General features: G+C 56.3%; 14 protein-coding genes across 14 annotated transcripts; 7 read left to right on the top strand and 7 right to left on the bottom strand.

Annotated features, from left to right (window-relative positions):
- Nucleotides 1-734: 734 nt before the first annotated feature.
- On the top strand, nt 735-13,767 carry BESB_073800 (putative anonymous antigen-1; the record flags this gene model as incomplete). The annotated part of the gene is made up of 19 exons (XM_029365753.1): nt 735-1,024; nt 1,327-1,473; nt 1,825-3,088; nt 3,361-3,640; nt 3,808-3,977; nt 4,237-5,616; nt 5,956-6,739; nt 7,062-7,219; nt 7,432-7,639; nt 7,886-8,933; nt 9,174-9,663; nt 9,964-10,509; nt 10,965-11,070; nt 11,399-11,683; nt 11,825-12,156; nt 12,308-12,392; nt 12,655-12,859; nt 13,185-13,315; nt 13,613-13,767. The coding sequence occupies 19 exons, from the start codon at nt 735-737 to the stop codon at nt 13,765-13,767; spliced, it is 8,064 nt and encodes a 2,687-aa protein (XP_029218237.1).
- Nucleotides 13,768-16,004: 2,237 nt separating this feature from the next.
- Nucleotides 16,005-19,458, top strand: BESB_073790 (uncharacterized protein; the record flags this gene model as incomplete). The annotated part of the gene is made up of 5 exons (XM_029365752.1): nt 16,005-16,022; nt 16,423-16,490; nt 16,950-17,074; nt 17,366-18,371; nt 19,302-19,458. The coding sequence occupies 5 exons, from the start codon at nt 16,005-16,007 to the stop codon at nt 19,456-19,458; spliced, it is 1,374 nt and encodes a 457-aa protein (XP_029218236.1).
- A 2,870-nt stretch (nt 19,459-22,328) lies between these two features.
- BESB_073780 (calcium-dependent protein kinase) lies at nt 22,329-23,513 on the top strand (the record flags this gene model as incomplete). The annotated part of the gene is made up of 1 exon (XM_029365751.1): nt 22,329-23,513. One exon carries the CDS (start codon nt 22,329-22,331, stop codon nt 23,511-23,513), a length of 1,185 nt encoding a protein of 394 aa, XP_029218235.1.
- A 2,599-nt stretch (nt 23,514-26,112) lies between these two features.
- BESB_073770 (DUF803 domain-containing protein) lies at nt 26,113-32,293 on the top strand (the record flags this gene model as incomplete). Its single annotated transcript, XM_029365750.1, has 12 exons — nt 26,113-26,770; nt 26,954-27,063; nt 27,235-27,689; nt 28,242-28,348; nt 28,747-28,826; nt 29,085-29,168; nt 29,515-29,608; nt 29,792-29,912; nt 30,355-30,409; nt 30,779-31,036; nt 31,457-31,754; nt 32,250-32,293. The coding sequence occupies 12 exons, from the start codon at nt 26,113-26,115 to the stop codon at nt 32,291-32,293; spliced, it is 2,364 nt and encodes a 787-aa protein (XP_029218234.1).
- A 2,641-nt stretch (nt 32,294-34,934) lies between these two features.
- Nucleotides 34,935-36,677, bottom strand: BESB_073760 (uncharacterized protein; the record flags this gene model as incomplete). Its single annotated transcript, XM_029365749.1, has 3 exons — nt 34,935-36,232; nt 36,376-36,445; nt 36,540-36,677. The coding sequence occupies 3 exons, from the start codon at nt 36,675-36,677 to the stop codon at nt 34,935-34,937; spliced, it is 1,506 nt and encodes a 501-aa protein (XP_029218233.1).
- A 3,396-nt stretch (nt 36,678-40,073) lies between these two features.
- BESB_073750 (uncharacterized protein) lies at nt 40,074-43,569 on the top strand (the record flags this gene model as incomplete). Its single annotated transcript, XM_029365748.1, has 6 exons — nt 40,074-41,105; nt 41,542-41,880; nt 42,348-42,397; nt 42,627-42,692; nt 43,144-43,222; nt 43,471-43,569. 6 exons carry the CDS (start codon nt 40,074-40,076, stop codon nt 43,567-43,569), a joined length of 1,665 nt encoding a protein of 554 aa, XP_029218232.1.
- A 783-nt stretch (nt 43,570-44,352) lies between these two features.
- On the bottom strand, nt 44,353-45,977 carry BESB_073740 (heat shock protein HSP21; the record flags this gene model as incomplete). Its single annotated transcript, XM_029365747.1, has 4 exons — nt 44,353-44,573; nt 44,736-44,967; nt 45,413-45,451; nt 45,915-45,977. The coding sequence occupies 4 exons, from the start codon at nt 45,975-45,977 to the stop codon at nt 44,353-44,355; spliced, it is 555 nt and encodes a 184-aa protein (XP_029218231.1).
- Nucleotides 45,978-47,703: 1,726 nt separating this feature from the next.
- On the bottom strand, nt 47,704-50,947 carry BESB_073730 (uncharacterized protein; the record flags this gene model as incomplete). The annotated part of the gene is made up of 10 exons (XM_029365746.1): nt 47,704-47,771; nt 47,899-48,037; nt 48,276-48,333; nt 48,501-48,565; nt 48,827-48,944; nt 49,279-49,394; nt 49,520-49,561; nt 49,817-49,935; nt 50,136-50,289; nt 50,396-50,947. The coding sequence occupies 10 exons, from the start codon at nt 50,945-50,947 to the stop codon at nt 47,704-47,706; spliced, it is 1,431 nt and encodes a 476-aa protein (XP_029218230.1).
- Nucleotides 50,948-51,102: 155 nt separating this feature from the next.
- BESB_073720 (uncharacterized protein) lies at nt 51,103-54,720 on the bottom strand (the record flags this gene model as incomplete). Its single annotated transcript, XM_029365745.1, has 2 exons — nt 51,103-51,759; nt 52,402-54,720. 2 exons carry the CDS (start codon nt 54,718-54,720, stop codon nt 51,103-51,105), a joined length of 2,976 nt encoding a protein of 991 aa, XP_029218229.1.
- Nucleotides 54,721-60,074: 5,354 nt separating this feature from the next.
- On the bottom strand, nt 60,075-64,170 carry BESB_073710 (uncharacterized protein; the record flags this gene model as incomplete). Its single annotated transcript, XM_029365744.1, has 5 exons — nt 60,075-60,788; nt 60,978-61,375; nt 61,885-62,259; nt 62,541-63,676; nt 64,052-64,170. 5 exons carry the CDS (start codon nt 64,168-64,170, stop codon nt 60,075-60,077), a joined length of 2,742 nt encoding a protein of 913 aa, XP_029218228.1.
- A 4,405-nt stretch (nt 64,171-68,575) lies between these two features.
- Nucleotides 68,576-74,056, top strand: BESB_073700 (CMGC kinase, MAPK family (ERK) MAPK-1; the record flags this gene model as incomplete). Its single annotated transcript, XM_029365743.1, has 7 exons — nt 68,576-68,833; nt 69,121-70,076; nt 70,533-70,776; nt 71,023-71,151; nt 71,312-71,391; nt 71,561-73,325; nt 73,481-74,056. 7 exons carry the CDS (start codon nt 68,576-68,578, stop codon nt 74,054-74,056), a joined length of 4,008 nt encoding a protein of 1,335 aa, XP_029218227.1.
- A 4,763-nt stretch (nt 74,057-78,819) lies between these two features.
- BESB_073690 (uncharacterized protein) lies at nt 78,820-86,845 on the bottom strand (the record flags this gene model as incomplete). Its single annotated transcript, XM_029365742.1, has 7 exons — nt 78,820-81,951; nt 82,324-82,473; nt 82,889-83,005; nt 83,347-83,534; nt 83,712-84,109; nt 84,637-85,194; nt 85,461-86,845. The coding sequence occupies 7 exons, from the start codon at nt 86,843-86,845 to the stop codon at nt 78,820-78,822; spliced, it is 5,928 nt and encodes a 1,975-aa protein (XP_029218226.1).
- A 5,993-nt stretch (nt 86,846-92,838) lies between these two features.
- On the bottom strand, nt 92,839-94,990 carry BESB_073680 (splicing factor, CC1 family protein; the record flags this gene model as incomplete). The annotated part of the gene is made up of 2 exons (XM_029365741.1): nt 92,839-93,186; nt 93,419-94,990. The coding sequence occupies 2 exons, from the start codon at nt 94,988-94,990 to the stop codon at nt 92,839-92,841; spliced, it is 1,920 nt and encodes a 639-aa protein (XP_029218225.1).
- Nucleotides 94,991-97,875: 2,885 nt separating this feature from the next.
- Nucleotides 97,876-104,686, top strand: BESB_073670 (tRNA dimethylallyltransferase; the record flags this gene model as incomplete). Its single annotated transcript, XM_029365740.1, has 12 exons — nt 97,876-98,601; nt 99,087-99,228; nt 99,938-100,087; nt 100,572-100,633; nt 100,981-101,031; nt 101,332-101,408; nt 102,015-102,102; nt 102,414-102,696; nt 103,186-103,473; nt 103,756-103,815; nt 104,142-104,204; nt 104,577-104,686. The coding sequence occupies 12 exons, from the start codon at nt 97,876-97,878 to the stop codon at nt 104,684-104,686; spliced, it is 2,100 nt and encodes a 699-aa protein (XP_029218224.1).
- Between the last annotated feature and the right edge of the window lie 3,221 nt (nt 104,687-107,907).

Raw genomic sequence — 107,907 nt, 5'->3', positions numbered from 1 at the left:
CAATCTCTTCTTCAGGGCGCGCGCCCGGTTGCCGCTGCGACGCGCACACTGTTTCTCCTGATTTGCCGCTAATCCTCAACTAACTCTGCACTCTCAGTGTGTTTCTTTGCGTCTCCTGCCGCCTCTACTTGATTACAAGCCTTTGCTCTTTTTCCGAACTTCCTCGGTTGCTGCTCTGTGGGCTGTCTCCTCGCCGATGATCGCGTTGTTGCTGATAGGGAGGTGCCGCTGCACGCCGCCCGAGGGCCAAGCGCGCTAGTGCCAGTTTTCTAGCGTACTCCTGTCTTGCAGTGTGCATCTCTTGTTATCCGTATCCGCGTTTCATTGCTGGTGGCTTTCTTCTTGAGTCGCACGAGAAGCGCGGTTGACGCAGCACAGTAGGTCTGTGATGTGCATACACATGGCTTATGATCGGTCTTCCAGGTGCATCTTGATTGTTGCATCTGAACCTTCGCATGCTTTCCTGAGGCAGCCGCGGCGTGCAGGGGATTCGTTTTTGTGCGGACGCTTATCGAGCGCACGAAATGCGAGAAGAACTGCGCATACACGATTTGTTTTCTCTCTAGCGAGATGAATCATGCCTGTCTGCGTCGGTCGTCACATCTGACGGCGCTCTTCTCCTCCTCTGTGCACGCTTTTTCCTCTCGAGTGCCTATCGGTGTATTTCCGTTGTCTTTCCTTGCGTTTACTGTGCCCACTGAGGAGCCGCCTCTTGTGTCGATTATCCGCGGGAGATGACTTGCCGCAGAGGGATTGCGCTCAGCGGCGCATTTCGGTTTTTCGCCTGCAGCTTGTGCCTGGGACCGTGTCTCTTCCGTCTGCTGACTTCAAGGGGGCTGATTTTCTTCCTGTACCCGTTAACTGCTGCGTGTCCTTTCCTTTTGCGTCCAGTCAAGCGTAACCCCGATGCGGGGGTGGCTACTGCTGTGCAGTCGGTCATTCAGCATCAGACCTTCAAGCGCATGTTGCTCTTCGGTCTCCGCTCCCTCGCCGATTTCTGCGGACCGTCCAATCAGCTTTACCAGTGAGTCCCTGCTTCGGCGGCGAGCCGTCGTTGCCGCTTATTGAGAACGAAGGAACGAACTTGCGCGAGGCGTTTGCGTGTCGAGAGCAACAGATGGACCTGCATTATCTTGTAATCTCGGCAGAACCTGTGTGTGTCGCGGTCGCCTGCATCGTGGGTCCATTCTCGCGAGCGTGTGGCATGGGATCCATTTCGCACGTGTGGATACGCATGCCTGTTCACATGTGCATCTATACATGTATGCTTTTTCGTACATCGACGTGGAAGCGAAACCAAAGTTCTTCTGCTTCGCACGCGCTCAGGGAAAATGCGTTGGACGCGATGGACCGCGGTGTCCTGGCGGCGATGCAAACTGCCGTCACGACCTTCAGCGACGATGAGGACTTGATGCTGTGCGCGGCGCGCGTCATTTGGGCGATGAGTGCGGCAGTGAAGGAAGAAATGGACGCGTAAGTTGCTCGGCGGCCGTCCTGCGTGGAGGGCTCCTTTCGCCTTAAGAGGCGCCGCCTGGCTCTCAGTTGAATATGACCGCTGCATGCAGAGCGAGACAGCTGTGAGTGCGAGCGGAGCGCATGATGGAGCGGGTAGCCGCGCTGTCACTGGTATGGTATGTGCAGTGTGTCGAGGCTCGAATTACCCTTCGCCGCGGCTATGCGTGCCTGTTTTCCAGCTTCGTATGTGGCTGTGGAAGATGTGCGCGAGATTGGCTGCTTCATTGTGGGGAGGAGGCCTCCTGCGTGGTTTATCTCGACAATCCTATATCGGTATTTCGATCTTTTGTGCGCGGTTTTACTCTTCAGCGCGCACATCTCGCAGCTGCACACGGAGGGCAGCCCAATTGTGGTGGCGATCGTAAACAGCTCTCCCACGGACCCGCAGACGATTGAGGACACGATGAACTTTATTGACAATTTGAACCGCGCCGGCGCGCCGATTGACGGTGCGTCGATTGCGGGAGGCATGCTGTCGATTTTTTCCAAGGCAGCGATCGGTATGAAGACCGCGAAGCGCGTGACGGCGGCGCTGGCAATCGCAGCCGAGTCTGCGGAGGGCTCGACGGCGCTGTACAACGCAGGCGGCACGAGTGTACTGCTGACTTACTGCCTGAACCAGGGCGACCAGTCCGATGCGGGCGTGGAGATGGTGGAAGGCGCTTTCGACACGGTGCGCTTCATGGCTGTGAACCAGTGCACGGACAGCTCCACGCTGACGCAGTGCATTGAGTTGATGGACAAGTACCGCAGCAAGAAGAGCGCGTCGGCGAAGGGTAGTGCCGCGCTCGCAGCGATGATTGGTCCTGAGCAGCTTCAAAAGTGCCTGCAGACGCTCAAGTCGGCCGAAAGCGGCAGCCCCGAGTACGACGACGCACTCGTCACGCTCGGCAGTATGTCTTACATCAGCTCCTTCACGGACGAGATCGTGAAGGCCGGAGGCGTGCCGCTGCTTGTTGAGTTGATCAATTCGGGTCTGCCCCAGCTTGAGTCGAATCCCGAGAAGATCGCCTCCATGATCAGTGGCGCCGCGAAAATGTTGGCGAGAATTGCGTCGAACCCCTCGAACGTGGACGCCATTGTGCAGGCTGGAGGCGTCGCCACGCTTTGCACTGCGGTCTCGTACTGCACGGAGAGCATGGAAGCGCTCGGCTCGCTCTGCATGGCGCTCGTGCCTCTCTCGACCCGCGAGAGCCTGGCGCACGAAATCGTTCAGTACCAAACCTTTGCGACTGTCCTCCCGATTCTCTACCAGAACGTCGAGTCCCCCGAAATCGCCTCGCTCGCCATGGAACTCGTGGCAGCCGGCTCGCAGCACGCCGAAATCCAGGAACACATGCTCCAAAACCAAGCTGCCGAGATCTGCTCACTCTGCTGCCAGTACCACACCGCCGACGTCACCTACCAGCAGCACGCCATCTCGGCGCTTAACCGCCTCGTACCCCGACTCACCACGCTCCAGGGCGTCAGCGACTACGGTGGCATCCAGGGCGTGACCATCTCCCTCACTGCGAATGTCAACAACGAGCAGCTCGCCCTCGTCGGCGTGCAGCTCCTGGACAACTTCTCTCAGGTAGGCCAGCGCCTACCCCCCTTCGTCCCCGTCCGCGTCCGCGTCCCCCAATCGAAGGGGTAGAGTAGCCTGATGTGCACATTGATATGTGAAGTCTGCGTGCATAGATGCACGACACTCGACATGTGGCTGTGCTCGCCGGGAGGCAGTTTCTGGTCTGCGACATGTAGCCCTTGCGTCTAGGGGTGGTTGAGGTTGCCGCGTTGGCGTCTGTCCTCGAGGGGCTTTGTTTTCAATGTCGGTATTCATTTTGTTTTGCTTTCGGCATGCAGGTTGCGGACGCCAAGTCGTTCATGAGCGACGGCACGTGTGTGGACGCAGTTCTGGCCGCAATGTTGGAGCACGAAGGAAACGACGCTCTGATCAGCTGCGGTATTGACTGTCTGGGCCGCATTGCGACGGAGAACGACTGCGCTCGCCATCTTGACGTCTTGGACTCTGCGATTCAAACTGTCCGCGGCGACCCCGACGGCGCCTACAAGGTCCTCGCGGCTATTTCGGGTCTGTCGCGTGTGCCGACCCTCAGACAGATCTTCGAAGAGAAGCAGGCCGGTAAGAAATGCGGAGAGGGCGAGAGCCTCAAGCGTCCCTCATGAGGGCCTTACAGGTGGCGTGTGTGCTGACCACATCAAATCTGTCTGCTGTGACTGTTTGCAGGCGTATTTGTCTGCGCCGGCGTATATGCATTCATTTGCGGGCTTCGTATTTGTCTGTCGCAGCCGATACGATCATGAAGGGCATCGCCTCTTGGATCGAGTGCACGCGATTCGAAGGCCAGGGCCGCATCGTGCGCGCCGGCTTGAAGTGCGTCAAGAACATGAAGATCAGCGGAGATGGAGACCTCACTTCCAGTTTCGTCTCCATGTGCGACGTCGCTTGCCTGCCTCAGGTGAGTGTCGTGTTTGTCAGTTGCCAGGGGCCGCTCAGCGTGTGCGCGCCGCGCCCCGAACTGAGTTCCGACTTGAAGACTACCCGTAGCATTGGACGCGCCTGTTTCGGGGTGGGTCAGTGTACGTAAGCGAAGGGGAAGGGTTCGCCGCCGAGAGATTCTTCTGTGTTCACGTCCTGCCGCGTAGGCGGCTTGGCGAGTCGTGTCGGGTGACGATTATTGCTACCGTTGTCGGCTGTTTCGTGGTCTGGATGCGCAGGTGAAGCGCGTGGTGGAGTTGGAGGAGCCGGACAGCAACATTTTGGTTGTGGATACGGCGGCGTTCCGCGACTTGGCGGCGACAATGCGTATCTCGAGCAAGGAGAACATTGAACAGTGCATCGAGGGCGTGCTGCGCGTGATGCGCAAGTACCCCGACAGTCGTCGCGCGCAGATCAACTGCCTGGAAACGCTCAACTACCTGGTCCAGTGCGATGGAGGCGACGGCGTCGGCATCCTGGCGCGCACTGGAGGCTTGAACGCGGTTGTGCAGTACCTGAATCGCGCCCCGATGTACCTGGATGCGCAGATCGCCGGCTTCACCGTGTTGGCGACCTGCGCCAAGATCGACCCGAGCACGGCCGAGACGATGAAGAAGTGCAACTGCCTCCAGGCGCTCAAGGTGGCCATGAGGACGCACGCCAAGTCGAAGGAGCTGAAGCGCACGATTGCGCCGCTGCTCGCGCTGCTGATGCCCACTGACGCGCTGGAGAGAGAAATCCAGGAGCTGCTTGCGGAGTGTGAAGACGCGTGCGCGAAGAACAACTTCGCCAAGCTCCACGAGAACTTGTCGGCGCTCAACGAGCTGCTCATCTCGGCGGAGGGAGCCAAGATCGCCGCGCGCTCCAACATCGGGCCGCGGATGTGCAAGTTCCAAGAGTACATCGTGGGCCATGAGGCGGACGCCTTCAGCGTGACTGACTACGACATTCTGGGCAAAGACTTGTACGACGCCACCGTCAGCGAGTGCGCGCATGCCATGGAGCAAGTCGCTGCAACGCGCGTGGGTCGAACGCATTTGATCAAGGCGGGCAACGTCTCCACTCTGATCAACTTGTACGAGTCGCTCAAAGGCCCGCAGAGTCAGTACTACGAGGACGCAGCGGTGCACTGCCTGGACGGCCTGCGTCTGCTCCTCAAGGGCGACAAGCGCTCGGCGGAGCTCGCCTTCGAGAGGAACTTTGTAGACACTCTTTGCGTCGGCATCGACAACTTCCCGCAGAGCGCCCCCGTGCTCGCGGCCACCTGCGGATGCCTCGCAGCCATGGCGACGACTCCCGAGCGCGTCCAGATGCTGACTGCGCAGCCCGCTTTCGAGTCGCTGCTGCAGAAGCTCGTGTTCATCATCCAAAATGACCCGAAGAAGGAAAGCAAACTCGTCGCCATGCGCGCGCTCCAGGATCTCCTTGAGACCACCAACGACGCCACCATGGCCACCAAGATCGCCGAAGCCGGCGCCGTCACCGCTCTCTTCAGAATCATCGACGAATACGGAGATGATGAGCAGCTCACGACCCAGGCGGCCCGCGTCCTCGCGCTGATCGGCACCTTCGATGACCTCAGACGCTTCTACGATAACGACGTCCGCTTCCCTGCGCAGGTACGCACGAAACCGCAGTCTCGGGGCCACACTGCGCGGCCGCTATGAGACGGCAAGGGAGCCTCGCCCTGCGGGCAGGCACTCGGGATTATAGATACTGGGGCGATTCGGCCTGAAGCGGCGAGGGCATGCATTTGTGTCTCTGTGTGTGCATGTAGTAGTAGCATCCTTTACTTTTCTGCAACTCCCTCTGTGTGTGTAGCGTGGCGTGCGTGGGGGGCTAGGGGGGTCGGGGATGGGCGTAGGGACGGCTTAGCGGCCCTTGGGGCGGTGTCGAGTCTCTTCGCAGAGGGTGTGGTGAGGCCCTTTACTGCGTCGGCGTGTCTCTTGTGTGTGCAGGTTGTGACGGAGGCTCTGGCGAAGCAGCAGAACAACGAGCAGGCGGTGATCAACTTGTTGGATGTGTTGAACAAGTTGGTGATTTCGGACGATCGCGCGGTGCTTCGCGAGTTGGGTCTGATGGAGCAGGTGGCGGACGCGATGCGCATCCACAGCGAGAGCGACGAGGTGACGCGTCTGGGAGGCGAGCTGTTCGCCAAGATGGGCGCTGATGAGCAGATCAAGTCGCTCATGCTTCAGATCATCGACGCCGTGGAGTCTGGCGCAGAGGACACCGCCCAGCGCGTGGACAACCTGTGCGCGCGCTTGGCGATGTTCCTGGCGGCGCCGCTGGAGGATCCCAAGGACGCGCTGCAGCACACCGAAAAGTGCCTCGGCTCGCTCGTCGTCGTTCTGGGAACCTACCCAGGCAACGAGCGCCTGGAGGCGAACGTCGCGTGGGTCACGCGCCGTCTCTGCGATCGCTGCTTCGACGACCCGAACGACCCCTTCGGCGCCTGGGCTGTGACGGCCTCCGGCATGCTTTCTCAGTACGCTAACATGATTGCCGCCGAGAGCGTCAACAACAACAAGCGCTTCCTGGGCTCCGCATACCGCACGCTCGCGGCCTGTTGCGCCAACGCGTACTGCATGCCGACTATGCTCGAGGTCGCCCCTTCGTTCCTCCCCCAGACCTACGCCCTCCTCGAACTCCACAAAAACGACGCCGAAACCGTCAGCAGAATCCTCGAGTTCCTCCGGTATTTCGCCGAAGACGCAGCTGGATGCGAACTCATCATGCAGTGTAAGCACCCGCCGAGCGCACGGGTGGTGCATGCGAGCCCCAAAGGGAGGCTGAGACGCGACCGCTGGAAACTGAAAATCCACGAAAGTTACAGGCGGCGAGGGGCTGGAGGGCGGTACGGGAGCAAGGGTGCCTGGCGAGGCGTGCGCGAGTCGATCTGACGGCGTGAGCGGAGCCCGTGCGTCTGCGCCCCTAGAGAAGGATAGAGGCGAGGCATCCAAGAGGAAAGGAAAGACTCGAGACACCGCGAGCTGCGCACGCAGGCGAGAGAGGGGGGACACCTACGTAATATCTATGCGAGAGTGTGTGTTTTTCCTTACAGACATGAGCGGCTCCAGCGGCGACATCCTCGCCCTGGCTATGTTGCTCATGCAGCAGCACCAGCACAACGACGGCGTCGTCACGGCCGGAATGGAGCTCCTGGGCGCCTTGGCCTACAACCTCGCTCAGGCTGGCTACGAGCCTCTTCCCGCCTTTGCGGTGAGAAAGAAACATCACGTCTAGCACTGTGCATGCCTCAGCATGTGCTCATGTCTCCGTCCATCCGTGGTCTGTGGCGGGCTGTTTATCTGGGGCAAATGCCCCCCTCGTGCATCCCGCTGCGTGTTTGTGTCTGTCTCTTCTCCCGTTTGCGCCGAATAAGAGTGCGCGTCTCTATGTGATTTTGGTTTTTACTTTCGGTTTTCTTCCAGGATGGCTCCATCCTGCGTGATTGCGAGGCCCTGGTCGGCTCCAACGCCTCGGAGGCCCGCCAGTTGGCCCACATGCACATGATCGAGCGCCTGCTTCTCTCCAAGTCTTACAACGAGACGCTGATCAAGGAGCAGACTCTCAAGAAGCTGTCGCAGCACCTTAAGGCCGAAGACGACAAGAAGCGCCTCACCGATGAACAGCGAGCAGGTAACTGTCAAGGCGGCACAGCCCCAGCGCCTTGCCTCTCTGCAAGTCGTGATGGAGTCGCAGGATGAGAGGTAGAGAGGACGGGCGGCGGCGTAGTCTGAGTCTGTCTGGTCCGCTGCGGCTGGGCGCATGCCTCGCATGGGGAGGCGAAGGGGTCTTGTGTGTGGTTTCGGTGTCTGCTGCGTTTGTTTTTTCGTTTTTGTGGCGAGCTTATGGCTGGACTGCATTGTGTGGCTGGGTGCGCAGGTGTGTACGCGGCGATGGCGCGTGTGCTGTTGGCGGCGAGCGACCCGAGCATGACGGCGGAGGTGGAGAAGTGCCAAGGCTTCGAGCTGCTACTGCAGGCCATTGAGGAGTTCCCGGAGAATCCGGCGGTGATCAAGGAGGTGAATCGCGCGCTGCAAGGTCTGGCGGCGGCGGACCAGAACATGATGGTCCGCACCGTGAAGGAGGCTGTGCCCAAGCTCTGCGCGGAGGCGACCAGCGCGATTCAGACCGACCCGGAGTGCGCGGACACATTCTGCGACTTGATGCTTCAGCTCGTCGCGACCGAGGGCAACGGCCGCCAGCTGCTGCAGGTGTACGGCTTGGAGGAGACACTGCAGGGCATCACGAACTTGGGCGACTACTACGGCGACGAATTCGGCCAGCAGCTGAAGGACAAGGTGGCGATGATTCGCCAGGCGATGGAGGACGACCAGCCGCGCGAGAAGACTTGCAAGGACGTCTACGACTTGCTCAACAACCGCACGGTGCAGGGCCTCTCTGTGGCGATCAGCGAGGTCGCCATGCTCCAGGAGGAGGCAGAGTTCCTTTTCACGCAGATGGCCGTGTACAACAAGGAGCAGCTCGACTCGCAGACCGCGATGGGTGCCGACCACCAGTATGGCAACATGGCGTTCGAGCTGCTCGCTGCGAACCCGGCCAACGTGAAGCTCCTGCAGGCGAACGACTTCTCCAAGATTAGCCTGGCTCTGATCAAGGGCCAGAAGGACGAAGAAATCATCCTCTACGCAGTCAAGGCGCTCGTCGCCTTCTGCAGACACCCGCCCGCCGCCCAAGACACCGCGAGAATTCAGGGCTGCCCCGCCCTCATCACGGACGCCTGCGCGAAAATCAACAAGAGCAAGGACTTGACCAACGAACGCAAGGAAGAGCATCTCTGCGCCCGGTACTTTCTCGTCGAGCGAACCGCCGTCAACCGAAACCTGTACAACAAAACGCCCATCATGACGGAGCTGATCAAAACCTGGGACGACTACGACAAGGGTGCCTACACTTCCACGCTCCTCAGGTAGGCGCCCACGCAGCCAAGAAAGCCCCGGATGTAGCCCAAATTGACTCCTCTTTCTTGCTTTCCGTACATGTCGTCCTCGCTCGTCGCTGTCGCACAGCTCGTCTTCTGGCCCTGGTGTCTTCTACGCGGAGGAGGAGTCTCCCTGTGTCGCCGCTCCGTCTTTCTTCTGGCGGGCAGCTTGCACGGTTTCGAGGGCCGTTCGCGCGACGTGGTTGACGCGTGTGTCTTTTTTTGCAGACATGTCTTCCGCGCGATGCGTCGCGTGGTATCTGATGCGCACGTCGAGGAGCTGCTGAAGGCGAACGTGCTGCAGCGCCTGATAGCCATTGTGTCGGACGTGAACGCGGACATTGCGCTGCTGCCCGATGTGCTCTTCTTGCTCGGAAGTCTGGCTGTGGTCCCCGAGATCAAAACCAAGATCGGCGAGCTGAACGGCGTCTCGGCGTGCACCGACTTGCTCAAGCGCTCGCTGCCCAACCCCGCGGCGGCGGCCGTCGTCACCAACGTCTGTCTGGCCTTCGCCAACATCTGCATCGGCCACAAGAAGAACACGGAGATCTTCTCCAAGCTGGGCGGCCCTGACCTCAACGTCCGCGTGCTCAACGAACGCGGACACGAGTACGACATCTGCAACGCCGCCAGCGTGCTCCTTTGCAACTTGCTGTACAAGAACGAAGTCATGAAGAAGTTTCTTGGCACCAACGGCGCGCCCGCAGCCCTCGTCAAGGTGAGAAGGGGACGCCTCAGAGCCGCATGCAGCAGTTCCTTGACGCATGCCTGCGGGAGAGCGGCCGGTAGCGCATCCACGAAGGCGAGTTTGCGGCGCGCGAGCGGATGTGTGGCGTCTGCAGCGCCGCACACCCTTCGTAGACCTCCTTGTCTCGCTGTCTCGGAGCACCTGAGTGTCCCACGTGCGCGGAAAGACAGAGAGGGAGCGAGGGAGTGTGTGTACCCGCTGTGGTTGCGCGTGAGTCGGTTTCGCTGTAGGTGCAGACTGCGGCGAGTGAGTGTGGCGCGTGGTGTGTAGGGCCTCTCGAACTACGACGGCTCTGAGGAGAAGTCGGCGATTCGTTGCCTGGAGTCCGTCTTCAAGGCCATCAGCAACTTGTCGCTGTACACGCCAAACATCCAGCCGTTCTTGGACGCGGGCATCGAGAACGCGTACAGCACGTGGCTGAGCAACCTCAGCGAGACGTTCCCCGATGCGCAGCTCGAGACTGGGTGCCGCACGCTGACGAACCTCGTGATGGAGAACGAGGAGTCAAACATGAGGAAGTTCGGCGTCTGCTTGCTGCCTTGCATGGCTGTCGCGAAGCAGGGTCGCACAGACACCAAGGCGCTGCTTCTCTTGCTCGACATTGAAGCCAGTCTCTGCCGACTGCCGGAGAACGCCCAAATCTTCGCCGACAACGGAGGCATCGAAACGACCATCCGCCTCATCCATCAGTTCGACTACGACGTCGCCCTCCTCACGCTCGGAATTCACCTTCTCGGCATCCAGAGCGCGATCAAGGAGTCTATTCAGAAGCTCTTGGACGCCGATGTGTTCTCCATTCTCGTCGGATGCGTTGAGGTGGGAAGAAAATACCTTGAGTCCGCGTCCCGAGCGTGTTTCCTTTTCTCTCCTCAGCGGGTTTCTGGAAATGGACCTGGAGGAGGTGGATATCAAAAAGGGTGGTGCGGGGGGGTCGTCTGAAACGCTGACAGACTTCTGCCTTCTTCTCGACAGGGGTTTTTTCTCTAGCTAGTAACTCTTTTAGGGTTCACGGTTTCTGTGGAGGTGCGAGGTTCTCTATCTGCGCTTTCGACCATTCAACCGTGAACTCTTCTTTCTGTGGAAACAACATTTGACTCCAGTTTTGGAGCATTTATTTAGCTAGCAAATGGTGGCTTACAGTCATCGTGGTTAGCGTGTAGCAGCGTAGACGATGAAGGAGGCATTTTTTCGTGATACAGAGACTATGCTTCAATATTTCTGGCCGAACCAGAAGCCTCATCCTGGCTAGAAGCGCCCGCGTTTTTTCTCAGGTTGACGCTGAAGGAAACGAAGTCACAGATCTCGTTGTTGGCGGCCTTCGCTGCACGAGACGCATTGTGCGCAGCGAGGAGCTGGCGTTTGAGTACTGCAATGCAGGTGAATCTCCGTGCCTTGCGGTTGCGACTCACAACAGAGCGATTATATATATCTATGTTTTTATGTATGTATTTATGTGCGTATGTACGTATTTCCATATTTGCGTTGCGGAGCCTCTGCTGTCTATGAATTGCAGCTGAGATGGAAGTGACCCAGTCGAATCCCTCTGCGTTTGGGCTTCGTGCAGCCCAGTTCATCTGCGGAGGCCTTTGTACCGACTGCATTATGTGCATGCGCGCATGCGTGTAAGGTGGTATACATGAGCAGGACTGTGGACGCGTTTATTATCTGCGTCGGGAGGTGTTGCGTCGGTGTCGCGCGTGTGCAGGAGGCATTGCGACGATTGCCAACGTGATTTGTAAGTCGATCAACCAGCCGATGGTCATGCTGGAAGCCTGCCGCGTGCTTCTCGGCCTTCTCTTCTACACGACGCGCAGCCAGAGCGAGCGCCAGGCGGCTGTGCAGGCGCTCAACGAGGAGTGTGAGCGCAGGGCGAAGGAGCTGTATGACCAGGCTGTCGCGGACTACGAGTCTGGCGCGACGACAGAGCCTCCGCCTGAGGAGATGGAAGTCCCTGAGCCCGACGCGGATGAACTCGCTAACGCGGCCTATGGTACGTACTCGGCATCCACGCATGCACGCAGCTCAACAGTGAGCTGTGCAGTCGACCGCGGGATGGAGTGAGGGGGAGGAGATGTGTCGGGCGGCGCCTGATACCGTGTTTGCGCGTGCGCCTGTGCGATGGTATGTGCAGGTGGCTGGTACCAGATGGGCATGGACGAAGTGATGATCGGCGCCATCCTCCAGGCCGTCTGCGCGTGCGCAGCCACGGAGGCGCATGCCAAGCAGCTGCGTCTCCAGCGTGTGTGCCTGGGCCTAGCCGCCTACTTCGCCTCGGAGCAGATGGGCGCGGACAGTCTGGTCGGAAGCGGCGTTGATCAAGTCATGACGCAGAACCTGACTAACTTCGCCGGCGAAGCGACGACTTCGCAGCTCTGCTGCGTCATAATTAACTCGATCGCCATGACCAGTGGCGACATGTACGAAGAAATCAAGTCGAAGGAACTGATGGGCGCGCTCAAGACCGTAAGCGCCACCGCCGCGCGCGCAGGTTGCACCGAGCCGCTGGCACAGTGCACACGCAGAGGGCGGCAAAGACAGACAGGGAACATGTCAGAGTGCTTTCAGATCCACGGTGCGCACACGCGTTCATATCTATCTGTCTTCTTCTGTGCAGAGCTTGGGCAAGCTGCCGACGAAGAAGCCTGAGGAGAAGGCGATCAAGGAAGTCTGCACTAAGACCTTGAACGCCATGGGCTCGAGTAAGTTTGTGCTTGTGTGTTCACATTCGGGATTGAACGCAGGCGTGTCTGCTTCAGTGGTTTCTTTTCCGCCGTCTCGTTCTGATGCATCTCACGTTTCTCCCTCGCGCCTGGTGACGGAGGACTCGGTCGGCTTCTGTCCTTCTCTCTGTGTGGTTCGAGGGTCTGTGGTTCATTGTTCTGCAGTGCGCCCCCCCTTCTCCCCCTTTCGATGTATCGGCAAGTGGCCTGCTGAAGGGTTTGCTTTCTGTGCTCCCTCCAGGCGAAGATCCGTTCGACGCCTTCAGCAAGACTGTGACTGAACTCGACTTTGCTCTGACGGAGTGGAACGTTGACCCGTACCCGAACGGCGTCCACGACTTGCCCTCCGGCGTCAAGGAGGCGCTTCGAAAGGGTGGGAAGCTCAAGGTCTTCATGGGCGACAAGGCGCGCGAGGAGATCCGCTGGCGCAGCTCTCAGGACTTGAAGTAAGTTTCGAGACGCCGCACAAGAGCTCGCGTCGCCACCGTGCGCTGGCGCGGTTGAGCGCGTGGGTGAAGCGCGGGTGAGCGCATGGGGAAGGCGCGGCTGCGAACAAAGGCCGGGGCGGAGGCGCGAGACGTAGCAAGTGACTCAGCGCCCTCGTGGGAGGAACTCCTGGACACGAAGGAGAGAGGCCAGTGAACAGCGTGTGGCTGCGGTCGTTTACAGCGATGGAGGATGAGGCCCAGGAGCGGTTTCTGGGATGCATCGAAGCAGGCTCTTCGCAGTTGGAAGCGGCTGTGTCTGCGTGCTGGTTATTTTCTTCTTCAGCGCGTTCGAGTGGAGCGTGGGAACAGACCAAGACTTCAACAACCGCGTGCCCATCGTGCGCATCCGCAACGTCGCTAAGGGGCTTGTTCACCCGGCGCTGCAGAATGCAGCCAAGAAGGAGCCCAGAAAAGGTGCGTTGTTTCGCGCGTTTCTCCGCGCATCAACTGGGAACCCGCAACGGGGCTTTGCAGTGCAGAGGATTCGAGAAAAGAAAGGGAACCACGCGTGACTGGCGCACAAGTTGCGTGTTTGAGTGGGCGAATGCCCGATACCTGTGATACAGAGCGATGCAGTTTGGGGGAGGGGGGGGGGGGGGGGGGGGGGGGGAGGGGAAGTTAGGGCCTTTCGGGTAGTATAGATGCCTGTCGGATCTCTGGAAGCGTCAGCAAGAACATGCGGAGAACGAGTGTGTCTCTGCGTTTTTTTAGTTACTCCGAAACTGACTCTCTGCCTGTTTGGGCCCCCTAACGACGACTTCCCGAACGGCGTCGAGCTGCCGATGAAGGCGAAGACTCAGAAGGAGCGCGACCAATTCGTGGAGCTTATGGTTCAGTGGCGCGATGCGGCCACTTACAACTTCTGAAGAATCGGAGTGTGAGACTCTCTGCAGCCAACATCGGAGAGCGAGGCGGGCGCGTTGCTCTCTGGTTTTCAGCCATTATGGGCTAGTTCTTAGGTCTAGTTTATGTGCATGCTCCAGGCGCGTATTATGGATCTGTGGACATTTATTTTGATACGTGTCTCCCAGCTGCGCCCATGGTGTATGCTTGCATGTGAGCGACCCCCGGCTGCGACGCGTTCCTGTTCATCTGCGTGGACGAATACGTTGTCTTGATGAGCCGCGCCTCGAGTTTCTGTTCTTCCACAAGAAACTCCAGCACGCGACGCGGTATCAGCGCGGCTTTGCCAGACCTCGGGATTTTCGCAAAGAGGGTGCGAAGAGCGATCCGTGAGTGGCGGGGCTAGACACGTGTATCATCTTTTCTCTCGTTCATACCCTGCAGAACGCACCAAGCGTGTGCATGCCTGGGTCTACATATTTCCAGAGTTTTTCGTTTGCTCCCTCCGAGGAAGAAGCACCTTCACATGTGAGAAGCACTTGTTTGTGTTTGGGACCGAACCCCGCTTTTTGTCGGAAGATATGAAAATCGGAGGATCGACTGCTCACGCTGTTCGTCTGATTGTGTCTCCATGGCTCCAGCTCGGTGCTGCTAGCGTCCGCGAGCGCCGAGCTCTCCAGGAAACATTACTGCGGCGCCGACTGGTGTATTGGTGACGGCGTGAAGCAGTTCTCGGAGCAGTAGGTGTGCGATTGTCTGTGTGAGAAGGGGTCATCCGCGCACGATGCGGGGGTATCAGCGGGGCAAATGGTCTCCTCAGAACCCGCATGCTATTATCTTTTCGCTGACGAGCCCTGTCAAGACGCGTGGCTGATTCGCATGCCCTGTCAGAACAGGGATTTCACGCTCTATTCATACGTTGCTGACAAATTGCTCGACGCCGGTAGGGCGTCGCCGTAGTGGCACCTGAGCTCAGTCGTCGTCCACATGTAGTCTCACTTCGTTGTGGACGGAAACCAAATTATATTAGAGAATCAGACGCGCAGCCCCATGGAAAAACGAGCTTCTCAAGGGACTGCTCGGTGTGCACGGGTCACGCCCCTGTTTCTCACCTGTAGCGAGGCATCGGTAGTGTTCCGCGGCGTTACGCTGTGGGCCACGCTGCCACCCTGCCGGGGCGAGCCTACTCCAATCGCATACCCTCTCTTAAGCAATTGATGTAATTCCCCCAGCCTCGAGGCGTTTTCTTGTGAGTGGTGTCCGGTGCGCTTCGACACCTATAGCCGTGTTGTAGCGGGGCATGGCTTGCCTCCTCAAGCAGTGAGTCCTCTTGTTCCATCATACTGAGGAGACGAAGCTGTTCTTTGTCTACATTTAGTAACATGCCGGCAACGCCTCCATAGTGACAGTTCGTGGGCGACGCTAAAACGGTTGTTCTGTCTAGGGGGAGAAGGGTGATTGTGGAGTACATTGACGTGCAGCGGCTCTTCCCGTTGTCAGCTTCCACACCGGCAGATGACGTCTGAGACACTGTTGAGGTCGTCACCACACTCCGACATCTTCATGTGTTTGTTGGCACGTGATGTTGGAGTCCTAGGTCGATCGTGGCAGAGATTGAATTGTGCTGCACTTTTTGTGTACAAATTAAGGTGTGTTTCCACCCGATGAATTTTTTCTCTCTTAGCTTGCGCACGACATAGAGCCGGAAAAGATCAGTGAGAAGTATTTCCTGCAATACAACTTCCTGGTTGGCGCTCCCGCTGCTGCGAGGGGAAAAAGTGCTGCCGAGAGATACCAAGAGGGAAGCAAGAGGCACGCTACGCACCCCGAGGTTTCTGCTATGTCGTGGTGTGTTTACATCTCCTTCGGTGGAATAGACATAGATGGTTCTCGTGTATAGCCGCTCTTCCTGGCTGGGCGGCATTAACTCATCATCATGTCAAAGGCGGTCGCATTGCTGGCATGTCACCTTTTATCAGCTGGGGCGTCCGCTTCGTGTCTGTGCCCCCGGACTTCGCTTGCGCCGTTTCTGCGTGAGAGTGCAGTTAATATGGCATAAAAAGGTAAGCAATCGCCTTGAGGGACGACGCGTAACAGAGGTACGGACGGTGTCTGTGTTTCGTTTTACCCCGAATTGTATGGTTCAAAGTATCAAGGTGCAAAGTGAAACAGCGATAAAAACCCGTACCTGAATCCTACATATGGAGGAGAACAAGAATCAGATACGCAGGGAGTAAGGAATCCCTCAGCCGTGGAAAACATGATGGTTGCGAGCACTGTAAGTGCGCACAACGTAGTTGCCTGGTTCACGGAACGTGTTGGATTGAGGTGGAGCCCTCGTCGTCGTCGCCGTTCCTTCACCGCGTCAGCCCGCTCAGGCGCGCGGAGGACTGTCTTACGGCTCGTTCGGCGCAGTCCCCACAAGACACCGAATCTACTATAGAAACAGCGGATGTCTTCTGGGATTATATATGACTGACAATCGTCGGTGCAGAGGTGAATATGCTGTACAGATTCAATAAGTTGCTGAGCTTCGACTTGGCCGGAGTGAGTCGCGTGTTAGTGCTCATTGCAAGACACCGGTTAGGCGATGTCCGCAAAAAGCGGTCCGCTGCGGTCTCTTCGCACTACCCCTCATTCGCCTCCCAGCGACGAACTGTGGGTTTTTTTTGTGCCAGCACAAACTGACCGGCGAAGAATCGAAGGGCTCGAGGCTGAGCGACGCTGAGCGCCACGGAGCACTCAGGTATTTTTTGTGTTTTCCGCATAACAGCTGATCGAGTGTGGCAAGCGCCTGGGTTGCCGGTAATCAGTGTGACAGGTTCAGATTCTGGGCGTACATATGGCAGGCGGTCTTGAAAACGCGGGCGTGGTAACACTGCACATCCAAGACCAGGCGTCGGGAACAGACGCCGACTTGGTGTTGGCATTAGCCTGAAATCACCCGAGTACTGCGTAGAGGAATCTTCCATGGCATGAGCGGATTCGAGGCAGACGCACACTGCGAGATCCAGAGGCTTTGTCTACCGTGGCAGCGATCGACAGAATTCCTGAGACACTGCTCGGGGAGGGTCCCCGGCAGAGGCCCCTTGTGCTGCTTCGTGCTACAAAGAAGACTGGCGGGACTTCTCTTGCCCATATTCCTCATCTTTCGGTTCGCAGCGAGAAGAGGGAATATGGCAACGCTAGCTGAAATCCGGATCAGGAGGCTCCGCCTTCTAGCCTTGTTCGCCACACTGCTCGTGGCTTGTTGTGCCTCCTCGTCCAACGCCATATCCGGCAGCAGCCAGGTTGTCCTTGGCGTGGACGATCAAGTGAGTCAGGCGAGACGTAAGAATGCAAGGTTGAGGCGTAATGCAGTGGGCGCCGCACCATTGCTGCCTCCTCTGCCTGCACAATATGTATTAGCTGAAAAACTCTCACAGCATCGAGAGTCGCAGAATGGACGACCTCGACGGCATCATTCATGGGCGCCGCGGTCCGTGGTGGCAAGAGTTTTGGCATCACCGAAGAGGAGGCGAGCCGAGTCTTCTCACGCGCGTCTGCAGTGGGGAGAGGATAGTGAGAGTACGGCGTCCTCGACTCCTGGTGCTGCTGTCCATGCGCACGGTCCTGCGGCAGGAGCGGGGGTGGGTCCCGCGAGCCCAGCAGGAGAGGCGATTCCGAGTACAAGCTCTGCAGGACCTTCTTCTGGTTCAGGAGCTGGAGGTGTGTTTGCTGGAAAGCCAATCGAGCAGCGGGAACTGGTGGAGGGCCGGATGCTTCTGGCTAAGTATGCACGAGACATTAAAAGAGAGCTTCTGCAGCGTAGCGCACCAGACTTCTACAAACGGGCTATTGACTTGTTTTTGCCGCCCTCCTCGGTCATTGAGGTAGTGAAACCAGACGGCACTTCCGAGTGGTTGCGACGGGGTGATTTCCTGGGTTCAGGCGGCGTGGGAATTGTGTGTGAGGTACAACGTCTTCCGGACACCGCCAGCGCGCTGCCTCAGAAGCTGGCCGCGAAATTTTACTACTACCTTGGAGCTACTGGAACCACCCTGACACAGGCGGAAGCCGCCCTTCAAAAGTACCTCACCGCAGAAATGGAGGCGACAAACATGCTAGTAGAAAAGAAGCTCTCAGAGGACCTGCAGGGACTGGGAATTGGGGTCGCTTTCGGCGTCTACCACATGAAACGGGGGGATGGCTCCCCTCCTGTACGAAGGATTCGAGTTCTCAGTGATGGTCAGCTTACGACTGTATTCATCTCAACGCAAATCACGCTAATGCCAGTCTTCGGGCCTGATATGTTCGACATACGAATCACCGATGCCAAAGAAACTCTTCTCAGAGCTGTGTTCTATGATATCGTCATGGCAGTGGCGAATCTGAACACGCTGGGCTACGTCCATGGTGATCTAAAGCTCGAGAACTTGGTTGTCGATCTTGAAAGCGGGCAAGTAAAGCTCATCGATCTGACGTCTGTGACTCCTATGGGCTCATGCAGGCCGGACGCCGCGCACTGGTCAGCGATGCAAGCATCTCCTGAGAGACTCCGTGCTGCGTTTGCAGGACAAACGCACCACCCGAGCGAAGCCGACGATGCCTGGGCATTGGGAATAACACTGTTCCAGGTGCTTACGAAGTATGAGCATCCATATTCAACAGAAACATCACACATAGATGGATGGGCCCTGGTAAAATTGTTGATTGGCAGCATTAAGCCAGGCGGGTTTCAAGTTCCGGACATGGCGGTTCAGGGATTGAGCGCGTTAGAAACCCGGACGCAGTTATTGGAAATTGTCAAGCTATTGACGGAACCGAATAAAGAACAACGATGGACACCGCGGAAGTTGATGGAGCGCCACCCTTTTTTCCAGGTAGTAGACACTGGTGAAGCGTCTTCACTACAGCTTGGCGCGAGTAGTCTCGCGTGAAGGATCGATCGAGTTCGTAAGCAATCTCTTTATTCAACTCCCGGATGTGCTCGCTGGTACCTAGGTCGGATCCGCGTTATGGATGATGTGCATTAGAGGGGGCCCTACGGTGATGGGGTGTTGAGCTCCTTGTCTCACCGTTGTGAGTCTCCTCCCATTGGTCTACCTTACGGCACCGCGCAGAGGTGTCCTCTCGCGGGCAGGCAATTTTCCTGTGGAACCACAATGCGTGAGGAATCTTTGTCAGGAGACATATCAGGGATTGACTCTGAGTTTTGATCTATGGGGGTCCGCGTGGCAAGGCCGACGACGACGGGCCACGCCGCTCTCGCACCGCTCCTTTCCTCTAAAGCGCAGGGCGTCTGCTGATCTGCATTTATCAGCATTCTGAATGTAGGCGGGAATTTTCGCCACTTCGAAACACCTCGTGATTGCGCTGGGTTGTCGTGACTGCGTGGTAACGGGGTCTGTATAGGTCTCAAGAATCTCTATCCAGCAGTCCCTCGTTCGAGATTCCGAGAAAGTGGTTCGATGACAGACATTACTTCCGATTTGTTTCCAAACGTGCAAATGGTGATAAGAGAAGTAAAGGCGGTAAGAGTTGCGTGCCGATGATTTGTCTCCGTGCTGGTGAGCAGCTCATTTTCCCGAGCATTGAGCAGTGGATACAACATGAGCGAGGGAGTGCTCAGAGGCGCTGCCCCGAGGCATGTGCCATACGACCCGCAAAATTCAGCAGGAGTGACTAACCACCCCGGCACTCACCGAAATGAAAAGGCGGAAGCAGGGGCGTGATGAGTGGTTTTGTGTGAGGCAGCTTCGTATTCAGGGTAATTTCGATCCTGCTTGGTGGCAGACGGTGGGACAGGCATGCTTGTAATACACCGCGTGAGATCTCGAGAGCTGGAACGCTCGCAAGGAAGTAGCTCCATATGGAAACAACAAAGGAAATTTGGCGTGTTTCCCCCAGCACACGCCTTATAGAGAGGAGACACCTCACCACTCACGAAAGGAATACATCCATTTCCAAGGTTCACTTGAATATGGTCATCCATATCGGAAGGCGTGATTCCAAGCTAGCACCCGTGGGGCTCTCGCCTAAAATGTGTTTCGGCTTTATTGCTCTGCCAATTCGAACTGCTTTTCGAACATGTTTCGGCTTTATTGCTCTGGTGCGTGAATTGGGTCCGCAACCGAGAAAACAAAACCTCCTGTGTTCGTTACGCGCCCCCGCGACAACACGTTTCAAACCACAATTCACATCCGCGAGGCTTGAACTCCTGTCAAGTGTTATCGGACGAGCTAATAACACGGAAGTGGATCCTCCGCAAGAACTTGAGACCCGAGATCTGGTGCATCTAGCTTCGCTGTTCGTAACCATTTCATTTATTAGTACACGTTGTCCCCCATTGCTTTGCTGAGTGGCCCCTCCCACACCCCCTTCTGTTTGCTGGAAAACAGTCCGCAAAGAGCAGGAGCGCACCACATCCTTTGAGAGAGTTCAAGAAGCAGACTCCAGCGGACCTTTCGGGCCGTATGTGACCACGCCTCTCTTGTTCGCTGCCGAGACCTGAACGGTGGTACCGATACGAGTGGTACTGTCGCGCGCGTTTTGTCGACTGATCAAGGCGTTCTCAAACAGACCACTGTTGAGCACGTTATCTAGAACCTGCAAGAGGTACAGAAGCGAAGGCTCGCCGCGTATTGCTCACCGATACATCTTGGATTGCCGTAACGGTGCCGCGTTAGTTTCCACCTAGTTGATTCATCTAGAGATAGAGGTATCTACCGCTGCTAATGCTCCCTCAGCCAAAGGAAGGCGTTGACCAGGACGCTTTATTTTAGCACCAGGGCATTGCGCACAGTAGTGTTGGTAGTGGTCTTGGTTGGACAATGCATCCTCCACTAACTACTAGTTTGATGGTTTTAAATCCAGAGGCAGAGAAGAGTAAACATAGACTCAGACTGACATAGTGCTGTGGTGAGTGTGGAAATAACAGGGAGGGCGAAGTAGAGGAAGACAAAACTTAGCAGTGGCTCCCCAACCCCAAGTGCGTCTCAATTTTCCTCCCCAAGAGGGGTTGCCGCCCCCAACTGATTACAAAAGCGGTGTGTCTGCACGCTGGTAGCTAGTAGGCTACCACAGCCTCACCCAGTGCCACGGGGTGCCGTGGCTTCTGTGTCTCGTCTATCCAGTTCAATCCACCGATGTGAACGGGTTTTTCAGGTGACCTTAGTTTTTTGCAGCGTCCCTATGCCGTGCTGACTGGTCCTTTCGTTTTGTCTCATGCCGTTTGGGAGAATGATTTCCCATCACGTTGGCGGAAACCCTCGGGCGAACGCATGTATGATTTGTTCGTGAATGGCTCGCCAACGCAAGGGCCTCCACGCGGCAGAGGAGCTGCTTCATGACATCATTCAAGAAATGCAGGGTCTCCAGTGGCAGTAACGAAATTTCATGCGGTGATTAGAATCAACAGCACACGTATCCGCTGAAATGTGCAAAAAATGCAAGCGGGGCGCGAGCTTTCACCTCGCCGATTTTCCTTACTGCCGCCGCCACTCCGTCGGCGAGGAAGCGGATGATTGATACGACCAACAAGTTCCAACCTAGGAGAAGCGTTTGCAAGGCGCGTCTGTTTTCCAGTGGGGTGCACCAGACCAACATGCACTAGTATTCATCATCTGGAAGCCAACCAAAGGTCACGTCACGAAACACGCATTGGTCCCGCTTCACTTATTCCGAAACTTCTTTCAGGCAGGTTCTTTGTGTGCCCACCAGCTGGTCACGCCATGTGACGTCCAGGGAGCGTGTCTCAGGATGCCCATGCATGTTTTGGCGCTGTGCAACCATGCAAAGAGGGTGAGGTCCTAGGCAAGGGGAGTTTCCACGATGCCACGGCTACGCGCGTAGTTAACAGCGTAGCGCGCTTTCGTATCTTGCTGTGCGCAAGCACAATCGAACACGTTCCCCTTTCCCCCCGCTACCCATCCTCACCCGGTGCAATCTGTCTTATTATATATTATATTATTAATCTATACTTTATGTCTGTATCTAGACGCGCTCTATATGCAGACGAGTCTTGGAACGGAAAGGGGAGATCCTCTCCATGCCTCTGCACCCTATTGTGTGCGATAAGATGGATGGGAACACACGCGCGAGGAAACGGACAGTCGCCAAAAGGCGTCCCTGTCTCGTGATCTTCAGCATGTTGTTGATTGTCATCCATGTGCTGCCTTCGGCTTCCGCTAGTGACCGTCCTGCCGCATCATGGGGGCCGCGGCACCACGTTGTGCAGGCCATAACGTATGTACGATCGCGGAGATTCCAGGAGCGCGAGCCTCCTTATCCGCCTCCTCCCTTTTCTCTTGTGTCGACGCAACAGCATTCACGGAGGCTGAAAAGCAAGGGCGAACCCCCCGCGGGGGGCCGTGTCGAGTGTCCACAGCGCACAAAGATAGGACGGAAAAGGCGGGCCGTGTCGTGGTCACCTGGCACGTCGCTGGGCGTCTGGCCAACTGGAGCAAAGAGACGTGTGCTTCGTCCAGCAGCGCTGCCACTGGAAAAGGGAACCAAAGAAACAGGAACTGCAGCGTGCTCCACATCCGGGGGAGCTGAAGCACAAGCGGGTCCCAGCTGGGCTTGGCGTCCAGCTGGTGTGCCAATGAACGAGGCGTTTGCTGCTAGACCCCCAAAGCGATCAGAGCTTACTGCGGGTGCTATACAGTTGAGAGGCCTGGCCCAAACCCTCGATCAAGCCCGAACGGGGGGGTTAGCAGAACACGACGAGAGTCTCGGTAGAGCTGCGGCAGATGCGCTTCTACCACTAGGAACGGTGTTTGAAGTTGTGTTACCAGACAGATCTTCTTGCTTTGTCAGGAGGGGACGCTTTCTAGGATCTGGGGGCACTGCCTTTGTATGTGCTGTTGAATTCTTGACAGGAAGTGCGGGCCCCGTACATTCTGAAGTGGCGGCTAAGTTCCTGTACAAGCAGGTGTCTGGAGGAATAGATCTTTCGGCTGCGGAGCGCACGCTGGCAACGAACTTCTTCCAGGAATTGGACGCGCACAGAACTCTGACCGCGCTGAGGAGTGTGGAGGAATTGCATACTATGGGCCTGGGAGTTGCTCACGGAGCGTACCCGCTACGCCGGAGCCAGTCATCCCCAGATGTGCGGACGACGGAGGTGATGTTTCAAGGACAAACGGCCTTAGTGGTCATGCCATTGACAATGCTCGTCTTACCGCTTCTCGGGCCTGATTTGTTCGATTTGTATTTTGAGCAAGTTAGCCCAGCAGTGCTGAAGTCCCTTGTGTTCCAAACAGTACACACGGTAGCAAACCTTCATTCACTCGGCTATGGGCATGGGGATCTCAAGCCAGAAAACTTTGCGGTCGACATCAGATCTGGAGCGATCAAGCTCATTGATTTTTCTTCTCTTGCCCCGCTTAACGTTCGCCGCAAGATATCTGGACAGTGGACGCAGACGTTTGCGTCGCCAGAAAAGTTTCGCGCTCTGTGTGCTCGAGCTCCGTTCGCTATCGCTGACACCGATGATGCTTGGTCTCTTGGGGTCGCCCTATACCGGATCCTCTCACACCTACCCCATCCTTACGTTAGTGAGGTGGATCTTCCAGCGTTCGAGGCCCAAGGACTTCTAGGAGCAGAACACCGCCTCGATGAATTCATTATGCCGCAGCCTTGGAAAGAGAGATTGACTGCAATAGAAACCCGCCAGGAACTTCTACAGATCGTCAAACTCCTGGTCCATCCCGAGCCAACTAGGCGTTGGACGCCTCGCCGCCTTGTCCGGGAGCATCCATTTTTTCAGGAGCAAAAGGAAAACTAGTGAGACCTAGGGCATATGTCTCAGTTCAACCTCCCGCAAGGATCATGAGCATTTGCTGGCTGCGGAGAGTGTGTTAGACAGTATGCGCCTGCGCGACAAAATCTCTTCTGGAGTGTCCTGGGGAAACGGTGTTGGTTGCAGCGGCTGTCCTCGTAACCTCCATAGTCATTGCCGAAAGTTACATTATGCTATGCTTTTTGCACATACATGGATGGACACGCCAAGCGCTCCTCATTTCCATTCTCCAATCTCATCGCGAGATGTACCTTGTCCTCTGTTGGTGTGCGTTGCCGTGCGCGCTTGGCTTGTTTTGTTCGGTGATTTTCTGCTTTAGCTAGTTGTGGCACTCTCTCTTGTCTCAGCGTTCATGATGGGCTGCAACGCCTTTTTTTGTGAGTCCAGGTAACTTATTCTACTCGCCTTTCCCGATCCTCACGGGCGTGCTCGCATCACCAGGGCAGCCCGAATATCGACAGGCCTCTTGCGATAACAGTTGTTTAACTATCCGGGGCAGGTAGCCAGGCGGTGCCAGAGGGATGCGAACCTCGCACTGCTTGCCAACCGACAAACCTTGTATTGATGATGAAACATCTCCACGAAGGTGTCAACGAATTACTCAGCTGGGACACAAAGGGACGAACTAGCAAGATGTCGCTGCGCGTGCACGTAGTTGGAAGCGTGTTGCCTAGTCACTCAAACTATTCCTGTGGCGGTCCATTCGCCCTCCAGCTCGGAGTCGTCCGATTTGTTCTGTTCAGCATGACCCATCGCGGCCAGTGGAGCTGAACTGGTCACTGTGTTCTTCCTGACGGCTGCGCAAAAAACTGCAGTCCGGGAAACCCACCTCCGGCTATCGGACTACTGGTTTAGATCTTGAAGGTCTTTGTTTACCGGATCCAAGTGTGGCGCTAGTGGAGCTCCGCAGACGTTGAAATTCCCAAGGAGGATGCCTGCCGGACATGTGGCGAAGCCAGAGGGGGATGGTGGTCGCCCGTTCGGAGTGGGTCGTACATGAGACTCCACATTAACTATCTTTTCAAGGATACCCGACAAACTTGTTCACCTGGTGCTGGCAATCGCCGTTATTACGAGCCGTAGGTCTCGCAGTATATGTGCCTAGATCGCGTAAGGTCTCAACCGCTTCGGCTCTTCTCTCTTTTTTCGGGCGGGGAAGGGGGTGACGATAGTGCCTTTATCATTTGAGTAGATTCATCGCGCTAATGTAACATGTGATTCAGGTAGTCAGGCACAATCATTGTCCTAGCAGCAGATGTTTATTGCCGGTTGTCGGATGCGGTCTGCAGGGACAAGCAGAGGGCACGCAACCGGTGCTGTTGGGTGTCTCATAGCCCTGTCTCCAAATGTGTCTACAATATATAGCAAGACGCTCTTGTTAGAGGGTAGTTTAGAGCCTTATTTGCTCTAGCCGCCCGCCGCATCTGTCTCGCGTCACCTTTAAAACATCGTACCGCCGGTGTCCGTAGAGCAACGTAACCTTGCGGAGACAAGCGAGCAAGACTGGCTCCCGCTTGCGTATAGTCAGGAGGTGACGCATAACTAAGGTGTAACAACAGTCTTCCATCAGCCATCAGAAAACAACGCAGAAGCTACAGTATCAGGGAATGCGAGGTGCGACTGCTGCTGGCGCTGCTGGCGGACACGAACTCTGAGCGAAATTTTAGGCGAGATAAACTTTCCGCATAGCCGCGATCGACTGGTTGCTGTACATGTTCGCTGACTTCTTTCAGGTTGTTTCTTAGCTACCATCGCTCATTGATATCCTCGCCGTCTGCGCGAGCTTTCAAGTCAACCAAGTCGTAGCTTACGCCTGTGTACACAGACGGAGGTTTTCATCCCTTCCTTCCCGACCTTGTCGTCTTTACGCGCACATGCTGCTTATGAGCAACCCGCTTCAAGCCACGTCAGGACAAGCCCGTCTTGATTAGCTCCGAACGCAGACCAAAAGAGTCCACTTCTAAGAATCAGAATGTCTTAAAGTCACCACTTCTGGTTTTTGATGGAGCCCTTGTGGGCATCGGACAGTGTCTTCTGGCGCCTTGCTGCTTACCCTTCAGCGCCGCAAGCCTGCAACCTCCGGTGCCTTGTGTCCCGTCAACGCGATCAGTATCTGCGCCCATCACCTCTGCTGCTCGCACGCTTTACCGCTGCGAAGTTGTTTTTGCATATTGCCCCTACGGAGACGTAAGAAAACCGTTTGGCATGTTGACCGTCGTCGTTTTGTTTTTCCGGGCTCTTCCGAGCTATCTTCGTCCTCACGCGTGACGTCTGGCTTGAAGAGACGTTGTCTTGCGACCCTGCGCAAATCGAAGATTTGGAGAAGGCTGCCTACGGGGGAGCGGCCTGGGCTCGGTGTTCTGTCTCGTCGGTCGCAAGTAGACAGCCCTTTCCTTCCTTCATTTTTTCGTAATCGGGACCGAGTGACAGGCCGAACAAACCTGCGCCGTGAAAGTCAAACCCCGGCCGCGACAGGTGTACTTTTCCAGTGGCCTCCGGCCGGTGTCTCACGCAGGCTCTACTCTCTTTCTTGGTAGTAGGCGCTCCTCAAACGCGAAAACTGGACGATCTCCAAAACAGCAGGATGGGACCTCCCAGACTCCCGGCCTCTGACGGCCGGCGTAAACTTTCTTCTTGGCGAACCCAAGAGCCGGGTGCGGCCGTGTCTTCTTCACCTGACACTTCATCGTCCGCTTCTGCAGGTGCTTGTGCAGCGCGCGTTTCACCTTTTTCACCTCTAAAGGCCCGTGCCTCCTCCGCACTCTCCGATGCCGCTTCCACTTCCTTCTCAGTGTCGTGGCAATCGCAGGAAAATGTGCGGAAGCTTTCTTGGTCCTCTAGTGTGCCGGCTACAGCGCCAGATCGCCTGCGAATGTCGTGTGCTGCTTCTCGCATGTCTTTCCAAGTGTGCGTGTCGACCTTTCTTGCACTCCTTGGAGCATTCTTCCTTTCCACTCCGGAACGCACTTGGGCTTTCTCTCCAGCCCCACCTCTCACGTTTGCGACTGGCCCCCCAGTTCGGCGGCTACAAGTGGCAGGGGATCTGCCGCAGGCACTCGAAGAGCTTCTGAATGTGGGAGGCGGCACGAGTCTGTTCATCGGCATCTTCCTCACTCTCATCGGCAGCGTTATGATGTCCGGAGGCAGCACAATGATGAAAGTGGGGCTCCACCTCGAGGCAGAAAAGAGCAAACCGTCGTCGTCGCTCATGTGTGAGCCCATGTGGCTCGGCGGCTTGGCGGGTGAGAATTCACGCACACAAGCACAAGCAAAGCGTCTGAGCGCATTATGCGCAAAGTAGAAGACTGCTTTGCTCAAGACGGGCGCCAGGCACAGATGCAGGAAGCCTGTAGGAATTTGTTGTTCATTCCTGCTCGGAATTCCCTGTAGGGTCTCGTTCCTCTCTTGCCTGCTTTCTTGTTCAGCGTACACTTTTGGGGCGCTGCTACACATCGTGGCCCTGGCCTTCGCGCCGGCAAGTGTTTTGGCGCCCATGAACTCCATCGGCCTCATCGCCAACGCCGTCACCGCAGCCGTGAGTTATTCGCTCGGGCCTCTTACTGGCTCTTTCCACGCCTCTGTGTAAACGAACTGACACTGTTTCTAGGTGTGCTCTCCCAGCATCACTGACAGGAGCGGTACCTGCTTTCTGTGGACCTCCTCCACGTCGGCGTCGTCTTTTCCTTTTTCTGCTGGTGTCCTGCAGACTGTTTTGAAGGAGCCGTTTGGCTTTCAGGAGTTTCTTTTCACCGGGGGCACGGCTCTGGGGGTGACTCTTTGCGCCTGCGCCACGCTGCTGCCCCACGACCAGTTTGTAAATATGGGAGGCGACGCGAGCTCGGCGTCGGAGGAAGACATCGGTCTGTACAGCTGGCGCGACCCGTGGTATCTGGCGTATCTCGCGTGCTGCGTCGTGCCTGGCTTCGGCACGCTCATCTATGTCAACTCTGAGGAGAGCGCCGCGCTGGAGGAACAAGAGAGGTATATGATGAACGCTTCTCCGCGCGCGAGTCTGAAGAGGCTCGAAATGGCCCGGCGAGGCGCTTCGCAACCGTCAAACTCCGCGTCAGGCGGTGGCGTGGAGGGCAACGTCGGAAACCTCGGCGGCCCTCCAAACGGAGCAGAAGCGTCGAGCTCAGGCTCGAAGGCAAAGGTTCTCAGGTGCGTCCGCCATCCTCGAGAGGACCTGTCGCAACGCGCTGTGGAAGACGCCGAAACGAGCGCAGCAGCAGGGGAGGAAACGATGCTTCGTGTCCTTGTTCGCGACCCGCGGAATCTCTGACTGGCCGGCGCGACAGAGCTGACTTGCTAGCAGCGTGGGAGGGGGGGGAGGAGGGAGGGGGAGGGAAAGTGAGGCGTTCGTATGAGGTGTCTGCTGTGAGTGTGGCATTTACTGTTTTGTGCGCCGTATGAGCAGCCGCGTGCTGGGTGCTTCTCCCGTCTGCCGCAAACTCGCGTCAGCGTGCCTCAGCGCGGGCAGTGCGATGCGTAGGGAAGATAGCGGGTGGCGATGAGGAGCTGAGGTGCTTTGGCGCGCGCCTCGTGGATCGCTCATCTCCGTCGACGTGTATAGCTGCAGGCACCGTAGATGCTCTCGACTCGGCTATGCACTGCTGTTTCAAAGAGGGAGCTCCATTGATGCGAGCGGTCACCCAGCATGAGTGTTCCTCTACGCTTGCTCTCTTCCTTCTCCGGTCTCGGGTGCGTGCTCAGAGACATCCACGAAGGCGGAGAAGACGCTCATCGCGCTCTGCTTGACAGCGATGCAGATTCACAACAAGGCCAGGGGAAGAAAACCGTCCTATACTCGAGATGCATCGGTGCGGCCTGAATCCATCCGTAATATGGGCCTTAATAGGCTGATGTATTACGTACCTGCCCGTAGAGGCATTGCTCCACTTACCTCCAAGTTGTGCAGGGCCGGTGCCTCATTTCTGTTTTTGAAGAAAAAAGTCGCCGTGGGCTGCATTAAGGGGATATCGCGTAGCGTGTCTGAAGAGGCACACGAGTCTGCCGGGAGAGACGACTAGTGTTAACTGTTTTGCGGAAGCGGTACTCCTATTATGATCAGATCTACTCGCAAGACTAGAGAAGGGCAAAGGAAACGTACATAGTTGTGAAGAAGACAGCTACATGAAGTTTTCCCCCTTGCAGGGACGTGTCCCAGCGAGATGCCGCAAATCAGACCACAACATGCGTCGTGCGTATTCTTATTCAGGCCTTTGCTACGGGTTTCTCGCCGGTCTGACTGGAGCCCAATGCGTTCTGGAGCTGAAAGAGCTCGCAGCTTGCGCTCACGTAAACTGTCCGATACGAACGAAGCGGGGAATCCGTTCGCATTGGCCTCTGCAATCGAGGTGTACCGCTCTGCGTGTGGTCTTTCTGCAGCCGTGCATGTATATACAAATAATATATATGTCTAGGCTCGTGTCGGAGTGTGTATGTTTGGGGAGCTACCCCGAGAGTTCGCGTCGACATCTTGTCTTTTTTCGTTTGCGGTTTTGCATGCTACGATGAAAAATGCCTTTTGCTGGCGCGTTTATCCCTTGCGTGCAGCGAGGCATGGATGACCCTGCGATCTGGCACCACCCTCAGCCGTACCTCGTCATGGTCTTCCTCGTTGCTTCCGTTTGGACTCAGGTACGCATTTGTGAATTCCTGTTCATGTATCGACGACGGGGATAGTTGCATGCAGATCTCCGTTCGTGTGGGTCGCCGTATTAAGCGTCATTGCGGGGTATCAACGCCCGGATAAGGGTCACACGGTCTCGGATGCCTCAGGCAGCAGTCGGTGTCTGCTCCTCTTTCCTCTCTCGTCCCCACATGCTAGATGACGTCTGGGCGCTCGTGCAGCTTCGGGGCTGACGCTCCTATCCATTGTTACTTATATATAGGTATAGTGAGTCAGGTTTCTCCTCTGGCTCTTGGTGGCGGCAAGTCAAGGCTTGACCGGTATGGCTCCTGGATTCTTGTGGTGCTTCATTAGATTCACTTCCTCAATCTCGGCCTGGCGCGCGGCGACGCAACTCTTGTCGTCCCCACGTACTATGTCAGTTGGACGTTTTTTGGCACACTGGGAGGTAAGACGCTTTGCGCAAAGAAATCTGTCGGGTGCTTTTCTTTCCCCGTTCCTCGGCCTTTGCTACCCCGTCTGAGGAATACCAAACAGTTGCAGACGTGCGAGCCTTGCACACGCGTAGGTGTGCCTGCGCGCGTATGCGTCTTGATGTGTCTGCTTGCGCGGTCTGTGTGCCTCCTCGCAGGTTTTGCGAAGTTTCACGAGATTCAGGGCTTCAGTGTAGGAGCCATTGTCCTCTTCACCCTCGGTTTCGGACTGACCATCCTCTGCATTGCCATTCTGGCTGTGCAGGAAATGACGATCTTGTACGCGCACTTGGGACTGGGTAGAGAAAGGGCGGGCAAAGTGCGGCGACGAGGATGTCGAGAATTTCTCTTTGCAAGCGCGATCGTGCGAGTTGGATATCTGTCGTGGCTTCGAATTGCAGAGCTCGGAGGGGCACGCTGAAAGATGTTTGTCGTGCTTTCACAGCTGCTTCCCAGTTCCGGTAGCTAAGGCCTGAAGCCCTGTGTGTGGGAGAAGCGTCTGTGTCTCGGGTCTGCTGAGAAGCTTTTTGTCAACTCCGCATTCCCGGGCTTTCCGAGATCCCCACATCTCTTATGCAAGCGCGCGCCCTCGAATACCACATGCAACACCCCTGTCCTGTGCGGTCTGCGTGGACCTTTTCTGGTGAGTGCCCGCCTTGACGGGCAGCCAAAGCTCTCCATGTTTCGTCCATGTGGTCTGTATGACCCGTGCTCTTGGCAGGCGTCGCTACGTCGATGAGCGCGTGCCTGACTTGGCGGAAGCAGACCTCGACTTGGTAAGTGGCTTCTTTCTTGGTTTGCAAGGCATTTTCTGGTTCTCTGCATGCCAGTTTGTCGGTGTCGCTGTTGAGGCAAAAGACGCAAGAGGCCAGCTCGGCCTTTTTCCGGGGTTTAGGGTTCAGGGCTAGCAAAAGACGGCGGTCTCCTCCCCACAGCTTGCCCGTCCAGGGTCAAGCCCGGCAGGAACGGGTGCAGCGTCCCGTCGTGACGCGCGCATGCAGGCCGTTGTGGCCTGCGACTCAGCGAATGCACGTAGCGATAGATGGCTTGGCTGTGTTGCGCGTGTTCACCCCGTCGCGGGCCGCGCGAGAGCTGCGTTGTTGCCCGGATTCTCGGCGATCGACTGCCTGCGTGCCTTTGGCCAGCCCACGCAAGAGCTCCAGGAGCAGCAGCTGGCGAAGCAAGTGACTCTGGCGATGGGCCTCTTTCCGTTCTCGATGCTTGGTCGAACTGTGGGCCGCAAACGCTTCCGTCCGCTTTACCAACGATTCCGCCGGACGCGCTCGACTGCCTCTGACACGGCGCTCAACGACTCTTACGGAGAACTGACGCTCAGCTCGTCTGGGCTCATTGGAGCGTACACGCTGCCGCACAACCTCCACTTCAACCGCACTGGATCTGAGGTAAGAGGGTGAGCATGCGCATGCGCCGCTCGATCAGACCACAAGAGTTCACTAACGGTACTAGAAAATAGGAGATCGCAAAGCAGGCATTAAGAACGTAAAGATCATAGCTAGGCCATGTATCGTTATCACATTATAAGTAGCTATCGTCTCTGTACAAATGATCCGCGATCCAGAACTGTATAACTCAAATCGAATAAACCATGCAGACAAACGCTCGGACAGAGGCGGAGCACAGGCAGTCTCACTTGGTGCTGCGCATATTCGCTGCATATGCGCAAGCAGCGGTCGGCGGTGTGGGATAAAACTCAGTGTACGCGCCGCGTGTTTCATAGTGTTTTTCTGTTCTAGATTCGCTGTTCTGCAAAAGTCCACGCGAATCGACCCTTCCGCGCGACCCCGTGGGTTCTCTTCGTACAGGGCCCCGCCTGGGACACCCGCCTTCGCCGAGAGACTGGCGCGGACGTCCCGCGCGCGGACTCGCTGGGGCCCTCGCCCTTCTCGCGGCACTTGGCGGCCGCGGCTGCAGGGCGCCAGGGCGCCGACCGCGCGTCGGGTGCCAGCGAGGCCAGTCCCCACGAGGGCGACCGCCTCCGCGTGCACCGCCCCTGGATGCAGGACGCTCAGCCCCCTAGAGGAGTCTTGGGCTCCAGGGGTTCACTGCAGGTGCCGGGCCCTGCGAGAGGAGGACCCAGCGAGGTGGAGCTCGCCTCTGCAGGTAAGACCCTTAGGCGTGTATCAAGCATGTCTGGGAGAGCAAGGCAGCGCTGCAGCTCGAAAACGCGTGTGCGCCACATAGCGGTAACGCGGGTTGCACCGCCGACTGTCGGGGTCTGGGGCGGTCGATACTCTCAGTGCAAAACATTCAACGTTTTCGATGCAGTTCGATCGTATTTTCTCGCCTCCTCCGCTATCTGTTGTTCTTTTATATCTGCGCAGATGTATCGCGCTCCGCTACGCGGCGCGCGTGGGAGATGGCACAGAGTCCCCAGTCTCAATCGACAACGGACATGCGACTGTCTGGTTATAGTACTGGCGGTGTACGTGTAAGACGTTCGCAGAAGTCGCGATTAATTTATGATCGATTCGCAGGCGCTTTCGCCGTTTTAGGAAACACGCTTGTGAGAGTATTGATTAATGCAATAGGAAAATGGGTTCGTGGTGTGTCTAGGATCATATGCGTAGGACTGTTCTAGTCTGGCTGTTAGTTCAGTCGTAATGAGTCCCGTAGCGGTGATCGGAGGTCAAGGGTCCTGAGCCGCACGCGGATTTTTATCCGTTTTCTACTGCTGTGGTGAACGTCGCGTGGTTAATAGGTCAACTTCATGCACGACTATCGCTACCGAGGATGCTCCATCTTCTCGCCCTTGCCGGCGTTTGTGTTAGTGCTAAAACTGTAGACTACTGTCTCTAGTTTCCTTAGATGTCTCTTCTTTCTGTTTCACCGTTTACGTCTCTCGCTCTCCACTGTCCGTCGGAGGGTATGTTGCTCTTTCCGCAGCGTCCTCTTCTCTTGTCGTCGGTACTGTGTCGCTGGCGCATTAAAAAACAAGGCCGGTCTTTCTTCTCGGTGCTCAGGTCTTCGTCCTGTCCGACATTTGGCTGTTTGTCCACATTGTCCGTTGTTCTGGACTGCGCATGCATTGTGGATTTCCTTGCTGTTGTCTTCAGATGCATGGCTCGCTCGCATCGGTGTCTGCCGGGGGCAGTCAGCCAGGTGCAGTAGCATGAGGAAGGAGGTCGCGCGCTGCTCGCACATCGCTGTTTTTCTCTGCATGTGAGAGCCGGAGGTGCTTTTTCAGCGATTTTTCGATATTCATGGTGGCACCCGTGCTGCAAGGATTTGTTTTCTTGATACATACGAAGGGAGAGAGCGTGTGGCTGGTTTTCCCCGCTCGGAAGAGCGGCCGGCAGGCTGAGGAGTGAGGACAAGTTGCGCGTGTTGCTCGGTGGCCCGTTGTCTTTTCTTGGCCGTCCTTCCATTTGTCCTGGCGTGTGGCCAGAGGCCTGCGTTCGGAAGTTTTCCTCGAAGTTGCTGAAATTACTGAAGAGTGGCGTTGCTCAAAGTCGAACCTCTCATGGTCGGAGGGAGGTTCCGTTGTTTCCGATGGAGGCACAGTGTGTACACATCTATGTAGAGTGCAAGCGCGCACACGCAGAGGCATGAACTATGCATCTGCGTCTCGAGCGTGTTGGCTCTCTCTGCTATGCTGGCCGTGCCGCTGCATAACAGACTTTCAAAAGATATTGCAGTTCTCTTGTTCATTTTCCGAGCCGCGACGAACATCCACTTTGGATAGCATCGGCCCAATCCGGTTCAGACACGGCGGCCGGCCAACGAAGGAGACTCTTTTTACGCCGCACTCATTGCTCGAGGGGTCGGAAAGTCTGTCTTTACGCTCGAAGGCACGATGCGGTGCGCAGTACTCGCCCCTCTACGGTTCCGGTGACCGCATGTGTGTGACAGACTGACGTGGTGGCGTACACGCATTCACGTAAATGAGTATGCGCACGCATGAGAAATGTCAGCTTCCGCCGCTGCATGGCGACGCCTGTTTCCGCTAACAGAACTGTAGAGACGGGCGCATCACAGCTTCCCAGATATGGCGTTCGCTTCCTCCACTGCCATGGTCTAACTTGTTTCGTCGGTCTTGCCCGAAGCATCACAGCGAGATGCTGCGGTCCGTCCGCGGTCAGGCTACATTCCAGAAACAGCCGTCGTTTTCGTCTTGCAGACAGGAGTTCTCGCAGGGTGGAGTGAAAGTCTCGATCATGCGCGCGTCGAACTTAGTTGCGAATGAACCCCGTAGTCGGCTAACTGTGTGCATCACAACTACAGAACAATATTCCGCAGTATACGTATGCACATACAAATGTGCATGTCTTCATCGGGTAGTTGCCGGTCCGGCGATTGACATCGTGAGCACTGTGTTGAACATTCAACATGGGATTCTGAGGGTTTTGGGGGCAAGGCGACTGCGTACGTATATATGTTTCGGTGCCCCCTCGGGAATACTGCGTTATGCTCGATTTTAATGATGTGATAAGGCATACACTGGCAATGACGCCGTATTTGCGGAGCAGGGGCGCACGGACAAAAAGAGACCGTCGCTGGGCACTGCTAACGGTGTTGGGCCAAAACACCCTTCATCCAGCACATCTAGGTTGCGTTCGATATAAATTGGTCTCAGTTTTGCGACTAGAAAGACAAATCTGAATCCTGTCATATCCAACGTTCAGCTCCCGGAATCAGGAGTTGCTCCCCAACAGTGAGCCAGAACATAAAAGTGTAGCACTTACCCCCTTTACTTCTCGTATCACCATTTGCACGTTTGGAAACAAACCGGAAGTAATGTCTGTCATCGAACCATTTTCTCGGAATCTCGAACGAGGGACTGCTAGATAGAGATTCTTGAGACCTATACAGACCCCGTTACCACGCAGTCACGACAACCCAGCGCAATCACGAGGTGTTTCGAAGTGGCGAAAATTCCTGCCTACATTCAGAATGCTGATAAATGCAGATCAGCAGACGCCCTGCGCTTTAGAGGAAAGGAGGAGCGGTGCGAGAGCGGCGTGGCCCGTCGTCGTCGGCCTTGCCACGCGGACCCCCATAGATCAAAACTCAGAGTCAATCCCTGATATGTCTCCTGACAAAGTTTCCTCACGCATTGTGGTTCCACAGGAAAATTGCCTGCCCGCGAGAGGACACCTCTGCGCGGTGCCGTAAGGTAGACCAATGGGAGGAGACTCACAACGGTGAGACAAAGGAGCTCAACAACCCATCACCGTAGGGCCCCCTCTAATGCACATCATCCATAACGCGGATCCGACCTAGGTACCAGCGAGCACATCCGGGAGTTGAATAAAGAGATTGCTTACGAACTCGATCGATCCTTCACGCGAGACTACTCGCGCCAAGCCGTTCTGAAGACGCTTCACCGGTGTCTACTACCTGGAAAAAAGGGTGGCGCTCCATCAACTTCCGCGGTGTCCATCGTTCTTCTTTATTCGGTTCCGTCAATAGCTTGACAATTTCCAATAACTGCATCCGGGTTTCTCTCGCGCTCAATCCCAGAACCGCCATGTCCGGAGCTTGAAACCTGCCTGGCTTAATGCTGTCAATCAACAATCTGACCAGGTCCCATCCATCCTTGCGTGATGCTTCTGTTGAATATGGATGCTCATAGTTCGTAAGCATCTGGAACAGTGTTATTCCCAATGCCCAGGCATCGTCGGCTTCGCTCGGGTGGTGCGTTTGTCCTGCAAACGCAGCACGGAGTCTCTCAGGAGATGTTTGCATCACTGTCCAGTGCACGGCGTCCGGCCTGCATGAGCCCATAGGAGTCACAGACGTCAGATCGATGAGCTTTACTTGCCCGCTTTCAAGATCGACAACCAAGTTCTCGGGCTTTAGATCACCATGGACGTAGCCCAGCATGTTCAGATTCGCCACTGCCAGGACGGTATCATAGAACACAGCTTTGAGAAGAGTCTTTTTGGCATTGATGATTCGTATGTCGAACATATCAGGCCCGAAGACTGGCATTAGCGTGACTTGCGTTGAGATGAATACAGTCGTAAGCTGACCATCACTGAGGACTTCAGTCCTTTGTACAGGAGGGTAGCCGTCGCCCCGTTTCATGTGGTAGACGCCGAAAGCGACCCCAACTCCCAGCCCGTGCAGTTCCTCTGAGGGCTTCTTTTCTAATAGCATGTTTGTCGCCTCCATTTCTCCGGTGATGTGCTTTTGAAGCGCGGCTTCCGCCTGTGTCAGGGTGGTTCCGGTATCTCCATGGTGAAAGTAAAATTTCGCGGCCAGCTTCTGAGGCAGCGCGGTGGCGGTGTCCGGAAGACGTTGTACCTCACACACAATTCCCACGCCGCCTGAACCCAGGAAATCACCCCGTCGCAACCACTCGGAAGTGCCGTCTGGTTTCACTACCTCAATGACCGAGGAGGGCGGCAAAAACAAGTCAATAGCCCGTTTGTAGAAGTCTGGTGCGCTACGCTGCCGAAGCTCTTTTTTAGTAAATCGTGCATACTTTTCCAGAAGCATCCGGCCCTCCAACAGTTCCCACTGCTCAAGTGGCTTTCCAGTAAACACATCCTCAGCTTCTGAACCAGAAGAAGGTCCTGCAGAGCTTGTACTCGGAATCGCCTCTCCTGCTGGGCTCGCGGGACCCACCCCCGCTCCTGCCGCAGGACCATGCGCATGGACAGCAGCACGAGGAGTTGAGGACGCCGTACTCTCACCATCCTCCCTCCACCGAAGACGCGCGTGAGAAGACTCGGCTCGCCTCCTCTTCGGTGATGCCAAAACTCTTGCCACCACGGACCGCGGCGCCCATGAATGATGCCGTCGAGGTCGTCCATTCTGCGACTCTCGATGCTGTGAGAGTTTTTCAGCTAATACATATTGTGCAGGCAGAGAAGGCAGCAATGGTGCGATGCCCACTGGATTACGCCTCAACCTTGCATTCTTGCGTCTCGCCTGACTCACTTGATCGTCCACGCCAAGGAGAACCTGGTTGCTGCCGGATATGGCGTTGGACGAGGAGGCACAATAAGCCACGAGCAGTGTGGCGAACAAGGCTAGAAGGCGGAGCCTCCTGATCCGGATTTCAGCTAGCGTTGCCATATTCCCTCTTCTCGCTGCGAACCGAAAGATGAGGAATATGGGCAAGAGAAGTCCCGCCAGTCTTCTATGTAGCATGAAGCAGCACAAGGTGCCCCTGCCGCGGATCCGCCCCGAGCAGTGTCTCAGGAATTCTGTCGATCGCTGCCACGGTAGACAAAGCCTCTGGATCTCGCAGTGTGCGTCTGCCTCGAATCCGCTCATGCCATGGAAGATTCCTCTACGCAGTACTCGGGTGATTTCAGGCTAATGCCAACACCAAGTCGGCGTCTGTTCCCGACGCCTGGTCTTGGATGTGCAGTGTTACCACGCCCGCGTTTCCGTATGGCAGGACTTCAAGGGGTCAATTGCAGTATCTACGCGCAGGCCCTGTCGCCGTGCCACACTTGGGGCAGCGCTGGCGCTTGCAACCTCGGTAATCTCTAACGTGAAGAACACACAACACACCGCGTTGCTCCGAGCCTCTCAAAATCCGAGCTTGCGGCCTCGGGCCTTTTGCTTCTTTGACAGTCAGTGATTATGGACACAAACAAAAGTGCCGGAGACAATGGCTTGCTGCAAGACAAATGAAGGCTGATAGGAAGCGAAAGCGACAGGCCGTGGTTTCCGCACGTAATGTAGCTGGTGTCTTGCCAGGAGCACTAGGCCACGCGACTCACGGGGGAACGGCGAAGTCGAGGCTGAGCAATTTAGTGAATCCACATTGCATATTCACAACTGCACCTACGGATGTCATTCACCGGCGCGCCTCGGCAACATCCATTGCTTTTGCAGTACATTCTGTGTCTGGCTTTGCCCGAGCTAGCCGCATGACTGCGCACTCTAGTGAGGGCCGCCAGCAGCAGGGGGTGGCAGTTCTAACTGGGGCCCCCTTAGTATCCTGATCGTTAGCATGCCGTCACCACGCTCACAACCACGGTTTAGGAATGCCTCTAAGGAACTACTGCCCGATATAATAATTATGTGCCAGTTCTGGTCGTTATCATTTTGTCTGATTCAGAGACAGATCGTATTTCTGTTTCACATCGTGCCTTAATAATCTCAACTATACAATCCGGCCTTTAACGCAGTCACAGACACCGTTCACATCTCTGTTTCGTATCGTAATTCAATGGTATCCTTTACTTTACAGTGCGATAAATATAGCGCTCTCACGCAGAAATTGTGGCAAGCGAAGTCTGGGGGGCACAAACACGAAGCGGACGCTCCAGCTGACGCAAGGCGACATGCCAGCAGTGAGACCATCTTCCACGTGATGATGTGCTAATGCTGCCCAGCCAGGAAGAGCTGCAGTACGAGAGAATCCCCTGTGTTTATTTCGCAGGACACGTGAATACACCATAACGTAACAGAAACTTCACTGTGCCTCGCATGCCTCTTGCTTGCCTCATGTATCTCTCGGCAGCACTTCCCCCCTTCGCAGCAGCGAGAGCGCCATCCAGGAAGCTGTATTGCATGAGATACTTCTGATTAATCTTTTCTGGCTCTATGTCGTGCGTAAGCTGATAGTGTTAAAATTCATCGGGTGGAAATGCACGCTTATTTGTACAGAAAAAAGTGGAGCGCAATTTGTACCGCGATCCAGCTAGAGGTACTCCGACATCAAGTGCCAGCAAAGACGGGAACGGCTCCGAAACCGACTGGGATTACGACGTCAGCAGTATCTGGGGCATCATCTGCCGGTGTGGACGCTAACAGGGGGAAGAGCCTCTGCATGCCAATGTACTCCACAACCAACCCCCTCTCCCTAGACAGAACAGCCATGTTAGAGTTGCCCGCGAACTGTCACTATAGAGGCGTTGCTGGCGTGTTACTAAAGCTAGACAAAGAACACTCTCGCTTGATCGATATGAAGAATCATGGGGACCCGGCGCCTGAAAGTGGAAGCCGAGCTCCGACTACGGGCCGGTAAGTGGCCCGGGAAACCATTCACAAGTAAACTCTTGTTGGATGAAGGCGGGGGGGGGGGGGGGGAGGGGGGAGACAACGTCCTTTGAAGGGCAGATATGCGTCAGAGTTGACTCGTGTGGCGCGAAGGCAGCATCGCTCACGGCGTGGCGACGGGGAACGCAGAGGGGGCCATCAATGCCAAACACACGGCGGCATTTTCGAAATCAGTCACTCTCTCGCCTCATGAGCCATATTAGGGGCCATGTGGATTGCCTCTGAAGCGGTGGAACCGTAATTTGGAGCGATGGGTCCCCCTGATAGTGGCTACCTTCGATGCTCCTAGAGATCGCCCACGTGCTGCTACGGGAGCCCCGTGCCAATCGCCTTTCGTGTTTCGTTTAGTGCCGTCCACAGCGCGAGGTCGAATGCCTGCTGCTGGCTAACGGACTGCAGCAGAAAAAAGGCATGCGCTCGTCGCTGTCTCTTGAGGTCTTCTTGCACGGAACCTAGCCTTGCGACGGGCTCACATATCTTCTCGGGAGGCACTGCGGGTCGTCAGTGAATTGGCGCTAGCAAGAGCGGCAGCAGCCGCTATTGCCTTCTGCCACCAGCTACCCCACGCGTACGTGAGTTCTGACAGAGCGACAACAATTGAGTGTAGGAAATAACACACGAGGAAATACGTTCTGGATTCCGTTCACTGGATCTTTATTTGTGGGGTCGCATATACGCGTGCATGCTCTCGACAGTGCCTCGCTGTTCGTGCATCACAGAGCCAGTGTACTGATTCCTTCCCCCTAAGCGACAGTTTCTCCCTAGTTCCGCTCTAGGCAGCCAGGCAACTGTCGTCTCCGAAGAGACTTCAACGGGTGCCTTTTTCCGTGTGAAGGGCAGTCCTTCCGTAGAACACACGTCGTTCTGCTCGTGAACGTGTCTTCGTACATGCATGCATTTTTCAGCAGCGGTGGCGGGGAACTGCGAGACAGCAAATGTTGAAATTGGTTCGGTTTTTCCCAGTTTTTCCTTGCTTCGTCAATTAAGCTCTTTCCACTTCTTCCTCGCTCCTGTGCTGCATGCTCGCTGCTTGCCTAATGTTGTGATATTTCGTCCTGTACTAACCTCCCCTCTCTTGGAAACTACTCCCGTTTGCGCCTGCTTCAGTTTGTTCGTCTTTCAGTAAGGGTCTTCCCCTCTGCCCTCGAAACGCTCGGCCTTTCTCGCCGTCGATTTCTCGCCTAAGTTTTTTCTGCTGCTTCCTTACCGCATTCGGGGCCCGTTCTCACCGAAGAAGGCCGCCTGTGGTTCCCCTGTGTTTGCGCTGCTGCGCTCACACCGTTTCGTCTGTCATACCTTTAGGTCTACGATCGGCAGCCCTTTTCCCTTTTGCCATTTGCGACTTTTTACCTGTCCTGTTTGCTCTGGTCCTGACAAGTCTAGTAGTTATTATTGTACTTTTTCCTGCCATATTGGGAAGTTTTTGGGTCTTCAGTTTCCCGCCACTTCTTTACCATGCCGCCTGCATCCATGGATAACGAGTCCATCGCTTCTTCGGACTTTGCCTCTGACGGCGAGGACGGTGAGGGGATGAGCGCTGGCTTCTCTGTGTCAGACTCAGACGAAGGCGATGCGCCGTCGGTTGACCCGACAGGCGCGGGCGGCGTCGCTCAGAAGAAAGGAGAAGGGCCTTGGCGGTTGGAACTGAACTCGAATCTTGCCTCTCAGGCGCATCGACTAGCTCTGAAGGAACAGAAACGTGCAAGGGGCGAGAAAGAGGGAACGCTGCGGCTGACAGCGCCCGAGCAGTCCCCAGAGAGTCAGAGAAAGAAAGGCCAGCAGATCCAAAAGCAGCAAGGCATCATCGCAGATCTCCTTGCTCTGAGGATTCGTCTCAATGGTGCTCTGAGGGGCTGCAATCGCCTTCCAAACGCTCACATGTTTGCACTGCTGAGTGAATTCATGGGGAACGCGCGGAAGGACTTGAAACAGACACGAGAGAGAGAGCAAGGTGCCACAGCAAATGAAGATTCATCTTCGCCGTCCGCGGGCACGGTTTCGACTTCGCTGTCTGTCTCTTTGAATGGCCTGAGAGAAGAAGCTGCGGGCCTCGTTGAAGACTTGCTCGCCTTACAAGGTGCACTTCTTGAACAGAACGGCTTTCGCGCAGATTTTGAAGAAGAGGACGAAGAAGAAGATGACGCGGCAGCCGTAGCCGCGGAACGCAGTGGAGCCGAGCATGAGGACTCTTGGGAGCGACGACGCCTTCGCTGGCGACAGGCCCAGAGATCTCTAAGGCACAGGCGCACCGACGATGCTGAAGCTGAGGATGCAGAGGCGTCACGGGGAAAGGAGGGCGGCGGCAGCAAGAAGAGAAAGGCCGCGGCAGTTTTGTCTTCTGATGAAGAGGACGCGTTCACTGACGCGGACGAAGCAAAGACACCTGTGGAACTCAGTGTATGGACAGACACCGTGGACGCCTTTTGGCGGCGGAAAGCCAGGCGGCTGTGTCTGGAAAATGCAGATGCCTGGCATGCCACCGTCGATGTAAGTTTTCTGACGCTGTGGCGCTTGTCAAAGCCCTTTCTCTCTGGTTTTCTGTTGTCCTCGTTGCCTGTCGGGGTTTCAAGCGATCCTGTTTCTGCGCCGCTTTTGTCTGTGTTTGACCGGCTTTTCCTCGTCTCATATTAGCTGTAAAGAGGTGGTGTCATGTGTGCTGCTCCCCTTTATACATATCGCTGTCTATGCGTGAGTCACGCTCGTGGTATACGGCGTAGGTTCAAAATCTGTGTAGAAGAGTTCAGTGGCCGGCTCTTGTGCACTGATGCAGCGCCCTGCAGCCATGTGCCTAGCGGCAGTAGGTGTTTCGGTTCTGTCGTGCTTTTCGCGCGTTTTCTGCGCGGCTGGCGTTATTACGCATTCAGATTCTGCCTCTCCGTTTGAGTGTCGCCTCGCTTCTGTGTCGGTGCGTTTTTTTTTTCAGCCGCGATCCCAGAGCTTTAGGTCGATGAGTCAACCGCCGTCGCAACAACTGCATCACGCCATGACTACCCAGTATTCTCGTCTTCTGACCCGCGCGCTCCGGTCAGCTCATATTCCTCTCTCTGCGACGGCCTCTGCTACCGCGCGTTCTGCTGCGCCAGACCCAACGAGCAGACATGGCGAAAGTGGCTCATCCAGTGAAGGATGTGTGCCTTGTCATGTTGTCGGGTGTTCCACGCTGCAAAAACTTGTTCACCGCTCTGGAGAAGGAGAGCGAGAAGCAGCGGGCACCGCGTCGATTCTCGCCGACCTTTTGAGACACGATTTTTACGACGACGGAGTGAGTGAATGCGTATACACTAGTCTGCGTTGCGAGTTGAGAGAAGACCTGCGGAAGGTGAGGCGTTAAGTCGATATGTCTTGCGCCGTCGGCGAACAACCGTGCCGTATTTGTGAGGTCTTCTGCGCTCTGCTGGTGCGCCTGCGCATTTGACTCACGTCGGCGTTGTGCAAGGCTGTGTAGAGTCAGGGTCTGATTTTTCCGCCTTCCTCGTATGACGCGTTTATCTGTGCTTGGGGATGTCAATGCGCTGTCGCTCAAAGCTCTTACTGTATGCCTTATTCAGCTGTGCCGTGCCTTAGTCTCGTCTTCCTGCCTCCTGTCGGCGGCATTCTCGCTGCGGTGGGTGTGCGTCGCGCCCTTTGTCTACAAATTAAAGGTTGGCGAATCTTTAGTCTCCCCTCATTTCCGTTGCTTCTTTTCTTCTGACGTCAAGAAGCAGCGCGTGTGTCTTGTCGCGACTCCAGGATTTCTACGTCGAACTACTCAAGCAGGTGGTGAAGCAAGGTGGAGCCTTGTAAGTCTCGCTTCAGGCTGATGTGCCTGTTTTAGTCTTGCTTTAGACATTTTGGCTGGTGTTAGAGCTTGCTGCAATCTGTTGGGGCTCGTGTCTTCATCTGCACCTAGATTTGGAACTGCTGGCTTCTTAGTTTGTGTGTTCACTGTATCCTCCTCAAGTTCCAGTGAACAACAAAGGCCGTTGGTGAAGGTGTTTGCATGTGATGTCCGTGCTCTACTTTGTTCAGGGATTCGTCAGACACCCTTGACAAAGAAAAAAGCCTCTTAAAACTGCGAAACAAGCTGAACCGTAAGTCGAGGAACTGTGCCTTCCGCGTAGGATTGAAGTCTGCAGGAGGTGGTCTAGAGCATGATTACAGGTGCCGATGATTACTGAGTCAAGATTTTCCCTGTCAAGGCGCAGCGGGGCATCCGTTTTTCGTTCTTGAATATGTATGGCCGAGTAGTCAGGACGGCGATAGATGACCTGCCCCAGTGACCGGCTGTTTTAGATCTGTTGGAGTCGATAGAGTGAATAGAAAACGTAAGCGGGAGGGCTTGGTGCCAGGCAGATGCTGTCTAGAGGCTGGTCGCGCTCATGCTCTAAAAGACATACAAACTCCTCATTTAAAGAAATTTACAGAGAAGGTAGACAGCTTGTTCGTGGGCAATAATGCATTCGAATGACTCTGTCGCACCGCATTGGGGTGGTATAATGAGTCATACTGTATGTGTCTCAAATCGTGGGCGGACGCCAACAGGAAGCCGGACAGACGTGGATCGTCGCGCCTCTAAGGGAAGAAAAATTCGGTATCAGCCCATCGAGAAACTTCAGAACTTGGTGGTAAGGGCCTTCACAACACGTAGTGCTTTGATGAAGTGAGAGAATTCTGGCACAGATCTCCTTGACACGCGTTGGACGCCGTCGTTCGGACCTGGTATCTACCGGACCTCGTTCGGTATAGGTGGCTGAGAGAACCGTCGCGCACAGTTTATATTATTGTTTGTTCAACTACTTCTTCCACAATTCTAAATTTCTCCCCTGGCGGCTCTATTAGGTGAGGGCGGTTATGACTGTGTCTTTGGTTGCAGGCCGCGATTCCGTGGCAGCCAAATGTAGATGCGCTCCCTGGTGCCGGAGATGAAACCATGGTGAACAGGCTCATGCGCCAACTGTTTGCCGACGATTGAGTAATAGGCAAGAGCTCAGTGGAAGCAAACATGAATGGGGGCTACGTCGCCAGGGGGAAGCCGCGGAGCGTATATAGCCGGCATACGCGTCCAAGGGAGTAGATATGCGTGCCATAAAACACTGTGAACGGCAGAGACAGTAGCATCGCATCTGGGTGGTGGATGGAGAGCGCAGGTGTGATGCAACGATGGGACTGGTGCTTTCGCGAGCCCTTTCACCGGGACGTGCAACAATGTCCATTAGGCTTCGAGGCGTAGTCTGACGTCGGCACGCAGTGGTGTGCGTTGGCTGTCTTGGTGCTAGCTGGGGAAGCATTTTACGGTGCGTATCTGTCTCGTTTCGACCGCGCCGAGTGCTGGATTGCTTGTCTGGCTATTCAAGGGGCTGCGGTATTTTGTTAGTTGGAAACATCAACGGGGTTTCTCCGCAGAAAGAGAGGTTTCCTGTTTCTGCTTTTGTGTAGTTCGCAACTCTGATTCTAATCACAACGTGAAATGAGACACTTTGCACCGGTGCATCGTATGGCCGGTAGATAGGCCGCAGCTTCATGGTTCACCCAGGTTTCGGGAGGCGCCAGGCCTCAGTTCAGAGGCTCTGTTTTACACGAAATCGCCGGATGTGCACATTGACGTATCCTGTATTTTCCAAACGCGAGGAAATCGGGTTCCCTCGTCATGCAGAGTTACTCAGTAGTGCCCACAGAAACTGATGCGCACTTTTCTCCTCGCAGCTTTTCTAGCGTACGTGGCGTGAATGTCTCTAGTGCGGTTCAAATCCGCGACCTAAGATACTTCAATCTTCTTTTTGGTGTGGGGAGCGTCCGCTTCACGGGTCTCCACAGTGACTTCCAAGATGCCGTTGGCTATAGACGCCGTTACCGCGTCTTCAACTGCATTAGACGGCAACTGGAATTTCCTGCAGAAACGTCCGAAGGCGCGCTCCTTGATGAGTTCCCGGCCGCTCTGCCCAAACAGCTCCTTTTCATCTAGGACACTCCGCGTCCCTGAGGAGTAACACAACGCTCACGAAACATATGTTGCCTCCTCACGAAGCGGTGGTTTGTCGCCATTAGTCGTTTTCGAATGCTGCATCACCCCTGGATAGTGCTGTGCGGTAGCCGTGACCCAAAAGTAACCCCCGTGCGTCGCGTGGAAAAACCGCTTACCTGAGATGATGATAGCATGGTCATCCACCTCAACAGCAATATCCTTCTTTTCAAATCCAGGGAGATCGAAAAGCATAACAATCTTGTGCGCAGCACTGTCGTAGTATGCATCAAGGCGAGGCCGGAAATTGATTCCCTGCCCAGCCTGTGCCGCAGTCGGGGCGAGCTCAAAGATGGTATTTGGTGAAGCAGCCACGGGAGAGCCAATCACCGCGGAGCACCACATAGTTCCCTGTCAGCACACCGAGTAGCCGAATGAGACAGTCAAGGGGAAAATACACAGCAGCCGCTCACGACAGGGATGTTGAGACCGACGTTGCTCCAGCTAACGAGAGAAATTCCCTGTCCAGACGCGTGTTCTAACATCGATGAAAGAAACCACCACAGATATTGCACATGCGGAACGACACCCGTAGCTGCAGCAGAGAGCTACCAAGAGCGTGAGAATTTCTTGGTAGCTGAATGGCCCTTGGCGTTGTCACTTGACATTATTTACGCGGTCTCTTGATTGTCCACTTGTCACGCTCACGGAGAATCCCTCCAAAAGGCTGCCTGTGGGTTCTTCAGAACTTCCGCATGGCATTCATCCCGGAGCACTCGTGATGCCGAACTGAGACACGTGGTGTCTCGTTCACTTAGATTTGAGCTTGCTCATCAAACGGACATAAAAAACTCACCTGAGAGTCAAGGAACTGGCGAAATTCATCCCAGTTGTACTGAAAAGAGCATGCACAAGCAAGCGCGTCATTCTAAGTAAAGAGAAGGTAAGAGGAGGTTATGGTGATTGAGCCGTCGTACGGCGTGAATACATTCTCCGTCGCGCGAGTTCACCTTGCGGCCTAAGCAGCAACGGCCGAAGAGTCACAAAAGCCCCGAAAGAGTTGAGAGAGAGGAGTACTGCAATCACAAGGGAGACACCCAGTCTCCACTCCTCCTACAGACGCTCCTCAACACGCAAGAACCGTTCTAGCTCTCGTGTTGCCTGCCTATCATCATTTCTTCGTGGTTCGTTGATTCAGCTAGTTACATGCGCACACAACGCAGTGGAAATGCGTAGACGGCCACCGCGTCATCCTTCTTTGTACGCGTAAAGATGATTCCGTCCTTTCGCCGATGCGCGCTAGTTTGTCCACGCAGCGCTGCGCTCCCGAGAGTTCCAAGTTTCGGGTTTAGACTTACGGTGTGCGACGTAACGGTGGTGGTGGCCCTGGTGCCGGCCGCGTCAGCCACTGGCCGAGACATTTGGAAGGAAGCTGAAGGTACGGATGTCATAGTGAATAATTGCGTAGAAGCCCTGATCTAGCCTCAAAATAAAGACAAAATCCACTTGCCACTGGGAAACCCGTCCCAGCAGCCACCCGTCATCGAGTGGGAGCTCGATTAGTCCAGTCGATCAAGTGGTGTTGAAAATCGCTACCGTATCGGTACGCGCAAAGAGGACACAAACAAACTTCTGCAGAAGACAGGATGGCGAATCAATTTAATGCGACGCAGCGCACGAAGTGGATGAAGAAAACTGTGCGCAGCATCGACGTGTCCCGGCGCGCTCAGCCACCCTGGCGGGTAAGCAGACGCTCGCCCTCCTCGCGCAATACGGCGGCGGGCGGCTTGTCGAAGGAAAGCATGTGTGTGTGTTTGTGTGTGTGAACAAAGGCAGCGGGCCACGTTGGAAAATGTAGGATGTAAGCGAGAGACTCGCTTCGTGCCCGCTTTCCTGCTTTTTCGGATATATCCGAGTCCAGGCTCGGCACGATCGCTGTCATGGATTCCCCCCCGACTCTGGGCACGGCTATGTTTGTCTGGCAGGAGTACAATGGATATCGGGAACGTTCGCACATCGCTTGAGGAAAGTGGGTGACTTGATAAACACGCCCTGCGCAGACTCCTCACTTCCTCAAGAGATCCGTGCCGGAGAGAAGGCTGGCCTGGTGGTCAGTCTGTCAAGCCACCCGGACGATTTTGGCACTGAGCAGCTACAGCCATGCAGCGGCTGCCTCTCACGTGAGCACCTGTACACTGTGCGTATCTCACTGTCCTCTTCCATCTATTTCGCATTTTCGTTTTTGTGGGTCAACTATTGGCTACACAGAGCCGCGAGACGCAGTACCCTTCCCCTTGCGGAAGGTGTTAGCAGCACACGTAGAGTCCTGCAGTACTACCTTATCGCTCCAAAGCTTGCGGTTCATTGTTTAGTGTGTTAGTCACGCAGCAAACGGCCGCCGTTCGTTGTTAAAAGGAGCCGTGGCTCTTCACGCGATTGGAGAAGCTGCGCTGCCGAGCAATGGGAGCATTCACCGCAGATAGCGATCTAATCTTGTTTTCGGGGCACGTCTTCTTGCGCTCAAGACCTGGCTGGAGACCAACAAAATGCATTGCTGTCCAGCTGCCAAACCTCCACCGCGTCTACGTACAATTTCGAAGGCCTGTCCAGATACATTTTTAATCGTGAATTTCTTGCCATGATAGTCATAATCTTCCTTCTGTTTTTGTTCACGTCCGCCCACTAGCTGCGGTACAAAACCTACGGACCGAAACTGTGTCTTGGAGGTTCGTATTTTCCCGCAGTTCCCTTTCTCCCGTTTGCGTGGTCTACTATGGTGGTCTCGCCAAGTGTATCATCGACTTGTAGGTGCGTAAGAAAGCGGGGCGAACTCGGGAGGAACTAACTAGGATATTTTGACACGGCCCGAGTTTTCCCCAGCGGTATCCGCATGTTCACGAGGAACCGGTGTTAGTTTCCCCCCTAAGGGAAGGCGCAACGAGTGCTGTGGAAAGCTTGCAGCGGTGTAACACAAAAACAAAAATAATCCCAGGACCAAGAGGCGCACATAAACTGCCTGCCGAACCTTGTGGCATGTCGCGCCCCGACTCAAAAAATTGGTACGGCGACTTGTCTTCGCATCGTACAGCCGGCAAATACGTGTCATACTCCGCCTTTCCACCGTTACACTGTCTCCCATCATGCAATTTACAGGCGCGTTTGGCCCGAAAACAGCAACCGAGATCCTCCGGTGTTGCCAGTTCGCCCGCGGGCGCCTGAGCAAAGGCGCACACACAAGGAGTCAGGGAACGCAGCGGATGCTGTCGCATGCAGACATTCCTCTCTCTGTATCGTTCTTGCCTCGCCACTCCCCGCATCATGTAGCAAGAGCCGCACGCCTACCAGATCGCGCCTCGTCAGGCAGTGAGGAAAGAGACGACGACAGAGAGGCGCGCCCGCCGCCTGGCGCAGTCGACGTTTCCGCAGTCCGCAAGGTGTCCTCAATTTCCTTGGCCGTCGTCCGTGAAACGAGGCTATCCATCTACAGAAATGACACAACGCAGTGGGCTGCATGTCCGAACGTTCTGTCCGCCATCCGCGGGCGCTTTACTCTCTTCAGCAAAACAAACGCGCAGACTACGTGGGGTAACTCTCGCGCGGACAAGTCTTGCAGCTTGTGTGTGTGTGTGTCCTCATCCGGTACACAAAAACATTCAAGATCTAAAACAGTATTCCACCTCGTATTATGTACTCCCCAGAAAAAGCTAACAAATCCTCACCTTGTTTCGCGCGTCGAGAGACCCGCACACGCGCCGCAGCGTCGCTCCGTCGAGTTGGCTGAAGGAGACGCCGCAGACAGAGAGAAGCAACTCGCGCGTCGAGGAGGAGTCGCCGCAGCTCCGTCGCGCGGTGCTGGGCCTCAGAATGTGTGCTAAAACGTCCAAACTCCCCCCCCCCCCCCCCCCCCCCCCCCCCCCCCCCCGCCCGGGAACTGAGGAACTCACTTGTGCAGGATGGTCAGCGCGACGCGCGCCGTGACGCGGACGTCTGCGGAGGCTTCTGTGGCCATCTGAAAAGGAGGCAGAACCACACGGAGCAAAACGACGGAGACTGTGGAGGCCGCTGATCAAAGCACTAGCCCGCCGCTCGCCTGTGCGACGTCCGACCGCCACGCTTGTGAATCTCCGCGTTGAGTATGCAACAGCAAAACGCGCGTACTCGGCGCCTGGTCTCGGCCGCCCAACGCCTGACGAGCTCTCCAGAAGGGCTCTGAGTCGAACGCACAGGGTGGACCGCTTCTCCTCCTGAGGCCCTCAACGATGATACTCACATTCAACAGCAGCTTGACGACTTGTGGAAGCTCTCCATGCCGCCCCACTTGCTCGCCTGACTTCTGGAAGAGAACCGCGAGGCAGCACGCAGCCATCGAGCGTGCGCCGTGCTGCTTGCTGATCGGAGAGACACGCAAGACAACAGACGCAGGCAGTCGCTTGGCGCGGGTGCGGACGCTGTCTCGCGCCGCTCCTATGAGAGCTGACGGCTGAGTCCACGTCGACTAAAAGACACATGAAAAAGTTGTCAACGCCCCAGACCGGTTTCCACGAGTTCTCCCGTGTGCTCTATATGAAGCTCGGTTTCTTAAAAGCGAAAAGTGCGCCCTTCAGGTGACCTCGCTGTACGTCAGCATCGCGCATTTGTGCCCGTTTCCCCGCTGAGGCTCCAGCTTCTAACGCAGATGCTCCATGGAAGCCCCAGTTTGTCGGTCGTTTGATGGCGACTTACCAAGGCGGAATGCAGTGCAAGAACGCGTGTAAAACGCGCGCCTCGGAGGTGGATTGACACGCGGTGAACAGGACGCTTCTCACGGCTTCGTTGAGGAACTCGTTCGACTGGCAGCACTGGGAACAGCGGCAAAGGACAGGAGAGTGGACGGGAAGACACATTCAGACCGTCTGTCTGGAGGCCCGGCACCTCAGGATTCGAAATAAGCGACGCGGTATCCGCCTGGTTGCGCAGGGCTTACCTTTTTCATCGCGAGTTCAACGACTTCCACGATCCACGGATCCTGAACGACAGAGAAGCAGCGCCGCAGGAGCAGAATGGAGGTTACTTAGGGCGCGCATGCCGCGATCGACAGCTTTAGCTTCTCGCAGATCTGACGGCCGTAGAGTCGCCTCATCCCAGGCCTATGGCTTGGGCGAAACCCGCAGATTGTGGCCTCTCGCTGGAGTCTGACTCTGGTCGGTCAACCCCTCCTGGCATCTACCGCTCGTCGCTACTACGCAGGTCGGATTCAAAAGCGTGTTCGCTCTCGCCTTACCATTTTTTTCTTTCCAAAAAAGAAAAGATCGCTCAGAGCCAGGCACGCATTCTTCGCCACCGTCGACCGCGGGCTGGCGAGCCACGCCAGCACGCCGGAAACGGCCTGCCGCAGGATATCTGAGTGCGACGTCACAGGACACCCAGAGCGACCAAAAATGTGGACAAAACACGTCCCCCAGCCAGCGTGGCTGCCCTGGGACACAAAGGTTACTGTAGTGCACTTTTGTGTGAGGCGGCAATCTGAGACACCTCGTTTTAGGACTGCTCACCTTTGGACGAAGAAGACACTTTGGGAAATGGCCGCCGCATGGTCTTACCTGGGGTAAGGAGACAGAAGTGGTATTTGGCGAGACGTCTCAACGTATCGAGAGTCTCGATCTGTTCAGTCCAGTCGCCCTTCGTGACTTCCTCTCCGAGACGGGGCAAGATCGTTTCCTCGATGGTTTTAACGGACGGCGCCTCATCGAACGGCTGCAGAAGCAATGCAAAGCACATTTCCGGGGAAAAGTTGGTTGATTCCAAATTTTAAGATCGCGCTTTTCTCTCTGTTTCTCTGCGTAAAGACTGGCGCACCTACCTGCAACTCTTCATGGGTGAGATACCGCAAAGCTCCTGCGTTCCGCCCGCCCAGCTGCAGACCTAGGGGCCTTCCCGACTTTGCTCGAAGACCGCTAGGCCCTGCGCGTTCCTGCGAATCTCCTTTGCGCGTCCCTGCAGAGCTGCCCGAGCTCCCCAGAGACGGCGAAGCTGCCCTGCCAACTCGGCTCGCCAGTTCCCGCCGCGTCGAAGATGGCGGGGCTGGTTTTTGCAGTTTCGAGGGATGCCGGAGCGCTGCTGGGAAGCTCTGAGAGGGCGACGACAGCGCGTCCTCCATGTTGGCATCCAGGGTTGCTTCCTCGTCGGACCCGCGGTCGCGACGCGATAGCGAGCGGGATGCGGAGCCGCGTGTGTTTGCTATCCTGTCCTTGGCTGGCATGCGTTTCACGCGCGGCTTCTCTGCCTCGGCACTCTCCGCCGGCTTCGGCTCCGGCGACTGGCTGCCCTGCGACACCTCGCGAGAGACAGAAAGGCTACCTGCTGCCTCCTCTTCAGAGTCCTCTCCTCTCTCTTTCGTCATGCGGAAAGGCATTTGAATCCGTGGCTGGCAGCCACCCCCCCCGACGCTCTCTGGGCGCGCCTCCCCCTTGAAGGCCGGCGGGTGCTCGCGGCTCGAGGCTGACGAAGGCGGTCTTTCTCTAGCTCTAACTCGCCTCTCCGCAGCCAGAACGGCCCTCTTCGCTTCGCTTAGGGGGGGTCAGAGTCTCCTCCCGAAAAACCGAGCTCTCGCTGCGCCTGAAAGCCGTGCGAGCACTCTTCTCTCTTCAGCGGGCCCGTCCGCTTGCCAATCGCAGCTGTCCGCTCATTCGCACAAGCCTCGCCGATCCCACGTTCGGAAGGCTGGATTCTCTGGGAAGCAATGGGCGCGCCCATGTTCTCAACAGGAGCTCCGCCTCTCCTTAGGGGCTCGGACGGATTCGCGCTCGCCCCGCGGCCATTCTCGCGCCGCGTCACCGACCTCTCCGTGCTGCGGTGTGCTGCTGACCGCTTCAGTTCGGGCTGACCGAGAGTTCGCGAAAACGCGAGGCTGTCTCCGTCGATCGTCGGTTTGAACCCGCAGTCGGAGTACGCGGAGCTGGGAGGGTCCGCGGAAGGCACCGGGCGAACCGGGGGGGGGGGGCAGAGGACGTGTGGCAGCTTCTGCCTTGCGTGTTTTGCGTTGTGAGACAGAATGAAGGAACCGACGCGAGGGAAAGCACGTCGCGCGGGGGACGAGAAGGCAACGACGTGGTGGAAGACTGGTGCGGGTGGCGATCGGGAAGCCCGTCCGCGGCAGCCGGGGACACTGGCGACGGCCTTGACGCACTGAAGAGCGTCTCGCCTTTCTCGGGATAATCGGATCGTCTAGGCGCGTCGTGCGTGAGACGCGGAGCGTGCAGAAATCTCAGTCGGGTGCCGTCGCCTTCCGACTCCTGCAGGCACAAGAAACCAGCGTAAGTGGAGCACAGGCCCTTCGGGCTTTCAGTGGGAGCATAATACACATACTGTCTCGCAATAAAAACCAGCTCCGTGTCAGCACACTGCGTATGCACGGCAGCGCCGTCAAGCTTCCACGCACTTCTGGCTATTTCAAACCTCTAAAGGACCTTGGCTGGCAGCAGCACACGATGTAACAGGTCTCTAGATAACTCAACCACCAGTTCTCATTCCGCATATTCTCGCAGGCGAAGAATAGTGGAAGGAGCACTCTAAGCTCATCGCGTGAACGAAGGCGTCAGAATGGCGCGACGCAGTCCAGAGTGACAACGGCGACAGGAAGGAAGCTGAGGTCCTTCTCCTTCATTGAGCAACAGGATACACCCAACCTACACTGCCATGTCGCCTTGTGAGAGTAAAGCCTGGCGCCTCTGGAAAGCAGACTCCCGAGGCGCAAAAAGGCCCTTGATGACACGAAAGTGAAAGCTCCGCATTTCGCTGCCAAGCCAATACCGATCGAGTGCGGAGAGGGAACAGCGGCATTTTTTCCGGACTGCGTGAGGCACGTACCCCTTCCGACGAACCTAAGCCAGAAGAGACACTCGCGCTTCTGGTCTCTCCGCGGAAGCGCCTGCCGCCTGGCTTCTGCACTCCGCCGCAGTCCCGGCTCGCTCGGCGGCCTCCGCCTGTGGGTTCAACGGACGCCAGGCTCTCGCGAACCCTTTCGCGTAGTGGTGGTGTTCCTGAATCTTTTTCTGCAGCGAACGTTTCTCCAGACCTGCTCTCACACACGCAGTCTTCGGGGCGAAAGCGGTACCGATCGCCCTTTGATTGCTGCGCGGTGCTTTCTGTCACTCTCTGGCCTCCATACTCATGGCACGGTACCCAGTCCCACGGGCCTCGACGCGGCGGGGACTCGGCGGCCGGCTCACTCAAGCCGGGGAAAATGGAACACTGCGGGAGAGGCTCCGCGGAATAATGAGTTGGGAGACTCGAAGTGCGTGCGTGGTTGTTGGGACCCGTCAAAGCAGCTTCCTGGCTCCCTCCCCAGAAAGAGGCAGGCGCGTCGTGGTCGCTGTACATGCGTCCCGCCTGGCCGTCTTTCCACGAATAGCTTCCCTCCTGTCTTCCCTCCGCGAAGGCAGCCGAAGTTTGCACTTTCGGCTGGCTCTCCAGCTGCTGCGGCGCTGCAGCATGTGCACGCTGCTCGCTGTGGGCGAGCAGGTCCTGCGTCTGCCTCACAAGGCGCTGGATCGCGTCGAGGCAGTGGCGCTCGTCAGGTTTGAGAAGCCCAGAGTCCTGACAGTCGGCGAGCCCGTAACTGTGCGCACTCGTTTGTCTAAGGAAAGGACCTGCAGGATTCTGAGAGAACGAAGCCGCGCTCTCCCAACACGCTCCAGCAGCCTGGCTCAGGTTCGCAGTGGGACTCGGTGTGATCTGATGGACCCCAGAGCTGGGGAGTCGGCTGCACTGAAAGAGACCTGGGGACCCGTTTCGGGCCGCGTCTTGCCCTTCTGCTTGCCACAGACTGGCCGCGGAAAACCCCCGTTCCGACGCATCCGAAGCAGCGGAGACGCCCAGCTGCTGTGGACCCGCGAAAGCCTGCTCTCGAGGGCCATGACCGCCAGCGCTCGCCCCTCCGTAGTGGAGCGCCCAGTGAGGAGCTGGCTCCTGGTAGCCGGGTGCCTGAGACCGCTGCGATGTGTAGTTTGGAGGCAAAGAAGGGGCGACTGGGAGCTCCCGGGAGATTTGAGGCGGCAGCAGCGGGGAGGGAGACTGAGCCAGACGCCGCGGCGCACCGGGGGAAACGGCAAGCGCCGGAATGCCTGCAGGAGCGTTAGAGGCCGTCACCGAGGGTGTCTCTAACGTTGGAGATGCAAAGTAGACGCTTGCTGCACTTCGAGCGGGCACGCCAGTCTCAGAAAGCCTGTCGCTTGGGGCGTGGACAGCGGGAATCTGGAAAGCGGAAGAAATCGAAGGTGGGCGGTCGTCGCCGCAAACAGTCTGAGGCGTCAAGAAAGGCGTGGGAAGCCCCGCTTCACTTGGAAGCGGAGAAGCTTCCCATCCGGGGCGCGGGTCGTCAACACTGCTGCGCGGGTCCGTGGCAGAGAACGGCTCCGCAGCAGTCAGCCCAGCAGGGCGTGCACATAAGAAGGACTCGGGAATCCCACCGCACCCCGGAGCTTCCGCTGGAGGAGCGGTGCCGTGACAAGACACGGCAGAGAACTGGTGCTGGCCTCGGAAGCAAGTCCCTCTATGGATAGGAGGTGAGGCGCAGGCGGAGGCGGCAGGCACAGAATACGGATCGACAGAATTCGAAAGCGAGACTGTCTGCGTTGTCGCTGGCGACTCTGCTTGCTGAGTGAAAGGGCCCCGACCAGACGCAGGGACGGGGCGAAGGAAGGAGCAGCCAGCTGGAGCGCTGTACCCTCTTTCGGTGGGTTTCAGAAAAGGCAAAGCGGGCGCCCCCGCAGAAACGCCAGATACGTTGGGTTGCGCCGGATGCCCCAAAGCAAAATTCTGGGTGACCGGGTTGTAAGGCGATGGGACGGAGTGATGTTCGTTGACCGCGAAAGACCCTCCACCTGCAGGTGGAATCATCGCAGTATCAGGAGAGCAGTCGTATGACTGAGGAGGTGAAACGGCCATGGCCTCCGATCTGCCGCGTGAAGGAAACGCGAGAGTATAGGAATTCCCACTAACAGCAGTGGGTACTCCATACTCCACAGAAGTGTTCGTAGGATGGCCATGTTGGAATGAAATACAAGACGACGGGTCAGGTGATAGTAAGGGAGACTGGTGAAACAGGACATTTGCGTGGCCGCCGCACTGAGGAAAGCGTCCGTAAAGACTTGCAGGCCCCGGCCTTTGAGGACTAGGAGTTGCCATGGTCGAAACCGCACCCTATCCCCTCCCGCTTTTCAGATTGCATACAAAGTACGTCTGTAATTCGCGGAGGCTCGCAACCAGTGCGTAGTCAGCGAACCCCCCGCGACCTATAACGTTTTCTTCAGTTGTTTCCAAGAGCTGGCAGCATGGCTTGTACAAGGCGGACACCAGCAGACAAAGATATGAGCCAGGTTCATCAGAGTCGCTCGTAATTGTCAAGCGTTTCAAATGTGCATCCCCTTGCCTCGATTTTACAGCGGATGGTGAAACATAACCACGACCACTGAAGGGCACAGTCGCACAGACAAGAATGAGCAGGCGGACAGTATCTCATCACGGCCCGTCTTCCACGGGTCAGACAAAAATTCCCTGCACCACGAAAAGGTCGACATATGCTATCCGGAAATTCCAAGCTAGCACAGGGAAACCGGTATTCCGGAAAGTTTCTTTCGGGGCTGCCAGTCCTCGTACAATAGCTGGCATATTTTCGTTGGGGGTTGCGTTGTCTTGTGGGACACGAAAACACACCACATGGGGTCGGTGGAAAGGGAAGTCTAGCTCCCAGCATGCGCGTCGATCAACGGGAAAGATGGGAAAGACGTTCAGTTGGCCTTCCTGAAAAAATGGCCGTTCAGTCAAAAACATATATCTTGAGCTTGTCTCTCAATCATTCTGCTGTAAGAGGCAGTGCGGTGGAGGGAACGGTTGTGTAGCTAGTGACCGTGACGGATCGACGAACATGCACAGCATCAGCATACCAGAAGAGTCGCGAGGTGCGTTCTTGCGACAAGCAGGAGAATTAACAATCTTCCATGCACAATGCCTGTAAGCATCTACGGTCAGTCGCGTCTTCTTGAAACGCGTATACTTAATGTTGCCCGACCATGTGGATTCAAAGTCGGGCAAGCCACCTGTCTTCCAGGTAGACATCCACGCATCAATGCGTACCAGATCACTCAGCCGAAAACTTAGTAGACGGAGGGGATTCTTTCCTCCAGAAAATCCGTCTTCCTCTTGGAAAGAAGTAGCATGGTGGTATCCTGTCTCGTATGACACGTCGGAGAACCTGCCTAGGGCGCTTCATAGTAGACACAAGTGCGCTGGGGGTGGGTCACCTACGCTCGCTGCTCTCTGGTTCCTGGTGAGGTGGGCCCGGTAGACTAGCCGTGGTCGCGAGTGGTAGAGGCAGAGTGTCAGGAAACTCATCAACCCAAAAAGCAGGAGCCATGCATGGTCGAGGTCTCGCTCGAGAGTACTGGCCGAAGCTGTATCCCACCCGCTATGAGAGTAAAAGGGCAAAGAATGTCGCGCATAGAAAGTAGCAGCAGTATTCATTGGAGCGAGACACTTGTTGATGTGATGAGAGGCCTGGTGTGCGATATAAAGAGCTTTCGTATGCATCCACTGGTTGAGTTTCCAGCACAGCCTGAAGCAATTGGATACGCGTAGTGTGTATCAGGTGCTCACCTTGTCACACAATGCTTGCTCCTCTCAGCTTCTCTTCCCATATCTTCAGTTTGTCTGCTTGCGGCCCATACATGTTGTATCCTGTACCCCTTGTGGATTGCCAGGGAAAATTCTAGTGAACGGGGTGGCGACGGGACGGCTTGCCGGCACTTCGACTCTAAACGAAGCACATGGTGCAAACGATGCCACTGTTGGCAGGCTGCAGGAGCCGCAAGCTCAGTCGCCGATGGTGGATTATCTCAGTTCCTGAGTGTGTGTTGAAGCCTTTTTTTTAACGCCGAAGCGTGGTGCCTTTCGGTGGATGCTTCCCTTGGTCAAACGCTGGCGAATTCCCTGTGGCGGGGCCGCCCCTGAGGCCCTGGAGGATTTTTTTAATAGGGGTTTTGCTCTTACACTGAATCGTGTCTGTGACGCCCCGTGCCGAATACGAAATTCGGTGTTTCCGTCTATGTACGAGGCAGATGCCTGAGCTTAGCAGCAGTCCAAAGTCCCCGCAAGTGCCGAACTAAGAGGTAAACGGTTCCTCTCCATATTGTGTAAATCGACTCCTGAAAATCGTAGGAAAATCTCTAGCTTGGGGCGAGTTTGGATGCCTTGCCTCTCCACCTAGATCATGACATACGGTATCCCCTGATCTGAAACGTTGCGGAAACGGCCGTAGCTGGGCTGTATGGAGGATTACGAGCTAATATAATGCGGTAGAGACGAGGAAGCGAATGGTCCCGTTCGGGCTTGAGAGCCCACGCCTATTTTGATTGTGTCATTTGGGTATAAATAGTAATGCGTTATCAACGGCAACAGCGGCAGACCAATCCAACGTTAGCTCAACACGGCGACTGGCTCCGCCACGAAGGGACGCACTCCCACATACGCAGTTTACCCGGTGTTTTGGGTCAGGGGTATTTTGTTTATAAGGCGTTTGACATGCGATATTTAAGCAGGGAATACTCACCGTTCTTTTATCCTCTCAGCAAGCTTTGCCTCGTACATGGGCACCACTAATGTCCTCCAGAAAATATTATATTATGCATATCTTAAGTGCATGAGCGAAAAAGGTCACAGATTCTACAAAACCCCGAGAGAAAAATCGGACTCGAGTGCAGCGCTTGCTTGCATTCTATTGCGCGCAGAGTACGAAAGTTGGGAGGGCACACTTTTGGGACAAGCACAGGGCATAGACGCTTCTCATTGAAACACTGTCAACAATTCACCGTGAAACAAAGCCTCTCATGGAAGAAACCACTCGCGGGGACGGGGAAAAAGATGCTGATCACCTGTCTCCGAGGCTGAGCAGCCGGGCGCACGTGGTGGTATTGGTGCTGCTGGCACCATCATCTAGAAATCCACCTTTATTTCAGGACGTCGGCACGCAGAAAAGAACATGCGTCCAAAAACGACAGTGTCTACTTTATGCTGCTGCTGAGTGATCTCCGCGATACGACAGTGAGAGTCGATTGCTTTTGCAACCGCTTCTGCGCATGCTTTTGTGGAAAGCCACTCTGAGGGGACCCCGTTCGATGCTTCTGAATGCAGCGGTCACACAGCATTTGTCAAACTCAAAAGAAACCAGATGCCACTTGTAACGGGATACACGGCACAACAAACGTCCCAAGACTTGGTCTGCTCTGATGCCATACCATACACTTCCTACAATAATGGCAATTAGCTTCTCTATTCTTGTGCTCGGAGTGATGTTGTCAGACTGCCACCACGTATGGGCGGCTGTCGTGGAGCGCAGTACGTGATACGGGCTGCAAGGAAGAACACAGCACCCCTGGGACTGGCATGTCTCCGCACCACAGTGGGATTTCAGGCGCACGGGGAGGTAGAGTGCAGATCCGTAAAATTCGATACGACGGTCGTCGAATCTAGGATGAGAGAGCTTCCCTTACTGTGCCAATTTCATCGTCCGGCTACTCGGAGAAACACGGGCGTCGTTGCCGCTGTAATACCCGTTACTACTGATCGCTGGAGGATACCCCTCTGCCTGAAGCAAGAACGTTACGCTGCTTGGGCGTACATTTCTGATCCACATGTGTTCTGTCCGCTTACAGACAGTTACAGATAAACGTCCACATACAGGACCTACTCGGGTGCCTGTTATGGCTCAACTATCGCTGATGCTGAAGGAAAAAGCGGCCCGCATGAGAAAAATGCACCCCGAATGCCCTTTTTACCGTGATGAAAAGTTTCTTCAAAAACTACTATCGGGAAGCCTTGTGGCGGAGGCAGCACATGCTGTGAGCAAGAACTTGCGCTATGAAAGGACCCCTATTGCACCAGTCAAGAAGCGGGCAAGGACCGCTACGCATCCACTAGCATGTCACCACATGCGCCTAAGATACTTCCCTTGTCAATCGATTTCTTTAGCACGGTGATAGAGATTCAGCCAGGTGAACCCGTGGATTCGTCCTCAGTTGCTCAAGACGAAGCAGTCTTTCTTCTTGCAACAACATGCAGCTGACCCCGAAATTAGATTTCCTTATGGTTCCTGTGCAACTGCGGTCCCGTTAATTCGGTCGCCAATCTCAACGTGTCGCCCGCGGGAAGTGCAGAGTTCAGTCTTTGTGAGAGTTTGCCCTTTACTGAACCTGCTGCTATGCAGAGCATTTATATCTCTTTCGACACAGCTGGTTTTTATTTTTCGGTATATGGCTCCAGGATAGAAGGCTGTATCAGGTGTGAATGCAAATCTGCATGCTTACCATGGGGCATGTCAATGCAACTGACACCTTATGTGACAAGATATGTAAAATGCCTTTAGATATGCACGCAAATCCAGAGCTGATGATACGTAGCCATTGTCGAACGCCGAATCACTGCTGTCAGGCTCTTTGCCGACGCTAGGGTGCTCGTCTTCTACAAATCTCCAGCCGTGGAGTAGCTCTATACTAGCTGGTGATCCATCAGCCCGTGAGTCACGGGCTGTCCCGCAACGCCGCACATGTTCATTCTTGTACCTTCTCTGAAGGTATGGCGTCCCTTATAGAGAACGGCCGTTCACACACGCCACGGCAAGACGTGCGCGTGTGCCTTTCAAGTGTGGAGTACGTTCATCTTGGCGTAAGGTACAGTTCACTCAGCATAGCGCATGCCGCACCCACCAGCAGTCCTGAAAAGCTACATTCTTAAAAAGATATTTTCCCACATGCACGCTGCCTGAATGCTCGAGTGAACGCAGACGGAAGGAAGAAACATACTGCAAACAAAATTGATTCGTCTCGACACAACAAAGCCTCCCCCCTCCATAAAATTCCCCTCTCACGGGGACGACAACAAATGAAGGAGCTGGACCAACGAAATTCCATGTTCTTCTTTGCCACTGGACTAGGCGTATGCCCGTGTGCCAGAAGGGAGCGAGAATATTTTAGAGCCTGTCGACACATTCCCGCGGAAGAAGAACCTGGGAGTCAACTAGCAGCTTGCATGCAGCTTCCGAGTCCTCGACCGTTGTGAGACTCTGGACACTTTTTCACGCGATCGGCTGCTCTTGCAAGCTAAAGAAACGAAACTAGTATATTTCAAACCAATTCGTGACGCATGTGTTCCCGCCATCAGCTGCCGGTCTCGCGGTTGTCTGGCGGGCTCCGGCTTATCCGCTAAGACACGGCGGATACGAAAACAGAAACCCCCCATGCAAACAAGTCCCGCCTCACCGAAGGCGACCAGGGACGAAGTAAGTGGTGCTGTGATCGGACAGTCCGGGACTGCACGCCATTGTAACAACGGCCGCGCAGGCACTTATCAACACCCTAGCACCTTTTGCACCACGCATGACTCAGGCAGTTCCTCGGCTTTCCAATACAGAATTGAGGAGATATCCCAGGCGGTACTGCTGCTCTCGCTCTCGACTAGCCAGTGCTCAACGTGACTGACGCCGCGGACCCTCAGACCTGTTTCAGTGGCACTGCGTTTTCACAGTCGTGCGAGCATATAACTCTCACAGGCTTCTTGGCCGAACCACGGCGCCGGGGGTCCTCGCGAGCTCCGGGGCTTCCTTCTCCTTTGCCAGATTCGGCCCCAGTCTTCACCTCTTCCCTGTGGATGCCCGCGTACCCCTGGCTTCCTGCGGCATCTCCGCCGTCATTCTCGTCTTGCGCGCCCGCACTGGTGGCCGTGCTGTCCTGTCGGAGACTGCCCACACCACCACGCTTCGGCATCTCGTCAAAAGACGCCTTCGTGTCAACGGTTTCTGCACTTCCTGAGTCTCCTTTGACTATCCCATTCTGTAAACCAGCCCCGACAGGCTTCCACTGTTCACCCGACGTCCTCCTGGCGGCTTCGAGCGCAGCGGCAGCAATCTCCACGGCGGCTGCCGCCCGCGAATCTGTAAGCCATGTGCCGGAATCATCTGTCTCTCCTGAGTCTGACCCCCTGTCCACGCGCGTCCCAAGTCTACAGCCACCATCGTCGTTGACAGCACGGGGACTTCTGACGAATGCACTCCACTCGCCAGACAGCTGCGTTGAATTAGCATCGCTAGACCGCTCCTTTGTGCCTGCCAACGCGTGGAGGAGGGCGCGAGCGGCTCGAGGTGTGTACGGAAAGTTATCCGCGGCGGTGGCCAGGGACGCCAGCGTAGACTGCGGACGCTCGTGGCTCTACAACAAGAAGACACAAGATAGACAGAAAGAGATGCAGACACTTGAACCGCCATCGCTTCAAACACATGGAGCGCGAAATGATGCGAAATGTAAAGGATCATCACAGCTGAGTTTGCACTTGTGCCAGCCAGTTTCCCACCGCTCTTCGCAGTCCGCACACACACAACCGGGGGCTTTACGACTCACTTTCTTGGCAAGGAGAGCGAGGCCGAGTTCGAATGTGCCAGCTTGCGTTCGATCCCCGAAGACAAACGCGAGTTTCCTACTTGAGAAGTCGAGCACCACGATGAACTGCGGAGGTTCATCCTCCTTCACATTTTCCTCCAGGTCGTCCGCCATCCGAATCCATTTCCCTCGACTACTCTTTGGTACTTTCACGTAGGTGGGCGTCGATGGCGTTATTATGGAGGCAGGCGGAAGGCGGGAAGACTGCTTTGCTTCACTGTGCTCTTTCAAAAAGCGCAGATCGAGAGGTGGCAACACCGCAGCCCTTGGTGCGGAAGGCGGAGCTGGCCCAGCTGTGGTGCTCATCGCAGAAGTCTTATCTGCGTCTTTTCCGCGGCGCACTGGCATTCCTGTGTAAACTGACAAATGCAGTCACCAACGAAAAGAGCTGCACCACGTTGCTGAGCAAATGCACCTTCGAGATGCAAAACGTCAAGTTCGACAGGCAAAGGGCATATGCAGGGTTGTTTAGTTAGTTGCGGCACGTTGGAAATGCGACATGCGGCCTGTGTTGACTGAGGAAGGCGCTTGGAAGACACCCGACGCACGCATGCAGGCATGCTCAGAGCGCAGGCACTAGCGAGAGTAAGAACGCTCGCATACACAGCTTGATAGCCGTGCGAAATAGCACGGCCACCCTCAATTCACAACAAAGGACAAGATAAAAGGAAGCGATACTACACAAAAGACGCGTTTTCCTCTCAATGCAGGAGCGAGAATAACAACACAAACGATCGGGTATGCGCGCGGTCTCGTCGAACTCAAGCGGATGCGGAACTCTGTGAGAGAAACGGTTCCCGCACAATTTTCACCTAGCCTGGCGCGCGAGCTCCCCCTTCCTCTTTAGATATATACAGTTCTTTCTCACCATCTTCATCTGAGCTTCTGTCTTCATCAGAGCCTTGGTCAGAAACTTGATCGCACCTGCTGCTGTCGTCACTGCTCCGTCGGCAACTCTGCCGCCCTCCCCCTGGCTGGGAAGATGACTCCCCGCCGTCGCTGGAATCCCGTGCCCACTCTGTGCCTCTCTTCCGCGGCTCCACAGCCTCCCTTTTATCCGTGTCACCCCTCTGAACGGCTGGCTGCCGACGCGCGAGGGTATACACGGCCTGAATCTGGTCAACGGGGAACTCGAGAACTCTCCCACTGCGAATGTCCACCTGTAGAATTTTCAGGTCGGGCGACAGGCGGCAGTGCACCGACAGGCATTCCCGAGTCGAAGTCAGCTGGCGAACAGAGATCCCTGAAGAACGCAAAAGAAATGAATGCATGGGAAGAGCGTTGTGCGCTAGGCTCCAGTCGCTCCTCCACTCGGCGCTGTCGTCCGTGATAGAACGGATGCCCACACGAAAACGCGGAAGTGTCGACGCAGAGAGTTGGTCCCTGCCACGTGAGCATGGAAATCGACATTTCAGCTTGGAGACAAGCTGCCCGGACATCACAGTTATCCACCAAAACACCGCGACTAGGGCCGTTTAATCAGATCAAACAGCCACACGCACAAAAATCATCGTACGCGCCTACCTTCAGTCAAATCGATACAGAAGCAGCACAGCATGTTGTAAAGAAACTTCTTTCTCTCGGGCAGCGGCAAAGCCATGACAGAGCGCGGAGTCAAAGGAACTTTCAGTGCCTCCTCGAACCGCGCGCCGCTCTGCTGTTGAAACCCCGATTCCTTCTTGGGCAAGACAGAACGCTGCAGCCCCAGGAGAACGGGCTCGAGTACGTCTGCCGCGCGACTTTGATACAGAATGGCGGGGGGAAGAGGGTAGTCGAATGCCTCCGCACCCAAATCAGGCAGGCAGACTCTGGCTTTCACTCTCTCCTGCTCAGCGTTCAATGGCTGATAGCTGTAGCCCATGACCGCCGCCTCAAGTGTCGCTGCGTAGAATGTTCGCGCCTGTGCTCTGGCTTGCGACTCTCTCTCTCGAAGAGCAGCGGCACTGGCACCGACGAGACCGACCCCGTTCTCGCTCGCGGCGAAAGCCGAGACAAAATCAGTTCTGGAGGCGCAGGTCGGGAGGCAAGACGAGGAGGAAGGGAAGCACAGGGAAGACGATGGCGGATGCGCTTCCTGTGCATTGCGTAGTGTGGAGACGCCCCCCCCCGGCGCCAGATGACAGCACGTCGCCGCCAGTCTCTGATGACTGTTCGCGTCTTGGCCGTCGTTCCCCCCTCCTCTGGCTCTAGAGAAGTCCAAGCTGACCACGCGCGCTGCGAAATAGTGCCGAGAGGCCACCACAGATCGGCCCGCACCGCCTGCAGAGACAGGCGACGCGTCGGGTGAGCCGCCGACAGAGAGAGTCTGGGGCGAAGACGAGGCAGGCGACGGGAAGATCCTTGGTGTGCACAAGAGACGATCCCAGAGCGACGCAGAAGTCGGATTTTGCGGAGCATCCGAGAGAGCGCCCTCGGGAGCTGCCTCCGCAGACGGCTTCCGCACGCACCGACTTGCAGAGCTTTTGGTATCCACGGAGTTGACCGTGTACCGGTAGCCCCTATCGTCTGACGTCGCCTCCACCTGCACGGAAGGCTCGAGACCGCCCACCACGAGACCGACGCCCGGCGAACCTGTCGGGCGCGGCGGCGAACCGCCTAAAAACGGAGGTGGATCCGATGGCGAAGATGGCCCGGACGTCAAATCAGGACTTGCAGTGTTTCTGAAGGACATCAAACGAGTGCCAAAACAAAATATGCACAGCCGGGTGACGCTCCTCGGAGGCCCCTTCCGAGAATTCGCGCCGCCGGAGGCACGTTTCTCCTCTTCCACCTGCGCCCTCAACTGGAAGTGGTCTATGCATCAGCAGAAAAGGCTGAGCTCGACTACAGGTGTAGGAGACTGGAGCTGCACCACTGAAGAGACGCCGGGGGAGACGCAGAGCTCGCCCAGCCGGTGGGAGTTCACTTCCAGACAGCTTTATAGAGCGCGTACTTGTGCGAGTGCGTCCCTACGCACGCGTACGTACGCTGGACTTTGTGGAGATGCATTGATATTCAATCTTGTAGAGACACTTTGTTTCTGCCAGCTAACTTACCCGCTAGGCACGAGCCTGGTACCGGGTCTCCACTCGCTCTCCTCAGCTGCTTGGCTACCCCCCAGCCAGCGTGGCTTGTAGGCCGCAAGCGCGGACATGACAGATCTGAGGGACTCCATTGGCCTAGCGCTTGAGTGACGGAACGCTTCCCTTGACCAACAAATGGTTACAGAGGCACACACGAAAGGCTCGTTCTTCTCCGGATGCTGGATTTATCGGCAATGGTGAAGACTTCCTCCTCTCCAGATGAGCATCATCGCTACCACTCCTGCCAGCGAGCGGAGACAACCAAGCATCTCCCAAGTCAAACGACAAGCGAGGAAGAAGATACGCTGGTTGCCGTTAGGGTACGGTTGACGGGCGAGCCCGAGCCTGCCGCAGGCTTCTGCGGAAGAACAAATCGATGGAGAATCGCGAGTGCGCTTGTCGAGCTGACAGCAAAAGTGTGTATTTCCTTCGGGAAGCATTCAAGGAAAAAGCAGTCACAAGTCCTGCTGCAAACTGTCTTCCATGGGTGGTTCCGTGGAAGCATGTGCAGAAAATGGGAGTCGAAAATGATCACCAGCAGAAGGCAACCTGCCAGCCTCAGCTACCTCCAAACCCCTTTCCCTACGAGACGCAAAAACAAAGGTAGAAGAATCTACGTAACAGAGACGAAAAGGGGGGAAACGCGGGAGTCATCTCATGACCGATTGCCGACAAAAAGGTCACCCGCGAAGGCGACATTTCGTAGCTCTGTGCCTCCGAGGCTTTGCCTAGCCTGAAGTATAGCAAAAAAATGTGAAAAATGTTAAAGACGGGCGGACAGGCCACTAGACGAGGTTACACCTGGCATAGCTTGAGTAAAGACCGTGGACGCAGTAGAGAAAAAGACTTCTTCAGTCTTCGAGCCTCAGCGAAAAAGAGAAAGCTAGTTGTCAACTCGTCGGCGGCAGGCTCAAGCCGCAACGGAACTAGCGTTGGCTGCTGGAGAAACAATAAAGCTGTAGAGAAGCACGACCCCGCCGACAGAACAGGAAACCGCCGATAGAGAGTGATATTGCGTGAATCTGTGAACACCGCAACTGGCTTGTGCCGTTCCTCTTTTTTCCTCACTCTTCTCATACCGAACCTCAGAAAGGTCCTCCACGCAGCGACATCACCTGCGCGGCTGCAGCACCGGGCAGCAGGTCGACTACCGCTAGGTGTCAACTTCCGCGAGCCACAACGAATCGACCAGCGCTCTGCCACGCATTTGTCTGCCTCTGTAGCCGTATCCAGCGAGTTTCCAGCGACAAACGAGCAAAACGCTACGAGGCAAAAGCTCTGGGCGGCACCCAACGTAGCTTCGAACGAATGAAGAATAGCTCTCCGTAACGGGCGTTGCACTCAGAACGCCACGACGCGTGAAGGCCTCGTGTCTTGACCGAATTATAGCCGGTGTCTTTCTGAGTGTGTCAGGCGTGGGCGACGTAACAAGCGTGTAGACAAAGCCAACCTCTGCAGCGCACGGGACGTGGACACCTGCCTCCTGCAAAGGAGCTTTTTTCATCCGAAAGATGGACGAGCCACAGTTGCCTTGTTTTGCGCCGTTCGCTGAGGTGGCAAAGCGTGCAAGGGCAGCAGCCCCATCGCTTACTTTTCGTTGGAGCAACCGGCAGGCTTTTCGCATACACACACACCCAGCCCACCGCCGCCGAGCGCGGAGCAAGCGTTGCGTGTTTAGCCGTCGTCTCACCGAGGAGTAGGTCTGCCCCAGTGGCGAAACATGCCGTTGTCCAAAAAGAACTGTGAACCCGCAGTGTATATTCGATGCGAAAACACCTGAGTTTGACGGGTTTTGCGTTGTATGGTTAAGTGCCGCAACCTCTGTCTACTCCAGCGCACTCGGCTGGCCCTCGAGCTCCAACACCAGGTGGCAACCCTCCGCTTTCTCCGTTTGCCTGCGCGGCGTGGGCGCCAGTCCCGACAGCGCGGGCGCACTCGCTGTGCCTTCGAAAACTCGACAAAACGGCATCACTGCGCAGACCGTGCCTTGGGGGGAAAAGGAGTGGTGGCTGCTTTCCAAGCCAGCAAGATACTCCCTGCCGGGTGTGACGTTTGAGAGCGATCGCGGAAACGAGCAGGAAGTTGCCTGCATGATTTTCTGTACGTTGATCTCTTCCGAGTTTTTCCCAAATGAAACTGGACGTGGAAAGACCTACTGTCTTGAGTACTACAGCTACGTAACCAACCCCCCGGGTTTCTTTCCGGGGGCGGTGAACAACACGCCTGCTCTCTCGCTCCTGTCTGCAGACTGTTGGATCTCTCCTTTGTCTGTCGCGGCGTCTTTTCAACCCACAAGCTCACCGAGCAAAGAGCGTAAACAGTGTTGCCAATTTCATCTTTGTGTGAGTCAGAAGATCCCCCTGCACATCCACGAGACACAGAAAGAATGTTGAGTTATCTTGTGTCTCGACATAACGCCTGTACTTGCTCTATGCGTGGGCACTCTACAGAGACGTTCTAGCGGACTGAAGCGCCCTAGGACGCGCTGCGTACGCAGGGGATCGCGCCACTTTCTCGGATTTTTTAGGGACGCACTCGCAGGGGGAATGTACAGGAGATGTGTCAGTAACCGCCTCTTCCTCGGTTGTCATCTGGGAGTGTATCGAGTGGCTGCGCTCGGTGACACCATACCAGCAGGCGCACGCCTTTATCACGTGCGACGTCTGAGCAGCTTCCTGTCCTCATACGGGGAAGTACGTACCGCATTTCTTCTGCGGGAGTTGTGCTGGTCATTTTTCTGTTCCGTTTCGGCGCATCCCCGAGATTTTTTTGGAGCCAAAGTTACCCGTCTGTCTCGCAGACGCGCTGGTGTTCGCGGAGGGAACTACGGCTGAGCAGTTCAGCTAGCGTGCGACGGCATCGTTTGTTAAGAAACCACCGCAGAAACGCGTTTTTCCCATTTCGTATGGGATCAGGGTGAATGCACGCGGTGGGCTGACTGACATTTCCAAGCTCAGTTACCCATTTCAGATGGGGGAAAGACTGACTCAGCTAGCACGGGATAGTTGTTTTGCGCGGATCTCCACTCCAAGAAAGCTCCCCCCTTCGGGAAGACAAACAGACTCGATCTGTGCCGTATATCGTCTTATAAAGTCTTATCAACCCGTCAATGTGTTTTTTCATCAGCACACGAAAGGTCTGGCTGGTGGAACCAGGAACGATTCTGCGTCCTGTTCTCTTGCAGGTGGAAGCACACACACTGCTGCCCTGGAAGACAGTTTCGGCACCTGAGTCCGCATTTTTGCCGTCTTTTTGCCGTTCTGAAAGTCCGACCAAGACTGCCGCACTGCTGAGGGTCTGTTTGTTCTGCTTAGCTCTTGCCGTCTCCGGTTCCGCTTGCTGTTTCACTCGAATTCATCACCCTTGTCTGCTTTTTTTCACTCTTTTTAAATCGACTTCGGATCGAGCGATAGTCGAGAGGTATGGAATTTTTTGTCAACTGTTTTTGCTTCAGAACTGTATCCTTGTTTCGTGTTGCAACTACTTAAAACGCAGCACACCAGAAGTGTGGCTCTTGTTGCAAACCTACCAGATCTGGTAGTCGATGCGTTCGCTCGGGTCTTCCCGACTGCGAGCTATATGTGCGTGCGTAACAAGCGCTCCATGCCTTCGTCATGTGTGCTTTCTTGACAGGGGCTCCTCGCCCGTTCTCCGTTTAGCGGAAGTTCCGACCTGTAACACGATATTTCTTTGATTTGCTTCGGCTGTACGCCTTTCCGGAAGCAATTCGACCCAGCCGTTTGTCTGCGGGTATCCGTTTTCCCCGAAAGGCGCTTTTCAAGTTCAGGAGTGCCTGTCACTCCAGATCTGAACACGCGGGTACCATCCATACACCTTGTTTTCGCGATGCGCGAACTTTTTTTTTCTTGTCAGGTCTACCTCGGCTTATCTGCACTCTGGTTGTGTTCTTTGAGTTCTGAGTCCCCCGCGACTGTTCCTACCGTTTAAACTACCAAGGGATCGGAGTTAGAGCTGCGTTTGAAAATGTGAGCCAGAGTGCCCACCAGCGAACGGAAGAACGGCTCGGAATGAAGACAGGATTGTTTCGATAATTTTCGTTCGTTTCCATGTATCCCCACAATTGGTGCCAAGGGAAGTGACTGCTAATTCCGCTCTTGTTCCGGTAACTCGAACCGCCTGGCCAAAGGTTACCGGGTCGTGTTAGAGGTCGTTTGTCGACTCTGCTGTTGTTTCGCACTCTGTGATCCTTTGCGCGTGTTCACCCAAGAACAGCTTTTCTTCTCCCACCCAGGTTTCTTGGTGGGTTCGCACGCAAGGTGTTGTATTCATACTTTTTTCGCTGCCTCCATTTATGGTTTTTCCTTCGGGAGCTGGTGGACACTTTTGGTCCGATACTGCTCGCGTCGTCCTCCGTCCCTCTGCTTGCCGAATTTCTGGTCTTCGGCTCCTCGGAGCCTCCTCCTCTTGGATGTGTAGGCGTTTCTGCACCATAGACAACCCTTATCGCGCCTTCGGCGTTCCCCTTAAGTTTTCACCATGAGCCAGAACACGGGTAGTGAAAGCAGCAAAGCTGCTTCCTCACAAACGCATCGGCACCGGAGTTCCAACGCGGGCTACGCGACTCCTGGGTCTTCCTGCTCGACCCTCGAGACGATCCCCTGCGTGGGGCTGGGTGAGGCGCCGCCGGGCGTGCCGTCTGGCAGCGGAACTGTCTTCTGCGAAAAGACCTACAAAGTCAAAATCGACAGTGAGACCGTCTGGAAGGTGCCTACGAGGCTCAAGTTCGTCAAGAAGGTGAGTGCGCGCACTCAGAATCGAGCGGCTTCCACACGGGCCGCGTTCGATGACGCACTCGAAGATCACTGAATGGTAATCTCGTGTCGTCCACGTCACTGAGACAGGGGGCCGTGCGGCTGCTTGTCTCTAAACAGATGCGCCGCCGAGTGTTCTTTTCGCTCGACTTTCAGGAGGGAGTGGTGTCTGTGCTCGTACTGCGTGTAGGTCTCGTGTTTCGTCATCCGCCCAGCATGTCGTATCTGTGACTCACGCATCTACTTTGTGTTTGTCTCGCGTATCCTCAGGTGGGAAGCGGAGCGTATGGCTGTGTCGCTTCATTTGAAGATACAAGCGGACCGGCATCTAAAGATGGCGTCGCAGACAGCGAGGGCTCGCGGCGGCAGGAGACTTCGGGGAGCCGCTGGAGCTCGTCAACTGCCGACGGGACTGGTGCGAGTGGAGGAGACAGTGGGACGAACAAGCGTCTGGCTGTCAAGAAGATTGGGGATTTGTTCCGCGATTTGATTGATGCGAAGCGGATCTACAGAGAGATCAAGATTTTGAAGGAGTTGAAGCACGAAAACATTATCGATCTGGTCGAGATCCTCGACCCCCTGACGCCCGACTTCGATGACATTTACCTTGTTTCCGACCTCATGGACACAGATCTGCATCGCGTGATCTACTCACGCCAGCCGTTGACGGCGGAGCATCATCAGTACTTCCTGTACCAGCTCTTGCTCGGTCTCTCCTTCCTCCATCAGGCCGACATCATCCACCGCGATTTGAAGCCGTCCAACATCCTGGTCAACCTCAACTGCGACATCAAGATCTGTGACTTTGGCTTGGCGCGAGGCCTCAACATGAACCCTTCGCCAGCACCGGCGCAGCAGAACCTGCCCAGCGCCTCCTCCGCCACCTCCAGCTTCCTGGGGGGCCTCTCGGCGGTTCCATCCCAGGCGAACGTGAGTGCGTACGCCGCGGCCGACGGCTGCTCAGGCGTCGTGGGTCGCTGGGGCGACCAGAAGCTCGCGGCAGCCGCCGGCGCCGGCTCCACTGCCGCGACCCGGCTCGTGAGGCTCGCGCAACAACAGGGTTCAAGCGGCGTCGTCGGCGACAAGCATGACGGCTCTATCGTGCAGGAACACGACGACGACCATGGCGACGACATGGAGTTGACTGACTACGTCGTCACGCGCTGGTACCGCCCCCCCGAAATCCTCATCTCCCCGTTCTGCTACTCCAAACCCGTCGACCTCTGGTATGTCATGGCAGGCGACCTCGCTTGCAACAACCGGGTTCTGACCCGGTGTCACGGTCTTCGAGGATCCGTGTGTGTTTTCAAAAAAATTCCCTTGCCCGACTTGTCGAGCTGCGACTCTTCGTTTCTTGTCGCGCGCGTCCACGAGTCCTACGGTGACGCTTGCTCTTTTGATTTCAATGAACGGAGTTACATATTAGATTATCTTCGCTCCCATGGTATTTAGTAAGTTAACATTGAAACATCTTGCATAACATACCTTTAGATTTGCTTAGCATTATAGAGCTTGTAGGCATGTAAGTAACTAAAGAACTATAGATACTTTGAGTTCCTCCATTCTTCGAAACGGCATGCACAGATTCGGCCGTTGACTGGGGCTTCGCGTGCAGCGCCCCCGAGCCGCATCTCCCTCGCGTTCATCCGTACTGCAGTCGTTTGCCCCCGGCTGTTTTGCAGGTCGGTCGGCTGCATCTTTGCGGAGCTCCTCGGCCGACGAGCCTTGTTCGCTGGCAAAGACCATTTCGACCAGCTGCGCCGAATCGTGCGCGTCTTGGGCAGACCGAGCACGGCAGAAATCAACAAAGTCGCCACCGAAGGCCGCGGCCGCCACTTCAACTCTGGAAAGGGAAGCGCCTCCAGTGGCAAGAAAAAGCGCTCGGAGGCCGCCCGCCGGTTCATCGAAAGTCTCCCGAACAGTGAAGTATGCAGAGGGCGACCCACAGATGACGAGGACGGGGTGGAATCGGGGGGGGGGGGGGGTCGTGGTGGGGATGTAAGAGGGAGCTTTTGAGGAGTCTTGCGGGGAAAGTGCAACAAACACACTAGGCGTATAGAGCCGCTTCAAAAGATTGCCATATGTTCTTGAGAAGGCGAGGGGAAGAGGCGAGCAAGGAAGCATGGTGGTGCATTTCTTCTCTGGTTTCTATTTTCGCCTCCCCCTTCGCAGCCCTACAAACTCGAAGACTTGTTCCCGGACGCCTCCAAGGCTGCACTCGACCTGCTGTCGGGCCTGTTGGCCTTTGACCCCGCGAAGCGAATTACCGTACAGGAGGCCCTCCGCCACGAATACTTCGAAGTGAGTTATTCGACTGCGGTCTTTTGTTCATTCTTCTTTCTCCTGTGGGACGGCCGACCACTTCGCATTAGGCACGCATCTCCCGCACCATATGTGAGGCCGATTCCTGGTCTGTTCATAGACTCTCACAAGGCCGGCGCCGCGTTGTGTGTTTTTCCAGGGGCTTCACTCAGTCGAGGATGAGCCGCATGTCACCACGCCCGTCGACTGGTCTTTCGACAACTTCGTCCCTACCAAACGGTGAGTTTTGCTGCAGCTGAATCAAACGCTGAAGGTGTCTTGTGTCGGTTGCGCTGGAGACACAGAGGAACACGACGGATATGTGAGGTGCAGTGCAGTCCCAAGTTTAGGCGTTCGAGATGCACCCATCGTGCATCTGTTGTGTGCATGTTTGTTCGCGTCTGCGCAGGCTCCTGCAGAACAAAGTCTACTCGGAGATCCTCTCGTATCATCCGGAGATCGTCCTGAGAGACTTCCACCTGCTGCCGTCTCGAGGCATTCACATTGCGCCCAGTACGCTCCCCCCGTACATTCGCCAGCCCCTGGCGGCGATTCAGCAGCAGCAGTTGGCCGCCAACATGGCCAGTTCGAGTGCCTCGCGCGCGAGTCGAAGTTCAGGTTGTCTGCCCACGGTGTCGCGCTCCGCGTCAAATTTTCTACGGAACCCGATTTCGGCGTCCCTCGTCCCCGCCGCCTCGCCGGTCCTAGCCCACAAAGCGAACCCGAATCAGGCGTCTGTTCACAGTCATCCGGGGGCTCCAGTCCCCGCCTCCGGCTTTTTCGTAGCCGACGATCGGTCCCTGAGTGCCGCCTCGACGGCTCCGCCTGACGAACAGCACGAGGCGCTCAATGCAAGTCTGGAGGCCTTCGCCTCAACCGCTGCAGGCTCCAGCGCCGCAGTGTCTCCCCAGCTCACTGCGGCAGCTGCGTCTGCAGGCACCTACGGCATGGGGTCGCAGTCGAAGAAAGAAAGCCTGCTCGCAGGGGCCGGGTCGGCGAGGGGAGCTACGGGTTGCGGCAGCCACGGAGTTGCGCCCTCCGAAGCTCCCTTGAGAGGCGAGGTCTCTCCTGCGTTGTCGCATGCATCTTACGCTCTTCCTGCCCCCCACGCCACGTGCTCGGTGACACCCTCTCCGCAGACGTGTTCCCAATCGCTCCCATTCAAAGCTGGGCTTACTGGTGGCCTCCCTCTGTCTTCGCCGGCACTCTCGGCTGCCTCTCAGGGGGAGCTGCGCAGCTGCGCGTCTCTGCCATTTTCGGGAGCTTCGTCCCTTGCGGCCGCAGAGTTTGGCGTGACGGCAAGTGACTCCGGCAGCAGCGTGGCAACGCGCGCCGCAGTCGTCTCGACGACGAGTCCTGACCATCTCTGCTCCGCGTCTTCCTCGTACGCAGTTGGCGCGTGTCCCTCGGGCACATCTTTCGCTTCCCTTCCAGTCACGGTCACCTCCTGCGCCTCGACTTCGTCTGCGGCAGGGCCCTTTGGCCGCAAGAGCGGCGGCGACAGAGAGGGATCTCTCCTCTCCACGCACCCCGGCTCCAACAGCGACCCGCTCTCCACTCGCCACACCTTGCCTGGGACGACGTCACCGGCGGCCTCTCTGCTCAAAGCCGCCGCGGGTTCCTCCGCAGTTGCTCGCAGCCGCGGAGACCTGGGCATCTCTCCGCGGCTCCCCGTGTCGCAATCGGCACACCCGTATATCCAGAAGTTCCTTGCGCCGCAGAGAGAGGCTGCGTCCTCGGAGCGGTCTTCCTCTGCGCTCGTCTATCGCGCGACTCAGCATCATGCGGCGGCGCTGCACCACGGCCGGCAGCGAGAGCGAGGCTGCTCAAACCCCAGCGCCGTTCTGGAAGCCAGTGGATTCGCCCCATCCTCTGGGGCAGCAGGCAGCGCGACAGGCCGCAGCGCGTCTCTGCCCTCTACGGCGGCGGAGCTCGTGGCTGCCGCGCATGCTTCCGCGGCGTGTCTCGCGCCTGGAGCTGCGACCGATATCCAGTCCTCGTGTGTCGTCCCTCTCTTCTCAGCGCCCGATCCTACGCAGGGCGGAGTCCACGCGCTCGGCGGAGGCGTCGGTCCCGCTGTCTCTCCGTCGCTGTTCAACTTGCTTCCGGGCTCCGCAGCGCAGGACGGGGAACGCGGATTGGGGGGGGGGCAGCGCATGCGGTTTTGCGAGGGGGTGCGGGGTTTGGAGGGCGGTGCACGAGTTGCGTCGAGGGCCTCTCAGACGCATCTTCCTCAGGGTTTCTCGGCTCCAACGCGGGTCTCAACCGCAGGGGGAACAGCCACGCTTGCATCGTCTTGGCGGCTGCGGCGTTGAACCAGTTCTCCCAGAACGACCTAGTCGCGGAAGCCCGCGGAGGCGGCGGCCCTCTGTCTTGCGGGTCGGCGCTGTCTCGGGGGTCTCTGGCGGCGGCCGATGCGAACTTGCGAGTGGCGGCTGCAGGCCGAGACGCGAGCAACAGCGGACAAAGCTCTGCACACGGCAGCCGCACAACGACGCAATCGTCTCTGTCCGCCGCCGACGAAGCCGTGTTTTTCCTGGGGGCCGCTGGAGAAGGCCACGGACAACGCCAGCTCGCGGGCGCCGCGAGTGCGATGTTGCTTCAGCAGTACCAGAAGGAGATCCAGCAGCATCACTTCGCCCAACAGGCGCAGCTTGCGCAGCACAAGAGATGCCAGACCGGAGACTTCGGCGCCGACGGCGCAGACAACAACATGAACATGTCGATAGATGCCTCGTTCGGGCACAGGCTCGCGGACGGCGAGCACGCCATGGATGTTGACGACGAGAGTGGAGACGTCGAGTTTCTCTTGGCGCAGCACGAGAGGGGCGATGGCCAGCGCCCGCCCAGCGGTAGCTGCAACCTCACTGACCAGCAGCTGATGCTCCTTCGGCAACAGCTGTAGAGCCGAGGAGAAATTGAAGGCGTTAGAGGCCTCGGCCGTTTCCGCTCGCGTGTTTTTTTTTTTATCGTGCCGCGGTGGGAGAGACAGACAGGCACCCACGTGTTCCAGTGCTCGATGACAAGAGCCGTGGGTGCGCTGTGACGTCGACGTCTGCTGTGCAGCCAGACTCTCAAATGCCACAAACCTCCCTGGGGATATTCTGAATTCGACGTGCGCGGTTCGCGGTCTTCTTCGTGAGCGCGAGGGAGCAAGCTCGCAGTTCAATCGTCTACGTTGTTTGCGCTGTCCGCATTTGCGCGCATGCCGATATGTCGTTCAGGAGGGGCGCGCTGGTGTGCATGTGCGAGTGCAATGAGGTGTGTGAATACGATAGGGGAATAAGCGGTTCTGCATGCTTTCCGGAGCCCCGTCTTCCGTGGCGCTGAGCAAGTCCGCGCTTTTCGGATGGGACTACCAAAGTCTCACCAGGTAGGGGGAGCTGCGTCTAGGAATTCGCGGGGTAAATCCGTAGATTTCTTTGCTGCCGAGGAACTGAACAGACGCAGATACCATGAGTCGCCACGGAGCTGCTGTTGTCCTCGCTTGAGGAGCTAAGAGGTCGCTGCCGCGAGAAAACCGTAGAGACTTTTTAATACATGTACACATTGTGGCAGAGCCATGCATGTGAAATGAGTTATCGTGTTTTGTCATCTGGTCGCCGGAGTGAAAGATCCTCAAGGCAAATGCATCTGCCTCATGATTGTCGGTTTTCGGCGGGGGGAGGGGGGGGGGGGCGCTACAGCGGACCGGCGATATGCCTTTTGTGCGGCGACAGAGTCGTTCTTCTCGTGCTTCAATCACGTATTTTCCTTCTGTCCCGCGAGTACTCCGGGGCAGTTGTAAGCCTTGGCGCTGTCGTTTTGTGCGCCCACGTCAGCAGCGATGTCATACGTACTTATACATACATGTCAGTAATTGCGCATGTATGTATGACTGGTAATTCGTCCGAGAGCCTAGCTTTTTCCCGATTCTCTGCACGTTTCCAGGCGCTCCCTCGGAACACTCCTCGGCGAAACTATGGGCGCTGACTGCAAGCAGCGTTTCACACTATATGTGGCATGCAGTGTCTTTGCTGCGGAGGGCATTCTTTTAAACACATCTTTTTATATGCGCCCAGTGCAGGAGACCCTGTGTCACAAGGCTGGTAGTCGCCAGAGTGCATCGTGCCCTCATCTGAGAATACGGTATATGTGCTGGTGGATTTCAAAGTGCTGATTTACGTGATGGGCTTTGTGTCGCGCGAACCGGCTTTTTTGTGTGGAAAGCGTCTGAATACGCAAGTCTATCCGTTCGGGGGTTAAGAGACATCCCCGGATGTATTCTTCTCACTGCTCACAGTTTGTCTTCACTTGTTTCTGAAGGTATTATTGCTGGTCCGTCTACCTGGATGACAGACGAAGCAGGAAAAAAAAGAGCGCCTGTCAGAATGTCAGTGAAGCGGCACCGCGTGAAAACTGCTTCGGGTTCGCGAGTTGTTGGTTGTGCGGGGGAGCAGTTGGTTCAGACAAGGGAAAGAAGACGACCAAGTCTGTGCAGAAGGCTGAATTTGAAGATCTGACGAAATAGACGTGCCCACTGCACATTTCCAATACATCACGAAAAGCTGTTCATATTGTGCCTTGAATTGTGACTGTGGAGTAGGCCGCAGCCATATATACTCATGAACATTTCTGTATATATATTTTGATACGGCATGTACATTTAGTCAGATTCGGATGGATTTTTTATCTGGAGGCGTGACTAAGCAATCCGCGTTTTCGTGTGCATTTTTAATGATTGTCTAAAGGGTGTGTCTGCGGAGGATCCAGAACCTTATCAAATTTGCACATTCAAGTGCATGAATTGCTTCTGCTAAACTGCTAAGAACGGCTTCCGGCGCAACGCCTCCGCAGCTTCCGGGGACCGTGATTCTCGGGGTAGAAAAGCACGGGAACGGTAGGCACCCGACTCCCCTCCAAAGGGCCGTTGCTGTCTTCCAGCGGCATGGACAAGCGTCTGGGGAAGGTGCAGAATTATTGCGTGTAGGCCACTTGCCGAAAGAAGCTACTGAGTTCTGTGTTCAAAAACAAAGGAGAATCTCTTCTGATGAGCAATAGCTCCAGGATGATGCACGAAACATCAGTCACTAAACAAGCAGCGTGCGGAAACATGAGTCTGCGGGTATCATCTGCACAGCGAATTCAATGGTCACAGACAGTCTCACACTAGCGTACCTTGCTCCTATCAGAGGAACTCATCAAGATCCGCCTCTTCTTACAAGATTTTATGGCAAACACATACGCGTATTTCAGTTGTGTAGGGATATGCTCAGAACCTCATTTTTGGTGTGTTCCTTTGTTGCGCAGCTTATTCGCTCGAATTTCCACTTGTTTTCCGCTGCATGCTGCTGCGTTTTCATTCTGCTTCGTGTGCCGACCGTTTGAAAGCAGCTCGAAGCTCGCAAGTGTTTGATTGTGAAGCCAAGTACGCCTCCAAGCCACGTACTGGAGACCTACAGTGCCAATGTACTGACGGCGCCTAAGGCCGGAAAAACCATTTCGACTGCTAGCAGCCGAAGAAGACCAGAGTACTACCACGTATTTACTTATTACGACTACATCCGCTCCTCCTTCCCTCTTCCTATTGCACATTTGGAACGTGAAGCCTCCCCATCGCATCTTTGAAGAAAACTCAGCGCCCGTGGCTTGCTTGAAGGGGAGTGCAGCGATATCGACATTCTTCACAAGATGAATCTTCCAATCGCCAACAGCCAGCCGAGAATACGGGTCGAGATGCTACTTATCACAGTTTTCCTGCGAGCTCCTTCGAATTTCACTGCCATTCTTCCGAGTGCTGCGGGCACAACATCAGAAAGTTGCCCCTGGCTTCATACAAGTTAGAAGACAGCATGACGACGACTGGCCTCTGCGTTCCACATGTGCTGCCGTAACAGAGGGGTGCGCGCACCTCCATCCCATGAAGAAGGACCTTTCTGGTGCCTTTTCTCTCGTCCGATTCCCCAATTCTGCATACATGGGCCTTTCGCCCTTCTATGCCAAACTGATTCCCTTCCCTCGAAAAAAGCGCCAGCGCAAGGACGTTGCTTAAAAGACGCAAAAAGACAATGCACAGAACTTATATATGCTATACGTTCTACTGAAACGGAGTGCAGAAGGAATTTTCCGCGCGCCCGCGTGTCCTGCGCATGCAGACTGATACAAAAGGAGTTCCTTTCCCTGTGATGACGTCGGATGAAACAACCTTAGAAAAAAGGAAAACAATACACGTTTGATGTTCCTTTTCTGACGAAACAGTAACATCCAGGGTCTCCCCTGTGCCGACAAAAACACCGACATAACATAGTCGTGCATGCCAGTCTATTCCATGCTTCTTTCTCCTGCATCATCTACCGATGCGTGCCTTGCAGAGGAATCGATACGGGACGAGACACACCGGGCTCGGGCGTTCTGCGTTTCGGCGCCATTCTTACAAAGTTCCACCTCTGAATTTCTCGACAGCAGCAAACCGTGTGCTTCGCGGGATCGCCCGTTGCCCGTCTTCTCTCCAAAACGAGGCCGAGGGCACGCACGCAGACGACATGGAGTTCTCCACACGCTGTGGAACTCCGTCTCACCCGGTGACACTACATGAGAGAGAGAAACATCTGAAAAGAAACCCTCCCTTGTGACTGCACAGCACGGAGACACGCAAAGCGTGCCACTCCTTCCGCGTCCAAACTGGAAAAGCCGAGAAGATGATAACGAGACTTGCGCGGTTTTCGTTTCCACTCGAGGAGACGCCTTGATAAGACTTCACCTTCCTTGGCCGGTAGGCACACGCGACTCGCTCTCCAGACGAGGGAAAAGGCCAACGAGAAGAGACGGCTCGCAGCCCCTCCGAATACACACAAGCGATGCTGCTACAAAAACGAGCTCAGATCTGTTGAGACGAAGACGTGCAGACCCTTCCAGAGTGAACCTTCCCTTCACGACTCGGGGTACTGTGAGTCCCCCTTCCACGTAGTCACAACACAAACCCCTCTCTCTCACGGAACCGAGACACTGGCGAGAGATAAAGAGCCTCTACAAGACACACAAACCTTTTTTTAAAAAAAAAAACATAATAGTTGGAAGAAATAACGTCACCTCCGCCTCAACGCCAACGAGCGAGGCCGCGATGGCGGTGGGGGGTGACGGGGGGGGAGGAGGGGGGGCGGGCGGGGGCGTTAGCGATTAGCCTCGCTAGAAGCAAGTGCGCCTTTGGCAACTCGAGAGCAGACAGTATCCTACAGTGGTCACTGTGGTGGAACCACGTTACAAGTCGGGAAGAACTGGAGATACAGACGTCTTTTCCATCTTCATTCAGGGTGAAACGACTGCCCCGAAAAATTTGGACAAGAATGCCGTCTTCCATCACGTGTCTTACCCAAAAACACATCAAAAAAATAATGTTTTGGAGCTTGCAGGACGTCAACGATGAATGAAAAGAGGCTCTGCGGTCTGCTGCTTCGGGTGAGGACTCCTCGGTTCTTTATGATGGCGGTCGATTTCTCGTGTGCATGCTCTATCTTGTTCTGCTCGCCTACTACCAACGCTGACAGAATCTTCTTCGTCACCTTGACCACCTGTGAAAGTTTCTTCCTTGCCTTCTGCTTCAGCTGACAACGAGAGATTTCCCTCCAGAAATTTATTTATATACTACACAGATGCTTTGGACGACCGTGCAACAGGGTGCAGCGTGCCGGTTCAAACCCGCCCGTCTTCGGAATCTGCGAAGACTTCGCTCCCCGCCGCCACGCCCCCCGCGCACTCTGTGAGTTTTGTTCCTGGAGCCGCTGCCGGCACAGCATTTGGAGCAGGCGCCAATGCAGGCTTGCCACCCTCCCTGACTTTCGCCTGGCAGCTGGTCTTCGCCGGCCTTGCTCGGGAGTGTGCGCTGTGTTCGCCGTTCTCTTGGCTTGTATGCGCCCTCGCGTCTTTCTCTGCGTCATACTTCGCTGCACTGCCTTCCCGCGCGCTGACCTTTTCGTGGCTCTCGCGGCGGCGCGGCTCCTCTTCTTGTCTGTCACTTCGCCCCACCTCCGGGACCCAGGAGGGCCGGAAGACGGCAGCCTGAGGGTTGAATGCAAAGGGCCTTCTGGAGGCGAAGGCCTGCTCTGCCGAGGCGAGAGACAGCGCGTCTTCCTGCCGCCCCTCTTCTCTCTCTCCTCCCTTCGCGGCCTTCGGAGACGCGAGGGCAGCAGAAGTGGGGGAAGGCACGGGAGTCGCCGCATCCAGCGCAGGGTGCGCGGCCAACGGAGGAAGATACAAATCCTGCAGGGAGCCATCAACACCACTGCGTGCTGTCGGCGAACCTCCACAGGCGCCTGTGGGACGACTTCGTTTCGTCAAGCCAACTTCCAGTCCCGCGGCGACATGCCCCAAGAAATGCGGCTCTATGCCTGGGGAAATCAGGCCCAGGTGTCGCTGGGCGACTTGCATGACGGGAGACACTGGTGGCAGCTGCGCCTGCAGCACACTGGCCACTGCTCGCCCGACTGAGGGCGACGCGAGAAGACGAGGAGGAATGACTGGCGGAAACGCCCCACAGGGAATGCTGCCTCCGCCAAAGATAGCGGAGAGAGGATGCTGCGCAGGATCCTGACTGGCCGTCTCGTCCCGCGCTCCCGAAACATCGTTCCGCTCTCCACCCGAGGATTCGCCTGCGGCAATGCCATACGAGCTCACGTTGAAGGCGTCGATCCCGTGAGCCGGGAGAGGCCCGGTCGACCCCTCCGCAGGGTTCACAGACAGAAAGCCGGCCCCGAGGGGCGCAGAGGAGGCCGGGAGCGCAGATGACCCCCCTGCAACAGCTTGGATGGCGGCTGCACTCCCGAAAGAAGCGCCTCTGAGGTTTGCAGCGAGCTGCATGCTAAAATAATCTGGAATGGACTTGACGCTGATCCTTGAAACCATCTGTGTCGCTAACCGCCGTCGCTGTTCCTCCTCGTTCGGACCAAACATCGTTCGCCAACTGGGCCCCCGCGGCGTCGCTCCCCCCGCTGGCGACGGCATCGACGGGACGTCTTCTTGGTCTTCGCCTCTGCTGTTTCGTCTCTGCGACAAGCGCGCGACTCCGTTTCGGCTCGCATGGCTCCCGCGGCGATTCGCAACGTGCGACGGAGCGGCTAGAGACTTGGCAGCCCCTCCACTCCCGTCTCTCGGCAGCTGCGAGGAACCTGAAACGAAGGGCCTGTCACCGCCTCGAGACGGGTTGCCAGCTCCAGAGAACGCGCTAACCGCGCCGCCCCGCAATGACGCCGCGCCTGCGGACGGCCCGTAGCCCCCCAAAGGCTCCGAATGGGGTCCTGAGGAGAGCGCCGAGTCGCCCCCTGCTGCGCCGTTTCGCCTCCCCATTGCGGACGCGCCCACGCTACGAGAAGCGAAGACGGAGTCTTCTTCGCCGGCGCGCGGAAGCACACCCCGCCCAGAGTTGTAAGTCGCGTGTGGAGCTCCGCGCGGCCAAACCTGCCCGGCAGCGGTCAACGATGTGCCTGCAGGCAGCCGCCGTCCTCCGAGGTGGAGCGGCGCGTGGCGTGGGTATCCCCCTCCGCCAGGCCGGAGCAGCGGGGACGTGCTGGAAGGATTCGACGAGGCCGTCTTGGCCGCCATCGAGCCTGGAGAACTGCCACCCTCCCCGCGCTGCAGAGGCGCGTGCGACACGTGCGGGCACAGGGGCTCCGTGCCTCCTGACCCAGCGCCTCCGGAGGAGGGACGGCCGCCCCCCGCGCTTGGGTCGGCTTCGTCGAAGCCAAACCCCGTCGCAGACTCACAGAGCTCCGGCCCGCGCAGAGACGCATCGTCGCCGCCAAACTCGTTTCCAGCCAGGTGAGTAAACGGCGCAGAACTCTGGCCTGTCTGCCACCACGATGGCCGCCCCGGAAAGGGAATCGGTTCGCCCGGAAGAAGCGGCGGAGGCGCCTGCATGAGCGCAGGCAGGTCTCCGGTCTTCGTACTCTCGCCCCGGGGCCCCCGGGTTCGGCGAGGCATCGTGCCGTCCTGTCCGCTCCACAAAGCGCTCCCGCAGTTCGCTGCCGCGACGTCCCCTCGCAACTGAGGGCCTGCAGGATCTGCCATCCCCCCGCCGCGGTCGGCCCGCCCCTCGTGGGGGTCATACGCGGACGCCTGCGCAGCTGCGCCCTCGAAAACCTCGTTTCTTCCATCCTTCAAGAGCGACAAGAACTCCCCCTCCCCAAGGGAGTCGGGACACCGCAAGAGAGGAGCCCCTCCGCGGTCACCTGAACCACAGGCCGCAAGCGTGCCAGGGGCACAGACCTCGGCCCCCAGTTCTGCCTCGCTGCCAGCGCCGTGCTGGGCATCATGTTCCGAGAAGCGCACGTCTTCGTCTCTAACCCTTTCCCCGCGTCTCCTGGCATCCTCCCCGCCCCTCTTGCGCGCAGTGTCATCTGCCAACGAACCCTGCCACGGCGCCGGCTGCAGGGGCGCGTAGCCCGAGCCTTTCTTTTCAGCGCCGCATGCACTCGTCGTTGCGCCGTCCCGCGAGGTCTGCTTTTTTGCAGATGCCGCGGAATCGCCGAGTTTGTCACTCCCCGCCGCCCGACAGTCTCCGTCCGCCTCCCGCTTCTCGGCGCCGTGCTTGCCTTTCGCAGCCCGGTGTTCCCCGGGGAATGCCTTGTTGGTTTTCGTGGATGGAAGACACGGAGGGCCCTCTGGCAACAAGGGAGGAGGAGCTGGAAGGTCCACCGCAGAACGAGGCAGAAGGGGTTTCTGCGCGCACACGCCGCTCCAGTTCGGCGCGACAGGAGAGACGCCCGCAACAGGTTCTGTTGGCGTTCCCCCCCCCGCCGTCCGCGGAAGCTTCCCTCGCGCTCGCATCACCTGCAAATACCGGCGCAAGTTCCCACGCAGACGCCCACTTCAAACCCACTCATCTGCAACCAGTGAGACACTCGTGTTATGCCTGAGATGAGACACCTTTCTTAGCTTTGATAGCTTGACAACCATGACTAGGAAGGAAGGAATGAGAAACTTTAAAGGCGCTTGGTGGATTACACGAATCATGGATACTCTGTTTTTCAGACACACAGCCTTCCCAAACTCCGAGCGACAGTGCCCGCTCCTCCTCCGGACGACGGACCAGCTTCGGCGACGGACGGAGAGGTGGGGAGGGGGGGGGGCAGGCGGCTAGGCGGGGGGACGACACCACGAGTGCTGGCCAGGAGCGCTACAGCAGAGAGCGAGCCGGCGTACCTTCATGTGGTTCCTCTGCACAAGCTCTCGGTGAGACACGAACTCCAGCTCGACGCCGAGACCTGAGCCTTCTGGCAACTCAGTCAGAAGGCGCCGTAGAAGGCTTTCCTGCTGCGAGACGATTCCACTGTCGAGGGACGCTGTCCAAAACTGAAAAAACAGCGACGCCGCAAGTCAGATACACACAAACATGCTGCAACATGCCACACTAGAACTCCTGATAAGAGAGTTATTTCATTCCTCTGAATACCAAAGTCACCTATGGGGGTGCTGCGCGTACGCGATCAACATCACAGCTGCCACTTCCCACGCACGCCGGAAAAACTTGGAGCCCTGGCACAAGAACGAGTCCCCCAGTGGTGCGAGAGCCGAGCTCTGTAATTATGAGACGTCCATCTCGACTGTGTGAACATCTGAGCCGCGCGCCTCGATAAAGCAGACCGCTGCCGTCGGCGCAGAACACGACCTCCGAGAACCCACTTACGCCCACCCGCGAGGTGAGCGTGCAACCCCCGATGGAGAATCTCAGACGCCGAGGCTGCGGAGTGCTTCACCTAGAACTCACCTCGATCTTGTGCTTCCGCCAATGCTGCCTGACGCAAAGCACGATGCCGTTGCAGTGCCGGACGGGGACGACGTGCTCGTCTCGCAAGACGGTGGTCGCGAGCAGATGAAACATTTCCTGTAGCAACGCACAGTGCACCACACATACGAAATAAAACGCGGGGGACGGGGGGGGGGGGGGGGGGAGGGCGGGGCTCTGTCGACAGCCACACACACTCTTCAACGCAAAAAATGGAGATGGATTTTGGGCGACAGGACCAGGTGGCTGATGAGTGGATGGGGGAGGGGGGAGGTGTTTTCTCCCCACGAGGATGCTAAGAAAAAAGAATGAACCTCTCCGTTAGCGCCGCGCCCGACTTTGCAAAGAATATGCGAGCTTGGGGAAGCCGCCAGCCGTTCTGCTGAAGATACGCCTCACGCCGCCTCGTGCCGTCCTCTCGGACACGTCAGAAGGCTCACCTGTACTGTCGCTTTGGTTGCAAAGCGCCGAAGGGCAAAGTGTCCTCCTCGAATATTATCCGGATGCTCCCAGAGCGGCTTCACTGGATTCTTAAAAAGACAGAGGTTATGGAGGTTTCCGCGGATGGCGCTCGCGGGCAGCCACCAGGCGAGGAAGGGGGTCACTGCGGACCAAGACGACAACTTCGCTGGAGGAGCCACAGGACAAGCCTCAGAAGACACACATCAACCTCGACCCACGCTTCGGATGCCAGTCCTGAATCTGTGCGCGGCTCACACTTCCTCCGGAGGCGCACGGCTGCACCGACGGCTTAGGCATTTCCCGCAGGCAATGCGCACGGCTACACGAGAGGACTTTCACTCACCGACTCTCTCGAGGCACTGTTCATACTCTTCTTGCAGCTGCTTGCTCCAAGGCACCCCCGCCGCACTGGCTCCCCCGTCGGCTGGGCCCTGACCGCCCCCGGTCGAAGGACACTTCTCGTCGCTCCGCGCCTCTCCTGGACTGCTACTCGTCTGCGGGCCGCACTCAGCCGCATCTTTCGCGCCCTGACCGGCTGACGACGCCGGCTGGGCATCCTCACGAGATGAGCCGCTGAGTGCCTCCCCGGAGCCTTCCCTTGCAGGGTTGCCCGCTGACTCGCTCGGCGTCTGCGAACCCGGCCTGGGAGATCGGCAAGGCGGCGCCGGGGGAAGCGCTTGACCAGCCGCAAGGGTTGCTGGTTCTGTCTTCGCCCCGCCGCTGCTGCTGCATGGATCCAGCCTGGCCACGGATACGGAAAAAACAGAAAAACCCCCAGCACCGTTGCCGAAGCAGTCGCGCACACAAGGCACACACTGCCTCACGCTTCAAAATCAGACCCTCCCCAACGAAGCCGTATATGCATGTCTCTTAAAAGTCAGTGAATCTAGAAAGACACTAAGTCGCAGACAGCGTCGCTCCAACTGGTGTAAACCTAGAATTCGACCTCCACAAGAACTACCTGAACATGTTCTCCTTTATCTTCAGACTATGAAAAATTGCCGGCCCGCATGGTTGCTGAGCGTGGGAATCCTACAAGACGCAACCGCCCAACTTGAAGGGCAACCACTCGCCAACACCGGAGCACAAGTGCAGATTACTGCCCCGATGGAGTGCTCAGTGTTTACCTTGCGCCCACGACAGCCCGTAATAATCTGAAAGCTGCAAACTAGAACTAGGAGCTAGACCGGACTTAAAAGGCGAGCTTTCTGGAGATGGCTGCGAGATGGAAACCACCTTCGTGGCAACTGCTGTGAGGCTTCTCTTACCAGGCGACCCATCTGACAGGCGGCCGGTCCTCGCGCCTCGACTTCCCCTTCCCCTCTGGGCGTCCTGAACTCCGTCGACACCCACCATTATCTGATACAGGTTTCCGCTTCCTGCCTGCGACGACCCATCCGTCTTCGTCGTCTTCCCTAGTTTTTGCCTCCACTCCGTTTGCGGCCTTTTCTCCTTGCTCGTCAACGAAGCGGACGTCTTCACGGCCGTGGAGCAAAAATAGCGTGGCAGCATTTCTGAAGAATTCGAATCCTTCAGAGCCGAGAGAGATGTCGCCCCTCTCCAGACGCTCCCCGCCTTCCGGCAGCTTTCCATCGTGTCCATAAACCCCGTTAGAGGTCTCGTAAAGGACGCGCGCTCGTTTGCCCGCGTGTGCAAACGCAGCCGCATGATGACGATCTGATAAAAACGGCGAGTAATCGAGTCCGGCTTCAACTCCTTTACCGGGCCCCTGACGCGCTTGCGCTGCTTGCAGAAAGCCCCCTTCGTCCCTGATCTCACCTTCCGCGCCCTCGTGCAGAGCCAGACCGGCAGTCTTCAGCGGCAGCCTTAACTCAGAGAGGTGAGACGCCGCCAGATCGGATGGATTGTCAAGCACACCAAAGCGATTCTGCGACAGAAAGGCGGAGCAAAAAGCCGGAGTAGTCGAGCTGCCGCTTCCGTTGAGCGCACGCGGTGACGGCGTCGGTCCTGTTTTGCTCATTCGGCTTCCCGGCGTCGTCGCCCCTGCGCCTCCTCTGTCTCCAGTCGCATGCAGGTGCTCTCCGCGTTTCCTTCCTCGGCCTTTCCTCCCCCCCCCTTCAAAGAGTTGAACCCTAAAAATGCAGCGTTTTGCTCGGTCGCGCGATTGGAGCCGCGGAGGTAACTCGACGAGCGCGAGCCTCCCCGGCTCTTGCTCTGACGAGCGAGGCGCGCTGCCTCGGCCGCGGCCGCTGCGGCGAGGCGCTCGAGTTCGCGTTGCTCCGCGTCTTCTTCATCAGGGTCGAGGTAATCTGAATCTGAGTCCAACAGATCGAAAGAGACCCAGCGCCGGCGCAGCGGCGGTGGATCCCCTTCCAGAGGGCTCTGGCTCTCACTGACCCCCGACACATCAAGCGCAGAAGCCCGAGTCGTTCCGCCACATACAGACGCCGCCGACTCTACAGGACACGACACCGAGGGAAGAAGAATGGACTGGGGGAATGAGTCGTCTCCGGCCGACAAAGACGCCGAGCTGGATTCACCCTCTTTGCTGGGAGACAACGGCACCTGCGGGCAGAGCTCCGGCGACAACGAGCAGCGCTCCCGCGAAAACGACGACTCTGAATCCACTGCAGAGGATGCCGTCAACTCTCGGCCTGGGCCGCAAGATCGGCAAGCCGCAGAAACGACTTCTGGCGAACTTCCCTTGGTTGACGCCGAACCGATTGACTGCGGCGGGCTGGTAGGGGCACAAGGGACGCCATCGGGAGCCTCAGCACCTCCGCAGCATTCTGCGGAAGTCTTTTCCCGTAGGTCACTGCTGTCGTCGCCGAGGCACGAGCCAACGGAAGAGCCTTCAGACGTCGAGCAGCGGTGAGCGCACGTATCCAACGGGCGCTCTCCGCCGCTTTCATTGTGCGCAGACGCAGGCTGCCTTTCTGGGGCCCTCCCGTCGTGCGACGTAGAGGCAGAGACGCCATCTGCGCTCGGCCTCCGGCACTCGACTCCATTCGTTCCGTGCGGACTACCAGTGGACAGGCGCATCCGCGGAGAGACGCCGGGACTCGCCGTGTGACATTCGAGGGGAAGTCCCTGCAAACACGCCCCCCTTTCTTCTCGGTGCACGCCTTCCTTTCTGCTCTGAGTCGCCTGTCGATCCTCCCGTAGTCGCTCCTCACGAAGCGGAGGTTCAGAGGCCTCCTGTAACAAGTGCGCGTGGCTACGCTCATCAGAAGACGGTGCTGCCGAAGACAAACGAGACAGCTTCATCAACGGCGACGGAGAACCGCAGCATTCCGCGGCATTTCGTCGCTCATCCGCATCAAGAGTCCAACTTTCCCTTTTCAAATCCCTCTCAAGATCTCTCGCAAAAGCGACTCCCTGCGACGTTTCTGTATCACCTTGCTCCGTCCCAGTTCCCCCCCTGGGCAAGCTCCTGATTCTCTGGTTGGATATCACAGACCGCCCTTCCTTTTGGTGCTCGCCGCACGATCCAATTACAAACTGACACGCCGGCATTTGGCCCGCACCACCCATCAATACTATGGGGGGATCAGGCGATGAAATATGTCTTGCATTGCCGCCGACGTGACATGCGCTAGCCGACAGCGGCGCGGAGAATAGCCCAGCTGAATCTACATTCGATTCGCAATTCCTCGCAACACGCACGACCAAGCTCGGTGTTGTCGCACCCCCTGTTGCAAGGGGTGTATATGCACCTTGCTCCAGAGGGCTGCATTTCCTCGTACACACTGATGGCGAGCAATGGCACGATGAACGCCCACCAGAAGTCGTTGCCGTTGAAGATAAGAATTCGTCAATTCCAACAGAACTAAGCAGAGTTTCAGGACTTCCTTGTGCCCTTGAAGAAGCGGAGGAGGATTCCGTCATTTTCTTCTCCTCCCTGCATGACACAGGGGAGCACGGTATCTGAGTACAATAGCGGAAGCCTTCTTCGAAAGAAATGCATACAGGTATGTTGCCGCCTAGTGAAGAGACGACAGAGGCGACGTCAGAAGAATCCGTTGAAGCATCCAGTGAAGCATGCCGTGGCTTTTCACAAGCGGAAGAACAGAGCAATCCCCCTTCTGCGTATTCTCCAGACGCGTTTTCGTCGGTTTTGCGGAGGGAAAGGGATGCCCGCGTTCGAGGCTCGGCCGTGCCATTGGAATGATATTTTCGAACAGGAGAACGCAGAGGCGAAGCCATAGTCGTTCCCCACGAAATCTAAGTGCTGAGACAATCACAACTGAACCTGGTGACGCACTGACGAACAAGAGAGAAAGGCTGCCGCCTCCGTACGTTCAGCAGCATAGAGTCGGCGTCTACACGCAATGCGGCGAAAAACCTGCGGTGGCCACAATCCTCCAAAAAAAGAGAACTGAGAACCGACCAAAGATCCACACCTTCAAAGAACCACCAAGGACTGTCCAAGGACCCAAAGCTGCGTAACCACGAAAAACAAAAATATCACCAATGCTGAAATAACTGTCATATGAGACCGGTGAATTCGGGAGACAACTCAAGAGTGGCCAGACGACGAGGGAAAGTCGCTGCGGTTCCGTAGGCATCGTAAGGATTGGGCATCGAGCGGAAATCGGCGCCTCACGGCGCATAAAAAAGAGAAAGCAGGCACCACGCAGGTCTTGTTTACAGAAGTGGCCACACCACAGCAGTAGATCTACAGCACAAATCCTATTCGGAAAGTAGAGGATTTGTGCTGTATACTTTGGAAGGGGGAGGACGAAGTGTCTACCGTCTCCCCCTCCTCTATCATGAAAAGTCGAAGATGACGTGATTCCAGGTTCCAGCTCTCCAACGAAGACTTAGACAATTTCTTCACCAAAGACAGATCAAGCTGCTTATAGAAAACACATGACCTAAAAACACGGGAGCTTACCACCACTGAAAAAAAATCGAGTAGGTGGCGAGGCAGACTCGACGGACGCCCGGGGTTCCCGGGCGTCCATTAGAGTTGTCGATGCCGTGCTGCTGCCAATGTTCGTTTCGTGTTCTATTCACCCGTCAAAAGTGGAGATCAATTGTTGCTCGGGTGTCTAAAACATCGTTCTGCCCTCCTCGTCTATGGATTGATCCGGGAAGGCCGTAGTGCTCTTGGTCAGAGTCTAACTTCGCAGGGGCTTTCCTCGTATGCAGTCGCGTCCGTGTTGTGCAGCTGTGACAGGACCGCGACCGAGAGGGACGCCGCAATACAAAGTCGCATGCGGAGGCTGTCGGTAGCTGGTACCCCAGGAACTAGTAGGTGAGGAAAACCAGGACCTGCAAATACTTCCACTGTTGTCTTGCGGCGTCTTTGTCTGAAAATACAATCTTCACTGCCAGAAGAGGCTAAGAAAGGAGGGACTTTTGCTAGACGCCTGCTGAATCCCGTCGTAGCAGCGCGCGCCCGTTCAGCGGGTTGGTATATTCGCTGGAGGGGCACAAGAAGAAGCCACAGCGTGCGGCCGCCAAAACAAGGCAACCCCGAGACGGTCGGAGGGCCGTGGCCGCCGGAAACGAGGAGCCTCAAGGGGGGCGTGGGCCGCAAGCGTTGCACTGGCAGAAAAACTTTCTACAACGAGGTGACCTGTGAAGGCTTGGGGTCGTAAGGAGCTCCGGAAAGAAATATACCCCTGATGTGTGCGCCGAAGATAGCTATAGAGATGCTTTCCGCGGCAGCTTACCAATTCTGTCGCGTAGTTAGCACAGCCTTCTGAGTTAAGTGAGGAGAGGGCGGCGTCGCCGCTGGCGCCGTGCTCGGTGACCGGGCGAGTTCAGGGTTTTTGCCACTGAATTGCCTCAGTAGTAACAAAAGTTTGCTAACGGAAAGGAAATGTATCCTGTGCAGACTGTCGCGCAGCATATGCTGTAGAAAGAAGCTCGCAACTGCTGACGTTCGAGGAACCGCACGTACAGGTGCCCCGCGTTCCCCCAAAAAGGCATGACGCAATTTCTGTCTCCGCTCACACGCGCCCGCCGAGCCACCACCCGACTCTTGCCTTCCTCTCCCCAGAGCAGCACGAAGTCTTCCGTAGAGGATTCTAGGAAAAACAACACGCGTTTTGCAGGCCTAAAGTCACGAATAAGCGCTGAACATTTCACCACAGCCACGATCGTAGCAATCGCCCCTCCCGTGCGGCGAGGCAACGTACGACGGCGGCTCTAGAGTAAGCGCGGAGTTAGGAAACGCAACGTACTGCCTCAAACGCAGTCATATATTACCCTTGTTCACAGCGACGGCGAGAGGATAAGTCTCGAGAAGTGCAAATGGTTCGCGGATTCGCTTTCAATGACTATGCACCCATTCGGAGCCTTTAGTGAGTTTTACGCTGGCTGCGGCTTCTGCAGTCCCTCAAATCAATACAAGTGCGGCGTCACTATCTGCATTCAATGTAATGACAAAACCATTGCATTCTGCCTCGTATGCGGTCCTTGACGGCAAGCACACAATGACTGTGTCACTTGACAGAGTGCACGGTCTGAAGCGAGCGGAGGAGCCGACGCGACTCCACTATAACACAGTAACCTTGATGTGATACATCTTATGACACCCATGATGCTGAATGGATTGCTGAAGCGCCAGTATGACGATGCTGCCCGGTGCATCTAGGAAGGACTTCACGCAGCAGACTCTAGCCCCCTACTCTACGAAAAGCACGCGAACGAGAGACGAAGCGTAAAGCCGTAGGAATCCTTGGGTGATGGTGATGCAAATATCAGCTTCTAACAGAAGTTTTTCTGCATCATGTAATTGATACGTGTGCTGGGAAGCAAGTGTTCAACGCAGATTAACAACTGATGATTGATAAGCTCAAAGTCACCGTATTTATTGTTGCTCGGTGGATAAGTTCAAAGCGGTGGATGACCAGTTTTGTCGGACAGCTTCCTTAGCTGTACAGAATGCTCTTTGATTGACACGTAATCGCGAGTAATCTCTGGTCGAGGCTCTCGCACTCAACGCCCACAAACCCTGCGGGAAATGGGCTGACACACGGCAGGCTTTCGGACGTAGAGATATCTTCACCTGCATCGATGCGACACGCCTTCGCTGCTAGCTCACTGGTGGCGTTGATCTTTCCTGAGTCAAGAATATTCAAGCCGCAGTCGGCCCCCTTGAAGCCTAAACATGCATTTTCAGAACACGCTCAGCGACTGGCGACTTGATTCTACGATTACCCTTGAAACAAAGACACTTCTCGTTTCTGCAGATGGCCTGCCCACTGCGAGCGCCTAGTGAACTCATGGCCCTGTCGGTTAGCTTTCTCTATCCGCACCTGCAGTTGTCAGGGCACTCTTCTCGGCTGCAGTCTGCTCAAGCTTTATCCCGGCAACTTTGCCTCCCCAATACACGAATACACACTTGCCTGATCCCACATAACCGGATGAACAGTGACATATCCTGGAGGGAAGACATTCGCCTTTTCCCTGCGGACCGTCGTCCTCCAGCGTGGAATTTTCTGCGTGCTTGGTCCACTTACCGAGCACATTCTCGGACAGTGCGCGTCGGCACAGGAGTCACCACTAGACGGTGGATGGCATGTACATTTGCCAGTCGTATAATGACATTCCCCTGACACACCTGTCTTCATACCAGGGCCTAAGATAATCCGTGGAACACTCACTCACCACGCTCACTAGACATGTTGGGGCAAATCTTAGTGGCACAGTCAGCACCTGTCCACGGCAGCCGACACCTGCATCAAATTTTATGCGAGGAAGTCATGTCCATCATCCGATGACATGCACTGACAAGCATTCGCCGGCTTGGCAATCGCCACGACCAGAACAGTCTGAGCGAGAGAGAGTGCAGAGTGAGTGCATTGCAGTGAAAACGCTTGAGTTGTCTACCTTGAGCACATTTTACAATGCTGTAGGCGTGCTGCAGGTACACGTTGCACACGATCAAGGGCTACTGCAGAAGCGTCTTTACCTGCAGTCATCTCCTGCGAGGTTTTCTAGGCATTTACACACTCCGCCTATGCAGATGCTGTTCTGGTTGCAGTTTGACGGACATGCCCGCGAAGCACAGTCATCCCCGCTCCATGATGGGTAGCATGCGCATCCATGCGCATTGCAGATTCCGAGTTAAGAGACTCAAATTTTAGCTGACGAGACAAAGCGCCGGGACGTGTAGCGGACCTCTGCCCGAACAATTGTTGATACAGGGGCGTCTCAGTTGTTCGGCCCCAGTGTCGGATCGATGAGAAAGGACCCGTAACACTGTTGAATCATACCAGGCAGCATATGCCTTGCGGAAGTGCAATGCAGAAAAGAACAACAGCCACACTGCACAGTTCATGATGTACAGCGGAAACGTGGCAAACATGATTAGATAAGGGAAAATTTGCAAGAGAGAGTATGATCACCTGTACCAGATGTGCAGAACACCATTTGAAGGGATTGACAAACTTGAGGTTTTTCACCTGACGACAGCTGGGCTTCTGGTTTTTCTTTGTCGCCACGTGCGCATGTAGAAGGTGTACAGACAGACCAGGAAATCTTGTTCGCACGTCCGTTCTTGTCTCGGTGCGAACAACAGAAGCAAGTGGGGGACAGCCGCGTTTTATGTTCAGCGAAGAATATCCGTCGCGCCCCATCAAAATGAGCCTCCTTGGTACTTAGTGACACTACGTTGCACTCCCGGAAGGCGACTATAACGCATCAGCCACATGGCTCTCAACGGGATAACATGGCGAACGGCACGCCAGCGTTTTGTTGCTACGGTTTCAGGGCGTGAGAGTCAACCGGCAACTCTCCGTTGTAATCCAGATACAAACTTCTAGCCAAATGAGCCTAATAGTGAAGTAGCATAGCTGGTTATCAACGTGCTCTATGGCCAAGCAGCCCAATCAGCCGAGGAAGCGTTCGCACGGCATCTACGGTGACATGCTTGCAAGCAAATGCAGCAACGGTCTGCTCGCGAGAAAGTCACATCTGCTGTGGAACACAACGAGTTAGCTTAGAGAAAAAGGTGAGCCTTACTTCGGGCTCACGTTTCTCGTCCAGCATACATGCTGATTGAAAGAGTGAGCTCCAGTTGACACTCGGAACAGTGTGGTTAGAGTAGAAAGGCATCCGTACATCGGAAGACGCCACGTGCACTGCCGGTAATTACGACAAGCAGCGAGCGCGTCTGTGAACCGGCTTGCCTCGTCCAAAGAGCGCGGGCGCTGACTCAAGAGGAAAACTTTCTAGTAGAGAGATGAGTTATGCTCTGTACGCTAGTCAACTCATCTGGTGGCGATGACATAACGACATGTGGACATCCAGACAGGCCCAAAAACCATCCCGCCTCCATCGAAGCGACAAGGGAGCTGCCCCGCTACCTTGCAATTCTTTATGTAATAACATAACGCAGCGCCAGAGTTGCCATGACAGTAGAGAACTATGAAGGGAGCCCTTTCACCGTGGTTCGACCGCCTCAACCAGCCGCAGATAGGACCCCCTTGTGGAGGCGCCTGTTAGAATTCCCTGGTCCATGTGACGTTGCAAAGCAGACACCTCGCCTACCACTACGAGCAGGTACTTGACCACACCGAATCACTGATGAATTCCGCACTGATTGGCTTCCCTGCGAAATATCTTCCGTTCAGAGCACCGAAGGCAGCCCGAGCCTGGTCCGGCTTCGCAAACCTAATCCAGACTTTGCCGTCGACATTCCGCTCGTCAATCCACACTTTCTCTACGGAGCCGAATTTCTCACACTCATCGCGCACATCATCTCCGAGATCCAGGAAGAAATGCGGGTCGTCTTTCAAGTTGACATCTTTGGGGAAAAACATATTGTTCAGAACGACATTGCAGCTGCCCGTCGTACTGTCGGCAAACAATGCCCCGTTGCTCGCCCTGAGAAACCCTGCCTGCACAGAAATCGAGAGCGCAATGACAAACATTACACACATCACTATCCAGGCTGCTGGCGCAATGCTGTCGGTGACCTAAGGCCGCATCACAGCTGCGTCCAGCACCGGCGTCCGCGAGCTCTTGAGTGTATATCCTCAAATTACGCCTGAACTCGCATACTCCTGCGCAATTGTACTGAAGGTAATCCGCGAAGCCTCTCTTCTCCCAGTGCAGGTTTCCAAGACTCACTTGAGTTGCAGCTGACCCGGAGCTTGAAGAAGCGGCAGCATCACGGTTGAGCAGCTTCTGCATCAGCGCCTGCTTGTGATCCCTCCCATGAATGAGACCCTTGTCTCCATCATCGTCGTCCAAAACACCATCATCATCGTCTCTGTCGTTGGTCTCTTTCTTCTCCTCAGGAAGCCCAACAGGCTGTACACCTTGTTTCGCAGCAGCAGCTTGGGCTGCCAGCTGCTGCGCAAGGACAGCTTCGTGGGAGACTTGAGGAGGCGGCACCAACTGCTGTTGCTGTTGGAGTGCAGCTGCCGCTGCCGCCTGCTGGAGCATTCCTTCGGTTGCGCTACCTCTGACGCCATCCGCCGCATAGCCTACTCTGAGTTGCTGCCCGAGCAATTCGAAGTTGTTCATGTGCTGCATTGCTTCGTGGGCATCAGCAGCAGACGCGTACGTCACAAACGCATAACCACGTAGCCCTCCCGTATTGGCGTCCTTAGGTACTTCGATTTCGGTGATACGCCCAAAGGGACTGAACAACATCCGCAGTTCATCTTCCGATAGCTTCGCAAGGTTATCGACGAGCCCGCCTACATAAACTCGCATCGGGATGCTCACGACGGCCGACTCAGCTGCTCCTCCTGCCTGCTGCTGCTTGGCGGCACGAGCCGCACGATTTTTTTCTGCCATTGAGGCCTGTACGCGAAGAGGTTGACCCTTGAACGCAATCCCGTTCAAAGCCATCGCTTTGATCACGCTTTCTTGGGTGTAGAATTCGACGTACGCAACACCTTTGGATGTACCCGAGCGCTGATCCCGGATGAGCTGGATGTCCCGAATCTTCCCTGCGTTTGTCGAGAAGAATTCGTAGATGTGTTTTTCCTCTGCTTTCAAGCACAGATTCAGTACAAGCACAGTAAGGTCATCGCGGCGGGCCTCTTCAACCTCTTTCTTCTTCTGTTCGTCCTCCCGCTGTTTCTTCTGCATCTCCTCCCGTTCACGCCTCATTTCTTCCCGTTCGCGCCGCATCCTCATATACATGGCTTCATCGCGACGAGAATTTGGGCTGCGGCCGCGACCCCCTCCCGAGCGACCCCCGTACGGGCTGCGCGATCGTCTCCTCTCTCTGCTTCTGCTGCGCATGGGTCGCGACGGTCCACTACCCCTGTAGCGATCATCGCCGCGTCTACCCCTCCATCGGTCGTCGTACTCATCTCTTCTGCCGTAGCCGGGCCCGCTTGGACGCTCCCTGTGGTATGCCCCTTCCTTCTCTCGCTTGATCATACTATCGGGTCCCTTCTTCGAGCCGGCACCCCCTCTTGAGATCCGCCCGTCCTCCTGTCCATTCTTGCCCTTGCTTCTCTCTGCACCTGGGGATCGAGACCGTGAACTACGATCGCCTCCGCGAGGGCCACCACGGCGAGGCGGCGCGCCTGCCGCAACCTTCGAAGAAGCCGCAGACCTATCGCCTCGCTCGTTGTTCCCAGAGGCGTCGTCGTTCTCTCGGCACGCGCCTTCGTCTTTATCGCGGCCTGATTCCCGGTTATCCAGAAGCTTCTCCACCTCATCGAAGTCGAGATCCCCCATTTTCTGACGAGAAGCGAGAGTGAGTCCTGAGAGACCGAATCAGAGAAAGAGGACGGAAGTGACAGACTAACGCCTGTGATGACACAGCCAGACACGCCCGTACAAGAGAAGCGAAACAACTCAAGCCGTCATCGGAGGCTCCGTTGACGTCTCGAGGCGGTCGGCGAGCGCAGCGCACCCCGTTCCCCGACAAAAATGAATACAGACTCTCTCTTGCAGGCGCACAGCCTTTTTATTTGAAGATTTCCCTAAGACGTTATACAAGTTAGCCAGCGTCTCGGTCAGTTCACAGGCCACTGCCGGATCATGTCCCCCCGCCGCGATGCCCCAAGATGCTTGTTCGCCCAGAGGAGAGAGATGCGAGGAAATCGGAGGTACAGAAGTTCAATTCCAATAACGGCCCTCCAATAACAGTTGATTCACCGTTGAAAAAAAGAAAATAAGACATGCAACTAACGGCTACACACTTGACAACGAGAAAGCGGGACGAGAGCGAACGATGCCACGAAACGAGTAGTTCGAGTTATACCGTACAGTTGAAGAGACAGAGCAATAAACGGAATTTGAGTGAAATAACGGGAAAGACAGAATAAGACGACTTGACTAGTGGAATTGCGGCCTGCCCGGAGATGCAACGACTGGGAAAAGGCCTTTCACGAAGACGCAGGCTTACACACGAGCCGCGAACGAGGTCTCCGTCAGCCTTCCGGCCGGATGCAAGGTTCTCTGGGGAAAGGAAAAAAAAGCTATAGAGCTTTCCGCGATTCTTTTCCCTCAATTTCCTGTACCACCAGGCATTTCCAAAGCAGCCGAACTTTTCGCTTCGATGCCCGCGTCGGAAGACGTTAAGAAAGAATCTGTAACTTTCCCTCTCGCGCCGCCCACCTACGGCCCGCGGAAACCCACCACTCTGACTCAATTGACGGTTCTCTGTCGTGATGAAAAGACGATGCCGCGAAGAAAAAGCCTCGGCAGAAGCGCCCCAGTAGTAAAGTGATGAGAGACCTGGCCGGAGATGCCTGTCCGCGGTGCATGACCACGTCCGATATCGCGTTAAAGTCAATAGAATTCAATACAGGACAAAATTTCGGACCAGAAAAACCCTCTGCGCTCCGCCTTTTTCTCAAGAGAAAGTGCCGTTCCTCCGGAAAAACCTCCGGCGCGAATGATAGACCCCCACAAAAGCTAGACGAGTCCGGAAGCGCTACGCACCCGATTTGGTTCTGCCAAACGAAGAAAGGAGGAGGGAGGACACTAACCAAACGCGTGCACCAGAAGTCCAAATTGACACCTGAGCAAATACCACGAAAGCAGCGGTTGGAAGAGAGTGAGAGGGACCATCTTTTCCTCACAAGAACCCCTTTCTCTTGTTCCGCGACCTTTTTGGGGCACCACTGTCCAGACAAGTACGCAACTTGCGCCTTTCTCTCGGCCTATACTCGAAGCTGCGCGCAAGTGCGCATGCAAATTGCGCGCTGAAAAACGCGAAACGCAACAAAATACACCCAAGAGACATTGCAAAACGTGGAGTCCTTAACAACTCAGGATCTTGCAGTTGAGAGTTGTGCTCTCTAGATGCGGCATCGAGGACCGGCATTCTGGGATTCTCTTTCACTGCACGTTGCCGACGACCGCGGGCCAAGCCGGGTGAATGACGAGACCGGGTTAGGAGACACCGTCTCCTGTCGCCGCGGCGCCGTGTCAGCGCACAAGAGAAATACAAGGGGGTCAAATACCTCAAAGGACGAGAAGCAGACCCGAAATCGGACCTGGCTACTTGAGGAATGTGTGTCTCCACTTGGTGTGGAGACTTGCGTCGGCTCGCCACCGCAAACTGGCCTTCAATTCTGGGAGCCGGCTTGGCGGGTCTGGGACAGGGAAGACCAGATATGGACTCCGGACATTGTATTTGTTATCTAATCCTTCAAAGATCTGTGCCTTGCGGAGAACACCGTAGTGAGCTTGGTGAGCGACCAGCAGCAAAACCACTGCCAGTGAGCGACGCTGCTCGAGCTGCGTGAAATCTGCGTCCTCGTCTCTCTCGTCGTGCTGGTGTAGAATCTCCGTAGTTCCTTCCTCTCACTTTCGCCGCGAGTGAGTCGTCGCAACTCCCTTCTCTCTGCGACTGGCTGAGGTGGGGTCTTCCCATAATGCGAGAGGGCCGCTTCTCCCTCTGCCCCTTGTTGGTGACTGCTTCCACCGCTTTCGCCGTCTTTGCCCTCTTCGGGGGGACCGTTTCCGTCCATGCGATTCCTCACTCCCGCCCGTTTCTCAGTTTTGTTCACCTGCACTTTACCCTTTCAACTGCGCTCGCCGCTGCTGTCTGTCATTGTGTGCAGCCAACATGCTTCTTAACTGTTCCTTCAACCCTCGGGCGGCCCTCTGGATTCTTCTCCAGCGCAGACTTTGCGCGCTGTCAGACCAGGCTCTTGTCTCGCTATTCAGCAGTGCCAGCCTCGCTGTGTCTTTTTCTGTCATGCCCTGCCCCCCCTTATGCCCACTCTTGCTCATCTAGTCCTGCGCCGCCCCGTGCATCTCCTCTTTCCCGCGCGAGATTCAAGTCAAAACAGGCTAGGGCGGGATTGCGATCCTTATCTACGCATTTTCCTCCTGGGTTCTCACGGCCTCCCGTCAGTGGTCTTCAGTTTTCAGTCTTTTCTTCCTTTTCTTCATCTTTTACGTCTTGCTGCTTCTTCGTGTCCTCTTCTTCGCGTCTCCACCGCGCTGCGGCATGGCGTGCATCTCTTGGCTGCGGTAGGCGAGCGTCGGCCGGATTGTCCCTGCCGGCCTTTGACGGCAGCCGGAGCTCCGGTGCTCGGCTGCCTTTGAACGTTTCCCCGTCTCGCGAGTCTCGAATCTTAGTGGGGTCCCCTTTACGCACAAGCATGGACGACCCACGCCTCCCCGCCTTTCTCCCTGTGGCGGAGCGAACGAGATTGCTCGCCACCTCCACACGCAGACACAACCCTGCAGGGCTCCAGCCGCGTTTCGTGTGCGGCACCCGTTCAAATCCGGTGCTCCAAGAAGGCCTCAGCTGTCAGGCGTCGAGTAGGCGTTTGTGGCAGGCTCGCCTCTCAGTTTTCGCGCGCCCAACACAGCGCGAGCCACGCACCCATATGCGAGAGGCGGGCGTCGCTTGCACTGACTCCGCGGGCCCCCAGGCTTCGTTACACGCTCCCCCGCGGGCGCTGGCCTCCACGCGCGACTTGTCTACATCGCCGGTTCCCTTGCCCGGTGCGTGTTTGTTTTCTGACGCGCCATTGCCTCTCTCCCGCCTCCGGCGTTCTGTGTCCGGCTGGTCTCCCTCCTCGCCCTCCTCCGCACCCGCTTCTGAGCCCCCTGTTTCATCTCCGCCGTGCTTAGCCGCCACTTCTGCCGCCTCTGCGTCTCCACCCGATGCGGTGCTGCAGTCGCCTGTACCCCCCGCGGCTTCTGCGCCCGCGCCTTCCTCAGCTGAAGGTGCCGCTGACGCGTCCGCGTCTAACACACTCCACGTGGTCTACATTATAGGCCCGACGGGGGTCGGGAAGACTCGCCTGGGCGTGGAGCTCTGCTTGGCGCTTCAGCAGCGGGGGCAACCAGCCGAAATCATCAGCGCAGACTCCATGCAGGTGAGAGGTGCCCCAGACGTGGGGGAGATGAAGGGGGTCAAGCGAGTGGAGAGCCGCGAATGTGAATGCTCGGCTCCACGCGAGAGGAAAGCGGAGAGAAAACTCCGGCGATACGAGACAGAGGAAACGCAATTCGCTGACATGGAAAGAAAACATCGATTCGGGAGCACGACGGAGAGGAGCGGAGGGGAGGGAGAAATGAGCGTGTGCTTCTACGGAAGGTGAAGAAAAGCGATCGGAGGGAAACAGTCCACAAGGCGCGCCAAGCGGCGTTTATTTGTAGAACGTTCGATGCTTACACTTATGGGCATTGTGTGTTTGTGCATACCCGTATATGTGCACAGGTCTACCCACAGTTTTTCGTAGTATAGTAGTGTAGCATGTAGCCTAACGCATGCGGGTTTGCCGCATATTAAACGCGCATGTGCATCTCGCTGATTGTTGCGGCCTGCACTCTCTCACTCGTGTCGTGTTGCCTCGTTTAGGTTTACCGGGGCTGCGACATCGCGACCGCGAAAGCTACGGCGGAGGAGCAGAAGCTCGTCCCGCACCATCTGCTTGACATCTGCGACGTGGGCGAGCACTTCAGCGTCCTCAGATTTCTCCGCTTGGCTACGAAGAAGGTGAGTCAGCCGCGGTTCCCACCTCTCCATCTCTTCTCCCGCTCTTGCCTCGTTCTGTGCTGCTGAGAACGCGCGCTGGTCTGGGTAGCGTCGCGGGGTAGCATGTGGAATATTCTGGGGAAGGCGAGGCCGAATACGTGGGCGCCTCTGCACGTTGAGAGGGCTGCTCGCGATGTCGTTTTCATATCCCTCTCCGCGCTGAGGGCGTCGTAGTCTTTCTTGAGTGCTTGGCGTGCACCTGTCGAGTGCCTATCGTCTGCGCGTTGACGCACTGGCGTTCTTGCGCATCAAGCTTCTCTTCATCTTTCCTCCAGTGACCCGCTGCTACACCGGCTCAGCGCCACCCAGCATCGGTGGATACCATGTATCTGATGTAAACTTAATATGGTGGCGTCGTTCAAGGGAGATTTGATCCCGTTTTTGATCTATGGGCGTGTGTGGGTGCCTGTTGTTTTCATGCCGTTCGCTTCTTTTATCTCCTCCTCCCCTTCCGCGGCCTTCTGCCTCGTGTTGCCCTTGCAGGGTGCTGTATCAGCTCCCGCGTGAGTTTGTTCTTGCGTTTGCTTTCTGCGCCACTTCGTTTTTTTAGTACTTTTGTGCCGCTTTTCCCTGTTGCCTAGGAGCGTGTGCCTCCCCTCCTGCGGGCGCGGCGGGTTTTCTGCACTTCTGTCTGCCTTTTCGCTCTGTTACCGTCTGTATCCGTTCTCAGATAGGCGATTTGCAAGCCCGAGGCGTAGTCCCAGTTGTCGTGGGCGGGACGCAGCTGTATCTGCAGCACCTTTTGTGGCGCTCGCTGCTTGATCGCTATCTTGACGCGTCGGAGTCTGACAAGCAGCACTCAGCGTCGTCGCGCTCTCGTGAGTGTCTCACGCAGGCGCCGTAAGCTTTCATCTTCTCAGTTCGCTTCCGCTGTGATTTCTCTGTACGCCGTTGTCGCCCGTACACCGCGATCGGCTTGCGCGGCGGCCACGCCCCGCGCTCACGCGTTGTCTCTCCGCCGCGGCTCAGTCGACGTCTCCGCGGGCGCCGGGGCGTGACTCTGCTCTGCTATCCATCCGCTTGGGGAGGTGTGTGCCTATCTCGAAAGCTGGGTCACTTCGCCGGCAGACGTCCACCCCTCTACATTCATTTCTGCGTACACCCGTCGCTCCGCATGCTCCCATGCTTTGAGCGCGGTCGCGTTCCACGCTGCTGCGAGGGAATGGTGAGCAGGCGACGAGGACGTTTCTGGCTTTCCACCATGCGCCGACGTCCATGGAGACGGCGTGCACGTGCTGTGAACTGAAGACATTTAAGGCACAAGCGACTGAGAGTTGCGCTCCCCGTTTTCTTCTTTCCTCTCTGCAGCGCTGGAAAAATTCTCAGATGCCGCTCTGTACGACAAACTGAAGGCACTCGACCCAGAACGGGTGAGCTCTTCGGTGTTGACCGACGCCGGAGAGGCTTCTGGCCTACTCCACAGTTTCTTTTCAACGCAGCTGTGTCGTGGTCGGGTTCCACACGCACGCGGGGAACCAGGCACAGAGGACACGCGAAATATAGGCTCCACTCAGCTGGACAGAGACAACCGCGCGAGGGCCGGCTGCGTGCAGCCGCTCGCGCGTCGACTCCGAAGCCGACCGTATCTCAGCGCGGGGGAGGCCTTACACGCCGAGGGCGGAAGGCCTGAGATTCAGGTTTTTTCACGTGTGGAGGACGAAAGACAGGAAAATGCGGTGAAGTGGATGGGTGTGTTTCCTATTCTCCTTCCGTTCAGGCGGCTCAACTGCACCCGAGAGACAGGCGGCGGGTCATTCGCAGCATCGAGGTCAGTCGCACCTGGTGCGCGTCTGGAAGCGGAGACGACGATACCCTCAGTCAGGAACGTTCCTTCTTTGCAGCGCCGCAAACGTCCGTTGGGATGCAGTGTAGCTGCGTGTGACGACGCGCTTTTGCCTGGCCTCAAGCCTACGTGAAATCGCGCGCGGGAGCAGACAGACAAGGATGAATGCGCTTAAATGCTCCTGAATGCCCGAAGGCAGATATCGTATGTTGGAGCCACAACTGTTGCAGTTTTGACACTGTCAGTCCGCGGAACGTCGTGATCAACTGCTGTTCCTGTTTTTAGACAACTCAGAGTACCGGAGTCCCGCACAGCGAACTCATGCGGCGCGAACGAGAAGCCAGCATTCAAGAGGGGTTGAGGTGAGTTCTCTGCGTCCCACGCCTTGAGATGTCTCTGCTGAGACACATGCATTGCCGTTGGTTTTGTTCTGCGCCCGTACTACTGCAGTACTGATATATTTGCAGCTCTCCCGTCGCTGCCTAGATTTCTTCTGCACTGCATGAGTACTTGACGTCTAAACAAAACCCGCGCGGAGAGATCTCCTCTGCGTTTCACGTGCAGCCCCACCTGCCATGAGTGAAGCTTTCGCCCTTCGGGAGCGAAGTGCGTCCTGCGGTTTCATTCACTCGTAGCTTTAGACGCCTATGAGGTGCCCCTGACAGTGGTAACGAGCTCGAGCTGATGTTGAGCTTGCGCAGCAAAAAAGCGCTGCGCAGATGATTTTCTCGCATGCGAACTCCTCTGCGACCTAGATGCAGCGACATGTTCAGCTAACTCCACGCAAGGGACTTGACAGACGCGAATTGGAGGCTTGGTGGCAGTTACATCACCATCCCAGAGCTCTCTCGCGTCAAACCGAGACGAAAAAGGAGAGGCCTTAGGAGACTTCTGCGTTGTCAGCTCTCTACAGAACCCCAGCCCTCTCGCCGCATTGCACGTCCCGCTTGTCGAGTGCCTGCATGCAGGTACCCAAGCTGCATTCTCTGGCTCGACTGCAGAGACGGAGACATTCACCAGCGTAGACTCGAAACCCGGGTAGACCAGATGCTGCAGGTACGCGCTGCCTGCCACGCTCATTCTTTGCTCTGCTTAGAGCCTTTTTTTCTTGCCCGTCTCTGTGCCCGTCCCGCCCCCTTTGCAGTGGATAGCCTATCGGCTTTGCTCCAGTGTTTAGTCCCTTACTGAGCCATATCTACCGCGTTCGGCGGCCGTTTCTCATGCCGCCGTTCTCTTCTCGCTTCTGGAGCTTCTCGTCTTTGTGAGAATTGTACCTGACTCTCAAACTCTGTGACCCGCGTCCAGGCAGCGGACGCATGCGAGGGCGACTGGGTGAGTGCGTTGTCGTTTTGCTTTCGCTCGCGCAGCATGGTCTCCTGCGAGAGTGCGGGTGGGTCGTGGACACTCTGGGCGTCGCAGACCGCTGGCTGCGGAGCGACGCGCGCGGCGGACAGCCTTTGAACGAAGACGAGGAACACGCGCGGCTGCCAGAAGGACAGAGGGGGCAAAGGGACTCGACGGCGGAGGCGAGCGGGCAGAAGGCGGAGGGGGAAGGCTGCGGGAAGGCGGCAAGCGAAGAAAGCGGAAACGACCAGGACGAAGACGCTGAAGAAGCAGGAAAGAAACAACCTGGCGTGCTCCAGAGCATAGGTCAGAGCCTGAGGGCGAGGGGGAGGGGGGCGTGGCTGAGAAGGGAAATCTTCCACGGTCTTCTATACTTTCTGAAGAACCTAAATTTGTTTCAATATGTCAACTTTGTTAAGGAATCTCTAGTGTACCTAAAATGAATCGCGAAATATTTTTCAATCGAGCAATGGGATCTATATATAATAGATCGGTAAGGGAGCGTTCTACTACGAAGTAAAGCAAAGTTATTGAATTTTGTCGCGCAGAGAGCCGTCTCCGCTCGCCGGCGAGAGGGAAACTCAGGCGGAGGACTGAGTTTTTCTCTCGGACCTAGGCAGGCGCGCGCACATAAAAGACGGGAGGAAAGGAGTGAGCACATGAGGCCGGAAGAGCGAACATGCGGGTCTCGCAGCCTAGAAGCGGCAGTGTGACGCGTTTTTAGAATTCTGAGGGAGTTTCGCGCACCCGCGGGGCTGCATCTGCCTCGTTGCGGCGTGTTGTGTCGGTGCGCAGGCTACAAGGAATTCGTCCCCCTTCTGCTTCACCAACGCCACGACGAGCAACTTCGCGGCGCTGCCTCGTCTTCGTCTCCTCGCTCTCCGCCGGCGTCGCTCGCGTCTGGCTCGTCGTGTCGGTTTGGCTGCCCAGCGGGCACTCTGTGCCCTCCCACAGTGGCGTCGTCGGCTGCGTGCCTCGTGCTGCGGTCGCGGCAGTACGCGAAGAAGCAAAGGCGGTGGATTATAAACAAGTTCCTTCTCCGTCAACAGAATCTTCCTCTGTACCTTCTCGATACCAGCAACGGTATGGCGAGTCCGCACGATGAGCTCGCAGGACTCAGCAGCGCATGCGCTTCGTCAGCGCGGTGGGAATGCGAATGCAGTGCTCATCCGCCAGGTCAGACACAGGCGCGCACGGTCGTGTATTCATAGGCGTTTCTGTCCGTAGAAGGTGGAGTAGATTCATGTGTCTCCCAGCCGCTCGGAGCTATGCACGAGGATCTAGGCAGATCAATGCCGTCTGATTCACGTAACGGCCTTCTTGGCATCGCCCGTGGCGGACGTTCGATCTGTCCTGCGCTTTCAGGAGAGAATCCACACGCGTGGGAGAAGGAGATTCGAGATCCTGCTACCCGTATCGTGGAAGGTAAGCGCGAGGCTGCTCGCATACTCGTGGACTACCAAACATCCCTAACTTCAGCACCTTTTCTATCTCTCCTTTTGTAGTCTTCAAACTCACAAACGCAAGCAGCGGGACAACTGGCTAACGCGAATGCATTCTTTGTACTACAGACAACTAGAGATGCTCTTTTTAAGCTTAGCTTCTCGTCGCAGCTGTGGAGCAGAGAAGAAAGTTACACACGCCTGCAAGAGAGGTTTCCGGTGATCTGTGGCCTGAGAGAAAACGTTTTCAATGCTTCGATGCACGACACCCTAGGCTTTCCGGCTTGCGCGTGGACTGGTTGCCTCTAGACTTCTTGAGGGGCGCGCCTTTCAAGGAAGATCATCCGTACGCTGCGGCCGCACATCTCTCCGGTACGCCATCTGTCACCAGTTCGACGAGGGCGTGCAGCAAGAGTAGCTTCTTGAAGCTTGACAGAAAACAGCGATCAAACCATCTTCCAGCATCGCTGACTGCACTGGAACGCTGCACGCGCACGTTGGTTCGCCAGTGGAGGCTTGCGGGGGGGCTGTGGAGTTCAAAACTCGTTTCATGCGATTCGGGCGTCTTGTGGTGCCGACTAGAAGGCTGCACACCTATCGGAATGGGACTGTTGCTCCTACGAGTACAAAGGCGCCTGCGCCTTGCTCTCCCTCAGCGAACATCGAGCAATCCATCGCATCGCGATTGCACGCCCTCCCTTGGTCCACGGCCTTATTTCCGTGTTGGTTTCCTGTAATATACAGACAGAGAAAAGGCACGGCGAGAGACGCTGAGGGCGCTCTCTCAGCAGGGGCCGGATAACCCGCCCCAGGTGGGAATAGACCCGTGGGTCGACGGCGGCTTGAACGGGTGAGGAACTCGTCGCTCTTTGCAGAGTCTAGCAGCTCTCCAGAGCTGCCTGACTCGCGTCAGACGTGTCGAAGGACCTCTACGCAGCTGCGTGCGTCTCTGCGCGCTAATCTGTGAGCGGGTGCTATCTACGGAGCTCTGCAGATATATGTAAATGTATGATATCCGTCCGTGTGAATGCATGCGCGTTTTTGTTCGAAATTCGTACGTATACGTCTTCGCGCGCTGCTGCCGTTCCCTGTCGTCCTTATCCAGACTCATGGTGCGTCTCTCTGTACCGTGTCTTGGGGCGCCTCAGGCTTCTTCGAATTGTGGTTCTCTCTTCATCTTTCCCGCCCTAAGTTCCTATCGCTATCTGTTGGAGTTTAATGTACTCCGTGCTGCGAGTGCTGCGCGGCGAAACCCTCTCTGAGCTCGCATCGCATCTCGCTCCTTCACGTTCCCGTCCGGCTGGCAGCCCTTGCATGGCCGGTGCCGCAAATCGTGTTTGTTGTCCTCCCGCCTGGTTTCTCGTCCTTAGTTTTCTTCAGGTGCTTCTTAAATAACTCCCTATCTAGGCTTGCTGAGGCTCGCCCCAAGTGCGCCTGCCGCAGCTTCCTCGCGCGTCTGTGTCACTTCCCCTGTGCTCTTCGGCTGCCACCTCGCCTTTCGTGCCCTCTTTCGCCGTCGCCTGTTTTTCCTCCATCTCTATTTGTCGTTCGCCATTGCGCTCTTTTGGTTCTTTTTCTCCTCTGCGCAGGCCGCGCATTTGCGCGCTTTGCACTCAAACATGTGTCGGAGAGGCGGAGTGGCGTGACCATCTGCGGTCGAAAGCTCACCGAGCCCGCTCAAAAAAAGAGAGAGCTGCGGCAAACTATGGTCCAGAAGATGCGCAAGCGACAAAGAAACAAAAGGAGACAGATTCATCCCGATAGAGATTCACGTTCTAGCCCTTGGGAGTAAAATGAAGGCAGCAGAGCGAGTACGAGCTGACTCCTCAGTGGGACTGTTTTGATAAAGAAGGATCTTTCATGATAATTGATTCACATTCGGTCTCGGCTTTCAAAAATCTCGTTCTGGAGTTTTGTGCAGTTTCCCTTCGTCCTTTAGTGCGCCCCGGCGAGCGGTGGAGGAAAGCCGTCGTAGCTAATCCGGGGAGGCTTCGTTTCTTCCGCCGCGAGATGACGCAGTGTCGCGAAAATGGGAACGGTGAAGAGAAACAGTGGAAGCTGTCAAACTAGAGAACACGGATTTATGAGGTGTGTATCCTGTTCAAGCAGCAGAGTGGTGCTTTTCGCCGAGCAAGCAGGGGCTCGCCGTGGTTCGTCTCGCGGCCATCTCGCGTTCCCAACGCGTCGCGGCACCCACTTACCGAATGTGTTTTTCAAACGTTATCTACCACGAACCGGGTAGTCCTATTCTCAGAGTAGCTGCTATGCATGCTTGTGAAAAGGAGATGTAGGAAAAATACTCTTATCTCGTGGGTGCCCTTTACACGGCACCAGCGAGCCGGCAACACATAAGCCTGCGTGGTAATATCCATCTGTCATTCACAGAGAGAATCAGCACGAATGTGTTTCTGCTTGAAAAAGGCTGTATTTACTCGCTGCAGCTGCTTAAAGTACAGGTGGCTTTCCTAACAGTGAAGCTGAGCACAGACCTGAGCGCCTGTGACCTTTAGGGGGTGTTGGCGTATCTGGCACTTTTGAGCAGCATGGCATGTGGTCTGAAGAGGGAGCCAGGCAGCGCAACGTCGCGGCGATATCTGCCTTGACGTGTTCTAGGCAACAAGACAAAGGATAGGTTAGACCAAACACTTGCTAGCCATGCCACAAACAGTACTGACTTGAATCTAGTCTTTTGCCGCTGTGACTACGGCGAAGAGTCGACGGCCTCTACCCTCCATCCTCTTAAAAAGCTGGAAGCGACTGTTTTCCAGGTTCTATTTCGAGCTCAGAGGGGAGACATCTTTCTGAGCTCGTGGAAGGAAGAGATTTGGAGATCCAGCTCGCGGTCTGCAGTTCCTCTCTGCGAACAACCTGCAAAGTCAACGTTGGATCAGCGGACTGCCAAGAGGGATGTGAGAGCGCCACGGGCCACTAATCAGCGGAGACGGCCTTCGACTCGCCTTCTTCATCACAAGAACTGCTGTCGGCGGAAGGAAGGCGAAATATTTGATGCAGACTCCAAAAACTGCGAACTCTTAGAGCGCAAAAGGGGTCGAGAGGTGACCCTCCGCGTGTTGGACTACGGCGGGCGGAGGGGGTAGCAGTAAGGCGCCTGTTGAAATAAGCCTGCTCTTTTAGCCTTAGCTGTCTCGCCTTTTCTTGAGAAGACACACTAGTTGCCAATAGCCTAGCTTTGGTGCAGCGAAACAGCGCAGCAGATGCCAGCGACAGAACAAGGTCCCGACGGAACCTGCATGCAGCCACAACATCCACCTTCGCTGAGCATGTGCGTCGAGGCGTCGACCGGCAAGCTTTGCTTTGCGTAGACATGGGTCTGCCTTTGCATTCGAGGACAAGTCACCGCCGGCACTCTGTCCCTGTGTTTTTTCGTGAAAAATTTCGTAGGAAGGCCAGCGCGCGTCGTGCCGCAGGCCCCTCCCGAGTCAACGCTTGCTTGCGCACACGCGCTGACTCAGTATGCGTTCAAGAAACAGTTGAAGATTCCGCTGCGCCGGGAGTGGAGTGCTCGGACGAAGATGCTGGACTCCGACCCACTCACGAGGTTGTGGGAGAGGAACAGACGGCTTGTGTCTACCTAATATCGAAGCACGCCTGTGGCCTCTCCCAGAGAACTCCATACAGTTTCGCGCAGCACTCAGGATCCTGGTACCCGCGGACTCACCACGGCTGAGACGAACATGCGGGTTGCTTTCGAAGCAAATCCGCTGCGTTCTCTCGACCTCTGTCTCTAGTGGACATTGGCTTCGTGGAATCGTTAGCTCTCGTCATGAATGCGAGTAAATGGCGAGCTGGCGTCGACGTGTGTCCCGACGTGGATTGACCGGCAAATCTACTTCAGTACTTACATATGCAGATGCATATATATATATATATTTCGTATCTTATGCGTTCTCGTCGGGGACTCCGTGTTGCTGTTGCACTCGCTCTAAACGCATGCGTGACAGAGGCAGCTCTTTTTCAAATTGCCTACCGTGTAGGTTCTTCAAAAACGCTCAAGACACGCGACCCGACGAGGGGCTCCAGCGATTTATTTGCTCTATTCGAGTCTTCGGAAAGG

The sequence above is a fragment of the Besnoitia besnoiti genome, assembly GCF_002563875.1.
Source record: "Besnoitia besnoiti strain Bb-Ger1 chromosome Unknown contig00007, whole genome shotgun sequence".
Classification (NCBI taxonomy): Eukaryota; Apicomplexa; class Conoidasida; order Eucoccidiorida; family Sarcocystidae; genus Besnoitia; species Besnoitia besnoiti.
The sequence above is the reverse complement of the archived record's forward strand: the minus strand, read 5'-3'. Positions and strand labels throughout refer to the sequence as shown.